This window comes from Boleophthalmus pectinirostris, unplaced genomic scaffold, assembly GCF_026225935.1.
Source record: "Boleophthalmus pectinirostris isolate CB_2022bp ecotype Guang Dong unplaced genomic scaffold, ASM2622593v1 HiC_scaffold_21, whole genome shotgun sequence".
NCBI classification, from domain to species: domain Eukaryota; kingdom Metazoa; phylum Chordata; class Actinopteri; order Gobiiformes; family Gobiidae; genus Boleophthalmus; species Boleophthalmus pectinirostris.
Genome location: NW_026571175.1, coordinates 30,522,532 through 30,666,710, shown reverse-complemented (window position 1 = coordinate 30,666,710; position 144,179 = coordinate 30,522,532). Strand labels below are relative to the sequence as shown.

General features: G+C 38.7%; 4 protein-coding genes across 4 annotated transcripts in view; 1 reads left to right on the top strand and 3 right to left on the bottom strand.

Moving 5' to 3' along the window:
• The window catches only part of asns (asparagine synthetase), a 24,036-nt gene extending 17,896 nt beyond the window's left edge, over positions 1–6,140 (bottom strand). Inside the window, exons 1-4 of the mRNA XM_020925937.2 lie at positions 6,037–6,140; positions 3,956–4,225; positions 2,345–2,582; positions 1,016–1,201 (exon numbers count right to left, since the gene is read on the bottom strand). Coding sequence (XP_020781596.1) covers positions 1,016–1,201; positions 2,345–2,582; positions 3,956–4,204 — 673 coding nt within the window. The 5' untranslated portion in view covers positions 4,205–4,225; positions 6,037–6,140. The remainder of the gene's footprint in view (positions 1–1,015; positions 1,202–2,344; positions 2,583–3,955; positions 4,226–6,036) is intronic.
• A 2,612-nt stretch (positions 6,141–8,752) lies between these two features.
• Positions 8,753–29,810, bottom strand: LOC110161210 (anillin, actin binding protein). The gene is given in 24 exon segments (XM_055157472.1): positions 8,753–10,122; positions 10,282–10,454; positions 11,300–11,407; positions 11,486–11,572; positions 12,721–12,833; positions 13,659–13,710; positions 14,142–14,186; positions 14,275–14,328; positions 15,987–16,035; positions 16,136–16,265; positions 17,735–17,917; positions 19,377–19,512; positions 20,731–20,872; positions 20,955–21,082; positions 21,373–21,456; positions 21,458–21,726; positions 23,005–23,113; positions 23,197–23,301; positions 23,574–23,776; positions 24,235–24,523; positions 25,059–25,378; positions 26,655–27,050; positions 27,816–27,966; positions 29,603–29,810. Coding segments are annotated over 24 exon segments (3,459 nt in total). The 5' UTR covers positions 29,621–29,810; the 3' UTR covers positions 8,753–10,007.
• A 2,313-nt stretch (positions 29,811–32,123) lies between these two features.
• On the top strand, positions 32,124–57,417 carry matcap2 (microtubule associated tyrosine carboxypeptidase 2). Its single transcript, XM_020925973.2, has 7 exons — positions 32,124–32,294; positions 35,341–35,990; positions 48,284–48,427; positions 51,409–51,541; positions 52,769–53,074; positions 54,186–54,283; positions 56,946–57,417. Exons 1-7 carry the CDS (start codon positions 32,270–32,272, stop codon positions 57,102–57,104), a joined length of 1,515 nt encoding a protein of 504 aa, XP_020781632.1. The 5' UTR covers positions 32,124–32,269; the 3' UTR covers positions 57,105–57,417.
• A 10,644-nt stretch (positions 57,418–68,061) lies between these two features.
• On the bottom strand, positions 68,062–138,145 carry eepd1 (endonuclease/exonuclease/phosphatase family domain containing 1). Its single transcript, XM_055157106.1, has 7 exons — positions 137,918–138,145; positions 134,908–135,832; positions 97,929–97,980; positions 79,978–80,088; positions 77,429–77,563; positions 74,670–74,817; positions 68,062–68,500 (listed from the first exon to the last, which is right to left on the bottom strand). Exons 2-7 carry the CDS (start codon positions 135,753–135,755, stop codon positions 68,274–68,276), a joined length of 1,521 nt encoding a protein of 506 aa, XP_055013081.1. The 5' UTR covers positions 135,756–135,832; positions 137,918–138,145; the 3' UTR covers positions 68,062–68,273.
• Positions 138,146–144,179: the final 6,034 nt, after the last annotated feature.

The window sequence follows — 144,179 nt, the reverse complement described above, 5'->3', positions numbered from 1 at the left end:
GTCCCTCCTCCTACTGCTTCGCTCTGTGTGTCAATTGCTTCAGTGTATCGAAGCGTTTCATTGGCTCAGGGAATATTCGGCTCTGCGATTGGTTCAGATTCCTTCAGAGTGTTCAGCGCACTTCCGTGGTTTGACAAGCGCTAAACTGCTACAGTATAAAAGATGCACCAATATTTCTTAAAAATGTTGGGTAGTGAGGAGTATTGTGTGACGTTAGGCATTTGTTTCATTTTCGATGGCATCTACAAGTGGAAAAAAGCGATCCATGGTTTGGGATCATTTTGATCTAATTCCACTTAACAAGGTCACACCTATTTTCTTATTTACAGCTGCTATTTATGTTGCTCTTTACATATTATTTTAAATCATCTTTATTATTGTTGTTGTTGGTGCGGTGTCGCTCTGCACACAAGTATTGTCTTACACTAACAATACTTCATCGATGCTGAGACACCTGACCGTGACAATGGTTAAATTTGTCCACTAGAGGTCAGTGTTTCTCTGAGGCCTCAGACACGTCGAAAATTTGAGACAATATTGCGACTGAGGTGTCAATGCTTCACGAGGCTCCATTCGCCCATCACTAGTCAGTGGGACTTTGTTTGGTGCGTTCATGGTGACTCTGGGCTTTGTTCAGTTGTGGCGTGTAGGGAGGGTGCTGTCTGGGACCGCTGGATTGTCGGCGTATTTGCAGTGACTCAGTTGTTCAGTTTTGTCCAGAAGTGGCACATTTGACTCGCTTTTTCGGTTCGTTCCTCCGTTCCGTTCCGTTCCTCATCAGCGTTGAGTGATGAGTGTGTCTGTGGGTGTTTTTCGCTCTGCGGTCACTGTGATGTGGTTTTGTAGTTTACTGAAGTCGTGCTGGGACACCCGAGTGGATTCGTGTATAGGGCGCTCTGGATTGTGGGGCGTGCAGTCGTTTTTTGATTAAGAGCGCGTCTAATAGTACGGAAAATATGGTACTTACAACTACAAAAAGACAAATGTACATGCTTAAAAAGAGAGTAAACTGTACTTGTGGGCAGTCTCTCCACGGAGTCGTAGATGGCGTGGGCAGGCTCCTTTGTGCAGCAGTGAAAAGCCTCCATCTGAATAGACTGGACTTTCCCATTGGGCTTCAAGTCAAAGACCTCGAAGTGTCCAGGGAGGAAGGCTTCCACATTAACCGGAGAGGACATGGTGTGGGACAGCTGCGTCAGGCCTGGCAGCACAACAACAAAACAGGTACACATTAGAGATGCAAAGATATTCGATGTAATAGCGAATCGTTAGATAATGGTCTCACGATTCGATACACATGTCATGAGTGCTTGTTGTCATTTATTTTGGTCCGAAAGGAAAAGAGTTATCACAGTCTCCTCTTCAAATGCAGCAAGAAAACAGCTCCATAGGGACTTAGAGCTGAAATATTCTAACAGAGGTAGGTTTTTATCTTTCAATCACTTTTTAATTTACATTGATAGACTCAGGAATTACAAAGATATTAACTTTTAAATACTTCAGAATCGCTTTTGGCTTTTTTTGTTTTAAGACACTTTTGTTTAGTTCTGTTTTGTGCCTTTTTTAACTTGTTAATTGATTCTGTTTGTGAGTTTATGTGGTTTACTTTGGGGCACTTGTGTTTTAGTTTTGGGTGTAGCCCTTAGTTTAATCACTTGTTTTTGTATAAACCTGCGTGACCTGTTTTGTGGCACAAAACTCATTAATCCTGCTGTTTTGTTTCTTAGTTTAGATTATTTTCTGTATATATTTCAGTCTGTTTTGTTAATTTATCTTTCACATTCCTGTTAATTAAACATTATTTAATTTATTCCATTATCCATCTTGGTTTTTTGTTACTTCCCTGACCCCAACAAGCTGGGTTGTAAGAGCTTTACATCGGCTTTAATCAAATGCGCTCGTATAAGCACCCACGACGCGACTCACGATGTACGCAATCGATTTCTCAGACTCTTTCTTATAAGTTTTAGTCAGAAAACAGTCTGTTTAGACATTTCTATGTAATATAACTTAGTTTTAGTGCCAGAAAGACATCAAGGCATCAAGATACATATCGAATCGTGGGAAAACCATATCGTTGCATCCCTATTACACGTAGTTAGAAATTCTTCAAGGTAGATAAAGGTACAGTTTATTGTCCCCTTAGGGCACTTTTTCCTGTGCATTTAACCCATCCTTCAATCCTTCACATGCAACGGGACCCAGCTCCATAAGCTTGTTGCAAGTCACCTTATAGCTGGAGAATTTTACCTATGGTGCATGTTTTGGGGGAAATTGGACACGGGGCGACCATACTAACTCCACACAGATAGAATCAAACCCAGAACCTTCTTTCCATTGTCACCTTTGGCTTCGGAGCAGACAGCCAGGAACCCATCATCGGTGAGCAGTTTGAAGAGGGGTCTGACTCCGTACGTGTCTCGTCCGATGCAGACTTTGCGGTTGGCCGTGTCCAGAAGGATGAAGGCGAAGACCCCGTCCAACAGAGAGGCCATCTTCTGCGCCCCGAACTGGCTGTACAGGTGAAGCAACACCTCCCCGTCCATACGGGTCTGGTGCTCGAAGTCAAACTGCTTCTTCAGCTGTGGGTGGTGGAAAACATTCATTAGGATATATTTTGAAGACTTTCTCACAATAAACTTTACAGCAGCCCTATTATGCAAAATCAACTTTTCAGAGCTTTTAATTATATACATGTATAGTTGTTCATCCACACCAGTTCACTGATTTGTGCTTGTTTAAAAATCTTTAATCACTTATTTTCAAGACGCCCTTTTGCCAATAAATTTGTATTCTAGCAGTACACACCCACTGCTCTGTAGCCGCACCACCCACAGCGCACGCAAACATGCACAGAGCGGACAGTGACCGCACAGCGAAAAACACCCACAGCCACACTCATCACTCCACGCCGACGAGGAACGGAACAGAGGAATGAACGGAAGAGTGAGTGCAATGTGCCACTTCTAGACACAACTGAGTCACTGCGAACACGCCGACAATCCAGCGGTCCCAGACAGCACCCTCCCTACACACCACAACTGAACAAAGCCCAGAGTCACCGTGAACACCCCAAACAAAGTCCCACTGACTCATCCAACTGTTGTGTTTCGTTTAAAGTCCAGTGCCGTTTATTTGTGAAAAAAAGTTAGAAAATAGACCATTTAATGACAGTGCGCCTTATAATCCAGAGTGCCTAATAGCCCAGAAAATACGGTACACTGGATGTTACAGGTTAAAACCGGTCATGGTCACTTGAAGGTCAAGGTAACCAAGGCCAAATATACGTTTTTGGTCATAACTCCATGAAGGATCAAGCTAGAGCAACGGGAGTGGTCTCAAAATCTCCGAAAAATTATTATCTATTAATAATTCTATGCATTTGTATAGTAAAATATTAATAGTTTTTGAGATAATCACTAATTATAACAGTTCCTTTCTCTTTGAGTGTATGCCGTTTTAATTGGAACGAAAATAATTCCCATTTCTTCTTTTTCTGGTGATACACAACACACTGATCTACACTCACACAACTAACAAATATGGACACAAACATTCTTATGTGTGACCAATATCACACAAATGTTCATGGGCCTGTACAGACACACACATTCCATAGTGGACATAAAGATCATGTAATATGGGCTGGGCTCCTCATAAGCTGCTTCTGTGGTGATGAACTGACCCCACTGATGCCTCATGGGGGACCAGGTTGCTCTCTTTGATTGCGCTTGTTATTCATTTTTATTTAAGTGGCTTTAATTTCATAGTTTTAAAAATCTTTGGCATTGTTTTTATTTATGATTTACTGTCTTTTTCTGTCTTAATTTGTCTGTCTAGCACTTCGAGAATTGTGATAAAATGTGCTATATAAATAAAATGGATTGAAATTGCATAGTGAAGTTTCTCATCCATGTTTTGAGGTTTCTACGACTTTGACCGTGCTGGGACATACTGTGAGGTGGTTGTAGATCTCTCCGTTGTAGCAGAGCCAGAGGTAGGGGAACTTCTTGATTCGCAGTGGCTGCATGCCGTACAGCTGGTCCACGATGGCGAGGCGGTGGAAGCCGAAGCAGCAGTTGGTGAAGTCGTTGACATTCTCGAAGCGAAAGGCATCTGGTCCTCTGTGGGCGATCTTCATGGCGTTTGTGCACTGTACGGACAGGCACTCATCACTGCCAAACAGCGCCCAGATTCCACACATGGCTACGAATCAAAGGGTTAACTGGGGACAAAAAGGAAATTATAGAAAATCATTATTGCAACTAAATTTAAAATGCTTCAGTTCAATTAATTAATCCTCTAAGGGCGATAGTGGGTTAATAGTAGACAAACTTTATTGATCCACAGGGGGAAATTATTTGAGAATACGGGTGTGCAAAAATATCAAAATATCATATTGTTTAATGTGATGATACAGTATTGATATCGTGGGCTGCTGTATCGGTACATCGCCAAGAGTATTTTTTGGTATATCTTAAATAAATTTTAATTATTTTGTTAACAAGCAACAAAACTGTAGCGTTGTAAGAGGAAGGAAACTCGTTTATGCGACACATTTGACATTTTCACTGTTTTGATGATTAAAATGTTTGTGTTTCATATGAACTTTGCACAAGAAGTGGTTTAACAAAGACTTTTAATATCACAGCCATGATTTAGCCTTTATTTTTTATTGAACCGTATCAAATCGATTTGAAATATATTGTATCGAATCGAAAGTGCACTTTATCGAGATATGCATCGTGGCCTATGTATCTTATCAGCAACTTCTTAATGATACTCAACCCCATTTGAGAAAGAGCAAACATATAATTATTGATAAGTTCAAAATAAGTAGCAAAAATAGCAAAAGACTGGTGTCAAATAAGACATAATTATACATTTGTATATGTACAAATACAAATTATTATGTTTGTAGTGTATGAGCAGTGGTGGGATAATGACTATAGTAAAAGCTGAGTATTGGTTTAAACTTTACAGCAACTCATGATCCTTATTTGTGTTATTTGTACAATTCAAAGTGTACAAAGTGTTCTAATACAAATTTAATTTCCCATAATAAAATCATGAAAACTGGGACACACCCGGGTGGGGATGTTTGATAAAAATAAAATTGTGAAAAGACCACATAACATTCTCGACTCACTTGTGGGTCAGTAAAATCTAAGGGTCACGGGTCAATCTAAGGGTTCGTGCATTTTTTTTGCTTTATGGTCGTTTTCAAGTACAGTTTTCTGTATTTTAGCTAAACAAATTACAATATATCCTCCTCTTTACTGTCAGTGGGGATCAAATTGGTCAAAAACAGGGACCACTGGGACATGTTTTGTATAAAATAGGGACAAACCACTGGTCTTAGATAAACCTGGTGACCCTGGTTATGTTAATAAATAGCCTGAATCAAGCAAGATGCAAGATTTAAATGTAGGCCACGGTGCCCTGACATTTCATCTGTGTGCCAGGAAAGTCATTCAAGTACCCACTCCCTGCCCCACTGCCCACTGATTTGGCAAAGGAAGTATGTCACTAAAACCTTAAACCTTTTCCATCTGGTGAGATGCGGTAACACCTAAAACATCCCAAAACATGCTTTGACATGCAAATTAACTTTTTGGGATGTCACTGTAATAGTTTGGGGCGCACCAAGTTTACGACAGACAGGATTACCGACATTCACAGATCAGATGCCTTACCCATGGTACATTAGCACCACGTGGCCTTGAAAATCAGACTTTTTTTCCCCCAGACTTTTTATTCTTTATAAATTACTATTAATAAATTGTAGAAAATTACCTGCTGTAAGCATCTTAAATATTTTTAATAAATATTATTTTTATTCGACATAGATGTCTATTAGCATTTTTAACGATAAAACATTTTACATTCGGTTGAAACTAGAATTAATGTATCTGAGTGATCAGTGGGAGACATAAACGTGACTTTAGTATTTCAATTCATTTACAGTTCGATCGGCTAACAGAAAGTCTGTAACTTAGCTACAACTTAATGTCAAGCCACTGAACGGAAACTTACCGGTAACTGTACAGTCGGTTATGGTGATGAAGAATCTTAATGCGGTATCAGGAAGCATGTAGATAAAGCTACACGCACGTAAAGTTTATATTTATCAGTCAAACTAACCGGAAGTGAAAAAGTCCATTCATAATAAAACCTCTCCCTTACATGTGTCTAAAATTGACAACAAATACTAACTTTGTATCAATTTTACAATGTTTATGTGTTAGTTTTAAAATCTGAGTAAACAAAATAATCATATAATAATTCATTTGTGGCGTAAAGTTATTATAGTTGTATTTTCCTACACCTTGATCGGAAGTGTTTAAATGAGTCGCCGTTAACTTGATACAGTGGTTTGATACTGGTAATGTTACATCAGCTTGACAGTTTTGTTCGTGCATTTTAGGCCAGTTATTCAATAAAATAATCTTTGTGATTGTAATTTAAATATGCACCAACTATTAAGGAAGGATCACAGTTAAGATCTTTGATTTGCTAATTCTGTTGATATGCACTACAGTAGACCTGAATTTCAGGATAAAAAACTGTGACATTCCAGGTTTTTGGTGGTTGGTAATAATAAAATTGTGATAATAAAAGAATAAAGGGGAGATAATAAAAGAGAGATAATAAAAGAATTTAAAAAAAAAAGAAATAAAAGAATAATAAAAGCTTTGAGTGCTTAATTAAACAAAACTGTTATGCAGAAACCATTCATGACCAACTTGCCACAGTATAGTTATATTTTCTTTGTGTTTTGGTCATTTTTAAGTAGATTTTCTGTATTTTACGTATACAAATGACAAGTCTCTTTTTGCGTCTCTTTGCGTGCGTCCGATCATGTGACCGTGGCCGCCCAATTAGGAAACTATATTAGCGCGAAACCCGGAAGCGCGGCATATGCCTCTCTTACTGTTAGCAGGGGATCAAATGGGTAAAAAATAGGGACACGTGGGACATTTCTTGAGTAAAACTGGGACAAATCACTGGTTTTGGATAAGACCGGTATCGTGTGGCCACACCGGCTCGTCAAAGCCTGATCTTGTCAGATCTCTGAAGCTAAGCATGGCCGGGCCTGGTTAGTACTTGGGTGGGAGACACTGGGAAAATCAGGAGCCACAGGGGGGCGCCAGTGACAAAAACTATCATTGTGCCCTCAGGCAAGACACTTCACCCACTTTGCCTCATATGAAGTAGCGTGAGCGGTGTTGGGAAGGTTACTTTTAAAATGTATTCCCCTACAGATTACAGATTACAAACCCCAAAATGTAGTTTGTAACAGAATCCATTAAATTACTTAAAGTGAGTAATGTAATCTGAATACTTTGAATTACTTGATTTGCTGTAGAGAAGCAAAGATGAGGAAATCTTCACATAAGATGTTTTGTCTGATAAAAGAAAATAAAAAGCCCAGACTTTACTGAACCAAATTAAAAATATTATTGATAGAAGACGAGGAGACATGGTCCGCACAACATGGTTTAGTCCCGGTTTAGTCCTGGTTTAGTCCTGGTTTAGACCTGGTTTAGACCTGATTTATTCTTGGTTTAGACCTGGTTTAGTCCTGGTTTAGACCTGGTTTAGTCCTGATTTTAGTCCTGGTTTAGCCCAAAATGTGAAAACAGGAAAATACCACCATGTAATCCATTTATTTCAACAAAGTAACTGTAATCCAATTACCACTCATGGAAACAGTAACTGTAACTGAATACAGTTACTCATAATTTGTACTCTGATTATGTAACTCTGGTACATGTAATCTGTTACTCCCCAACACCGTGCGTGAGTGATGGTGGTGGTAGGAGGGGCCAGTGGTGCAGATTGGCAGTCTGCCCTGGGGCAGCTGTGGCTATAGTCGTAGCTTACTGTCACTGAGTGAATAATTAATGAACTGTGAAGTGCTTTGGGTATCTTGAAAGGTGCTCAACCCAAAAACATGCTACATAGGTCTCCAAGAACGGTTGATAGCCAAGGTCAGCAGTAGCTCAGTTTGTAGAGCTTTTGTCCACTGGTCTGAAGGTTGGTGGTTCAAATCCCACTCTTGACATAAACATCATCAGTTGAGTGGTCAGATCCACTGACCCACAGTTTGACTGGTGTGATTCCAGCTCCCACAGATGAATGCTGTCGTTGTGTCCTTGGGCAAGACACTTAACCCACCTTGCCCCCAGTGTCTGCATACCCTGGTGTATGAATGGGTGAGTGGTTCCTTGTTGTAAAGTGCTTTGAGTGCCATAGAAAAATGTGACCATTTACCAAGGTCAGTTAAAATACAATCAATCAATGAACCTGTCCAGGGACAACAGGTGGAAATTAGCACTGACGCTACAACCTGATGTACAATGCATCTCTCCTGTTAAGGTTTATGCAAAAATTGTGCTCTGTCTCAAATAAATAAATATAAATGCAATGATTAATAAAAAAAATAAATAAAAAAATTATAAAATATCTGCTTGGAGAGGGGACACAGGGCTCAAATCTGTGACTGTCGCTGGTAAATGGGAATGTCTGGTCAGCCTAACTATAGGAACTGTTTCATGATTCCAACAGTTTTTTGCATGATTGCTTACAATTCCTTATAACTTTTAGATAGTTGTATAATTAATAATAGCTTTACACTTTGATTAATCCCTCCAATGTTTTCTTATAGACATTTTCTTTGCCAAGACACTTCCACCTTCCCTGAAATGACATGTTCTCGTAACATAAAATGATTGACCACTACTTAAAATCTTGTAAATAGGATGTCATAGATTTAATTTAGACTTTAATCATTCACAATTAGTTCCATTAAAAAGTGTAGAAAGTAGTAACATTAAAAACATAGGTTGCCAATTGCATTCCAAAGCAGGTATTTATTGTTGCTCAGTGTTAACAATACCTGGCAAATTGAAATGTATAAACTTGTGAATAGACATAAGGAAATTGTATTCATCAACAAGCATAAAGTCCGCCATCTTTTATCTTCACAAGTGAAAAACATTTAAAATCAGAGCAAAAAGACAGGTTCAAGTCCATTGCAGGGGTTCTGAGTAACTTCCACTGCAGTTTGTGACCAAAACAAAAAAATATTATAGAAATCTCAGTTCCATAGACTGTATAAAGAAGTGGACTGAGGGACAGACGTTCGGCTCCAGTCAAATAAAGCTCATCGAGGCTGCAGTTATAGGAACCAGGTTAGGAATGGGAATTTATTTACAGACAAAATGGTGAAATAAAAACACCAGGATCATGTAGAGCGGGTTAATATGAACATTTTAAGAGCAAAACGACGAGGCTCACTGCAGTAGTTGGAAGAGAGGGGTGACAATTTTCCAATATAAAGTCAATTGGAGCCAGATTTGAAGGAGCCCAATGCTCACTTCCTTGCACGTTATGTCCATTTTTATATACTGTCTATGGAAGAAAGTGTTACTGTATAAATCAATTTGCATTTAGTGTCAAAAATAAAACTATAGCCTGCAACAGACCTGCCCAGTGACAAGTAAACGACACAGAAAAACACGACAGACATAGCAAATTCAAACTGGAAGAACAGGTTTGTATCAAAAGTCCTGCCGAAATCCGTAAACATCAATTATAATTAGCTAAAACTTGTGCTGTCAGCCATGCCGCCATGCAGGATAAAATATACAGCAGTTGTGAATCATATTAAAATTCTTATTAGCAAATTCAAAACCATTTACACACAAATATCAGGTTTCATAATAGTCAAAGCCATGCATACTCGTCTGCATTCATATTAAATTGCTTGCACGCCGACAACTGTGATCATTATTTGCTGAAAATCTGCCCTCAGACTTCACAAAATACTGAAATGTTTCAATGTATGGCTTTATTTGCTTACTCCCAAGATATATTTGCGGTTAATGTGTAAGGTAAAATAATAATAATCCAAAGTTAAAATATTAAACAGTCGTCATGTGGTATTGCACTTCGTAATTGCATGTGTTGGTATTGAACAGTCCAAAAGCAGGGCTGGGGGTTTATGAAGGCTTAAAGCAGGAGTCGGGCTGCCACATTCGTAAATCCACCAAAATCTGATTCAGTTTCTTCATCCACAAGTTCCTCTCGTCTTTCGTGTCTGCGCTCAGCCAGTTTCTGTAGAGCCACAAAAAATTTAAAGTTATTTCTAAATCAACTTGTGGTAAATGGTTTGGTCTGTGTGAGCAATGTGATACTTTGCATATGTGCGGAAATGGGCGGAGATGTATAATGATTCCCTGTGATCCCAGCCCCCTGTGCCTGTGCTCTACTCACTTGGTGACACACATGGTGTTCATGCACTGGCTGACCAGCGTCTCTCTGTCGTCTTCTCTCTGGGGTCTCACTGTGATCAACTCAAACGTGTTTGGTCTGGCGCAGAACTCGCGGTTCGCCGGCTCCACCTTCTTACTCGTGCAGTTGGCCAGATTAATGCGGCCAATGGGACTCTGAAGGAACAGACACGAAGGACTTAAACAAAATGATTTATATTGACAAGGGATGTAACAATAACCGAAATATCGTGATATCGTATCGTCATGGACCATCACAATATATCGAATTTCAAGTCTCTTTGCTTAAATTAAGAGTTATGGTGCAGCAATAGCTAACAAAAAAAAAAAAAAAAAAGACAGAGGGAACTACATAGGCCATGATCCTTTGCTCTAGTTCAGTGTAGACTACAAGAAGGAATAACAGTTCTAAGCACTTTTAAGTCTTATTTCTTTGGATTAACTCTTGTCAAGGCATTTTAAGAGGAAAAAGTAGCATATTAGCCTCCGCAAAATATCGCAATACTCTAAATATCATACTGTGAGGTTCATACTGTGATGATATCGTATCGTGAGACTTGGATATTTTTACATCCCTAGTATTGACATCATCCAATTTGTTGCCTATTAAAAAATGAAAAACTTTGGACTGGGTACTATAAAAGGCCTTTTTATGCCAAAAACTAAATTAATAATTGAAATAATGAACATTAGGTACAATTATTTTGTAAAATGTGTATCACTAGTACTGCTATTGACAAACATTTAAAAAATGTACCAGCTGTACAGAAAATATAAAGCATTAAAATATAAAATTAACCCAAAAAAAAAGGGAAAAATGAATAGATATAAACAAAAGACTGGGGAGTATAACTTTCCCAACGGCCAGTGTCACCAGTTAAATTAAGGCCAAGCCAGAAACTTAACAAAACCAGGGAATATAAAGAACTTAACTCCAAGTTTAAACCGGGTCTATACCAGAGCCATGATAAACTTAAACTTAATAAGAATGTTAATCTCACCTTTCTCCTCTCATCGTCGGGATAGGTCCAGTAGGAGATGCAGTACCCAGAGAGGACACACCACCTCCTGTGCCACGCTCCGAACCCACTCACGTCCTCAAACATGGTCTGTGGAACATTACAAACATCAATACTCTGCTCAGACAAATACATCCGAATAAGTAGCTTTGATTATTTGACACTCACCAGGAAGCCCCTCTCTTCCACATTGGAGCCCACCTCACACTGCAGCTTCATGTAGATGTGACCCTCCAGGGGGCAGAGGAAGGGCACCTGGATCAGGAAGTGGTTTAGTCAGCAAATTGATCAAATGTTCGTTACAATTCTGGGTTTAATCAAACAAAAGTTACGCAAGCTCAGTTCAAAAGCAGAATCAAGCCACTCTGTATCAGTTAAAGTTAGTGTTAATGTGCAAAGATTTGGTTAGTGGCCCCAGCGCATTCCCCAAAGCACCAGCCAACAGTGAAGGGAGCAGTAACCTGGTTAAGAAAAGTGTCACCGAGAAGCTCTCTCTCAATTCCTTCACATTTGATCTAAAACAAAAATAAAGTGAACGCATAAATTACTGTGGGAGAAAGAGCCGGCCAATTTTCTGTTGTCATAATTAGAGACAAGAGAGAAAAAGGATCCTAGAGAAGCAGGAAAGAAGCAGTACGGAGTTTTAGGCATGTGTGAAGCAAAATGGTGTAAAAGAAGGTGCAAAATTATTTAAAAAAAAATTATTTAAAACCTGGTTGAATACACTGCATTTTACCAAGGAATCGTAAAAAACAGAGCAGCAAAGAGTAATTGGAATAATCGTGACCAACTGACTTGTGAAATGGTTAATACAAACTCAAAAACACAGACTAAAAGCACTGAGGAGGCCCTCCATAGTCTAATTTTCAGGCTCATAGTCTAAAAACTGAGCCAAAAAAAAAAAAAAAGGTAACACAAAGGATTCTAAAAATGTAGTATTATTAAAAGCATATATAAGTGACCATTTTTAATCTATATCAGTTCTTTTTTGTTCATTAAAGGCAATAAGTGGCATTTATACACCAAAATATTGTATAAAATAAAATGATTCAAATAGGGATCTCCTGTGCCACTATAGTCTGAGTATAAACTTATAGAAAACACAGTTTAAAGACATAAGAAGGACAATTTTTATGTCCAAAAAACATCTAAGTGTGATTTTGAAAGAGTAATGTAAATTTAACCAGAAACAAAAATGAAAACCTGACTTATTAAATTGTCTATAAAATCATTATCAGTGAAAGCAGCGAGCAGAGACTGAAGACAACGACCTCGTACACATTTTGGGACACACATGGGCAAAGTTTATACAATTTGCATTTTAATTAAGCAAACAGCGACTTTCGATTGAATACGCACAAAAGCACGTCGGATAGAAGATTAACCAAGTAACATTTTATTACCTTCTCCAGAGGAAACTTGTTCTTCCCGATGGAGGAGAGGGTGATTTTGTGAGACCCCACCAGGATAAAGTTACTGGTCCGGACGGCGTTTGGACCCCCAGGACTGGCAACAACTGGAACAGAGAAAAGCATAGGCTACTTCTGAAAATACATTTGTTTAAAAGTAATAAAAGTAAAATAACTCTTTTCACATTGTATCTTCTGCACATATACAAGCACAATTTGGGTTTTGGAACATCCATTACACAATAGTTAGTTACGAAATCTTACTGATTTCTTGGAGGCAGTTACACACCAGGAACTATAAAAGGTCGACTATTGCTTATCTGAGCGAGCCGCCCTTCCTCCGCCCATCTCAGGGAGGGAGGGGGAGACAGGCGTGCACCCTGATAGTGGTAGGAATAAACTTTTATACAGCGTTCAGCCTTATTATGTGTTGGACCCGGAATCGGACGAGGACTTTGAGGTGCACGAAGCTCAAGCACCGCGTCGACATCAGCTGAACATTACTGATTGGCAAAGTATTAATAAACACTAGTAGATAAACTTATTATATTGTGGACCCCGCAGTGTAGAACAATGAGCTTATGCTGTCGCTTTTGTTTAGGTGTTCATGTGGGAATTGTCAGCCGATGCGAGGCGGAGGCGGAGGAGCGTGGAATGGGGGCGAGGGTGAAGCGCTTTCTGCTACGTCAAACGCGTCATAGGTGTAGCTGCCGCGTCATCGTTGTAGCAGCTTTAGTTCATTGCCACGTGGGAGGGTGGCAGAAATACGCTGCAATTTGTTTAAAAAAAAAAACACCAAATCAATCTAAAAAACACTTAGGTGACATATACAAGGCCCACACATCACTCTTTGAAGGTAGAAAGCTCTGAAAAGTTGATTTTGCATGAGATGGGCCCTTTAAATAAGAAACTTAAAAAGATTGTGTACATACCTGGTGTCTGCCCACTTTTCGTGATGGCAAGGAATCTCTTTGGAGTGATAGCCTACAGAAAGAAAAAAATAGGTTCACATTTCTAAAATATTAAAGTAAAACATATGAAAAATAAAAACAGAAAATCTAAAACATATCTGTAAACCGAAGAAGCTTGAATGAGCTGCGAAACGTATGATAAATGATTGACAAAAACTGATTTTCTTGTTTGGATCCTACTTGGACGACTGAGGGATTACACAAACGTTTTGATGATATAGTGAAATAATTTTTACACCTTTTGAAATATCTGCAAAATGTACCGTTCCCCAGCAAATTCTGCCGTAAAGCTACAGCCTATCCTCCGTTTTAAACCTTTAGAAAGCCATGACACCAAGTGAATCAATCATTAACTATTAAAAGACCCAGATCTGTGTAACCCCCTCGCTCCCATAATGCAGTGCTCTCCCCCGGCACCCGTGGGACTGAGCTGACAGTTCATACCGACATACACAAATCATGGGCCTCGTAAACTTGCTGCCACACAATCTGAACACGACACACCGGGGTAACAGAATTATTTAGGAGCTCTTTGACTTGAGTCGTAAACCAACAGAAAGCAAATGGAGCCGTTTACCTTTGACTTGTTGATTTTCTTCTTCTTGTCAGCGCACATCTCTCTCTTCTGGACCTGAAAACAGTACAGGTTTTTAAAGACTAGAAATGATCTTGATATTTATATTAATCTGAAAATTATTATGTATAAAATAATGTTTTGGCTGGTGGTATAAAAGGTTAAATAAATACAGGGTTCCCACTCTTTTTCACTGACAAAATTTCAAAACTTTTCCATGATCTAAAGCGGGTATCCCCAGGTTTGACTACCGTATTTTCTGGGCTATAGGGCGCGCTCTTAAGCCTCTAACCGCATCAAAAAATGACTGTGCGCCCTGCAATCCAGAGCGCCCCATACACAAATCCACTCGGGTGTCCCAGCACGACTTCAGTAAACTATAAAGTCGCACCACCCACAGAACACACAAACACACACGGAGCAGACAGTGACCGCACAGCGAAAAACACCCACAGACACACTCATCACTCCACGCCGACGAGGAACAGAACGAACAAACGAACCGAAAAAGAGAGTGCAATGTGCCACTTCTAGACACGACTGAACAACTGAGTCACTGCGAACACGCCGACAATCCAGCGGCCCCAGACAGCACCCTCCCTACACGCCACAACTGAACAAAGCCCAGAGTCACCGTGAACGCCACAAACAAAGTCCCACTGACCCATCCAACTGTTGTGTTTCGTTTAAAGTCCGGTGCTGTTTATTTGTGAAAAAAGTTCGAAAATAGACCATTTAATGACAGTGCGTTTTATAATCCAGAGCCCGGAAAATACGGTACTCCAAATTTAAGATGTTTTTAAGTCCACTTAATGGGTGCGATGTTGGTCTTAATTTTCATTTATGTGGGCGAAAAACACCAGATTAAATTCTGACCAACCAACTACTATATCTAGAATCTAAGAGCCACTGTGATCCATCCAACGTCTTCCTCCACTCGACTGATTGTTTACTCATTGCTGCCAGCGTCAGGAACCAAAGTATTGTTTGTGCAGACTCCAAATTCGACGTTCATTTCATTCTTTTTTTTTCCCTCCCTCCGTTTAACATCACACTGCAGCCCGGATGAGTGGACAAAAAATAGGCTAATGAAATTTAAGCCCTTTGTGGAAAAATATAAGACTTGGACAACATAATTTAAGACTTTTTAAGGCCTTAATTTAGGAACAGTGAATTTAAGACTTTTAAGACCCTGTGGCTACCCTGTTAAGTGAGTTTTTCATGATTTTACGGCACCCTACATGTGTAGAATTTATTTATTTATTTTATTAAGACAGAGACAGCGCACAATTTTTACATTCACCTTAACAGTAGAGATGTAATGTACCAGATTGTAGCTCCAGTGCCAATTTCCACCTGTAGCTCCTGGGCAGGTTCATTGATTGATTGTATTTAACTGACCTTATCTATTAACTGTTCTTTCTGGAGACCTGTGTAATGAATTGATCAGACTTTTAGGGCTAAATATGAAATGTTAACCCTTTCCACTCACCTTATGGTTTGGTATTATAGTTTAACATTCAAAATACTGTCAGTGCATTTATTGTTGTCTCTTTTAAACAAAAGGCGCAAATGTTCAGCAATAATTATAATAATGAAAACTTAACAGAACGATGTAGTTGTGTGAAAGAGATACTAAAATTTCCACGACTTTTCCAGGATTTCCATGACCGTGGGAACCCTGTAAATAAAATAAGCACAGAGGAGCCACTTACCAGACAGTACACCTCAATCATAATTTGAAAGTCACTGGAGACGTCGGCCCTACAAAGAAACACAGTGAGCCGGTGGTAGTGCTGAGATCATGTATCAGCTGTTGAGGTGATAGGGCATGTTTATGCTGCTTTAGTGCTACTTTACTTACATGGTGAATTTAGTGGGGAAGGTGAGAGTGTCTCCGCTCAGTCCTCTGTGTGTGCTCGCTAAAGGAGTGGCCACGGTGTTCTCTGCTCCGGCTCGGATCATCACAAAGAACGAGTGCTTACTGCTGGCTTCTGTAAAGGCAAAAGAAAAACAATAACATCTTGTATTACATCATCTATTCCACTAAAACAAAACTTGAATAATGAAAAAAAAAAACTAAAATGTCCTGTATCAGAGCATGGTATATTATTATATAGTATTATAGTTATACTGTTATGAGTGACATTTTCAGGGCCTTTCATTATTCAAAAGATCTAATTCAGGGGCCTCCAACCTTTTGCTTCCGGTGAGCTACCTTCATGAAAATTCCAGAGAGCTACTCATTTTTAGCCTGATTCATCAGCCAGTTTCACTTCGTAGAAACCATCTGACCTCGCAGCGTTGGAATTAGTTTGGTCGACGGTAGGCGGGTACGTTTTGTCATTTAACCAATCGCTGCAATTTGGTCGTGACGTATGTAATGCGGTGCTAACGGGGCTAAATGGTATATTAAGCTTTTCCCAAATCCCGTAGGAAGAAGGACAATAATGTCTTTCCCCTTGATAAAATTCACCAAACATTCTCTTTCCAGCTTTAAATCCTCGATCTCTGGAATCGTTGATAACACTGAATGTATGAGTCTTCGCTGATTGGCTGGTGCCCGAACTTGCACTTCTGGTGTTTTTGCAAACCGTCTATTGTATTCTGATTCCTGACCTAGTCGCTGGAGAGAAATGAAATTGAGCGGAGGCACTAACTAATTTTAGCTGCCACAAGAAACTGAGAAACGAGCAATGGCATGCTTTGGACGGGGTACAATTAGATGCATATTAAACATAAACAATTATCCGTTTATTAGTGCACAAGTTAGGTATCAAAATAACACATTTACAACGGTAAATAATCATGTTTTAGTTATTAAGTACAATACATATAATTCAGAAATCCCTTGGCGAGCTACAGGTTGGAAATCCCTGAACGCATGGAGAATTGTATCAAGTATTTCAACAAAATACCAGCACATAAAGTGAAAATAGCTTTAACAGCATATTTAATACAGATGCGTACAATTCTATTATTATATACATATTTTATACAAGTTTTCCCATGTTAAATTGACGCAGATAAACAACTGTTATTGTAATTTGCTGCAGTGAAGTAAAAGACTTGATGACAGATTTCAGATAGGTCTGTCATGATAATTACTACATCAAGTATCATTCAATACATGAGGTGGAACAATATTTTTAGGGGATAACATTTTTTATCATGGACTTTTTTTTTGTACTAGTGGGAAAATGTTGGTTATTTTTATGTTGTACAATGAGATTTGAGCTTTAGAGTGTTAAATTTTGAACGTCTATGACTCATTATGACACAAATTAACTACTAAAGTGTTGAAATCTGTTGTTTATTTATTACAACTCATGTTTTTTTTTAACAATATTGGACATTAAGAAAACTTTTTGTGGCTAATTCTGCTTTATGCTTTGGTTTCAATATTATCGTCTATTGTCACTGACCAGATTACGACGCATACATATTTAAAACCGTCTCTTACCAGGTTTGTTGGCGGTGGAGCAGACGAAATCAGCTTTGAGCGGCAGTCTGAGCTCGTGCAGGGTGATAGAGCCGCGGGTGGCAGACAGTCCGGTGGAGTCTGCTGGACCTGGCGCCCTCTTCTGTCCGGACGGGTCCCCTTTGAGACGGTCCAGCTCAGCCTTCAGAGCCTCACGCTTCTCCGCTGAAACAGTTAGATTATAGTTAAAATAGTGTTCACTTTTGATATCTGGCATTTTTCTTTCATATTACATACATACATCTTTTCATATCTTCACATATTCAAGAGTAGTTTCGCCTCCACTCAATTCTCGCTCTTATATGCACTACTAAAAAGCTTGGACTCACTCTCTCATTCACTGTTTTTTTCTAAGTGTTTACAGCTTTCTACATTTAATATAAATACATAAGTCATATTTCATGTCTTCTGTAAGATATATGGAATTTGGTAAAGAAAAAACTAAAATAAAAGTAGTAAACAAACAACAACAAAAAAACATAATGAGATGGTGTGACCAAACTTTTGAATGGCAGTGTATGTAGATCAAAACTTCTAAAACTCTAAAAAAGAAAAAGGCTCAATATTCAGGGTTCCCTCTCTTTTTTACTGACAAAATTTCAAAACTTTTCCGTGACTTTTTCAAGACCTAAAGTGAATTTCCCATGACACATATTTATGTATTACATATATTTATTCATGTGGGATAATCTATTTAGACATTCTAAATAGATCTGTAGTTCAAAATTTGGTAAGTTTCTATGACTGAATTCTTGGTCTGAGTCAAATTTGACCTGAATCATACTGTGACGGCTTAAGAAATGAACAGTTTGTAAAGGTTAAAGCTCACAAGAGTCAGTTTGGTGTAATATTGGATCTTTAATATCATGGAATATTACCAGGGTTCCCACTCTTCCATGACTTTTTCATGACCTAAAGTGAATTTTCCATGACTTTACGGCACCTATATGTGTACAATTGATCAGACTTTTCTAAATATGAAATGTTAACCCCTTCCACTCACCTGATGGTTTAGGATTATAGGTTTTTAACATTCAAAATACCGTCAGTGCATTTATTGTCGTCTCTTTTAAACAAAAAGCGCATATGTTCGGAAATAATTATAATAGTGTAAAGAGAACTTAATAACGCCGAAATTGCGTGGAAGAAATACTAAAATTCCATGACTTTTCCAGGCCTGGAAAATGACATTTTCAATTTCCATGACTGTAGAATACCCTGAATATTGCCCTATGTAAGTGATTCATTTTAGGATTGGTACTTGTTTAAATGAGTTTAATTGTTTTGATACAACACTAGTTTTAGTTTTGGTTAGGATCAGAGTATTTATTTTTGACAACCCAGTGTAGATCTGATTTTTCATGTGGGCGCTTTCGGCTCCATCAACTCTGAATCCAATTGACTTTACAAAGATGTTCGTATTAAACTACTCTACACGATCCTGGTGTTTTTATTTCGCTATTTCACTATCCATAAATAAATTCCTACTGCTAATATGGAACTCCTATATCTACTATCCTCGTGAGCTTCATTTGACTGGAGCTGAACGCTGTGGGTGACATCACACTCCCACAGTCCATTTCTTTATACAGTCTGTCTACAGTATTAGTTTTGCTGGACTCACTTGCCACCAGCAGCAGCCTCTCGGCCTCGGCCTCGACCTGAGAACCTTTTCCGTGCTCCTCGTCGGTGCAGCAGTTCAGAGCCTGACTCGCCTGGTGGATCACCGTCTGCTGCAGGTTCATCTCATTGGTCAAAATCTGAAACAACATTAACCCTTAAAAAGGAAACTGAACGTAGAATGTATTTCAAATGAATAGTTTGTCAAGATGAATCCATTTATACATTATGTAAAAACTTAAAGATAAGGGAACACTTCTATAACTACTCAAGACTTGCAGTGTTCTTAGTTCATGCATGTTTGAGTAATTTTTCGTTCACCTACTCCCACTCTCTGCCTACTAGGGGTGTTCAAAAATGTCAAAATATCAATATATCGTATCGTTTAATGTGATGATACAGTATTAATATCGTGGGCTGCTGTATCAATATATCGCCAAGAGTATTTTTTTGTATATTTTACGAAATTATTTTGTTACAGCTACAGTTTTGTTGCTTGTTTAGAGCAAGGGTATCTAAAATTTCCTCATTAAGGGCCACATATCTAAACCTAGACAAAGCGCAGGGCCGATTTAGGTCCATAGACTGATGGTTATTACAGTGAATAATTGAAATATGCCCATTTATAAACAGGTTAGAATGAGACACCGGAAACTTATCCAAGCTTAGATCCTAAAAAAGGACACACTAAATATTTGATGTTCAGAACTTTCACTCAAAATTACTGCTTGAGGAAATATGGGCCAGTTCACCTAGGGTTCTGAGGGCCAAGAAAATTTGGTCTGAGGGCCGCATTTGGCTCCTGGGCCATAGTTTGGAAATGTCTGGTTTAGAGGAAGGAAACCCGTTTATGCAGCACATTGGACATTTTCACTGTTTTTCATATTAACTTTGTACAAGAAGTGGTTTAACAAAGACTTTTAGTATCACAGCCACGATTTAGCCTTTATTTTTTATTGACCGTATCAAATCAATTTGAAATATATCGTATCAAATTGAAAGTTCACAGTATCAAGATATGTATTGTATCGTGGCCTATATCGCAGCCCTACTGCCTACTGCTCTGTACCTGCAAGAACTGCAAAAATTTAAACTTCAAGGTCATACACGCTGGGTTAAAAATGTCAAATAGCCTTTTTTTAAAAATAAAAACGGCTTTGATAAATAATCAACATGATATTTTCGGTTACACAGCAAAAGAAAAATAAAATGAGATAAAACCAGACCAGTTATATATGAATGATAACCTGTTGAATAATGTTGAATTTAGGATTTAAATTTTATTCCCCTTAAAATCATCAAGCTAAATACGACTTTGAGACAAATCCTTTCTGACTGGATGTTTGTAGAGCTTGTACCTTCATCCTCTGCTTCACACTGAACAGACTGGAGCCTCGTGGTTCCTCCTTTCTCTGGGACACATCCTCTTTCCTCACGATCACTTGCTTTATACTCGGCCTGTCGGTTTCCTTCACTCTGGTGGATCTGTACGCGTCAATGCTAATATACAAAAAAGAAATCACGTGTTATTTCACAGCTGCGGTTTCGTGTATGACATCTCCGAAAGTCTCCGTGCCGGTACCTGTAGGGCAGCCGGTGCTCTGGGCTCAGGACGTGGATGCTGTCTGAAGAAAGAGACCTCCTCAGTTTGGTCCTGGGGGTCTTCTCCAGAGGGCTCTTCACGATGAAAGAGCTGGCTGGAGTCGAGGTCTGTGGAATAAAGAAAAAAAAAAATCTAATACATATTGTTGATCATGAAGTTATTTCCTGATCAAACTATAAAAAATCTTAAGACTAAACCAGGGTGGGACAAAATCAAAGCTAAATTTGCAAATTTTTGCCCTTTTCAGATCTTGTGTTGTGCCTTTAAATATTCAAGAAGAACAGTTTTAATCATGACTTTCATTTAGTTTGACTGATTTTGGTGCTGGTTTAATCTTGTTTTTGATTAAGTTTTTCATTTGAGAGCTTGACGGATAAAGATTTTAAGTGTTTTATACCATCATCCCGTCCGGACTCTTTGTGACGGCCGCCACAGTCTCGACCAGCGGAGCCAGCAGAGACATGGAGGAGATGTTCAGAGGGATCTTCCTCCTCCTCTTCATCATCAGCTGTGCTCTGCTCCTCGCTCTGCTCCAGGACGCCTTGGAACAGCTCGTTGATGACGGCAGAGTTGATGGAGCCGTCCACGTTCTGCTCGCTGGTCAAAGATCCGTCCACGTTCATCTCGATTTCGTTCACTTCCTCTTCCCGTTTCTTCTCTTCTTCTGGACTTTCGCTGACTGGTTCTACCATAATCTGGCTGACTGATTTCAAAGGGCTGGACGCTGAAGCTGGAGGTGAATCCAGGAATCCTAAAACACGTTGGAATTTTAATGAAATTAACAAACACGCATCACTTTGTACTAATTGCTGTGGTCAACGATACAAAAATATTTAACCAAATTAAAGCCACACTGCATAACTTTTTAGCTAAAAATACACATAAGTAAATTCTGTTTCTTTGGGGTGGTTTTATTGCTCTGAAAAACACAGAAAAACATGCATCCTAAACGAGTGGACTTGCATCTCTACAATAAAAGTGAAAAAATAGCATAGGACACTCAGATGACGAATGCCTTAGACAGATATTTTTCTTGCTTTGGACCACAAAAAAAATATCTGACAAAGCCTTTTTATGCTGAAACATTATTTAAAAATGAAAAAACCTTTTGGGCATCAGCCATTTGAGTGTGCTGTGCATTTTCTCACTTTTATTTTGCTGTTCCTTGCATTTGCACCTCTACAAGAACTTTGGTGTGCATCTTCTGTTTCATTTTTCGCATCTCTACTCGACTCCTGGAGGAAAAAATGTTGTTCCTTTTGCTGTAATATCCCACATTATGGCATAAAACTGATTTAGCTCATCTCCATAGAGAAAGTTCCTAAGTATGGTTTTATTCAAGCAGTTGATGTGCCAGCAGTAGAAAGTTACGCAATGTTGCTTTAATGTAAAATCTGTAGCTGGGTAAACAATTACAACTTAACAGGGCACTAGGGGTTTGCAAAAATATCGAAATATCAATATATCGTACAGTTTAATGTGATGATGCAGTATCGATATCGTGGGCTGCTGTATCGATATATCACTAAGAGTATTTTTTGGTGTATTTTACCAATTGTTTTAATTATTTTGTTACAGCGCTACAGTTTTGTTGCTTGTTTAGAAGAAGGAAACTTGTTTATGCGACACATTTGACATTTTCACTGTTTTCAATGATTAAAATGTTTGTCTTCTCATATTAAGTTTGCACAAGAAGTGGTTTAACAAAAACTTTTAGTGCCACAACCATGATTTAGCCTTTATTTTTTAATGAACAGTATCAAATCGATTTTAAATATATTGTATCAAATCGAAAGTGCACTGCATCAAAGTATGTATCGTATCGGCAATTTCTTAATGATACCCAGCTCTACAGGGCACTTGTAAGGAAGTCAAGATTTAGTGACGATCACATTATTTTCAGACGCATAAATTTGATGTAAATATTATGTAAATTACCAAACATTGTGATAAACTTAAATTACAAATATGCAGTGTTTTCCACCCAAAAAAATCTCTTAAAAAGTAGTGTAAAAGTAATGCAAAGTACCTGATCGAATGCTTTTGATGGGGCTCTGACTTTTGTCAACAGAGGGCGCTGTTGGCTCATCTGAGTGACAGGAGGGCGCTTCACTCTCCTCTGATGTGCTCATTGGTTTCTGATGCAACAGAAAAAGAATCATTAAACCTTTTTGTAAACAGACATCCAACGTTCTGTGATCACTTTAGAGACTTTACGGACCGCTGTGTCTGTGATTGTCTTTTCCGACCCTTCGTCCTTGTTCTTCCACATGTTGTTGGCCTTTTGGAAGCGGTTTCGTATGAGAGCCAGCTCCGACTCGCGCTCCTGAAATTATGAATAAGTTTATTGATACTTTGCAGCTGTCGTCAACATTCTCTGGGGGTGTGAAGGTAAATGAAAGCACTACTGTTAGAAGCTCAAGTTAAAATAAAGCTCTGATTAAGTCTAACACAAAATGACCAGAAAGAGCTGACTAAAATGGAACTACAACAGGTGAGAGGATTAATGCACTTAAACAAGCCTCTCATATGATTTACACGATTTACATTGGGTAAAATAATTTGTCAAACACTCTAAATTTGTCCAGATGAACCCACCATCTTCTGTCTTTGGGTGAGGTCTGCAGACGTGGTTTTGGCGGCCTGAGCGGCTCTGAGCTTCTCCTGGACCAGCCTGGTGTTTGGGGTCACTGCTGAAGTCACTGTGGGAGTCTTTGGCTGACTTCTGCCCGCTACAGGAGTGCTCCCGTTGGAACGCTCCTGGCATTTTTCTCCAAAGCGCTCCAGAAAAGACTTCACACCTTCAAGGAATTCAAGACGGTCAGGGAAATTATGTATAGATTATTATACTCAACATTTGTCTTTGGATAAATAATGACATTTTCTGATGTAATTGTACTAAAATGTGAGTAAATTGTTAAAAGTACTTTGAGGGCAGTACGTAGAAGTTAACGGACCACTTTGGGCAAAAGTTTTTTAAAATATTTACAAAGTAATCATGGTGTATTTCAAAGCATTCAACTACCAACCACACAGAAATTTGATCCAAATATTGCTTTAGCAAATTAGCACATACTGTTGTTGTGTTCTTGAGCAATCTCCTACTCCAATCTTATAAACTGGAGGCTGTAGCTCGTTGCAATAAAAAATTAACAAAAAACAAAAAACTCCCAAATCTTCACGTGCCTCCCTGGCTGTCCATGTGTTTCAGAACAATTAAAAACTGTTAAATAAGATTGTGCATTTTAACATAACTTACTGGGAGTTCCAGCAGTTTTCTCTGGATAACTGGAGCTCAGATCAGCAGGTTTGACCCGGATCTCTGGTTTGTGTGGACTGGGCATCACCCCCAGAGGTCTGGAGGGGAGCTGGTTCTTCAGGGGGCTCTGGGGAACAGGTTTGGGCGTCTCCTTCAGTGGACTGGAGGACAGCTCCAGCCTGGAGGTCCTCTGAGGACTCTGAGCCGATGGTGGGACAGAAGGGGCTTCGGCCTTTTGAGGGCTGGGTGGGACCACAGGGGTGGCCTTCACCGGAGAGTTTATAATGGACTGAAGAGAGATAGAAAAGTTTTTATCATCAAGGGTGTGCAAAAATATCAAAATATCATGATACTAAGTTTGATTACACAGTATCGTTATATGGCATTTTTTACCAATTTTTTTTTTTTACCCACACCATAATTTTGTTGCTTATTTAGTGGAAGGAAACTTTATGCAATACAATTGACATATTCACAGTTTTGATGAGTAAAATAGATGGCTTTCGTATTAACTTTGCAAAAATAGTGGTTTAAAAAAGAAATATTGTTGCTAAAACTATAGCACTGAGACAAAATTTTGTAAAATTTACACAAAAAAAAAGTACTCTTGGTGGTATATCGATACAGCAGCCCACAATATAAATACTGTATCATCACATTAAACTATACGATAGATCAATATTTCTGCACACCCCTAGTTCACAAACTAAAAATGTTACGCCTTTAGCAGACTTCAACATGTTCCTCAAAAGGCACAGGTATTACATTTGATGTAAAAGCTGCAGTAATTTAAGGGGTGTGCTGTAACTGTTTGTGTAATTTACCTGATTAGGTTTGGTCATAGATTTGTCTTGAGCAGTTGCACTCGTCACCACAGGTCCAGCAGGTTTCACACTGCTGTTCGCCTCTCTGATTGGAGCTTTATACACAGAGGCGGGTTTCTCTGGTGCTGCGCTTTGTTTTGGGATGTTAGCGTGGCTCAGGTCATCCTCCCACGAGCCGATGGTGGCCGCCAGATTTGCCAGTCGGCCCTTGCGCCCTACGGGAGTCCCAGAGCACAGAGAGGGGGCGGGGTTAGGTGGCACCTCCGGCTGTCTCTTCAGCATGGAGAGGGGGGTGCTGTCTGGAACTACCGCTGGGTCTGCTGGGTCAGAGGGCACGAAAAAACAGATCAGTTGCGTCTTTGTTTATCTGACTGACATGGTAACAGTGAATAACAACTGTTTTATTTCAGAACTGTCAAAGTGAAGAGAAATTACGGTTGCTTGTTTATGGAACAGTCCGAATAACTATTATATTTTATGAGTCAAACTTTAAACAAAACAAGACATCCTAATAAGATTTCAGTTCTTCCTCTAAAAACCTATTTGCGCATAGGGTTAAAGTATATTTTTTTCAATTGTAAAGAAGCAATTTCAAAATATATTTTTGTAGGAATGAACCACCCAACCCAAAAACAGGGAACAAAAAGAACCTTAATGAAAACTTATATTTGCTTAAACTGTGTGACTGATTAAAATAACTTAATTCTAAAAAAAAGGGCCCATATTACACTATTTTTGATCAGTGTTATAATGTGTAATAACTTCCTCATCACAAACATACCTGAAGTTGGTGTTTTGTTTAATTCACACATGTTTAAAAGCACAAACCCTGCAAATTTAGATCGAGTTCTTATCTCAAACTGAAAACACTCTTGTTCCACCTTGTGACGCCATAAAGTAAAACAGGGTGTGTTCCACTGTGTTTTTAACTCCTGTCAAGCTGTAATCACTACCACTACAAGACATCACAAGGTAGAACAGAGCATTTTGAGCTTGATAGAAAAATAAACTAGGATTACTCAAACATGTGTGAATGAAACAACACAACAACATAACTCCAGGTCTGTTTTTGATGAGGTAGCAACACTATAACGTGACTTAAAGCTCACAATTTCATGCACTATAGGAATATTAACGGAAAAGGAAGTATAATGTAATGATAACAGACCAGTATTATGCAATCATTTTTGTAGCTGTAGCAGCGTAGCTGTGGAACACTGTAGTGAGTTTGGATGAAGAAAAAGAGGTAGAGCACTTCACTGGGTCATAAAAAAGTACAAAATAGCAGTACAGGTGCTCTACGAGGATTAAAACAGCGGTCCTTAAACAGAAAATTACCCTTGCTAGAAAATGTAAAAGTGGGCAAAGTATAAACCCGAGGCACTCCGACTGAATATATTAAAAGTCCTTTATTTCATGAAGGGACGCCAACACGTTTCAACCAACAAGATGGTCTTCGTCAGTGCAAAGTGGTCACCAAGTGTAATTTTCTTTTTAAGGACTGTAGTCAGTTTATCAAAGAATATGAATATCTCTTCCCATAGTAAGTGTGAAATTGAAATAAAGTCTTGTGTTCAAATATGCGTCTGCTCTTACCACCTCCAGCCTCCCAGCACTTCCTCTGGTCGGCCAGCATCTGTAGGCGGGACCTCATGCCTGTTGCGAGTGGGACACTCCTCTCCTCCTCGGTCCTGCTCTGGTGCAGTGAAGTCGTGACCTCCATCTTTTCCTCCTCCTTCTCCTCCTCAGCTCTCCTCTCCAGCTCCACTTGGGATGGGACATCGGGTCGACTTGCTCTCTCCATAGAGGGGGTACTCCTGACGCTGGCGGGGCACACGGGGGGTTTCTTGTCGTTGGGAAGGTCCTGGAGCTGTGGGGTCAAAGATCGTGGCACCACTGGCTCCTTGTTCTCCTCGTCTGCGATGGAGGGTTGCTGGTTTTCCCCTGAACATTTGCGTTTGGACGGAGAGGGCTTGGTAGCGGCCTGTGGAACTGAATGAAGATGACATGATGAGACATTTTATTTAGTTAGTATTAGAGGTTTAAAATGGGCCTGTCATAAAACATTTTGAAGCACGATATATTACTAACAGAGATAAACTGCGATAAACAATAATATATAATAATTAAAAGGGCCGACATTACATTTTCTGATCCATGTTGTAAATTAATGTTGTTTTCTCATCAAAAACAGACCTGGAGTTGAGTTTCGTTTCATTCACACATGTTTAACACACAAACCCTGCATATTTAGGCTGAGTTCTTCTCTCAAACTGAAAACACTCTGTTCCAACTTGTGATGTCATGTGGTAATACAGGGCATGTTCCAACCTTCACTAGAATAATTTGAATAATTTCAGCCCTAGAATTGCCAAACTGAACTAACAGTAAAAGGAGCTGTTAACTTGACAACTCCCGCTTCATGACATCAACATGACAAGATGTAACAGAGTATTTTGTGCATTAGAGACAGAATTAATAAAAGGGTTACTCAAACAGGTGTGAATGAAACAAAACACAACTCCACGTACGTTTTTGAGGAAGTAATATCATCCTATTTTTGTTGTAATATGATAAGATTTGAGCTGTAGAAAGCCGAACAAAAATCTCCCCATTTTTCCAAAGAAAAAATGCTCACGATAAATATTGACCTCCTAAATATACTGTTCCAGCTTTCACATACTGAATGATAACTTGATATAGTATTTACCTTGACAGGCCTATTTATAATAAAATGGCATAGTGATGAGATTCTACCTTTATCAATGGGAGGCTCACAGATTAAACTGTTGGTCTCGGTCAGAGGCTCTCTGGGCCGTTTCACCATCTGTCTGTTTGCAGCGTTTGGTCGTTCTGCCATTTTTTTTTGCAGATTCTCACGACGAGCTCTGGTCCGCTCCAACAGTTTCTGCAGCAGAGAAAGAGAAACATTATTTCCACAGAGACCATAGCAAGTAGATTGTGTGACTGTGCAGTACAATATTTTTCTATATTTAGAGGGAATATCTTTTTAGTAGTATTTTCTATTCATGGCATGATGTCAATAACTGAACTTCCTAGCATCACACATTTTCCTCTCATAATGATTATAAAACTAAACTTTAGTATTGTCATACTCACACATCAAGCAATAATGCCAAAAAAAAGTAACAGCAGTGCCTTGTGACTTTTTTGGTGGTTCTAAAACTATACTGCTGTTGTCACATTTACTCCACCAGTGATTCAGAGATCCTTCTATAGAAAAACCCAGCAGCAACAATGGCAATTAAACAAGTGTCAAATCACTTACTGTCAGTAACTTCCCTCTGCAGTAAGTTAAGCACTTGCTACATTAAATTTGAAGGAAAAACAATCTTTTTTGGGTTTATGTGAGAATTTGTGCAGCATAGTTCACAAGCAACTGCTCCCTTTTTAGTAATGCTATAGGAATAATATATAGTGATTTGCTAGAAATTTTAAAATATGCAATACGTCTCAGTTTACAATTAACCAAACAAGCATGTTTCTGAGTGAAAATTTAACCTTCTACACTCCAGTTCCTTGGCGAATGCTTATCACCATACTGCTACTATTCCGGTTGATTACAAGACAAACTGAGGAAACTTGTGACATTTCAACATAACTTATCCATGTAAATCTAGAAGTGCACAAGCCAGGGTGCAGTCAGTGTACTTCCTTTACTTGCCCTCATTACACCAACACAGCAGACTCTGTCTAAAATAGATAAAGACATCTGCTTTGTCCTGCCCTTCCCTTTTCCTCCATTTGACCTGCTCTCATCTGGATCTCACGCGCTGCCAGCCTGTCACACTCTGATGAATAGTGCTGTACGTTAGCTGCAAGCCCAAACACATTCCAGGGAGCAACAGCAATGAGCAGTGGAAAACCTCAAGTCACTTTTTTACTGCATTCCCAAGTCATGAGCCACTCCTGCCCCCAGTTACCACACTTCAAATTTGAATTCTACTGGCTGTGGAGGGCTGACACAGCGAAGCATGATCACATCTACATATAGGGGCAAAAAATAGAAGCCTGGCAAAAAGGGAAAGCACTAACTGCAGAAATAGCCAAATGAGATCATGCCAACACCTACGAAGGAGACTGACTTATTTGCAAAGAAAGAAAATGAAAAGCATTAGTTAGTTAATACAAAAAAAATATTACTGACGATTGATCAAGTAAAAACATTTAAAGAAAAAAACACAGCTAAACAAAACAATTAGCAGTATTATTATTAGTAGTATAGTATTTAATAATAAAAAGTAAAAAGTGCAAGTTTTTGACAGTTTTTTTTTTTTAGATTGGAAAGTCAGAACAAACCAAAGACAACACGTGCCACGTCATTATTGCATGTTGACTGTAATTTAGCTTTAACATTTTAATTTACGCACGCATCAAAACAATAAATGTGCACTTTATGACGTTTGCCATTAACCAAAAGGTGTGTATGGTCAATCTGACTAAAAAATACAACGATTATGCTGGAGTTTGTTTTTGAGACATTACAGGAGCTCTTCGCGTTCACGCTAGTTAGCAGCACTTACCTCAGTAAACGGATCCATGTCGAAAAGCGTGTCCCCGATCCAACGAAGTGTGAGATTAAATGTATATTACAAGTCTAGCACGGGTTAATATGTGTAAAAACAAGACGTGAGGGGCTCTTCGTCCTGTCCTGTTCCTGCCCGGTGCTTCTCTCTGACTCTTCTCTCTGCGCAAAACAACAAAGTTCAAAATTTGAATTTCAGCGCTGCGGCTACTGCGCAGGCGCCAACAGCTCACCGGATGTGCAAGGAGCCAATCAGAAGCGAGGATCGGGGCTTTAAATATCTGAGCGTCACGTAGCGTCAAGCATTTTTATTTATTTTATTTTATTTTTTACGTAGCGTCACAGTCTTTTTTTTTTTTATTCTTTATTAATATTTTTTATTTTATTTTATTTTATTATTTTTTATTTTTTTTACGTAGCGTCACTGTCACGGCGGGTGGTGTCGTACAGTCTTGGAACGGTGGAGTTGAAATGCAAATGTGACACTTCTGCTTTTGTTGAGGGAGACTGCCAGGCACCACGTCCACACACAATACACATTTTCAGTGACTGTCTCCCACACTGCGACCACTTTAACAGCAACGGTAGATTTTTTTTGCATGTTTTTGCATGGAAAAAAGAAGAGCTACACAGGGGGACACTGGACAAATTGCTCTGTATCATGGACAATCCTGCTCACCCACTGCACCCATGGATCTGCACCAGACTATAGAGAAATACAGACAGATGAGCATATTATCCAACAGGCTCCTACAGCTGAGTTCAAACACTGAGAGATACAGGATTATGTTCATATCATATTCCATACAAATGTACAACAACACCCTTATGTAACAGATAATACTCCCAACAACTGTACAACACCACACCTTTATTTAACAGATAATACTCCCAACAACTGTACAACACCACACCTTTATGTAACAGATAATACTCCCAACAACTGTACAACACCACACCTTTATGTAACAGATAATACTCCCAACAACTGTACAGCAACTCACCATTATGTAACGGATAACCCTATGTCCTGTCAAAATCATATCATTGTTGCACTGTCTTCCTATGACCTCTTGTATATATGTGAGATTTTATATTTTATTAATAATTTTTCTATTTTATTTCGATGTGCACATTTACGTTTACATAATCATGTCTCATTGTGACCTGTGTCTTGTTATCTTTTTTGCTGTTTATTTAAAATGTATTATTACCATTTATATTTTTTCTCTTTGTTATTATATTATATTGTGATGTGTGAGCTACTGTGTCCAAATAATTCCCCTTGTGGATCAATACATTTTGTTTAAGTTCCAGTGAGTCATACTGCACATATTGCATTTGCTGCAGTCCTCCTCCTGCTGCTGTCAGACTGTAGTCTACAATAAAAAAGTATAATGAACAACACTAGCTCTATGCATTTGTCACCCACATGTAGCGTGAATCTTAACTGGTACAATTTACGTAAGTGACATTGCCTGCTCTTTACTTATTTAATATGTCCATACAGCACCTACCTTGTTTCTGAAAGGTCATATATTCTGCAAAACTGACTCATTTGAACTTTTATCAATATTAGAATACTGTTACCTTTCCAAAAACATACTTGGAGTTGTGTTTTGTTTTATTCACACATTTGAGTAACGTTGAGTAACCATGGAGTAACACGTTTGAGTATAATATAATATAAAAATTTAAATATAGAAAATAAATTTTCAATCCATTTAAAAATGTAGTTCAGTAGAAAGTACAGATACAGGCTTTCAAATGTAGTGGATTAAAAGTTAAAAGTAGTAGTAAGAAGTAAAAGTAAAAAGTGCACAAAAAGAGCAGATTCAGAACCAAGGTTATGGAGCGAAGCATCACTGTGAAAGGAGTTAACTTATGGAATAGTCTTGACAAAGATATAAAAGAATCAAGTACTATGATGGCATTTAAAAAACACATAAAATCGAGAGCAATGTGTATGTATGAAAAAGGAAACTAAGTTGTTGTGCATAAAAGTGAAGATTTCTGTTTGCAATTGATTAATAACTGTGCCTGAACTGAAAGGTACTGATTTGAAATGTTCTAAAGTAACTATCAGTGTTGATGTTTTGTCTTGAAAAGGGAAAAGTGGGCAGATAACATAAGATGACTCTTCTTTCTGCTCCTTTTCATTCATTTCTTGTATGTTTGATGTTGTGACACTGTTGATGTCTTTTTATACTTTATGAATGAAATAAATAAAGAAACAATAAAAAAAAAAATACTAATACCTAAAATGTATACTTAAGTTCACTTGACTACTTTTACTTTGTTGTTTGTTACTGCCATTTCTGTAAACTGTATTTGGCTCTATCTGGACTCCATTTCCCATCATCCCTTGTCACGAACGTCGCCGCGCCCCCGCTGAAACCATGGAAACCGCTGAGTGGATGATGCGGTGCTTCTCTCCGCGCATTTACTCGTCTGGACTCCGTGAAGACGAGACGAACTGTCCTGTGTCCATCTAAAAAAAACTTAATCTATTTCTTACTGCAAGATTCTCGTAGTTTTCCGGTTTTCTGTCCGGTAAAAGCTTTTGTTTGACTGTCGCTTTGCTTTTGCTTTCGAGGTTCAACTGTGCAAGTGCGGCTAATCTGCGTCTAGATTTGGATTTTCCTCGAAATAAAGTGAACCAACCATGCTGGAGTCTATAAATGTGACAGGTAAGACTTTTAATTTTATTTTAGCACCGACAAAACCGTAATTATCGCTATTACAGACCAGCATTAACGTTAGCATCATCATCATCCAAAAGCACGTGTTATACTTCCATTATCCAGACCAGATTATTAGCACAGTTGTAGTTTTCATATTATAAATTAAACTTGCAGCTCTTTTCACAATCTTTCCCAACTTAGATTCACTCTAAAATATTTGTTTTAAATGCACGTTGGTTGAGTTTAAAAAATTATCTTTATATTTCCAAGTATTTAGGATTAAAATGTGGCGATGCTGTAATAGCCTGGCTGCTGTTAGGTAATAGAGTTTAATGTGATGCCTGAGCAGTCACATTGATTGTAGCACTAAAATGATGACTGCTTGTTTAAGATGGCACGATTCTACTTGAGTGCACTGCTATTTAGACGTAGACAAACTTTATTGATCCACAAGGGAAATTATTTAGCTCGTACATCACAATATAGTTACTAGTAATGCAATAACAAAGAGCAAAAATATCATTGGTAATAATAAATTCTAAATAATGAGCAAAAATAACAAGAGATTGGTGTCAGATAAGGCATAATTATATAAATGCATATGTACAAGTAAACAAAAATATAGTGTGTAGATAAGATAAGTGTACATTTATTTAATTATACAGACTTTCCATTGCTCACTGAGTGTATAGAATATTTTATAGACTTAGACTTAGATTTAGACTGACTTAGACTTAGACTTTTGAGACTAAAAATAAAAATGAATAATAGTTTTATACATTTACAGTCAAAATCTATAACATGTGTGTAGCTGATTTGGTTAAAGTATTGCACAAAAGTGAAAGGACTGTAGGTATAACCGTATAACCACCAAAATATCATCGTATATATCTTGTTAGAAAAGAAAATAGTACACTTTTATTTTAGTATTTTTATTTATTTATCAACATACTAGCTAACAGAGTCCTCTATTACTCATTCTGATGAAAAAGTTTTTTTTTTTTTTCCTGTGGACTACTCAAACAATACAAGTATACTTGGTTTCCATCAAACTTCCGTTCATTTCCTGGAGACTGATCCAAGACTTTGGTGTCTTTTTGGAGTAAATATGTGACTTATTACCTCTGTTAATCAATAATGGACTAAATAAAAATGAAATAAAGTTACTTGTGTATATTTACGATAATACAACAACAAAAAAGTGTTATGTTTAATACAAATTTATTCTTCAATTTGATATAGACTATCAGGGTCTATTCTAATAATGGTAAATACTGAGTTTAGCACAAGGGGACCTGCTTTTTAAGTATGATTTTTTTGTGAAAATGCAATACAACTTTAACCATCAAATACCTAATGCAATTCTTACACAATATATACAGTAACTGGCTTATATAATAAGAAAAATACATGCTTTTCAAAGATGCTTCACAATAAAGTAACACAAAAATAAGAACAGGACAGACAAAAGAAGTAAATATATGGTTATTACTTTATTTCTATTTTTTATTTTATTAAATTTAAACTTGTACTTATACATTTATATAATTATGCCTTATTTGACATCATTTCTGCTACTTATTTTGAGTTTATTATGACCATTTATGTGTTTTTTTAATATTGTGATGTGTGAGCGTTACATCTTAATTGTGATACAGCTCAGCAGTTTCAAGTTTGGATGGAGGTTTTTCTCGCTCTGTGGTCGGATTCCAGACCCAAACAGAATGTAGAAGAGACTGGCTGGTCGGGCAAGAGAACTAAAGCACGTGCAGGGCTTTTGGCGAGATAGACTAATCCTCTTATCGCCGTGGGGGTAAATTAGAGCTATTCTCAGTTTACAAATGAATAGCATTAGAGAGGAAGTGTAATAAAAAACGATTGATACTGGGGTTTATACGATTCATTGTGTGTTAGCCTCTTAGTTTGTGTCTAAAATTAGTCAGTAATTCCTAGACCTAGACTGTCCTACAAAGGCAAAAGACTTTAACTCCCCAGATTGTGAAACTGAGAAAAATGACTTCAAATGACTTCACAAAGTAGCTGCGGGGTCTTAAAAGTCTTAAAAAGGTCTTCAATTTCATGTTCCTAAATTAAGGCCTTAAAAAGTCTTAAATTATGTTGTCCAAGTCTTATTTTTTTCACAAAGGTCTTACATTTCATTAGCCTATTTTTTTTGTTTACTCACCCAGGCTGCAATGCAATGTTAAACAGAGGGAGGAAAAAAAAAACTACGTGAAATCATGTAACGTGAATGAACGTCTAATTTGGAGTATGAGCAAATAATACTTTGGTTTCTGGCGCCAGCGGCAATGAGTAAACAATCAGTACAGTGAACAATAGTTTGTTGTTGTTGAAAATATTAAATGGTTGAAGCGCTTTGAAAGACAATGTGAGACAAGACAATGTGAAAGGCTGGTTTGACTTGTTAGAATGTAATAAATTATTTTCTGGCCATTTTACAAGCAATGCATACAACTATAAATGAGTTCTGAATGAGATTTTATAATTAAAGTATTTTTTGTTACTTAAAACAGTGAGTAATGGTCATTATTAGAACTGGAGCTGGTGTTTTTCACCCGCATAATGGGTGCGATGTTGGTCTTAATTTTCATTTAAGTGGTCTTTAAAAAAAAGTCTTAAATTTAGGGTAGTCAAACCTGGGGATACCCTGATGTTGACGTAGAAAAAACTTTATTGATCCACAAGGGAAATTATTTGGACACAGTAGCTCACAACATTTTATAAGAACAAGGAGAAATGGTCTAATAAATTCTAAATAAGTAGCAGAAATGGCAAGAGACAGATGTATAAGTAAAAATAAAATATAAAAATATAGTAATAAAAATCATATCAAAGCTCTATATAAGAGGTCGTAAGGAAAACAGTGCAAAAATGATATGATGATTGACAGGACATAGTTACGTAAGGGTGAGTTGTTGTACAGTTGTAGGGAGTATTATCTGTTACATAAGGGTGAGTTGTTGTACATTTGTATGAAGCATGGTATGAATTTAGTCCTTTCTTTCTATCTCACTTTTTTTCTCTCTTCCAGAGCGTCTCCACTGGCCAAAGGTGGAACTGTCCAAGAAATCCGTCCTCAACAGCGACAAGGCGGTGAGTCCAAGTCAGGTTTATCTGGACAAGTTCCCCGCAGACGTCCTCAAAGACCTCCTCACGCTCCGATCCACCAGCTACAACGTCCTGCTCCAGGCCGAAGACGGGGAGAAGAAGAGTCCCAAACGCTCACCGCATCGAAGGAGGAAATCGGTGAAGCAAAGTTTGTCAATAAGCAAGAAAAAAACTGTTTCTAGAAAGAGCCAAGAAGGTAGCAAAGCCATTCAGAGTAACTATATATTTTCAAGCAGTACTTCTAGTTTACCCAGGCCTGGTAAAAGTAGTATGTCCATCGTGGGGAGTACTTTTGGGTTAGTCCCACGCTCGTTGCATCTCAGGAAAGCCTACATCCCCAGTTTAACGTCCACCAAGCTGCCGTATCTGAACAAACCGGTGAAACTGGAGGAGGGGGAGAGTTCCAGAAGGTTCTGCATCCTGGCCGCAATCAAACCGACCAACGTGGAGCAGGAGAAGGCCAAGTTTTTCAAGTCGGATTTCACCTACAACCCGCAGTTTGAGTACAGTAACCCGCTGCCCCCACTCCTACTGGCCAAACATGGAACTGCATCGGATCGTTTTTTGGCTCAGGTGAGACTGGGGAGGGTCAAAGGTCATGTAAATATTTCAGTAAACCAAAGTATGCAGTGTTCTCATTTATATAGGAGACTGCAGTGGTAACCAATAAGAAGGGCATTAAGTTGGTATTAAAATGTTTTTGTTTTGGGTGGTTTAATGGAGTAGACGCGTGTGTTTGCGTCCCCCGAACTTTATCACTTCTACTCGGTCATCTACTCGCTAAAGCCTTTCTTGCTTGACCACATAGAGTTTTAAAGTGTGCAATCCATTTTCTGAGCGAAACCATGCCTCCGAAAGGAAAGAAGGACGAGCAGGAACGGGAAGATGCGGCAAGCGTTAGCGCGTTTACAGCTGTGCTAACCACGAAGCTAGCCGAAACTAAATCTGAGCTGTTGGCCGAAATCAGGGACACCTACACAAAATATGAAGCAAAGTTGACCACTGTTCAGGCCACCGTTGACGACCATGCAGAGCGTATCGCTAGTTTGGAGCAGTCTGCAAACACCACCAGTGACCAGATGACTGATAAATGGGCCGAACTAAAAGCGATAGCCAAAGAGAACGCGAAGTTGAAGACTAAGCTAGTGGATCTCGAAGGCAGGAGCCGTCGCAACAACATCCGAATTGTTGGGCTACCCGAAAACATTGAAGGCTCCAGGCCAACAGCTTTCTTTTCACAGCTACTTTTTGACATGCTTGGTGCTGACATCTTGGCGTCACCCCCGGAGCTGGACAGGGCTCACCGCGCGCAGCCCGCTAAGCCGAAGCTCTCGGGTAAACCACGGCAAGTTGTGATTTGTTTTCATCGTTTTCAAACCCGGGAGGTGGTGGTGCGGGCGGCACGCCAACTGCGCGGCAAACTGAAATACAAGGACTCCCCTGTCCACATCTTCGAGGACTACACCCCAGAAGTTATGGAGCAACGCAACCAATACCGAGATGTCATGAAGAGGCTCTACGAGTTGGGCTACAAACCCGCCCTGAGGTACCTGGCTAAGCTATTCGTTGTACTTGAAACTTCTTCCCTCTGTGAAGGAAGCTGCGGACTTTGCATCTCGTCGTCGCCGCCAAGATGAACCAGAGGTGAACTGACAGCCATACCAAGTAACCATCAGTGCTTAATATGAGCACTGCATTCTGACTGCAGGAATAGGACGATTTTTATTTTTATTTATTTTATTTTATTATTATTAGTATTATTATTATTATTTTTTTTGTCCGCAATGGTTTTCATAGTATTATATGAAGGGAAGGAAGGAAGAAAAAATAAAAAATAAAAATTTCATTATATTATTTCATTTTATTTTTTATTATTGGCTACTGTTTACTTTATTGATGCGCTTGCCTCTTTGGTATAAGTTGTTGGCAATAAATAGCCGTGTATGCACAGTATTGACACTTTTTTTTTTATCTGACCATTATTGTGAGTGCCTTAAAGGTTGTATGGAGGATTTTTTTTTGTTTCAAATTGTCAATGATAGCATTATAGAGGTGCAGTAGCCTTGTAATTATGATGACCAAAAAAAAGAGAATAAAAATTCATCAACTCTGGACGTGGTGGGGCTAAACATTTGCCAATAGATAACGACACTGCCTCGTTATCTGTGAGCTGACAGGCTGTCAATCAAACTCCCTACGTTTCTAGCGTAACTGACTTGCCTGCGCGCTGCCGGTACGTGGTTTACGTACGACTGTCACGCAGTCCACAGACGCAAGCCGCACAGACGCTGTTTACTCCACCAACGCAACAGTTCTTAGCGGCTTTTTTTTTACCTATATCTTCCTCGCAGTTAGCACAAAGTTTGTTGCAATGGCGACAAGAATCCAGGAGCAGTTAGCCGCAAAAGAAAGTCCGTTTTTGAGGTCGCTGAAAGAAGAAGACAAGGGGAAAAGCAGCGAAGCCAAACTAAGGTGATTCTTATAGATTCATTCCAGCGATGGCGCAACTGAAGCAGACGAAGGGTCTAAAGACTGACGCACTGGTCGCCAAATTACTCCTGGACAGGTCACTTCTGCTTATTATGAAAACGTACTTTGTTTCCAAGAGCTACACAAACGTTTTTCAGGACACGAAAGCGATATCCTATGTCTGAAAACGTCATTTTCAAGGCAAAGAAAGAGTCCGCTTGCTGCTGCGTGTTGTAGCTAGTTCATTCGCACTGAATCTCCGCGCAACCTTCTCTGCACCCTTTCCTGCTCCTGTCCCCGCTGCCCGTTCCGTTCTTCCCCTGCTCCTCACTTCTCCGGGCACGGAATCTCCGCGCACCGCTCCCCTCTCCTCTCTCCTCTTCCTGCTCCCTGCTCCGCTCTTCTCCCTCCTCCTCACTTCTCGTCCGCGCACGAAATGTCGGCGCACCCGCTCCCCCCGCTCCTCACTTCTCCGCCTCGCCTAACCAACACTGTAGTTAGTTGTTTACAAGTCATGTGCAGCGCACCGGCTGTAAACAAACCTGTTTCTGGCGTAAGGCGTTTCTACGTAGGGGAGCTGTAGGGGAGGGGGGGGGGGGGGGGGGGGGGTTTCACGCATGCGCAAAATTTGAAAAAGGACAAAGAGTCGCTGGATTTCTCGTTCCTTGGAAAATCCTCTATACAACCTTTAATATTGGGGGAGTTGGGACTTGGATTCATGCTGGAAGCCCTAAAGGTGTATGAGACACCTTTGTGCAAAGGACACTTGAGTTCCACGTATGTATGGGAGGGATTTGGCCATTGGGGTTATGTTTGTGTTTGTTTTTTTTTTCTCCTCTCTCTTTCTCTTTATTTCTTCTTCTCTTTTTCTCCCTCACTTTTTTCCCTTACAGGAATCTACTATGTCCATTTTGCCATTTTGCTTCTTCTGGTCCCTGGCAGCGTTCAATACCTCATTTCTGACAGTCATAAGGTATGGCAATGACAAATAACCCACTTAGACTTGTTTCTTGGAATGTGAAGGGGATGGGGAATGCCACAAAATTGGGACGTGTAATGACTCATTTAAATCATCTTAAGGGTGATGTCTATTTTAACCAGGAGACTCATATGTTAAACAAGCAGGTCGTACGGCTTAAAAAGCATTGGGTTGGTGAAGTCTTTCACTCTACATTTAATGGTAGGGCCAGGGGCGCGGCCATCATTTTTCGCAGAGGCTTTCCCTTTATATCAGAGAGATCAGTCTTAGATCCAAATGGCAGATATGCAGTGGTTTCTGGGAGGCTTCGGGAGATGCCGTTCTTGTTTGTATGTGTCTATGGTCCCAACTGGGATGATAGTCTTTTTGTAACTAAACTTTTCTCATCCTTCCCGGATATTGGAAATCATTACATAATTGTAGGAGGGGATTTTAATTTTGTTCAAGACCCACTGTTGGATCGGTCTTCCAACAAATCTTTTTCCCTCACTAAGGCAGCAAACACTCTGCTCACTTTCTCTGAACAGCTTGGTCTTACAGATCCCTGGAGACATGCATTTCCAGGGGCTAAAGCATTTTCATTCTTCTCTCATGTCCATCACTCTTATTCTCGCATAGACTTTTTTTTTTTAGATGTCAGACTTTTATCAAAACTGGTTGCCACCGACTATCATACCATTGCAATATCAGATCATGCGCCAGTGTCTCTTGACCTGGCACTGCTTTCTCGATCAGGTTTGCCTAAGCTGTGGAGGTTTAACTCTGTTCTTTTGGCGGAGGAATCCTACAAAGAGTTTTTGCATTCCCAGATTTCTTTATTTTTTGAACTGAATGACCTACAGGACACAAGTAGAAGCACTCTCTGGGATGCTTCTAAAGCTTACATCAGAGGCCAACTTATCTCTTTTATTTCTAACAAGAAGAAGGCAGAAACTGCTCGTACGTATTGGCTTCTGAATGAACTTAAGGATGTGGACCAACGGAATGCCACCAATCCTGACCCTGAGCTTTATAAGGAGCGCCTTGCATTGCAAACAGAACTTGATCTAATTTCCACCACCACTGTCAGAACCGCTTTACTTAAATCTAGGCAACGTTTCTATGAATCAGGTGATAAGGCTGGTAAGCTTCTCTCACACCAGGCCCGGGCCGAGGCGTCTTCCAGACTTATACCAGCAATAAAATCTGCCTTGGGTGTAACCCTTACCAACCCTAACGATATAAACAATGCCTTTGCCGAATTTTGTACTGCTCTTTATACATCTGACTGTCCACCTTCCCCCGACACTGTAATAAGAGGAAAATTCACCTTTTCTAGCACAGTTGACTCAGCAGAAATGCTTGGCGCTCCCATTACCACTGTTGAAGTTCAGGAAGCTATTGGGGCACTCCAGAGTGGCAAGTCACCTGGACCAGATGGTTTTACTACAGAATATTATAAGACCTTTTCTGCTCTACTTAGTCCTTTTCCCAAAGATATGTGTAATGAGGCCTTTGCTCTCGGTTGCCTTCCAAATACCCTGTCGGAGGCCACCATCTCTCTGCTTCTTAAAAAGGACAAAGATCCCCTGCTCTGTAGCAGCTATAGGCCGATTTCACTTTTAAACGTTGATTTTAAAATTCTATCAAAGGTCCTTGCTTTACGTCTGCAACGTGTCTTATCATCAATTATAGACCTGGACCAGTCTGGCTTTATGCCAGGTAGGCAGTCTTCCTGCAATACTAGACGTCTTTTTAACATCATTACTTCTCCCAGCTCTCTGGTCCCCGAAGTTGTTGTGTCTCTGGATGCAGAGAAGGCCTTTGACAGGGTAGAATGGAGCTTCTTATATAATGTGCTGGCCGGATTTGGACTGGGCAGGAGCTTCACGGCTTGGGTGAGACTCCTCTACTCATCGCCCAGAGCCTCGGTTCGGACAAATGATACTCTCTCCCCCTCCTTCTCTTTAAGTCGTGGCACCAGGCAGGGCTGCCCTCTTTCCCCCTTGCTGTTTATTCTGGTCATTGAGCCCTTGGCTTTGCAGTTACGTTCAGAAGCCACTTTCAAAGGCATCACACGATTGGATACTGTCCATAAGGTTTCACTTTATGCAGATGACCTTTTGCTTTATGTTTCTGACCCTGTCACTTCTTTTCCGACTATTTTCAACATCCTCCATGAGTATGGAGGCATATCAGGGTATAAACTTAACTATCAAAAAAGCGAGCTGCTGCCTATTAATGATCTTGCTAGAGCACTCTCACCTTCTATAGCACCATTTCGGTGGTCGAGTAGTGGTTTTCGATATTTAGGCATTCAAGTTACGCTATCTCTTGGGGACTTACACCGTGAGAACCTCATCCCCTTGATTGACAAGACTGAGAGGGACTTTGTGCGTTGGTCGGCTTTGCCTCTTTCACTTGCAGGTCGAATAAGCTTGGTTAAGATGGTGGTTCTCCCCAGGTTTCTCTATATGTTTCAACACCTCCCTGTCTTTCTTAACAAATCCTTTTTTGTTAGGCTAGATAAGATTATTTCAACATTTCTATGGGCTGGTAAACCAGCACGAATTCGCAAGTCAGTTTTACAGTTTCCTAAGGATAGAGGGGGGTTTGCTCTTCCAGTCTTTAGACACTACTACTGGGCGGCAAATGTGCAGAAACTTTTATTTTGGATGAGCGACAGAGAGGATTCCCTACCAAGCTGGGTGTATTTGGAGAAGAAATCTTCACAGTTCTCCCTGCAACCTCCTCTCCCACATTTAACTACCTGCCCTGTGGTCTCTGTCTCACTGAAGATTTGGAATCAGTTTAGGAAGCACCTTGGTCTCTTGAGTCCTACCACCCTGACATCAGTGTTTAGAAATTTTACTTTTGAGCCATCTAATGGAGATTTTGCATTTAAAATCTGGCATAATAATGGGATTAGGTCAATTAGTGATCTGTATACTGATGGCGTATTTTCATCTTTCGAACACTTGTCTATCAAACATCACCTCCCAAAGCGTCATCTTTTTCGTTATTTTCAGGTCCGGGATTATGTAAAAAAAATTGTTCCCCCACTTTCCGAATCGCCCTCCAGAAAACTTATTAGACTATCTCCTCTCTGTAGACCCTACTACCAGAGGAAGTATCTCAGTTTTTTACAGGTTAATTCAATCAGAAACGTTAACATATTCTAATGCAGTTAAAAATGCTTGGGAGGAGAGTCTCAATACTGTGATTACAGAACAACAGTGGAATTCTGCATTATCTCTTGTTTATTTGTCTTCTATCTGTGCCCGTCACAGAATAATTCAATGTAAAGTTGTTTACAGGGTTCACTATACAAATGCGAGACTGGCTAAGATTTATCCTTCTGTAAGCGACGCCTGTAGCAGATGCCAGTTCTCCCCTGCCAATCACTCACACATGTTTTGGGCATGTCCAAAACTAGGACCACTGTGGACATATATCTTTAACACATTGACGGGGGCGTATGGTTATCCCATTGCTCCTAACCCAATCTCTGCGATTTTTGGTGCCTCCCCTGTTTCAAATGTGCCCAATGCGATGAAACGGGCCATAGCATTTACCACCTCGCTGGCCCGAAGGCTGATTTGACTTAATTGGAAACTTCCCCATCCCCCGACACGTCTTCGCTGGGTTCGTGAAGTGCTGTACCATCTTAAACTTGAAAAACTGAGGTTCTTCTCACTCAGAGGCTCAGTTAAATTATTCCATGCTACCTGGGACCCCTTTTTACATCACATTGACTCTTTAACTCTTCTTCAGGACCTGGAGGATGTCTAAAGTATAGAAAATAATTCTTCTCTCTATTCCTTCTTCCTTTCCCCCTTTTTTTTTTTTTTTTCCCCTATCCCATGTTTTTCACCTCTATGGGCTCCTTTTCTTCTTTCGCATCCCTACCTCTTACTTTTTAATTTATTTTTAAATCAGTTATTTATTTTTTAATAATAACTAATTGATTGAACTAATTAATCAATTTATTAACAATTATTAATATTTAATTTATTTACTACTATCAATTTTATTTGCTTAATCATTATTGGTATTAGTATTATGACTATTTTATTTTTTATTTATTAGTTTTATTTTAAATTTTATTTTGGATTGTTTGGCCCGTGGGTGGGGGGTGGGGGGCGGGGGGTGGGGTGTTGACATTCAGATGTGTCGTCTTTACTGTCATGTCTATAATGGTATTATTCAATACAGTGCACTCTGTTTGGTTGTTAATGTTTAAAATGTTCAGTAAACAAAGTTGGAAAAAAAAAAAAAAAAAGTTTTTGTTTTTAGATTTAGACAAACTTTACTGATCCACAAGGGAAATTATTTGGAAACAGTGGCTCACACATCACAAAATATTATAATAACAAAGAGTAAGGGTGTAACTACTGTATATCCAAGTCTCATGCTACAATATCGTCTGGGTGTGAACCTCACGGTACAATATTTATTGCGATATAATATGAAAGCTCACGATATGGTTGGGAGGCTCATGATTTTACGATATTATACATAATAACAAGACTGACATTATAAATGTTTTGATCAGTCATTAACATTTATTGTCATATTCTAGGGATGTAACAATATCCAAATCTCATAGTACAATATTATTACGATATGCATCTCACGGTATGATATTTATTGCAATATTATAATATAATTATAATAATATAATATAATTATAATATAATTGTAGATAGGACACGTTTTTGCTTTTAAAATACCTTGACAAGATTTTGGTGTGAATTATTTCCATCATAATCCCAAGAATTCAAGTAAAAACATATTTCTTCATGTTGTCTGCTCTGAAATGAATCATGGGAAATGTAGTTTCTGATGTTTATAAGCTGTTGCTGTTGCATGCATTTAAGCAAAGAAATTGTGATTCGATATATTGTGACAGCTCTCGATATTATTGAGACTTCTGACGATACAGTATCACAATATTTTGGTTAATGTTACATCCCTAACAAAGAGTAAAAAATATGAATGGTAATAATAAAAACAAGAGACTGGTGTCAAATTAGGTATAAATATATAAATGTGTAAGTAAGTAAGTAAGTAAAAATAATTGTAGAAAAATATTATAATACAAATATATCCCTCAGCTATTTACAGTACAAGAGGTCAAATCTTAAACTTGTCCTTTTTTCATTAGTAGAAAGTTATAAGTTATATATATGAATTATTTAAATAAGAATTGCCTGTGCCACCATAGTCTCAGTATAAACCATTATCAATCAAGTACAGTATCAATATTGTGGGCTACTGTATTGATATATCGCCAAGAGTATTTTTTGGTATATTTTACTGAATTATTTTGTTACAGCGCTACAGTTTTGTTGTTTGTTCAGAGGAAGGAAACTCGTTTATGTGACACATTTGACATTTTCACTGTTTTGATGAGTAAAATGTTTGTGTTTCATATGAACTTTGCACAGGAAGTGGTTTAACAAAGACTTTTAGTATCACAGCCATGATTTAGCCTTTATTTTTTATTGAACCGTATCAAATTGATTTGAAATATATATCGTATTGAATCGAAAGCTCACTGTATTGAGATATCGTATTGTGACGTATGTATCGTATCTGCAACTTCTTAATGATACCCAACCCGAGTTTTAACACTAGTTTGAGTAACTAGTTGGGTAGATATTTTGAAGGTCTCTACCACTGGGGTTTTCTACTCTGAACTTACAGAAAAAACACTTCAGCAGGTAAGTAGATAAAAAGAAAAATAATTATGATATGCGCTCTAAGACTGTGTTATGTAAGTGTTTCCTGCGTGGACATGGTGACTCCTGGATATGCAGATTTGTGCTGCACCAGGCGGAGCTGGAAGTATCTGGAAGGGGCAGTAAATGCTGAAGTCCACAGGCAGTGACAGGTCATTCTTCACATGGACCCCGTGAGTCTGCAGCTGAGCTGGCTCTGAGCTGCTCCTGTCGACTCCTGTCCTGTCTGCTCCTGTCTGCTCTCAGGACAGAGAGACCTGCTGTAGTAGCACTTTGCCGCCAGACTGAGCCCAGCTGTAGATCTGATCCCAGGCCTCAGGAAAACAAGAGTCGCGTGTAGCAGCCACTGAATACAGTACATAATGAGGATTCTGTTACAGAAGCACTTAATGTTTCCAGGCGTGTGGGGTCCTTTGTAAAGCTGGTCTTAGTTTTCAATAGAATCAATTATATTTAAATAAAGCTGGTAAATTTTTAACAGTGAAAGGCGGAAGATGATATTTAATCTAACTCATCCCTTGCTCTTACAAACTCTTTGACTCTTACAGGTCTAAACCAGATAGAAGCGTGAGAGGCTCCAGAGGCAGGTGATCCAGAGCCATGTTAGCTGAGACAGACAGCAATTACTTTTACACAAATATAACTCTAACATACAGGCTAATGAGGCTACTGTTACACCGTGCTTCCAGGTGTCACTCCTGCACTTTTGTGAAACGGTTTGTGTTACAGAGATGAGTTGTGAGGAGCTGACTTTATTATTAACAAACATGATCCTTGATTTGTGAAAATAAATTACCAATTGTGTCAGAGAAGTTAAAAAAAAACCTCTTTCATTCTTTTTAAGTCAGAAAAAGTCTTGACAATTATTTCATATCAATACGTGACCAGTAGAAATCAGAGAACTAGAAATGCCTGCTAACATAATAATTAGATCAGATTTTCAATGTGTTTTTTCATGTCTAAAAGAAACCTGATCATTTGCATTGTTCACCTCAATGGGTTTCTAAGTGTTTTTCACAACTCTTGTCACAGTAAAACTAACAACCAGCATCCTAACTACGCACATTCCGTTTCTCTGAAAATTATAAAAAGTGGCAAGGATCGCAGACTCAGTGGTCGGCCAAGGAAATTTAGTGCAGCAGATGAAAGACACACCAAGCTTATTAACCTTTGGAATCGGAAGCTGTCCAGGAGTGCCATCAGCTCGCGGGACCCAGGTACATCCATCTAATGTCCGGAGAAGTCTGGCCAGAAGTGGTCAGCCAAAAAGCCATGCCTCTGACGTGGAAACAAGGCCAAGCGACTGAAGTATGCACAAAAACATAGGAACTGGATTGCAGAACTGGACTGATTAGTCAAAGTTTGTTCGTCGAAGGGCTGGAGAGCGATACAATGATGATTGTCTGCAGGCAACTGTGAAGGTGGAGGTTCCTTTAACATTGGGGCTGCATTTCTGCAAATGGAATTGGAGATTTGGTCGGGATTTATGGTGTCCTCAGTGCTGAGAAATGCAGGCAGATACTTATCCATCATGCAGTATCATCAGGGAGGCGTATGATTGGCCCCAAATTTATTCTGCAGCAGGACAACGACCCCAAACATACATTCAAAGTCATTAAGAACTATCTTCAGTGTAAAGAAGAGCAAGAAGTTCTGGAAGTGATTGTAAGGCCCCCACAGAAACCTGACCACAACATGATCGAGTGTGTCTGGGATTACATGAAGAGACAGAAGGACGTGAGGAAGCCACATCCACTGAAGATCTGTGGTTACTTCTTCAAGATGTTTGGTTTTTAACCTACCAATCGAGTTCCTTCAAAAAGTGTATGCGAGTTTATCTAGAAGAATTGATGCTTTTGATTGACTGATTTAGATTTCTCTTTTGTTCATTCACTGCATTTTGTTGATTGATGAAAATAACTAGTTAACACTTCAATTTTTGAAGGCATTCCTAGTTTACAACATTTTTTGCACAGAACTGTATGACCTTTAAAATCCATAACCGTTTAACCATGTCCTTAAATCAAATCACCTGGATGTAGGACACGTGTTTTCAGTCATTATTCAGTAGATGTGGCTCGGTAACCAGTACACGGTAGTACACACTCGAAGTACACACTAGTACACACTTGTAGTACACGGATAGGCCCAAGTGAGGAGTGAGCTGGAGCAAGAGCAGTAACGCGATCTGTCCCGGGTTACTTCAGAGCTGTCCTACTTCAGTCCAGTTTCCCTGTCACAATTACACCTCATAAATACTGTATACGCACACGACTCACTTTGTAACAGAAAGACGACAGCTCTGACGTGAAAAGTGCTGCTCAATATTTTAAAAAGCCCTTACTGTTCCATTCCGATAATCTGAAACGAGCAAGTCCAGCGATTAAAAAGCCGTTGTTACTAATGGTATTGTTGTATGGGCAAAATGGGCTCTGTGCGGGGTCAGAAGTCTCAAAAATCAGATACTAATCCAGTATGAACCTTATGGTAAGATATCTATTGAGATATCATGCGAAAGCTCACAATATGATGGGGAATCTCACAATTAGGGATGTAACAATATCCAAATCTCCCAGTATGATATTTTCACAATATACATCTCACTGTACCATATTTATTGCAATATTTTGTGGAGGCTGAACAGCTAAAACTGTTAATATGCTACTTTTAGCTCTTAAAATGCCTTGATAAGACTTAATCCAAAGAAGTAAGACTTAAAAGTGCTTGGAACTGTTATTTCTTCATGTAGTCTACACTGAAACAGAGCAAAGGATCATGGTCTATGTAGTTCCCTCTGTCCTTTTTAGCTATTGCTGCACCATAACTCTTAATTTAAGCAAAGACACTTGCAATTCAATATATTGTGATGATATTATTGTGAGAACTTTGACGATACGATCTCACGATATTTCGGTTATTGTTACATCCCTACTAATCCATACGACATCTAATATTGAAACTAGATACTCATTTCAGTATTTTAAAAACTCCTTACTGCCCCATTCCCAAATGAGTAAATGCAACTATTAAAAAAATCCCTTGTTACAAATAGTGTTGTTGTAAGCGCAAAATGGGGTCTGTCAGTTGTCAAAAGTCTAGAAAATAAGACACTAATCGATACTAAAACTAGATACTCATTTGAGCAAGTAGATACTAAAGAAGTCACATTTACAGAACAGAAATGAACCTTTCCTGAATCCTTGAGTTTCAATTGACTGTTATATGCATATATGTAATTTGTCTGTGCAGCATTGTGGAAACTGTCATGTTTATAAAATGTGCTATAGAAATAAAGGGGATTGGATTATACAGCTACAACTTCCTGCTAATTCTACATCTCATTTTATAGAATTCTAAAGGTGCATGATGTAACTTTTGTTTTTCTCCTTGTTTATGCTTATGTGTTTTTTTTTGTGCCCAGAATGTTCCCCAGTGTGACATTAAACTTGAGACAAACAGGTCATATCTATGGAGAGCGAGCGTGCTCACAGTATGAATGCGTGTTTTCCAGGGTATTTCTTGGTAATAAAGACACTTATAATTGAAAAAATATATAAGTTGCATAAGTTTAATGTCAAACTGTGGAACATTCCAGGTAAAACAATAACATCACCACCACCACCCTCCACCAGAGAAGTTAAACAGTGCCTTAAAGCTTTAAATCTTGAGGATGAATGAGTGTTGTGTTTGTGCAGGCGGTGCACATCATGGAGGTGGCTCTGCAGAGGTACGGCAGCTACGAGCGCTTCGAGCAGGTCACAGGAGGGAGTCTGCTGAGCAAGAGCCGCATCTGGACCAGCGTCAAGAAATACATGGAGAAGGAGGGCTGTGTGGGGGAGGTGAGACTCTAGACCTGTTCTAGACTTAGACTTAAACTTACACAAACTTTATTGATCCACAGGGGACATTTTTGGACACAATAGCTCACCACAATATATGCTGCAGATCTTTAGGCACAAAAACGATTTAGGTTGTCTTTATAATGCCACAGAAAAAAGTTAAACCAGCTACAACAGCCCCCGCTCTCCTCCCGTGCCTTGCTGCAGTAAAAAAAAACACTCCAAAAAACTCCAGTCTAGTTCAAGGCACATGTACAAAACCAGTGTGGGGCGTTCAAATGTACCTTGTAAAAACAACATTATTCAAAATTTAAAATAATAACACCATGAAACCAATAGAGGGTGTCAGTGAACCTCAAAACAATTAATGTTTACATTAATTCACAACAATCATGCATCAATCAATCAGTCAAACTTTATTTCTATAGCACCTTCCAACGACCAAGGCCGACCAAAGTGCTGTACAACATTAAAACAAGATAAAAAAACAATAAACATCATGCAAATAGGTCAACAAAGCACATTACACCTTTAAAATAAAGAAAGTGTCACAGGGCCAGTAAGTGTTAAAAGCCTAAATAAGTAGGTTTTATGTATAACTGTGAATTAATTAATCAAATCTCTCACGTATATTATAATAACAAAGACCAAAAATATAATAAAAAGTAATAATACATTCAAAATAAGTAGGAAAAAATTGCAAGAGACTGGTGTCAAGAGGAGAGTGACTACTGTTAGTGTGATTCATCAGCTGGTTTCACTTCGTGGAAACCGTCTGACCTCACAGCATTAGGATTCGTTCGCTCGACAGTAGGCGAGTACTTTTTTCATTTAACCAATTGCTGCTATTTGGTTGTGATTAAGCTTTTCCCAAATCCCATAGGAAGAAGGGCAATAACGTCTTTCCCCTTGATAAAATTCACCAAACATTCTCTTTGTTCTGGCTTTAACTCCTCGATCTCGGGAATCGTTGACAACACAGAATGTCTGGCTCTTCGCTGATTGGCTGGTGCCCGAACTTGTACTTCCGGTGTTTTTGCGAACCGTCTAGTGTATTCTGAATCCTGACCTAGTCGCTGGAGAGAAATGAAATTGCATGGCTAGATCACTGTGGGTATATGAAGAGAAAATAGTTAAAATGGAAATGCGATTTAAAATAAAAATTTGTGTCATTTGTGTGGATTGGATTGATTGATTTTGTTATTTCAAGCGTCTTTATTTGCAAATGTAAAAACAAAACTGTACTTGAATTAATACACTTAATTAATCCACTGGCAGATGCTTAAAATAAAAACACCAAATATCCAAAAGTACAAATGCATAATAACTCAAACTCAGATTTTAAGTTGAAGTGATTTGAACTATTCTAAATGCAGGCGGCTTTTGTTCTTGTGCACTGTGAACACAATGAGCTGGAGTGAACCCCTGTGGATTGAGTGACAAAGCAAAGCATCACTTCTTCTCTGGAGTTTGTTCATGCAGCAGAAGAAGAGACGAGTTTATGTAACAGACACAACAAAGATTACATCACAGAGTTAAGGACGTGTCACTGAGCACACTTCACCACACTTACGCGCTGTCACTGAGAACGGCCACTCAAGAGTCTGACTGCAAACACTGTAACCGCACCATTTTACTTTGTCAACACGGAGCTACTATATGATACAACTGAACAACTTTTAAGATTTTATTCATATTGTCTGTTTTTATAAAGTTTTGGTTCTCATTCCACATTTTTAACATATCCAAGACCTTTAAAACAGTCACACCTGATCACTTAGTCCCTTCTCTCACTCAAATGTTGAACCATGGCAGAGAAATAAATGCTCTTTTTTCCCCAACATAACATCTCCATGGATAGAATTGTCTCCTCTTTATGGTTCTGTGTGGGCTCAAACGTCTCAAAAATCAGATACTAATCCATACTAAAACTAATATCCAAACTAGATACTTTTAAAAACTCCTTACTGCTCCATTCCCAAACGAGTAAGTGCAGCTATTAAAAATCCGTTGTTACAAATGGTGGTGTTGTAAGAGCAAAATGCGGCCTGTGCAGGGTCAAAAGTATTAAAAATCAGACACTAATCGATACTAAAACTAGTATTGAAACTAGATACTCATTTGATCAAGCACTGATACTAAAAAAGTCACATTCACAGAACAGAAATGAAATGTGTAACGATATCCAAGTCTCACGATACGATATTGTCACAGTATGAACCTCACGGGACGATATTTATTGCGATATTGTGGGAAAGATCATGATATGGTGGGGAGGCTCACGATTAGGGATGTAACAATATCCAAATCTCTCTGTAGGATATTTTCATGATATACATCTCACTGTACGATATATCTCGCAATAAACAGCTAAAACTGTGAATATGCAACTTTTCCCTTTTAAAATGCCTCAATAAGACTTAATCCAAAGAACTAAGACTTAAAAGTGTTTAGAACTGTTATTTCTTCATGTAATCTGCACTGAAATGGAGCAAAGGATCATGGTCTATGTAGTTCCCTCTGTGTTTTTTTTTTTAGCTATTGCTGCACCATAACTCTTAATTTAAGCAAAGAAACTTGTAATTTGATATATTGTGATGGTCTATGATATTATTATGAGAACTTTGACGATATTTTCAATTATTGTTACATCCCTAGTGCATTGTGTAACTTGTCTGTCACCTGCTTGTCTAGATGGAGATGTTATTGTGTCTATCTCGAGGGAACTATAGGCTCCATTACAGGTCAGATCTGTGGAGAGCTAACACTATTCACAGTCAGAATTATTGTCTTTTTGAGGAATAGAAACACTCGTAATGAACAAATGCTAGATAGATGTGTTTAATGTCATACCATGGAACGGAGACAAGCAGGTGACGGACGCTCCTCTAGAAAAGTTGTACAATTCACCTTTCATGTACATATATAAGTTGTTTCATGTACATATCTTCTTCTTGTCTGTGTTTGTGTTTGTGTTTCAGATCGTGGTACAGGTGACAGATGACCTTCTCTCCAGAGCCTCCATGACGGTGGTGAACAGCAGACCCACTCTCACCATCAACACGGCCACGGCCAGAGAGCACTGGCTGGAGGGGATGCTCAGACACGAGATCGGTACATTCTCGACTACCGTACTCACAAATCAAGCCGTTGAAAGCATTGTTTCCCAAAGACGTCTGCATGTGGGTCTGCAGTATTCAGTTCTGACACATGAGAGAGCGAGTGACTATTTTGTTCCAATATTGCTGGTTCAATTGAATGTTGAAAAGAAAAAGAAATAGACGACTTATGGATCCTTTTTTTGCTGGTTCAATTACTGTTTTTCATTTTTTTAAACTTGAGTAATTCTAATTGTTCAGAGAGACACGATCGCTCAGTCAGCAATAAAATATCCTCATTAATGTTCAATAACGGTCAAATCCACCTTCATTTTGTGATTTATGTATAATGTCTATTGACTATTTGTGACTTTTAAAATATGGGTCCCCAGAAAAAAAAAAGTTTGGGAAACAGTGGTTTAAAGCACACAGGCTTTTGTTAGAACTTTTACATTTTGTGTTATGTTTTTGTAGCCTGACATGGTAAAAAATAAGTTAAACAAGTTACTGAAGTTAGTTTCTTATATTTTAGAATTCTAGATATAGATATAGACTACTAATGATTTTTTAATTGCAGCCACACTTTGGGATTTTGATACTAAAAATGGAGAAACTATTCCTAAGTAACAGATTAAATTCATTTAAAATCTGATTCATGAGTTTTAATAATTGGACAGACCATAAATAAATAAAAATGCACGCATAAATGCACATAAAAATGAATAAAAAAATCATATCTGAAGGCAAGAAGTGCAAAATCATTTAATATTATCAGAATAAAGCTTTTGTCAGTCGTTAGATTATTACTTCAAACTAAATATTATTCACTAATTAAGTAAAAGTTAGAGTACATATATTTATATAATCATGTTTTATTTGACATTTGCTTTTTTTTTTTAATAATTTGTGATTTTTGAGGGAATGGATACCCAGCACATTAATAACAAAATAGACATAACAAAATATAAGACTAGCAAAGAAAGAAGAAAAAAAAGAGAAAAAAAGGGGGAGGTAGGGAGTGGTAATGTCTTGCTCTTTTTATTGTTACTTATTTAAGAGTTTATTATCATTTTTATGTATTTTTTACTATTTGTTATTATAATATATTGTGATGTGTGAGCTACTGTGTCCAAATAATTTCTCAGTTGTGGATTAATAAAGTCTGTCTTAGTCTAAGTCAGAAAACTTCTCTCAAAAGTGCAGTTTCTTCTCAAAGTAAATGTATCTCTCTCTTTATTCACAGGGACTCATTACTTCCGCGGTCTGAACAACGTGCACCAGCCGTGGAGCACCAACTCAGGGCGAAGGAGGCACAATCTGAGGCCCCTGAACCCCACAGAGGAGGGCCTGGCCAGTATCCACAGTGTTCTGTACAGAAGGGACCCCACCCTCTGGAGAGCCGCCCTGCTCTACTACACCGTGTACCAGGCCAGCAGCATGTCCTTCTGCCAGCTCTTCCACTGCCTGGGACGGTTCCTGCAGGACCCCCACACGCGCTGGGACTACTGCGTCAGGGCCAAGAGGGGCCAGAGGGACACAGAACTGCCAGGTGAGACACTGACGCTCTGATTCACACAGATCACACAGGTGGAGGACAGGGGTCTGTATCACTCTACGGGAGATTTACAGTTTTTGAAAAAGCTGTGCAGAGGTGACATTGAACTTAGTGTGAGTTTTTGCTTCATGTGGATCATTGTATTGACTCTTCTAAAAATTCTGATGTACGTGAACCCAACTTATTATCAACTCTTTTTGTTAGATTGTGAAGTCATTTTGTCCTATGGAAAGGTAAACAAAAATTTAAATGATTCTGCTTTAAGAGGAGGGAACCACTATTGAAAGAAAAGACCTAAAGACATGAATGTATTATTGTTTACATTTTATTTAGTTATGTAAGACTCTGGACTGTATGTGAGTGAGTTAAATGGTATTTTTCTGTACGCATCAGTTAGTAAATTGCTGACATCAGTGGCTGGACTGTTACATAACTAGTACTATACTATATATTCTCTAGAGCAGTGGTTCTCCGCTGTGGTCCAGAGCCCCCTGGGGGGTTTCAGAGGCACTGTGGGAGGGTGGAGACCCCTGAGGCCACTGAGGCAAAACTCTTTTGAAACAATTTATATTCACTAACAAAGACCACGCGGCAACAATGGAATAGGATAAAGATATTTATTGACGGTGGATAGATGTGATGGCTGGGGAAGACTCAGGGTGGGGCCCTCTCTCCAATCCAAAATGGTCACCCAGCCGAATCGAACCCCCCTCCCCTCCTTAAAGATGATGTCTTTGGGCTGAAGGATGGACAAGTGACACAGGGTGTATAAATAGGGCTTCTGGGTAATTGAGATAAGCTGTGGTTGACTGTGGAGGAGGTTGAGGCGCGGTCCAGCTCCTGAATCTCAGTTAATCTCCACATAATAAAATAATGTATTTGTTTAATTCATTTCTTAGAATCAGTATTAAGCCCATTTACATTACTGTTTGTACTAGTTACATGTAAATCTGTGAGGAAAAGCATTGAATATTCTGTTTAATGAAGTGTGAATTATTCATCGGGACGCTGTGTAATGTTCAGATTAGACATTGCTTTGTTTAACTCTAATGTGTGCATGTACAATGACCTGATTACCATATTTCTTTATTCATTTGTTTTGCAGGTTGCTTCAGTAAGGATCAGGTGTATCTGGACGGCATCTTGAAGATCCTTCGATACAGAGACAAGATCGACTTTCCTCTGCTCATGTCTCTGGGGAAGGTGAGGCTGTCGCATTTAGACTGAATCTTAATGAAACCGAATGGTCAAAACAAATAAATTCCATCCATATAAAAGTATTCTGCATAAAACTAAATCTCCTTTATTCTGCATTAGCCAACAGATTTTCAGTCACTCTCACCTTTTGGTTGAAAATAAAGCACCTAAACAGAAACACGGACGGTCAAATTGATCACAGGTGCTTGAAAATGTGTCACTTAAATCTATTTTGTATTTTTTCAGATCATCTTAAAACGTATCAGGCTGCGTTTGCGATGTGTGCAATGTGTCACCATGGCAACTTAAACCCCCAGCATCATGACACTGCGAAGTATAAATGCGCAAACTACGTAGTTTGTTAACTTTCTCATTCAAAAACATAATTGCCCTCTCCTTCCCATCTTGCTTCATTTGCATATCTTCGCTCTCACTGCTTTTGAAATTGTCTGTATTCCCCCGAGGCCTGAATGAAATAAACAGAGGAAAGTGTACCTTATATAACCCAAGCAAAAAGCAGGCCCCAGAATAGACTGGAAGGACTAAACAAAACTCTCGTTCACGCACTGCACCACAAATGACGTAAGAAGTGAAGTCAGAGGTGGATTTGGCTTGGCAGGCACGAAGGCAAATGGGTTAGCACTCTCAGCTCACAGCAAGAAGGTCCCATGTTTGAAGTTTAGTTGAGTTCTTCAGGTTATAGAATTCAATCACGTTTTAGTCATTTCAGGAAGAATCACTGTGTAACTTTCCGTGTGGAGAGTTTGCCACCATGACTATGATATTAAACTTATTTATCGTAATTTCTGGAGCGCACCTGAATATAAGCTGCATCGACTACATTTTAAAAGAAAAAAAAAAATTTTTTGTACATATATAGGTGGCACTTGTCTATAAGCCGCAGGTGTCCACGTCTTCAAGAACGTTTTCAGGATCAAACCATCTGCTTTTATCGCCTCTGAAAGCTTTTGTCATCTTTTTGCGTTGAATCAGTTCGTCACGCTGCCGTCGCCAAAATCTCACCATGGACTCACTGATATCGAGCTCACGTGCAGCAGCTCGATTTCCTTCTTCAACAGCCTCATCAATTGTCTTTAACTTAAAAGCTGCATCATCTACATTTCTTCGTGTGTTTTTCATAAGGAGGGTGTGTGTATGAAGCGCAAAATATCAGTTCAAGGCCAGGCAAGTTTATTTGTATAGCACAATTCGTACACAAAGTAATTCAAAGTGCTTTACAGAATAAGAAATACATTAAAATCAGAATAAAAACAAATCAAAACATAATCATGAAGATTAAAATTAAAAAAAGAGAGACATAAATTGGAGAGAAGAGTGCGGAATGAAAACCTTTCAGTTATTTGCACAGTTAAAACAGAAATGTTTTGAGCCTGGATTTAAACAGCGTCACAGAAGAGTTTGTCTCACATGTTCAGACTGTTCCAGGTTTTAGCTGCATGAACCTGAAACTGACTCCGGGCACCAGCAGGAGGTCGGTCCCTGAGCTCCTCAGAGTGCGAGATGGTTCATATGACACTAACATGTCACAGATGTACTTTGGTGCTCGGCCATGGAGAGACTTGTACACAAGCAGAGCTGCTTTAAAGTCTATTCTCTGAGGCACAGGAAGCCAGTGCAGAGACCTGAGCACAGGACTTATGTCACACAACAATCAAACGATCATCTTCCTCTGTGCATCACCCCCGTCTCTCCCCGCGCTCTACTGCGCTTGTCTCCTGCAGATAGTGTTAAAGAATCACTGGTCGGACCCAAATATGCAGTAACAAAAGTATTTAATAACAAAAATAGTCGTGGACAGGGGGATAGATTCCAGGGGAGGTAGGACGGGTCCAGGTTGGCTGAAGAGCAATGGTGAAGAGGCTGACCAGAGGCTTGCGGAACAGGTGGTAACGGGATGAGGCTGGCTCCAAAACGGTTGAACTGGGGAACGGACAAAAGTAAACAGATAAGAGTCAAAAACCTTCAAAAATGCTCAAAAACACAAAAAGCCTAAGTAGTTCACCACTTGGTTGACGGAACGATCTGGCACTGGAGAGCAGGTCAGCAGGTCTCTTATTGCAGGAGATGATTACTGACGAGGATCAGGAGTGGAGCTCAGCAGGTGAGATGATTTGGGGGCCCGCCCAGGAAAAACCAAATAAGGTGAGAGAAGGGAAGAGGGAGCAGGGAAAGTAGGGGTAGGAGGAGCAGGGAGAACCCTCACAGATAGAGCCGCTGTCACATTAAACTCCACGATGTATCGATATTTCAATACTTTTGCACACCCCTATTAACCATAAACCAGATCAATACACCTGCAAGCCACCGTATGTAACTTTTTAGAAAAAAGATCAAATAAAAGCATGTGTTTTCATTTCATTTTGCAGTGAGTGGGCTTGCATCTCCACAAACCTGACTCATATTTGACCTGGTTTCTATAGAAATGTTGTTTTTTTGGCTGTAATATCCACTGTAAAACTTATCTCTCTATGGTTGGTTTGAACTTTTTCCTTGGAATCCAGAAAGTTACTGAACCAGTATAAACCATAGAGTTCTGAACTTCTCTTTCCTTTTTAATCATTATATTTTAATAATTTTCCAACAATGCATTCCTAACTATTTCCTAATGGGGTCAATTTTCTTCTCTGTTCTTTTTGTACATTTCCAGGTGTCTTTTGAGGACGTGGACAGACTCAAACCTCTGGCTCAGATGGACAACATTCGGATTCCTCACTTCATGCAGGACCAGTCCCAGTATCAGGAGCAGCTCACCAAGATCATGGCCGTGAACCAGCTCACGGACGAAGAACTCAGGACCCTCATCTAATTTATCCTCCACCAAAACCCACAAAACACACTGCCAGACATCCCCGGCATGACGACAGCAGTGTGCGTAGTGCATGTTAATAAAATAAAATTAAATCTTTATGTGCCAAATATGAGAAGGACTGCTTTGGAGTTGATACCTCACTTGAGTTATTTTTATAAAACTTTTGTGCCATCTATAAGAAATTAAATGACAGAAACTCCACAGAAAGGTATGATATAAAAGAAGTAGGTCTGTCGCTAAAATGCATATATTTTTCTTGTACATCTGATTAATGGATCATTTAAAGTTGTTAATTAAACGGCTCTTACTCACATTTATTCAATTACAGGTGGTTTTATAGCTCAGAAATACCCAGAAAAACAGACTCTCCACAGATCTGACCCGTTACTTGGTCTGATTTGGTCTAGAAATGCCATACTGTGAAACATTCCAGACAAAGCAATAACATCTCCATGGAAACAAGCATTTAGCGGAACCTCCACCAGAAAAGTTTGTGTTTTTTGGACTATAAGTCACGCTTTTTTCATGGTTTGGGTGGTCCTGTGACTTATACTCTGGTGCAACTTATATATGTTTTTTTCTTCTTCATTACGCATTTTTTGGCTGGTGCGACTTATACTCCGGAGCGACTTATAGTTCGAAAAATACGATAATATTTGTTTTTTGAAAAAATTTGTAATATTTTCAGATTCTTGAAAGAGCTTTATTTGTACTGTTCCACTGAAAAGAGCTTCAATCTTAACTGCTTTATGGCACTGTCTGGTTGATATTATTATCCTCCTAAAGGTGCATTGCATAACTTTTCTGGTGGAGGCTCTGTCACCTGCTTGTTTCTATGGATATACCTGGAATGTTCCGCAGTATGACATTAAACATCTCTAACTCACATTTATTCAATTACAGGTGGTTTTATAGCTCATAAATACCTAGAAAAACAGATCTGACTTGTTACTTGGTGTGGTTTGGTCTAGAAAGGTTTAATGCCATACTGTGAAACATTTCAGACAAAGCGATAACATCTTCACGGAGACAAGCATTTGACGGAACATTCACCAGAAAAGTTACAGTATTTTTTTGGACTATAAGTTGCGTTTTTTTCATGGTCTGGGCGGTCCTGTGACTTATACTCCGGTGCGACTTATAGTCCGAAAAATACGGCACACAGCGCACCTTTAAGATGTTAGATAGAATATTCTGCACTTTACGAACCTGCCGAGAAAAAAAAGTCTTAATTCATACTTATCAGTCCCGTGGAGAGGCTGAGGGGGCTGATGGTTCTGCTGCTGTCGTAGGAATGGGGTCAAAGAAAGACGAAGGCAGTGAGGACAGAAGGAGGAAGGGAGGAAACGAGGAAGAGTCTCACGGTACGATATTTACTGCGATATTCTTAAGAGGCTAATATAATTGTAGATACGACACTTTTTTGCTTTTAAAATACCTGGACAAGATTTTGGTGTGATTATTCCCGTCATAAACCTAAGAATTCAAGTAAAAAACATGTTACTTCATGTTGTTTGCGCTGAAATGAATCATGGGATATGTAGTTTTTGATGTTTATAAACTGTTGCTACTATAAAACCATGAATTTAAGCAAAGGAACTTGTAATTCGATATATTGTGAGACTTTTGACGATACGATATCACAATATTTCAGTTATTGTTACATCTCAAGTAAATATTTCTCCAACTTTGTCTGTAGTCCAAATATAGAATAGATTATTATTAGTTTTTGTGATTTTATTTGATTAGAAATTATTATAACCCAGAAAATGTGATGCTGTTACGTGATCTTATATAAAAACAAAGATGTAAATGTCTTATATAAAATGACTCTTGTGAGCTTTAAGCCGTGTTATAATGTTGTTGCCTCATCAAAAACAGACCTGGAGTTGATTGTAGTCTCATTTCACATTTGAGTAACCCTTTAATATTAGTCTGTCTACATCTTCAAAGCTCAAAATGCTCTGCTCCACCTTGTGATGTCATGAGGAGGTACTTTTCAAATTAACAGCTACTTTTTACTTTTAGTTCAGTCGAGATTGGCAGTTCCAGAGCTGAAATGATCCAAGTGAAGGTGTAGAGAGCAGAGGTGTCAAACTCAAATTCACAGAGGCCAAAATTTTAAACTGGGACTAAGTCGTGGGCCAAACTAAATATTTACTGAACAATTTCATCATCATCTGCATGTTTTTTCTTCTTTCGAGATATGTAATGTTAAACCTTTTCTTATTAAAATAAATGTTTAATAATAGTTTTGCTTAAATATTCAATTCAGAACAAGCATAATATAAAATAATAACAACATTTTAAATAAATAATGTCTCTATAGTCCAGTGGTGTAAAACTCATTTTGGTCCGGGGGCCGTATCCAACCTACTTTGATCCCAAAGGGGCCGGTCAGAAAACTCATGTCATATAAACCCCAAAAATAACAATAAGTTCAAATATTTGTGCAGAGAAACGCAAATCTATTACAGAAATCTTTTTTAATTGATGAACTCTTTCTTATTATAATATTATGAACAACCTGAAACTTTAAGAAAAATTCAATTTCAACACAATGTTTTAACATGATCCATCATCAATTTTTCTTGTAAAATCCTGCACTCGGCTCTACTTTTCTCATTTTGGACGTTTTGCTGATGAGGGTGTCACGGTCAACAGTCAAAATGATAGTTCTTTAAGAGCGTTTGGAAAGAGACAAGTCTTCATTTGTGCTGCTCTGGTGGGAGGGGCCACGTACAGAGGCTCTGGAGACGCTGCTATGCTAAGCGACGCAGAAAATTACCAATATTTTAATAGAAAATATAATTAAAATATTTTTGTAGAAAATCACCCAAGGGCCACATTAAAGGTCTTGGAGGGCCGGATCTGGCCCCCGGGCCTTATGTTTGACACCTGTGCTATAGTCTATCTGTAGCCGGCGGGCAGCTCTAATACATATTTGATATGATCTCGAGGGCCAATTATAATTATAATGATAAAATTATAAAATATAAAATTATAACTTTAATTTTGCCCCTGGGCCTGAGTTTGACATGTCTTCTGTTTGGAGTTTAAAAACACAGGGGAGAACTCCCTGTATTACATGAGATCACAAGACACTCTGTACCATGAGTGTTTTCAGTTTGAGAGACGTGTGTAAATGAAGCAAAACACAACTCCAGGTCTGTTTGTGATGAGGAAACAACTTTATAACATAGATCAGAAAATAGTGTAATATGAGAGCTTTAATTTAGATTCCCCATATTAATCTTACCTTTCAAGACCAAGTGTACTTACCTCCTTTCACTACAGTGAGTTGTTGCACTAAGATGTGATCATGACGTGTACTTTACCCAGACAACAGCAATATAATAATGATTTATAATACTGACTGTGTTTGTAATATAATATAATAATAAAAATAATCAACTTTATTGGCAGATAAGGCACTGTGAACTCTGCGGACACCGATTTAAAGCGTAACAACTGTAAGTAAAGGTGCACTGTGTAACTTTTCTGATGGAGGGACCTGCTTGTTACCTGCTTGTTCATACAGCGATGTCATTGCTCTGTCTGGAATGTTCCACAGTATGGCATTAAACAGCTCTACTTTACATTTATACAATTACAAGTGGTTTTATAGGTCAAAAATACCCAGAAAAACAACATTTTGACTGCGAGTGGGGTCGCCTCTCCACAGATTCCTCCGCGGAACTTTTGAAGAACCCACCATAGAAAAGTTACACAATGCACCTTTAAATATTGTACTTTTTCTTACCCTGTTTATGACCCAAGCACTGACGACATGGGCATTATTTGATTCTAGACACAAAAACAACACTGATTCTTAAAAAAATTGTGATGTGATGTTATGTTTAAATAAAATAAATACAGCAAAATTTGTGACTCTACTGATCATTTAAATCATTTTGTAAGTTTTATTTCATATTTTCAGCTGTGATTAAAGTGTTCGTAACTATAGTCCATACTTTTACATCCAGTTTTTTACATTTACATACAACTAAATTAGGACGTAACAGGATTAAAAATATCTTTATGTTTCCTCTCACTGATTAGAGAAGGAAAAATCCCACTTGCATACACGATATTAACAAATGATATCTTCTGTTTTCTATTTTCTCACTAATATTGTCTATTGAAATTACTTTTAAAACACTGAAAAACATTATTATTATCATTATAGGACCTTTTATTTCATGCCTTGTTGTATTTTTCCTTCTTTTTGTTAAAATTTTACTAGAAATTCGTAATATACCAATTAACTAACCTCTTTTACATCAGATTTTTTCTTAGGTGTTCCCATAAAGCTTTTGTCAGGCTTTGTCATATGTTTATTTGTGCGTTTCCTCTCACTGATTAGAGAAGGAAAAATCCCACTTACACAAACGATACTGACGAGTGATATTTTCTTTTTTCTATTTTCTCACTAATATTGTGCAATTTGAAGCCTAAATTCTGTGACTAAGTGTTGTCTTGTATTCCCTTTGATTTGTAATTACTCAAAATTAGTATTAGTCTGAATAAGTATTCTTCATTCTAGCACTTTCTCTACTTCTCTTAACAAAATATTATTGGTGCAAAAACGTTTTGTTCGAATTGCAACTCATTCTACGCCACTAACATCGTCTGCTCATTTATTCACCAAACTTAACATTCTTAATATTTATTAGATTAATATTTATCAAATTTGTATTTTTATGTATAAAATTCTTTACAATTCAACAACGATCCCCAAACATTTCATATTTTATTTTAAAACCAATGCAGAGATTCATAGATACAAAACTCGTCAAAATAATAATTTTCATGTTCCAAAATTTGTCACATCAAGAGCTCAGTTTTGCTTCGATACAGAGACTGTAAATTCTGGAGCTGTTTTCACATCTGGTTAGTGACGAAATATCAGAGGCGTTTGAGGAAATATTTGATATTTCATGCTAATGTTTAATAATCTTTCAATTGTGGATGTTTTATTGTGTTTTAATCCATGTTTGAATCAAATGAATTTAATCCAAGGTGTTTAAATGTCATTTTTCTATATATATACATTTTTATGCGCAATGATAATGTAAAATTTTTAATACATTCATAAGGTGGAGGCTTTAATATAAGACCTATTGGGTTTTTTGCCTCTTCCGGCACCTGCTTTTTATCTGGTGTGTTTCTTTTTATTGTCATGTTATATGTGCAAAATAAATAAATAAATAAATAAATAAATATGTATTCAGTTACTTCCCAACATTGATTTTAAGTTGGAAATACTGCTCCCTCTTGTGGTCGTTGAGCGTACTGGAGCCTAAATTGTGACATGATGAGACTCTTATGGCAGACTCTTGTGCTTAATATGGCCTAATAATACACTGCATATGTGGATTTAGTAGATTTATCCTTCTTTAGCTTTCATTTTGTGGTTTAGAATATATACTTTTTCAGTTAGGGCAGGGGTGTCCAAACTTTCCTCATTAAGAGCCAAAAATCTAAACATAGACAAAGCGGAGGGTCGATTAAAGGCCATAGACTGATGCTTAATACAGTGAATAATTCAAATATGCACATTTATAAACAGGTTAGAACGAGACACCAGAACTTTATCCAAGCTTAGATCCTCAAAAGGACACACTAAATATTTGATGTTCAAAAACTTTCACTCAAAATTACTACTTGAGGAAATATGGGCCAGTTCATCTAGAGGTCTGAGGGCCAAGAAAAACTGGTCTGAGGGCCGCGTTTGGTTCCTGAGCCATAGTTTGGACATGTCTTAATGAATTAGCGTATATAATAAGGTAAAATAGTTAGTCCAGTGGAACACGAGCGCCACAAGAGGGCACTAGTCCACCATACAATATATTTTAATGCCCTGACGCACAAACCACAGTCAAATCAAGTCTGGTATTCATGATTAAGTACAAATAAAATCAAAATTAATATGAGATTTCTACAAAAACCTATAAATACATTTGTCTGTTCATGCTTCACTGTCTCTTGTTTTTCTGTGTGGTTAAATTGAGCAGTTTTGTACATTAATATGAAAGCACTATATCATGTTTGACGGAGGGTCTGACCATTTGCTTGTCTCCATGAAGATGTTATTGTCTTGGCTGAATGTTCCACAGTATGGCATTAAACACATCTATCTTGCATTGTCAACTGAAACAAATCCTTAAAAAGTGCATTCTTACTGTAATGCAAGGTCATCCCTCCACAGACCTGGCCTGTAAACACATACTTAAGGAACATTCTCCATGGAGATAGATATGTTTTATTTCATGTTGTGGAAGATTATAGCCAAACGAACATTCCCACGGAAAAATGAAGCAGAAATAGGCCAAATAAGTCATAAGTCAGAGTCAGGTTTGTGGAGATGCAAGCCCACTCACAGTAAGGATGTATGCTTTTCATTGCAAATAAAAATGTTTACCTTTTTTAGCTGAAAAGTTACATATTGTTAGCCTGATTTATCAGCCAGTTTCACTTCGTGGAAACCGTCCGACCTCACAGCGTTAGAATTCTTTCGCTCAACGATAGGCAGGTACTTTTTTTAATTTAACCAATCTCTGTTATTTGGCCGTGACGTATGTACTGCGCCAAATCCTGTAGGAAGAAGGGCAATAATGTCTTTCCGCTTGATAAAATTCACCAAATATTCTCTTTGTTCTGGCTTTAAATCCTCGATCTCGGGAATCGTTGCCAAAACAGAATGTCTGTCTTCATCTACATTCATCTCGACACTTTGTTTACTGTTGTGCTGTTCCACAAAAGGGACCCAGACAGGCGGGGTTCTTGCAAACCGTCTAGTGTATTCCAATTCCTGACCTAGTTGCTGGAGAGAAATGAAATTGAGCAGAGGCACTAGGTGGCACCAGCCTGTGTAACATACTGTGGCTTAAAGGTGCACGTACTTGTAGTATGACAGTGTGACATTAAACAGCTCGAGTTTACATTTATTCAATTACAGGTTGTTTTATAGCTCAAAAATACTCCTAGAAAAATGTAAGCGGAGTTGCCTCTCCACAGATCTGACGTGTAACTTGATCTGATTGGTTTCCATGAAGATAGAAAGGTTTAATGCCATCCTGCAGTGTTTTGTTGTTGTTCGCCACAAACTCATGATGATTTCTTAGGCAGCCAAAGGTTTCCTTGTTCATTCTTCCTGTGGATCAATCCTGCCCATCGCCTTCGGCTTTCACTATTTTTCTGTTCTGTTGGGAAGGGAAACAGTTTGAACGGAGGTTTGCAGTCACACAGATCTGATTCCCTTTTGCAGTTATGGAGTTCGCAAACTTTCAAAACCCATTTCTCGAGCTGTTTTCCGCTGTTAGGATCCAACAACCACACAATTACGATGTCCGAATCTCAAAACTAAAATATGACAATATCAGAACCAGAAACAAAAGCGACATGGTTTAAAAGACTTGAAAAGATCGACTTTGTCAATAGACACATCCCACTGGGAAAACAAACATGGTGGTTCGATACTGACTTTTTCGGAAAACCGTTCTCAATATACAATGCGCAATGACCGGAAGTGAGAAATTTGTGATGCATGTATTGTATTAATATTAAAAGAGCTGAGCTGTATTTGTGTTTTGAGTGTGCAGTTGTAAACATCTTATAACAAACTTCAGTTTTCAGAACATCCTGGTCAGAAGAAAAGTCTCCTATAGACTGTACCGTCCAAACAGAAGAAGAAGAAGAAAGGCAGTGTTGCATTCAGCGGCGCTCGCTCATTTCCATTACAGAAGCCCACAGCACAACCACTGCCTACATAATTTATCAGTGCAGCTTTCAACTTACACCCTCTCCTCTTCCTCCTCTTAAAGCAACTTTGATTTTAAAGCTGCATAGTGTAACTTTTCTGGTGGAAGGTCTGTCGAATGCTTTTGTCCACTTAGATGTTATTGGTTTGTCCGGAATGTTTCACAGTATGGCATTAAACCTTTCTATCTTCATGGACCCAAATCAGACCAAGTTACAGGCAGTGTTGGGAAGGTGACTTTTGAAATGTATTCCCCTACAGATTACAGATTACATACACCAAAATGTAGTTTGTAATGTAATCCATTAAATTACTTAAAGTGAGTAATGTAATCTGAATACTTTGGATTATTTGATTTGCTGTAGAGAAGCAAAGACTAGCATATCATATTGTTTGCTAAAAGACAATAAAGAGCCCAGATTTTACTTAACCAAATTAAAAATATTATTGATAGAAGAGGAGGAAACACTGTCCGCACGGCATGGTTTAGTCCCGGTTTAGTCCTGTTAAATCCTGTTTTAGTCCTGGTTTAGTCCTGGTTTAGTCCTGGTTTAATCCTGGTTTAGACCTGGTTTAGACCTGGTTTTAGTCCTGGTTTTAGTCCTGGTTTTAGTCCTGGTTTTAGTCCTGGTTTAGACCTGGTTTAGTCCTGGTTTTAGTCCTGGTTTTATCCTGGTTTAGACCTGGTTTAGACCTGGTTTAGTCCTGGTTTAGTCCTGGTTTAGTCCTGGTTTAGTCCTGGTTTTAGTCCTGGTTTTAGTCCTGGTTTTAGTCCTGGTTTAGTCCTGGTTTTAGTGCTGGTTTAGCCCTGGTTTAGTCCTGGTTTAGACCTGGTTTAGCCCTGGTTTAGTCCTGGTTTAGACCTGGTTTAGTCCTGGTTTAGACCTGGTTTAGTTCTGGTTTTAGTCCTGGTTTAGACCAGGTTAAGTGTCCGGCAATGAGTGGAATTACAGAGAAACAAAAAACAAAAAACGGATTTAGCCCAAAATATGAAAACAGGAAAATACCGCCATGTAATCCATTTATTTCAACAAAGTAACTGTAATCCAATTACCACTCACTGAAACAGTAACTGTAACTGAATACAGTTACTCATAATTTGTACTCTGATTACGTAACTCCGGTACATGTAATCTGTTACTCCCCAACACTGGTTACAGGTCAGATCTGTGGAGAGGCGACCCCGCTCACACTCAAAATGTTTGTTTTTCTAGGTATTTTTGAGCTATAAAACCACCCGTAATTGAAAAAAAAAATAAAGTAGAGCTGTTTAATGTCAAATTGTGGAACATTCCAGAGCAATGACATCTCCATAGAAACAAGCAGGTGACGGATCCCCAGTCAAAAAGTTACACAGTACAGCTTTAAATTCCATGAACATGCCCTGACAGTGTCTTCATATAGAACAGGCAACAACAACAAATAACAAAATTAAATTCAAATCAAACACAGATTTTACAGATAATAACTGCAGCGCTGATTTATTCTTAATTACGAAAACATCAGACACGACGGCCGAGAGGTTTGTTATAATAATTTGATCATTCAGAAGCAGAATCAGCCTCACATAACTCTCTCATTTGGGTTGCCAGGTTCAGTGCTGAAATCCAGTTGGTTTAAGCCTAAAATACCTCTCTCTGATCTGAACAGTCACTGCCTAAACCCCAGCGCCTGCAGCTCGGGGAGGGAATCCTGGAGGTTCTGAGTTTTCACGAGGCCTGTCCATAAACTGAGAATGAGACAAACTTGGAAGTGTCTCTAAGCGCAGGTTAAAGCTGCACTGCGTCAAATGAAACAAAACGCACACTGAAGTTCTTGTAGAGGTGCAAATGCAAGGAGCAGCAATTATTATTATTTTATTTTATTTTATTTTCAGTTTTAAAGGTGCACTGTGTAATATTTTTACAAGAGGGTCTGCCAGCTGCTTGTCTCCGTGGAAATGTGGACATACCAGCCTGATCCCGTCAGATCTCAGAAGTTAAGCAAGACTGGGCCTGGTCAGTACCTGGATGGGAGACCACTGGGAAACAGGAGGGCACCAGTGACAAAAAAATGTCATTGTGTCCTTAGGCAAGACACTTCACCCGCATTGCCTAGTATGAAAGTGGTGTGTGCGTGAGTGATGGTAGTCGGAGGGACCAGTGGCGCAGATTGGCAGCCGCACTTCAGTTAGTCTGCCCCAAGACAGCTGAAACAACAGTAGTAGTTTACCACCACTAGGTCTGGAGTGACTGAATAATGCTCTGTAAAGCGTCTTTATGACAAATGTCTGTGAAAAGCGCTATAAAAAAAAAGTTATTGCTGTGAATATTCCAGTTTAGATTCATTTTATCTATCACATGTGAGACAAGCAGGTTATAGCACTACACTGTGTTACAGCTCAGATCCACGGAGAATAAATACAAGATGGAAATGTTTATCATGTTGCAAAGCTCTCGATTTACCGCTCAATCTACGTTCCTCCCTTCACCTATACTCATGAGCGGCCGAAAGGAGTTTCCTCCGTACAGTGTCTGGGCGCTCCCTTAGAGATAGGGTGAGGAGCTTGGAGTAGAGCCGCTGCTCCTCCACGTCGAGAGGAGCAGCTGAGGCGGATCGGGCATCTGTTCCGGATGCGGAGGTGTTCCGGGCACATCCCACCGACCCCAGGGAAGACCCAGGACATGTTGTAGCTGACACCGCCATAAACGCAACAAAGAGCCATGTAGCTGTCGGTGCCTCCGATGGAAAGCTGCAGATCGCACTAAGCAAGCAAAAATGACTACACAGCGTTGCAGAATCTTACATGTATCATAGATTAAGAAGATAAAACTGAGAGATGGTGTTCTGGGCACGTCCCAGCAGGAGGAGGCCCCGGGGAAGACCCAGGACATGCTGGAGGGACTATGTCTCTTGGCTGGCCTGGGAACGCCTTGGGGTCCCCCTGGAGGAGCTGGAGGAAGTGTCCGGGTTGAAGGAAGTCTGGGAATCCCTGCTTAGCCCCCACGACCCGGTCCCAGATAAAGCGAAAGAAAATGGATGGATGGAGGGATATGTTAAATGTCATACCATGGAACATTCCAGATAAAGCAATAACATCTCTATGGAGACAAGTATGTAACAGACGCTCCACCAGAAAAGTTGCGCAGTCAGTTGTGTAATGTACTGTTTTGTTTTTACCATTTAACTAACAAAAGAACCACAAACGCCTGATTAAAGCACTTACATTTATTTATTCATCTCTTTAGAAAATGTATGGCACAATTGTCTTCATATAGTCCGTTTTAGTTTTATATTATATTTTACAGTCTCTTCAAATATGGCTCTGTAACTTACCACCACAATCATCTCTAAATAAACATCCTCTTTCACATTCACTAACAAGCAGCTGTCACGTCCAATCATCCCCCGGCGTTCGTGTGACGTCATCGCTCGTGCTTGGGCAGCTCCTCCCCCCGGTCCACGGTGACTCCGGGGCGGGGCGGGTCTTTGTGGGGCAGGTCCAGGTACAGCTCGGCCAGGACGGGGCAGTGGTCAGAAGCCACGCCGCCCCAGGACCAGTTGTCGGGGATCCAGGGGTTGGTCATGCCCTCACGCACCACCACGCAGTGACCTGAGGACGGACGGAGAGGAGGGTTAGAGGCATCAGGTCATTACCGAGCAAAAGATTTACTATTTGTCTACAAAAACCAACAAATAAAAGCGGTGAGCAAACTTAGAACTAAACTTAACTCAAATAATCACCTTTGGACACTGTGAGTATTTGGTTTATTCCAGTGTTTCACAAACTTTTTTTGTGCTTTGTCTTGAAAATCCCAATTCACACATATACACTACCGGGCAAAAGATTTAAAACACCCTCATTTTTCCAGTTATTTATTGCAATTCAAGTTGTTCAAGTCCAATGAAGAGCTTGGAATGGTACAAAAGGTAAATACTGAACAGCTAGAGGTTAAAAAACAATAAAAGAACAAAACACAAGTCCAAGCTTTACCAAAACTACCTCAGGAAAAAAGAACAAGATGATAAACTTGTAAATATGGAGTGTCCGGCACAGTGTCCAGACTTAAACCCCATGGAGCTGGTTTGGGATGAACTGGACAGAAGAGTGAAGCAACCTACAAGTGCCACACATTTATGGAAACTTCTGCAACAGACTTGGGAAGAACTTTCTGAAGAATATTTGATTTCTGTTATAAAAAGAGCGAGCCACGAGTGTGTTCAGCTGTTATATATGCCAAAGGTGGACACTTTCATCAATCAAAAGTTTAGAAAATGTTTTAGTCAACAGTAAAAAACTGGAAAAAGTGTGGTGTTCTAAAACTTCTGACCTGTAGTGTATGTAGTAGTGAAAGGAATAAGCATAGAAACACTGGCCTGATAGTCTAACGAAATGCAGCAAACATAACATTCAGATAGCAAAAATGTATTATACAAATGAACAAAAACTAAATTAGTAAACAAACTGACAAACAAAAATAATAAACTAATCTTAGAATAAACAAAATAAGCAAATAGCTCTTACATGGACCTAGGCCTGTCATGGTAAAAAAAAAATCAAAGTTTTATACAGCATTTATTCTACCTTTTATTTTTATTATTTTTATTTTACTGTATTATTTTACATATTTTATTATTTTTATCTATTTGTTATTTATTGTTAGATTATTTTATTTATTTATTTATTTTTTTAATTACTATTTTATATTGTATTTTATAATTTTATTTAACATTTTATTCCACCTTCAAGTCACTCAAAGTGCTTTATGGGATTTGAACCACCAACCTTTGAATCAGTTGACAAAACGCTCTACCAACTGAGCTACTGTCTCCCTGTCGTGATAATTACTACAATTATATCAAAGTTTACAGTACTGTATATAAAAGACAGAGCAAAAATTTGGGGGGGTCAGTATTTATAATGGAGACTTTCCTGCACTAGTGGGGAACTTTTTGTTATTTTTCTATTTTACGATTCTATTTGAGCTGTAGAAGTTTGAATGATGAACTTCAACGACTCATTATAGAGACAAACTCAAGACTTAAAGGTTGTATAGAGGATTTTTTTAAGGAAAGAGAAATCCAGCGACAGTCCTTGACACCACCTTCCTCCTCCACAGCTCCCTCTAGAAATAATTTAGAGACCGACACCTCAGTTTTTAGACCCTTTGTCTGCTTCAGTCGCGCAGTCACTGAAAGGAATCTCCAAGAATCACCTCAGTTTGTCTTCGCTCCTTTTCTCCTTCTCTTCTTCTTTCAGCGACCTCAAAAACGGACTTTCTTTTGCGGCGAACTGGTCGTCGATTCTCGTCCGACATCGCGACAAACTTTATGCGAACTGCGAGAGCCACAATTAGAAAAAGCCTCTAAGAACTGCTGCATAGTTACCTTAGAAACGTAGGGAGTTTGATTGACAACCTAACAGCCAATAGAAAATGAGGCAGCCTCGTTTTCTATTGGCTGATGTTTATCTGGCCTCAACACGTCCACAGTTGATAGATTTTCTTTCTTTTTTTTTTTGGTCATTATAATTACAAAGCTGCTGCGTCTCTGTAATGGTATTTTAAACTTTCATTGACAATTTGAAACAAACAAAAAAATCCTCCATACAACCTTTAAGTGTAATAATAATAAGAGCGCAGGTGTGGAGCATAGACTGTGTAAAGAAGTGGACTACGGGAGTGCGACGACACCCATAGTGCGTGAAATGGCAAAATAAAAACACCAGGATCATGTAGAGCGGGTTAATACGAACATTTAAAGACCAAAATGAGGAGGAGGAGTGACAATTTCTCAATGGAAAGTTAACTGGAGTCCTGTTATGTCCATTTATTTACAGTCTATGGTGTGGAGTGAATGAATAATGTAGAAAATTGAGGGGCTTAAACGGACCTGTAAATGATTATTATTATTATTTGAAACTGTTTTATGTAAATTACTGACAGAAATCGAAGAAAACATCTATTGCCAGTTTGTTATAATGGAAATAAGATAAAACTGTGTACATTACAGTATCCAATTAATCACAGCAGTCATGTTTTGCTAATTGTGTCCATTCAAATTCTAATTTCGTTGTGTTTTGTCGGGCTGCCCTAGTTACCACTGCACCTGTTTGTCCCACTTGAAGCAATGAATGAATTATGGAGCGGGACCAGACTCTCAGAAGAGCCGGACTTTTACGTGTCCGTTTTACGTGTGTGGGCTGAAGACGTGGTCATACAGGGATTTATAAAGTTTTATCAGGGGTGTAGTGGGCGTGGTGATAAACGTGAGATATAAAAAAATAACAAATATAAAAGAGCTACAAGTTAAATGTCAAACCGGAGCGAATGGCGAGGCTCATGATATCTGCACGACTGTCCTATAGTGACCTGAGACACGAGGGACCAGGACTGAACCAGGATTAAACCAGGACCAAACAAGGACTGAACCAGGACTGAACCAGGACTGAACAAGGACCAAACAAGGACTGAACCAGGATTGAATGTCAGTACAGACCTGGAGATGTGCCTGTGTTGATTGGTTTAGGCCTGGTTCAGCTCTGATTTAGACCTGGTTTAGTCCTGGTTTAGTCCTCGTTCAGCTCTGATTTAGTCCTGGTTTAGACCTAGTTTAGTCCTGGTTTAGACCTGGTTTAAACCTGGTTTAGTCCTGGTTTAGTCCAGGTTTAGTCCAGGTTTAGTCCAGGTTTAGTCCTGGTTTAGTCCTGATTCAGACCTGGTTTAGACCTGGTTCAGCTCTGATTTAGACCTGGTTTAGTCCTGGTTTAGTCCTGGTTTAGACCTGGTTTAGACCTGGTTCAGTCCTGGTTTAGCTCTTGTTTAGTCCTTGTTTAGACCTGGTTTAGTCCTGGTGTATTCATGGTTTAGACCTGGTTTAGTCCTGGTGTATTCATGGTTTAGTCCTGGTTTAGTTCTGGTTCATCTCTGATTTAGACCTAGTTTAGTCCAGGTTCAGCTCTGGTTTAGTCCTGGTTTAGACCTAGTTTAGTCCCGGTTCACATCGATGACGTCACAAACCGCGTACCGCCACTTAAAAAATCCTCACTACACCACTGGTTTTTATGTCAAACTTTTCACTTATATAAAAGGTAAATGATCATTTTATACATTGCTTTTTCACCTCAAGTCAGTCAAAGCTAAAGTGACCAGATTTTTAAAATTCAAAACTGGGACATACCCAAGTTGGGATGGTTGGTATAAATAAAACTGTGAAAAGAGCGTGGAACATTGTGCATAATCTGAGGGACTTCTGACGCTGCTTTTTTTTTGTTTTATGGTCATTTGCAGACACAGTTTTGAATTTATTTGTTAGACACATAATAAATAAAAATCTAAGAACAAAAACTAAGACAAAGTTCAAATATAGTCTCAAAATACAACAAAATGAACAACAAAATGATTAAAAACAATAACATGGGTTCTGTAAATATTGAACCAGAGCATTTTTAAATGAAGGGACAGAAGTTAATGCACGAGCTTCATATTTAAATTTCCTACGTGTTTTTTGACTCTTGGGACAACAAAAAATATCTGATCTGCGTGACGTAAACTGTAAGAGGATCTGAATGGAATTAAATACTGTTTGAGATATTCAGGATAACTCAGATTAATGCATTTAAAGATAACTAATTCTGTATTTTGGCTAAACAAATGATAATTTATGCTCCTCTTCACTGTTGACGCAAATCAGGTTAGTCAAACATTGTGATAGTCCTGTTTTAGTCTTAAATTAGTCCTCGTTTTGACCTGGTTTAGATTAAATGGGCCAAAAATAGGAACCCTACTCAAAGCACTTTACATCAAGGAACCAATCGCCCATTCATTCATACACAAGTGCACACAGACACTGGAGGTGGGTTAAGTCTCTGGTTTAGACCTAGTTTAGTCCTGGTTTAGACCTTGTTTAGTCCTGGTTTAGCCCTGGTTTAGTCCTGGTTTAGACCTGGTTTAGTCCTGGTTTAGACCTAGTTTAGCTCTGGTTTAGACCTAGTTTAGTCATGGTTTAGTCCTGGTTTGTCCTGGTTTAGACCTAGTTTAGTCCTGGTTTAGACCTAGTTTAGCTCTGGTTTAGACCTAGTTTAGTCCTGGTTTAGTCCTGGTTTAGTCCTGGTTTAGACCTAGTTTAGCTCTGGTTTAGACCTAGTTTAGTTCTGGTTTAGTTCTGGTTTAATGCTGGTTTCGTCCTGGTTTAGACCTTGTTTAGTCCTGGTTTAGACCTAGTTTAGCTCTGGTTTAGATCTAGTTTAGTCCTGGTTTCATCCTGGTTTAGTCCTGGTTTCGTCCTGGTTTAGACCTAGTTTAGTTCTGGTTTAGTCCTGGTTTCATCCTGGTTTAGCTCTGGTTTAGACCTAGTTTAGTCCTGGTTTAGTCTTGCCCAAGGACACAATGACAGTATTCATGTGTGGGAGCTGGAATTGCACCGTTAACCTTCAGATCAGTGAACAAACACTCTGAGCTGCAGTGTAAAAAGTACTTGAAAAACATATTTATTTTCCTGGATTATAAATATTTTTTGTAGTTTTATGCAGTGTAAACATACAGTCTCCTCTTCAGTTTCACAGTTTTAAGGCATTGCACCTGTTTTTTTACCATCTTAAAATTGTGAAAAACAGAAGCTCAGTTTTAACATTCTGCAGTGGTAACACATTTCCAGCATCTTAATTATTCATAGCGAAGACTTATTAGCGCTTTTCACAACTTTGTTTTAGCACAATCTGACCAGAAAGAGGTTTAGTTGGAACCCTCTGATGTGTAGAGTCTTCTTGAGGGCCTTGCTGAGAAGGCAGAGCGAGTGCGCACTCCACCAGGGGCAGAATCCTTCCTCAGAACGTCCAGCTCCGAGGCCTGAGGGGAGCAGCCGAACCCGAGCACCACCATCCTTCTCCGCTAAAACTACATTACTACAAAGTCTATAAAGTCAAATATGAGTGTTTTGTATTCTGAAGTATAAATATTACTACAAAAGTATTACTCATGTACACTGTATACTACTACTACTGCTACTACTACTACTGCTACTACTACTACTGTACTACTGACTAACTAACTATAACCACTACTACTGCTACTACATAACTGTAGTTATATTTAGTAGTAGAAATAAAACTATAACTATAAGCACTACTATTGCTACTACAACTACTACAAAAATTACTACTACTACTATATAGTTATAGTTCTACTTAGTAGTAGTAGTATCAACTATAACCACTACTACTACTACTACTACTACTACTACTACTACTACTACTACTACTACTACTACTACTACATAATTGTAGTTATATTTAGTAGTAGAACTAAAACTATAACTATAACCACTATTATTGCTACTACAATTACTACAACAATTACTACTACTATTACTATATAGTTGTAGTCAGTAGTAGTTCTGCTACTAAGTATAACAATAACTATAACCACTACTACCACAACTACTACTGCTATATAATAATAGTTCTACTACAACGTAGAACTATAACCACTACAACTGCTACTGCAACCGCTGCAGCTACTGCTACTAAATTTAGCACAGTTGCCATGGCAATTAACAATTCAAAACAAATTATGAAGGGTGAAAAGTCCCCAAAATGTTGCAGGAAATCAAAAGTTGAAAACCGAGAATAAACTACTACAACTATGAGTACCACTACTACAACTATGAGTACCACTACTACTGTCTAGAATATATGTACCTTTATTAGTGGTACCGTTGAGCACAGTATAAAGTAAAAACATGTATTATATTACAGTGATTAAGTTTGTTTGGACATGGGTCTATTTGTGTCCAGCCTGTAGAGAAAGTGAAAGTGCACAGACCTCTGAGAGTGTCCAGGATGCCCGGGGACAGCCGGTGGTGCTTGTTTTCATCACTGTGCCCGTTCTTTCCATTGGTGCCATTGGTGCCGTTCTCTGCACCGGTGATCTGCATGTGCACGTTCACCAGCTTCAGCTCGTACGACCCCACCTAAAATAAACATAAACATAACAGATGGTGTTTAAAAAGTCTCGTGCATCTATTCAGCACTCTCCACTTATCCTGGTTTGGGCCTCATGTGATCCCAGATTAGTCCTGATGTAGACTTGATGTGGACTTGGTTTGGTCTAGTTTAAGAAAGTTAAAACAACGAGGAGCCGCGGGTTATGCAGTTTTTTTAACGCACGCTGTGGAGTTGTAGGTGTTCCTTCCGAAGTGCATGGTATATAGTGGCTCTGGTATAAGTGCTGGTTTAGTCCAAGTCTAGTCCAGGTTTAGTCTTAGCTTAGTCTAGGGCAGTATTTCCCAAACTTTTTTTCTGGGGATCCATATTTTAAAAGTCACAAACCTTCACGACCCAAGTCAATAGATACTATTCATAAATAACAAAATGAAGTTGAATTTGACCATTATTGAACATTAATGAGGATATTTTATTGTTGACTAAGTGATTGTGTGTCTCTGAATAATTAGTATGACTCAAGTTTTAAACAATGAAACACAGTCATTTCAATTTAGTATGAACTCACCCTTTAAGGCTTGTTTGCACATCGCTCTGCCCATTTGCTTTTTGGGCAATTGTTTTTATCTATAATATAATATTGAAAAGTTGTTACGACGTTGCAGAATTAGAATTTCTGAGTTTACTGTCCCGCAATTAAATCGTAAAAAAGCTGCAAAGAAGCCCGTAAACCACAGCAAGAACAGAAACTTGCTGTGTAATCTTCACTCACGGGTTTAATGTGAGATTTCTGTATTTTTGCGGCTAAGATTTACAGCCGATTGTGTAAAACTAAAACGTAGACTTTTAAAGCGCCGATATTACGCTATTTTTGTTTGCTCATCAAAAACAGACCTGCAGTTGTGGTTTGTTTCATTCACACATGTTTAACACAGAAACTCTGCAGATTTAGGTTGAGTTCTTCTCTAAAACAGAAAACACTCCACCTTGTGATGTCACATGGTAATACAGGAAGTGCTCCACTGTGTTTTTAAAGTCCATACGCCTTCACTAGAATCATTTGGATGATTTCAGCTCTGGAATTGCCAATCTCAATTAAAGAAAAGGTAAATAGTAGCGGTGGAACAGATCATTTTGAGCTTTGAAGATGTAGACAGACTAATAATAAAAGATTAATTAAACATGTGTGAATGAAACAAACAAAAAACACAACTCCACGTCTGTTTTTTGATGAGGAAACAACATTATAACACAACTTAAAGCACACAAGAGTCAATGTAGTGGAATATCGGACCTTTAAAATCATGGAATATTACCAGGGTTCCCTCTCTTTTTCCACTGACAAATTTTCAAAACATGACTTTATGGCACTTACATATGTAGAATTGATCAGACTTTTAGAGCTAAATATGAAATATTAACCCTTTCCACTCAATTTATGGTTTGGTATTATAGTTTTTTTTTTAACATTCAAAATACTGTCAGTGCATACAAAAGGTTTAATAAAGAAATCCACAGAAGTTGACAAAGGTGACCATAAAGAGTTTGTTTGTGCCACAATTAGACGACCAGGAGGATTAGTCAATGATTTGTGGATTTCAGGTAGGGTGTATATAAAGGGGTGAATTGGGTGTTTACAGTAAAGAAAATCTAAATCTGAGTAAGATATCCATTTACCATATTTTCCGGGCTATTTGGCGCCCTCTTAAGCCTCCAACCTCATCAAAAAACGACCGCGCACCCCACAATCCAGAGCGCCCTATACACGAATCCACTCGGGTGTCCCAGCACGACTTCAGTAAACTACAAAGCTGCACCACCCGCAGCGCACGCAAACACACACGGAGCAGACAGCGACCGCACAGCGAAAAACACCCACAGCCACACTCATCACTCCACGCCGACGAGGAACGGAATGAAGGAACGAACCGAAAAAGCGAGTGCAATGTGCCACTTCTAGACACAACTGAACAACTGAGTCACTGCGAACACGCCGACAATCCGTTGGTCCCAGACAGCACCCTCCCTACACGCCACAACTGAACAAAGCCCAGAGTCACCGTGAACGCCACAAACAAAGTCCCACTGACCCATCCAACTGTTGTGTTTCATTTAAAGTCCGGTGCGGTTTATTTGTGAAAAAAGTTCAAAAAGAGACCATTTAATGACAGTGCGTCTTATAATTCAGAGCGCCTAATAGTGCGGAAAATACGGTATTTGTTTTAGCATCCTGAAGATATGAGAAAATTTGTTCTGAAAAGCCACAGTAGGGTCTTAGTTCAGTCTTCTGTAGAAACGAGCGTCTAGCAATCGGGAAAGAATTTCAGTTCGATATTTGTCGGCGTCTTGAATACATATTGCACCACCTTTATCGGTGGGTTTGATGACAAAATCTTTGTCATTCATCAGTTCATTCAGTGCATTTCTCTCCTCTTTTGTAAGATTGGAGGATGTGGCTTTTGGCTTGTCTATCAAATTCATAATATCATTAAGAAATACTAAAATTCCATGACTTTTCCAGGCCCAGAAAATGACATTTTCAATTCCCATGATGTTTCCGGATTTCTATAACCGTGGGAACCCTGCATTAAATAATTCCCAGATAGATTAGCGTTGCTTTGTGACCGCTCCCGTACTCACAGTGAACAGAGCCTTGTAGAGTCCTGGCTGGCCGCGGGTCCCGTTGCCGTTGGTAACCGTGGACTCCAAAATGGCGGCTTCTTTCAGGTCGATGCCAGAGGCGCTGTCCCACATGAACCCGCAGAAGCTCCTCCCCTGAGAACAGCACAAACCCAGAGTGAGACAGACAACTGGAATGTTCCACTCTACGGCATTACACTTTCCTGTTTTGCATGTGCGCTTTGTGTCATTGTGGTAATTGCTGACCATTCCACCATAGACATATATGCAGAACCTCCCTGCATGATGTCACTGCAGAGTATCACGTAGCCAGTACTGACCTACTTCCTTTCACATGGATGCTCAGGATGCCAAACCCAAACTGTGGCACAGTCTAGAGCAGGTTTATAGTTTCTTTGCTTAAGATGAGGCGGTGAAAAGACGCAAAGCGAAAAAGTTTTAGGTTTTACTGGACAAATCCGTTACTGGGAAACTAAGGACCAAACAAGACACACGTTTGCTGTAAACCTCTGCCCGTAGCCTGAGCTCCACTACACAAAGAAACTAAAAACATTTCTCTGAACAAGCGTCCCGTCCCTCAGGTTTAGAGCTGCTATGACTGATGATTTTATTTTATCATGAATGTATCTTCTATTGTTTTTATCTTTTGTATGTGAAGCATTTTGTGACCCATGTCTGTGAAAAGCGCTGTATAAATACACTTTACTTACTCACTTACTGTATTTTGAAATGTTCAGTTTTTAAACTTTTTAAAAATTCAATGTAATACAGTTCATCACAAGTCATTTGTTTTGTTCAAGCGTCTTTGAGTGTCCAGAAAATTGCAGTCTAAAACTGACGCATTATTATTAGTATTAGTAGTAATAGTAATAGTAGTAATTGTAATAGTAGTAGTACTAATAGTAGTAGCAGTAATAATAGTAATAGTAATAAAAATAGTATTAGTAGTAATAGTAATAGTAGTAATAGTAATAAAAGTAATAGTAATAATAGTAATAGTAGTAATAGTAATAGTAGTAGTATTAGTAATAGTAGTAATAGTAATAGTAATAGTAATAGTAAGTAATAGTAATAGTAATATTAGTAATAGTAATAGTAATAGTAATAATAGTAATAGTAGTATAGTAGTAATAGTATAGTATAGTAATAGTATATAGTATAGTAATAGAAGTAATAGTAATAATAGTAAATAGTAGTATAATTAGTAATAGTAATAATAGTAATAGTAGTAATAGTAAATAGTATTAGTAATAGTAGTAATAGTATTAGTAATAGTAATAGAAAAGTAATAGTAATAATAGTAATAGTAGTAATAGTAATAGTAGTAATAGTATTAGTAATAGTAATAATAGTAATAGTAGTAATAGTAATAGTAGTAATAGTAATAGTAGTAATAGTATTAGTAATAGTAATAATAGTAATAGTATAATAGTATTAGTAGTAATAGTAATAGTAGCAATAGTATTAGTAATAGTAGTAATGGTAATAGTAGTAATATTATTAGTAATAGTTGTAATATTATTAGAAAAAGTAGTAATAGTATTAGTAATAGTAGTAATAGTATTAGTAATAGTTGTAATATTATTAGAAAAAGTAGTAATAGTAGTAATAGTATTAGTAGTATTAGTAATAGTAGTAATAGTAATAATAATAATGGTAGTAGAAGTAATAGTATTAGTATAATAGTAGCAATAGTAATAGTAGTAATAGTAGTAATAGTATTGTTATTGAAATATCGATATATCGTATCATTTAATGTGATGATACAGTATCGATATCGTGGGCTGCTGTATCGATATATCACCAAGAGTATTTTTGGTATATTTTACTCAATTATTTTATTGCAGCACTACAGTTTTGTTGCTTGTTCAGAGGAAGGAAACTCATTTACGAAACACATTTGACCTTTTCAGTTTTTGATGAAAGTCGTGGTTTAACAAAGACTTTTAGTATCACAGCCATGATTTAGCCCTTATTTTTTATTGAACAGTATCGAACGATTTGAAATATATCGTATCGAATCAAAAGTGCACTGTATCGAGGTATGTATCGTATCGGCAACTTCTTAATGATACTCAGCCCTAATTCCAGTGCACTTACTTTTTTATTTTGTGGTTTTCAAAATAGTTTAGTTTATTAGTTTATTTTAACAGGGATCACATGCACGAATATGAATCTCATAAAAGAAAAAAAAAGAGGCTTTACACCAGATTTAGCCACACAGTTTAGAATACAGTTACTTTTCTAAAATCAAAGGAAAACATTACGGTATTTCATCTTGTAATTTAAGCTTCAAACTGCACAGACTCAGTGAGAAAAACAAATGGTGAAATAAACATAAGCTATGTCACGACTTTACACTATAATTTATATGTAATTCCATGTAAAAGTATTCTAAATATTCAGAATACAGTACTCTGATTGTCCCATGTATTGGAATATGTTACTTTTTACTGCAGGTATCGTATTCAGGATTCTGTAGCTAAATATGTTCTTAAAGTTTTCTTCCCATCACTTGCTGTACTACAGAGCTCTTTGGTAGTTAGTACCTTGGTGGAGGGTCCTGTGGGTCGCTCTGACACTGCGCTCTTCCACAGCCCGCGGGGAGACTTCCAGTTACGAACACTGGACAGACTGGCCTGGTTCAGCTCCACACAGAACTGCAAAAGACAAGACCAAGAAACACCAGTGTGAATAAAGACGGAGCTGACAAGTGAAAAATCTGAAAACTGCAAAATGAAATCAGAAAATCAAAAATGCTCAATAGAGTTTGGTTTATTTTTGCAATTTTGTCCTTTTTTTGCCAAATCCTACAGAAGGAACATTACATCAGTGGAAGAAAAACAAACAAACACATCATAAATCATCTTTTTATATATACTCATATGCTTTTTTTTTTTCAATATTGTATAGACGGGTTCGCTATGGGCGGGGTTAAACTCAAACTAAAACCTCACTCAGGGTTTGAAATCAGGTACAGATGCTTTCATACTTTTCTATCATTTGTAACAGATACTGTAACAGAAAAAAGAGAAAGGGCAGAGAAAGAAGAAGCTCTACAAATCTTACAACACAACACACTCATGCAGGCTCTTGTAGGTGGACGGCTAAAACAGGAAGCTCAGAGCTGAAATAGTTAAAATTAGCACTACACAAAGAGAGCAGATGTAGGAAATATAATGTCTGCAAACTTTTTAATTTCAGTCTAAGAAGTTCCTTTTTCACATTGGCCAGAAGTGCTTCGCTGTAGGTTTGTGGAACTTCCAGTTAATGGTCAAAATATCTGTGGAAATGTTTGGTGTATTCTCCAGAAGCTTCATAAATCTGCCCCATCAGCAAATCTTCAACCAACAAGGTCCACAAAGGATAAAAATTCTACCATGAAGAATTTATCCACAACTATCAAGGGAAGAAAGACGAAAACTTAAAGGCGAACAACGACGAACGTTAGTGAACGACTGAGCAAAACTTTATGGTCATGAATAAAACAGAAGAAACTTATTCACTCAGACCAAATTACCATATTTTCTGAACTATAGGGTGCACTCGTAAGCCTCCAACCCCATCCAAAAACGACTGCACGCCCCACAATCCAGAGCGCCCTAAACACGAATCCATTCGAGTGTCCCAGCACGACTTCAGTAAACTACAAAGCCGCAAACACACACGTAGCAGACAGCGACCGCACAGCGAAAAACACCCGCAGCCACACTCATCACTCCACGCCGACGAGGAACAGAACGGAGGAACGAACCGAAAAAGCGAGTGCAATGTGCCACTTCTAGACACAACTGAACAACTGAGTCACTGCGAACACGCCGACAATCCCGCGGTCCCAGACAAGCACCCTCCCTACACGCCACAACTGAACAAAGCCCAGAGTCACCGTGAACGCCACAAACAAAGTCCCACTGACCCATCCAACTGTTGTGTTTCGTTTAAAGTCCTGGTGCGGTTTATTTGTGAAAAAAGTTGGAAAATAGACCAATTCTATGACAGTGCGCCTTATAGTGCAGAAAATACGGTAAAAATTGATTTCATGATGTCGATATTAGCAGATAGATTTGTGCAGTTTGAACGCGAGACATTTCTAGGATACTATAACATTAATTTTGCTCAGTAGTTCACTAAAGCGTCGTCGTTCATCTTTAAGTTTTCATCTTTCTTACCTTGATAGTTGTGGATAAATTCTTCATGTTAGAATGTTTATCCTTTGTGGACCTTGTTGGTTGAAGATTTGGTGATGGGGCAGATTTATGAAGCTCGCAGAAAATACACCAGACATTTCCACAGATATTTTACCTTAGAAAACCAATACTTCACTTCCGGCCGTTGTGAAAAAGGTCTATTATTGTTTACAGTTTAATGCAGTGTGCGGCTGTACTGTAAGAGAAAAAAAAGACAGAAGAAGCTCTACATTTCTTAACACGACGCAGCCTCGTGTAGGTGGACGGCTGAAACAGAAAGAGCAGGGCTTTCATCTGAACACCTAAAATTAACACTACACAAAGGCAGCGAATTTAAGAAGCATAATGTCTTCCATAAACATCTCATTTCAGTCTAAGAAGCTGAACGAGAAACAGAACAGAATTTATTTTTTATGGTTTATTGCTCAACCTGGTGTCATTTTACATTTCAAGCAACTGTGCATGAGTTAAAATAAAATAAAGGAAGTTACGTCTTTTACACTAGAACAGGGAAGCTTTCTAACTCTTTGTGGTTTTATACGTTTACGTAACAGAACCTCCAGTCCTTTTCATGAGCCTTTTTGCGGTAGAAGAGTTTAGAAATGTATTCAGATATTACAAAATTATAAGCAAACGTACATGACTGACATAGTAAACAATAAGGATGTAACAATAACCAAAATATTACAGTCATGTATCTTTTTTATTTTATTTATTTATGTTTATTAAGGGCATCACAATCACATTAAATAAGACAGATGCATTGCTTTGAGTGTTTTACTTTTCAACACTTGTCCATATAAAAAAATATAAACTACATGCATAAAAACAGTCAAGACAAGACACATAAGTTGGATATGTGTCGACAAAAGTCTCACAGTAACATCGTGGGCCATCACAATACAGTCGTCCCTCGCTATATTGTGGTTCACCTTTCGCGGTCTCACTGTTTCACTGATTTTTTTGTGCATGCTTTTTATTTTTTCTACAGCGTATGAAGGTGTATTGCGTATTACGGGCGAGTAGTAATTACATACGGGTGGGTCAAGACTAAACCAGGTCTAAACCAGGACTAATCTTGGACTTAAGAGAGAAAACCCCGAGCAGTTTGTCCGCCAAGCGCGATCAGGCAATTGCCGCGTTTAACTCCGTGAGGTGAGGAGCTCTGAGCCGGTCCTTTCTCCTGCGGTCACCTCCGAGCACGTCCCGACAGTGAGTCCTGGTTCAGTCCTGGTTTAGTTCTGGTTTAGTCCTGGTTTAGTCCTGTTTTAGTCCTAGTTCAGTCCTCCTCTTCAGTCCTGGAATCAGTCTTAGGTTAACCCTGTTTTTTTCCTCTTTTATTCCTGTTTTAGTCCTAGTTTAGTCCTCCTCTTCAGTCCTGGAATCACTCTTAGGTTAGTCCTGGGTTAGTCCTGTTTTAGTCTTAGTTTAGTCCTCCTCTTCAGTCCTGGAATCAGTCTTAGGTTAGTCCTGGGTTAGTCCTGTTTTAGTCCTAGTTTAGTTCTCCTCTTTAGTCCTGGAATCAGTCTTAGGTTAGTCCTGTTTTAGTCCTTGTTTTAGTCCTAGTTTAGTTCTCCTCTTCAGTCTTGGAATCAGTCTTAAGTTAGTCCTGTTTTAGTCCTGTTTTAGTCCTAGTTTAGTCCTACTTTAGTCCTCCTCTTCAGTCTTGGAATCAGTCTTAGGTTAGTCCTGGGTTAGTTCTGGTTTAGTCCTGTTTTAGTCCTGTTTTAGACCTGTTTTAGGTCTAGTTTAGGCCTGGTTTAGGCCTGGTTTAGTCCCGGTTTAGTCCTCCTCTTCAGTCCTGGAATCAGTCTGAGGTTAGTCCTGGTTTAGTCCTGTTTTAGTCCTGTTTTAGTCCATTTTTAGTCCTACAACTAATATAAACGATAAACGAGATACCACTGTATATAGAAATAACAAGTTTCTTTGCTTAAATTAATCGTTTTGGTGCAGTAAAAGCTAAAAAAAACAAAACTGAACTACATAGACCATGATCCTTTGCTCTGTTTCAGTGCAGATAACAAAGAAATAGAAATTATCAAGAAGTTTTTAAGCAAATTTTAGGTGTTTGGATTATGACAGAACCAAAGACTTATCAAGGCATTTTAAAAAGAAAAGTAGTATATTCACAGTTTTGTTAGTCTCCACAAAGTATCTCAATAAATATCGTTCCGTGAAAAGCATATCATGAAAATATCGTAAAGAAAAATTTGGATATCGTTACATCCCTCGTAAACAACGTCCAGCTCCTCTAAAATAATAATAAGATTTGCTTTTCAGATGCTTTTCTCTGTAGTATTTTGGATGTATTAAATATTCATGAGCCTTTTCCAAAACAGTGAACACAAGGAAAACAAAAGTGCTCATTTAGCAGAGCGGCTGCTGCGTTAGCGTAAATCTACAGTGTTTAAAACCACAATTAGCAAACGGAGCATCTGCTGGAGGCTTCAGCGTGCGCCAGAAAATATTTTATATATACGACCAGTCAAAAGTTTGGACTCATTTAGTGTTTTTCTTTGTTTTTCCTACACAATATTCTACATTTGAATTATGACCCAAGGTATATGGAGTCTATGGAATTATAGTTAAATACCTTTATTTCTAAGATATACTTATATTCTAAGGTATACTTTTGTTTTTGTCTTTCATCTATCTAAAAAAAAGTCGCAATCAGACTTAAACACTACAACTGAAGACAATATTTGGTTGATTTATGTCAAGACAGTTTATCTCCAACCATCATAACACAAAACCAGATTTTTATGATCTATGTTTCCGATGTTCTGTAGAATTGGGCTCATTCTTGTGTGTAATATATATTTCAGACTAAAAAGCAAAATTAAATATTGCAAAAAATAACTCAACAAAATATGTTTTAGATTTTATATTTAAAGGTAGCAAGGCTGGCACCACCTAGTGCCTCTGCTCAATTTCATTTCTCTCCAGCGACTAGATCAGGAATCAGAATACACTAGATGGTTTGCAAGAACTCGAGAATTTGTAGACTGCGCTCCGGCCAATCAGTGAAGAGCTGTGAAGCCACGACATCAAAATCAAGCTACTGTCTGGGTCCCTTTTGTGGTACAGCACAACAGTAAACAAAGTGTTGAGATGGATGTAGACGAAGTCAGACATTCTGTGTTGGCAATGATTCCTGAGATCGACGATTTAAAGGTGGACAGAGCATTTTGAGCGTTGGAGATGTAAACAGACTAATAATAAAGTGTTACTCAAACATGTGTGAATGAAACAAAGCACAATTCTAGGTTTGTTTGAGGAGGTAACAACATTATAGAATGGCTTAAAGCTCATAATAGTCAATTTTGCGTAATATATGACATTTACATTGACATGATAAGAGGGGAATGAGGCGCCCTACAGAGACGAGGTCCTGAAACTGTGTGCAAATAACAACTTGGCACTGAACAGCACCAAGACAAAGGAACTCATCCTCATCGATTACGTTAATTTTAATCGACAAACCGAATGTAGGTTGCTGTGCGTAGCGTGACCAAACAGGGGTCTGTACATGTAGCTGTATGTATTTAACGATGATTTGTACAAGAAATTCCAGACTTTCCGTTGCGTTCGGGACAAGTGTGAGTCCATGTGCACAGTGTATAAAGCAGGAACATATGTTTCAGTGTCCATTGGGAAAAAGTTTTGCCATGTGAGAGTCGCTCAATGTCGATGACGAGTCCCCACCTCCCTCCCCCCGTACGGTGTCCTGGTTTTGACAAACGCAAATCTGGTCACACTAACCTGTATTCACCTGAGTCATGTCTTTTAATCCGACAGAAATTGACCGCATCAGCGACACAAGAGCTGTATTTTTATCTTCGCTTAGTTTATGCAAATTAGCAATGCGGTTTTAAGTTTCATTTCTGTGAGAGTTGCACAAAACTGAATTAAACACATTATAATGTCAAACGGGCTGATGTGGCTCTAGAGTCGTTACGGTTTATATGTCGTAAAGTTGAATTTATTTATGCACATTAGTAGTGCAGATAGTAATAATAATGGTGATCATTTTAATATAAAAACATTAATGATTAATCGATAATCGATCGTTAATTCTTCCGACGATCGATGAAGAAAATTTCATCGAATGCCCATCCCTAGTGGAGACCTTCAAATTCCTTGGTGTTCACATCTCTGCAGATCTCTCCTGCTCAGGCAACACCTCAGCACTGGTCGAAAAGGTCCAGCAGCAGCCGCACTTCCTGAGGTGCTCAGGAAGGAGCGACTACACACAAGCTGCTGGAGACCTTCTATCGTTCCACCATTGAGAGCTGCTGACCTCTGCTGTGACAGTGTGGCTCTCTCGCCGCACAGAAGCCAACAGGAAGCGTCTGCAGAGGGTGACCAACACTGCACAGGACGTTATTGGCTGCCCTCTGCCTTCCATATCCACCATCTACAACTCCCACTGTCTCAGCAGAGCGAGAAAAATCGTTGAGGACAATTACACCCTGGATTCCACCTTCTGGCAGGAGCTTCCACTCAATTCCAGCTACGACCAACAGACTCAGGGTCAGCGTTTTCCCCAAAGCTGTCACCATACTGAATGAGAACTGTTAAATTGTTTACTTATTAATTAATTAAGTCTTGCACTTTGACGGAGCAGCTCTGAATTTCATTGTACTATTGCATAAGACAATAAAGGCTTTCTATTCTATTTCTATTTCTATTCTATTGCCTATCATCATGAAAACATCTAAAAATATGAACTGACTGTACTGACATAGCACTGCACTGTTAGAGATTGTGACCTTCCATCTCTCTGTTCATATCACACTACATCACACACTGCACCGATAATATGATGCTTTGATTATTACGGCCGGCCGCTCTTTGACAGAGCGATAAAAGGACAGCTCCAGAGGTCAGGATCGATGTGAGTGGACCCCGGAGCAGTGAGGCCTGTAAGTACTTTTGGCCACGTCACAAACGGGACCATAACTCAGAGACTGGACCCGAACCCAGAGGAAGAAAAGAAGAAGAAGAAGAAGAAGATGATGAAGAAAAAAGAGCAGGCAGGTTTCAAATGTTCATGTTTCTCAGTGGAGATATTATTGCTTTGTCTGGATTGTTTCACACTTTGGCATTAAACCTTTCTAACTTCATGGAAACCAAACCAGACCAAGTTATAGGTCAATATTTATTGTGATATTTTGTGGAGGCAAAACATCTGTAACTGTTAATATGCTACTTTTAGCTCTTAAAATGCCTTGACAAGACTTAATCCAAAGAACAAAGACTTAAAAGTGCTTAAAACTGTTATTTCTTCTTGTAGTCTGCACTGAAATGGAGCAAAGGATCATGGTCTATGTAGTTCCCTCTGTGTTTTTTTTAAACTATTACTACATCAAAACTCTTAATTTAAGCGAAGAGACTTGTAATTCGATATATTGTGATGGTCCTCGATCAGTGTTGGGGAGTAACAGATTACATGTACCGAAGTTATGTAATCAGAGTACAAATTATGAGTAACTGTATTCGGTTACAGTTACTGTTTCAGTGAGTGGTAATTGGATTACAGTTACTTTGTTGAAATAAGTGGATTACAGGGCAATATTTTCCTGTTCTTACATTTTTACTTTTATTTTTTCCTGTAATTCCACTCATTGCCAGACACTAAACCAGGTCTAAACCAGGACTAAACCAGGACTAAAACCAGGACTAAACCAGGACTAAAACCAGGACTAAACCAGGACTAAAACCAGGACTAAACCAGGACTAAAACCAGGTCTAAACCAGGTCAAAACTAGGTCTAAACCAGGACTAAAACCAGGTCTAAACCAGGTCAAAACTAGGACTAAACCAGGACTAAAAACAGGTCTAAACCAGGTCAAAACTAGGACCAAACCAGGACTAAAACCAGGCCTAAACCAGGACTAAAACCAGGTTTAAACCAGGACTAAAACCAGGTCTAAACCAGGTCTAAAACAGGATTTAACAGGACTAAACCATGCCGCGCCGACCGTGTCTCCTCCTCTTCTATCAATAATATTTTTTAATATGGTTAAGGAAAGTCTGGGCTTTTTATTTTCTTTTATCAGACAAAACTTCTTATGTGAAGATTTCCTCGTCTTTGCTTCTCTACAGCAAATCAATTAATCCAAAGTATTCAGATTACATTACTCACTTTAAGTAATTTAATGGATTACGTTATTGTTACATCCCTAATGTTTTATAACTGGAGTAACACGCTTTAAGAACAATTTACTGGTGTATTTGTTCATTTGCATCTTTTCCAGCACATAACTTCCCATTTTGCTGGGTTTGTCACTCTGTGGGTCGATGTGGAAATCAGCACAGACAACAATTCTTTTCAAATCCACAGAGCTTTTTGTGACAATAGAAATGAATTATTTGAACCGTCTCGGCGCCACCGTCGACTTACGTTGACAAGATGCTGCTCTGAATAAAATGCCACATTCTGATAAATACTGAACCAGGACTAAACCAGGACTAAACCAGGACTAAACCAGGACTAAACCAGGACTGAACCAGGACTGAACCAGGACTGAACCAGGACTGAACCAGGACTAAACCAGGACTAAACCAGGAATGAACCAGGACTGAACCAGGACTGAACCAGGACTGAACCAGGACTAAACCAGGACTAAACCAGGAATGAACCAGGACTAAACCAGGACTGAACCAGGACTAAACCAGGACTGAACCAGGACTGAACCAGGAACTGAACCAGGAACTAAACCAGGACTGAAACCAGGACTGAACCAGGACTGAACCAGGACTAAACCAGGACAAAACCAGGACTAAACCAGGACTGAACCAGGACTGAACCAGGACTGAACCAGGACTAAACCAGGACTAAACCAGGACTAAAACAGGACTGAACCAGGACTAAACCAGGACTAAACCAGGACTAAACTAGGACTGAACCAGGACTGAAACCAGGACTAAACCAGGACTAAACCAGGACTAAACCAGGACTAAACCAGGACTAAACCAGGACTGAACCAGGACTAAACCAGGACTAAACCAGGACTAAACCAGGACTAAACCAGGACTAAACCAGGAACCAGGACTAAAAACCAGACTAAACCAGGCTAAACCAGGACTGAATCAGGACTGAACCAGAACTAAAATGTCCAAATCAAACATTTTAGAAAAAAAAATCCTCTGGCGCCTAAAAGGTTAAAACTTATATTTAACTTATGACGTGTTTCTTCTTCAGGGCCTGAGGGGGGGTCATAGTTTTCATCATGAGTCTGTTTAGTTTGTCGTTTTGTTTTGTTGCTAAGGAAGTAAGTAGCTCTGTGGTCAACTCTAACGCACACGTACACTGAGATCTGACAGATTTACAGATAATTATGAAAAGGGTTTGTCTGATCTTGGAGAAGAAATGTGCATTTAAAGGTTTTATATTACGCAAAACTGACTCTTGTGAGCTTTAATTCCTCAAAAACAAACCCGGAGTCGTGTTTTGGTCCATTTAATTCACAAACACGAGATATTATTTGATGAGGAAACAGTGAAGCATTACAGAGAAAGTTGTGGCTCAAAACATTTCATCACAGTGTGTACGGAAGCGCCCACAGAGGATTTTGAGTCCAGAAATAACCAACGAGACACAGAGCATATTTTAGGACGAGAGGAGGTTTTAGGCGGCGGTGGAATGTGGCCTCTCACCTTCCCAGAGGTAAGTCATCTGCTGCTCCTCACACCGGACACACTCGCCCCTCACACTGCAAAAAACTGGAAATCTACTCCCCTATAATATGTTTAAGTTTGACTGAAATGAATTATTTATTTATGATGATGTTCCCATTTTGATATAATAATAAACTGGAGCTGATCTGGGAGCTCTGAGATAAATTAATATATTGATAATAAATATATAAATAATACAACAGTTTTATGTAACACAGGCTCTTTAACGGCTCTTAATCAGGAGTCCTCAAACCCCGGGATGTGGACCGGTACCAGGCCCTGGGTCGTTGGGTACAGGGCTGCGAAAGAGCAAACTCCCCCTCCCATACGTGACATGGATTGTGCCTCTAAACCAGAACTAAACCAGGACTAAAACCACAACTAAACCAGGTTTAAACCTGGTCTAAAACCAGGACTAAACCAGGATTAAACCAGAACTAAACCAGGACTAAAACCACAACTAAACCAGGTTTAAACCTGGTCTAAAACCAGGACTAAACCAGGTCTAAACCAGGTCTAAAACTAAGACTAAACTAAGACTAAACCAGGACTAAACCAGGACTAAACCAGGTCTAAAACCAGGACTAAACCAGAACTAAAACCAGGACTAAACCAGAACTAAAACCAGGACTAAACCAGAACTAAAACCAGGACTAAACCAGGTGTAAACCAGGTCAAAAAAACAGGACTAAACAAGGTTTAAAACCAGGACTAAACCAAGTTTAAACCAGATTTAAAACTAGGACTAAACCAGGACTAAACCAAGAATAAAACCAGGTCTAAAACCAGGTCTACACCTGAATTAATCCAGGACTAAACCTGGACTAAACCAGGTCTAAACCAGGTCTAAACCAGAATTAAACCAGGTCTAAACCAGGTCTAAAACCAGGACTAAACCTGGACTGAACCTGGACTAAACCAGGTCTAAACCAGATTTAAAACTAAGACTAAACCAGGACTAAACCAGAAATAAACCAGGTCTAAACCAGGTCTAAAACCAGGACTAAACCAGGACTAACCCGGACTAAACCTCTAAACCACCATCCGTGAAATATTGTCGGACATAAATCTGGTCCGTGGTGCAAAAACAGTTTGGGGACCAGGGCTCTAAATAAAAGGTGTTTTGCAGTGCAGTTTGAGACACTTTCACTTTCTCTCCCTGACCCAGTTCTGTTTACGGCCCTGAGCTCCGGTTTCTGAGCCAAACATCCATCTGCTGCTGAACACTTTCAAAGACATTCACCGGTGAAACACAAGTTCTACTGAGGCCAACAAGTTCACACCGGACATTTAGAAGAAAAGTCTTTGTGTGGAGCTAATGTGGATGACCCAGATCTCAGGGACCGGGCTGCAGACAAGAAAAAAAAAGAAAAGAAAAGATTAACTCCAAAGACTAATTAATGACTGAGGGAATAAAAATGAGTGATTTCTCTGTCAGACCTTTTTTTTGTTTTTACATTTAGAGGTGGGTATTATATTTTTAAAAAAGTATATTGTGACAAAAAATAATCATAATAATAAAATAAAATCATTCAAACAAGCACTTACTGCACTTATTTTGTTCATGACTAAACCAGAACTAAATCAGGTCTAAAACCAGAACTAAACCAGAACTAAACCAGAACTAAACCAGGACTAAAACCAGTAATAAACCATGAGTAAACCAGAACTAAAACAGGACTAAACCAGGACTAAAACCAGGAATAAAACAGGACTAAAACAGGACTAAACCAGGACTAAAACCAGGAATAAACCAGGACTAAAACAGGACTAAACCAGAACTAAAACCAGGAATAAACCAGGACTAAACCAGAACTAAACCAGGACTAAAACCAGGAATAAACCAGGACTAAACCAGAACTAAAACCAGGAATAAACCAGGACTAAACCAGAACTAAAACAGGACTAAACCAGGACTAAAACCAGGAATAAACCAGGACTAAACCAGAACTAAACCAGAACTAAACCAGAACTAAACCATAACTAAACCAGGACTAAAACCAGGACTAAAACCAGGAATAAACCAGGACTAAACCAGGAATAAAACCAGGACTAAACTAGGTCTAAGCCCAGGACTAAACCAGGACTAAACCAGGACTAAACCAGAACTAAACCAGGACTAAACCAGAACTAAACCAGGAATAAACCATGACTAAACCAGGTCTAGGCCCAGGACTAAACCAGGACTAAACCAGGAATAAACCAGGACTAAACCAGGTCTAAGCCCAGGACTAAACCAGGACTAAACCAGGACTAAACCAGGACTAAACCAGGACTAAACCAACTAACCAGGACTAAACCAGAGCGAGAAACTCTTTCTTACATTTATTCAATTCCAGGTGGTTTTATAATTCATAAATACCTATAAAATCAGGTGTTCTGACTTTGAGCCTCTCCACAGATCTGACCTGTAACTTGGTCTGGTTTGGTCTCCATGAAGACAAAAAGGTTTAATGCCATACTGTGAAACATTCCAGACAAAGGAATAACATCTCCACGAATATGGACACATCTGACGAACCCTCCATTAAAAAAGTTACACAGTGCAGCTTTAACACATCTTATATTACAACAAATAATAAATATTGCAGCGTGTGGTTAAAGCAGGATTTAAAAACACATAAATAAATAAATGAGAAGAGTTGGCAGGACTAAACCAGAACTAAACCAGGACTAAACCAAGACAAAAACCAGGACTAAACCAGTACTAAAACCAGGAATAAACCAGGACTAAAACCAGGACTAAACCAGGACTAAACCAGGACTAAAACCAGAATAAACCAGGACTAAACCAGGACTAAACCAGGAAAAAAACCAGGACTAAACCAGAACTAAACCAGGACTAAACCAAGACAAAAACCAGGACTAAACCAGTACTAAAACCAGGAATAAACCAGGACTAAAACCAGGACTAAACCAGGACTAAAACCAGGAATAAATCAGGACTAAACCAGAACTAAAACAGGACTAAAACCAGGACTAAACCAGGACTAAACCATGACTAAACCAGGACTAAACCAGAACTAAAACAGGACTAAACCAGGACTAAAACCAGGAATAAACCAGGACTAAACCAGAACTAAACCAAGACTAAAACCAGGACTAAACCAGGACTAAACCAGAACTAAACCAGGACTAAAACCAGGACTAAACCAGGACTAAACCAGACCTAAACCAGGACTAAAACCAGGACTAAACCAGAACTAAAACAGGACTAAACCAGAACTAAAACAGGACTAAACCAGGACTAAAACCAGGACTAAACCAGGACTAAACCAGGACTAAAACCAGGAATAAACCAGGACTAAACCAGAACTAAACCAGAACTAAACCAGAACTAAACCAGGAAAAAACCAGGACTAAACCAGAACTAAACCAGGACTAAAACCAGGAATAAACCAGAACTAAAACAGGACTAAAACCAGGACTAAACCAGGACTAAAACCAGGACTAAACCAGGACTAAACCAGAACTAAAACCAGGAATAAACCAGGACTAAACCAGAACTAAACCAGGACTAAAAACAGGACTAAAACCAGGACTAAACCAGAACTAAACCAGAACTAAACCAGGACTAAAACCAGGACTAAACCAGAACTAAACCAGAACTAAACCAGAACTAAACCAGGACTAAACCAGAACTAAAACCAGGAATAAACCAGAACTAAACCAGAACTAAACCAGGACTAAACCAGAACTAAACCAGAACTAAACCAGAACTAAACCAGGACTAAACCAGAACTAAAACCAGGAATAAACCAGAACTAAACCAGAACTAAAACAGAAGAGTTGGCAGGACGTCCCGATGTCACTCTGAGCAGGTCTGGTGTTAAATATTCTGCACAGACTCAAAAGTGTCAGAATCATGTGTTAATTCTGGTGATAATTAGTGTGAAGCACCAGGAACAAGTGTGGATCTGTCGCTTTACAAAGTCTGCTGCTGATTTTGATAAAGACAGATCTGGGTTTATAATATTATTCAGCATCTAGAAACCAAAAATTGTCATAGTTTGTTGTTTATTTTGTAATACAACAGATGAAGTTGTGTTTATACAGTGATGTTTTGTACAAGTTAGAGTCTAGTTTTCTGCTCTTTGTTGGTGTTAATATTTAAAGACGAGGTTGTACACTTTTATGCAGTGGTGGACTAAACCAGGACTCAAACAGGTCTAAAAAAAGGTCACTCGACAGTCTACACGCAGTCCTGGTTCAGTCCTGTTTTAGTCCTGCTTTAGTTCTGGTTTAGACCTGGTTTAGTCTTGATTCAGTCTTAGTTCAGTCCTGTTATAGTCTTATTTTAGTCCCGGTTCAGTCCTGGTTTAGTTCTCTTTGAGCCCTGTTTCTGTTTTGGTTTGGTCCTCCTGGTTTAGACCTGGTTTAGACCTGGTTTAGACCTGGTTTAGACCTGGTTTAGTCCTGGTTTAGACCTTTAGTCCTGGTTTAGACCTGGTTTAGTCCTGGTTTAGACCTGGTTTAGACCTGGTTTAGTCCTGGTTTAGACCTGGTTTAGACCTGGTTTAGTCCTGGTTTAGACCTGGTTTTAGACCTGGTTTAGACCTGGTTTAGTCCTGGTTTAGACCTGGTTTAGACCTGGTTTAGACCTGGTTTAGTCCTGGTTTAGACCTGGTTTAGACCTGGTTTAGTCCTGGTTTAGACCTGTTTCATTCCTGTTTCAGTCCTCCTGGTTTAGTACTGGTTTAGACCTGGTTTAGACCTGGTTTAGTCCTCCTGGTTTAGACCTGGTTTAGACCTGGTGTAGTCCTGGTTTAGACCTGGTTTAGACCTGGTTTATACCTGGTATAGTCCTGGTTTAGACCTGGTTTAGTCCTCCTGGTTTAGACCTGGTTTAGACCTGGTTTAGACCTGTTTCATTCCTGTTTCAGTCCTCCTGGTTTAGTCCTGGTTTAGTCCTGATTCAGTCTTGGTTCAGTCCTAGTTTAATCCTGCTTCAGTCCTGTTTTACTTCTGTTTTTGTTCCGTTTTAATCCAGGTTCAATCCTGTTTTAATCCCGGCTCAGTCCTGGTTTAGACCTGGTTAAATCCCTGTTTAGTCCTGATTCAGTCTTGGTTCAATCCTGGTTTAATCCTGTTTTAATTCTGGTTTATTCCTGGTTTAGACCTGGTCTAGACCTGGTTCAGTCCTGTTTTAGTCCTGGTTCAGTCCTGTTTCACATCGTTTTGAAAATGTTAATGATATTCCTCAAAAACCATGTATGTTTGCAACGTTTAATGATTCTTAGTTTTGTTTTTATGACACTGAGTCGGCCTTTGTTTTCTCTCCGCGCTCACTCCCTCCCAAACACAAACCAATAAACAAATATTAACAAACACAATATCTATAACTCATCCTGGGCTCTTGTGAAGGACCGTTCCTCAGATCCTTTCAGCTGTCACTCAAACCTCGCCCGCGGATTTCCACGGACTAAAAAGAGACTCATGGATTCGCAGGTAGCTTTCATGTACTGGAAAAAGACTATTGTGGAACATGAGCTCGTATCTGGGTTTAATACTGGAAAAATTTCCCGCCGCCCATAGCAACGGCCGAAGTATTTTTAGTGTTGGAAGTTCAGACATGCACAACCCAAATGTGGAACCCCGAAATAGAACAAGGCACGGGGACAGAGAGGGTAAAGTCGAAAGAATGTTGGAAAGCAGGTTGAATTCTTTAAAAATAAGATTAAAAATAAGTCTAAAAAGGGCCACGTTACGCTATTTTCTGATCTGATTAAAATTGTAAAGTCGTTTCCGTATCAAAAACAGACCTGGAGTTGTGTTTTGTTTCATTCACAGATGTTTAACGCAAAAATTCTTCATATTTAGGCTGAGTTCTTCTCTCAAAAAGAAAACGCTTTGTTGCACCTTGTGATGTCATGTGGTAATACAGGAAGTGCTCCACTGTGTTTTTAAACACCATAGACCTTCAGTGTTGGGAATAATGCCGTTTAACTATAACAACGCTACTAACGGCTCTACCTTTTTTTTTTTCTAATTACCGTATTTACCGCACTATAAGGCGCACTGTCATTAAATGGTCTATTTTTGAACATTTTTCTCAACTAAACCGCACTGGACTTTAAACGAAACACAACAGTTAGGCTACGTTCAGACTGCAGGGCTTAACGCTCAATATCAGATTTTTTGTGAAATACGATGTTTTTGCGAGGTCGTTCACATTTCCAATTAAATGTGACTTGTATGTGACTCCAGTGTGAACATTAAACGGCCCAAAAGTGTCCCGCATGTGCACTGGAGACACAACGACGTCAACCGCAGCGAGCGTGCTCTGTGTTTACAGAAGTTGTCCAAACATGGACGCGAGCATTGAGCACCTGGAGATTTTAAAGTTCCTCTCGTACCGGAGCCAGAACATGAACAACTTATTTGTTTTAAGGAGGAGATTGAGAAGGAGAAGGACGAGGTTTTTGGCCGTGGTGTTTTGTGGGACAGCGGCAGCGACGTCCGTTGAAAGGAACGTGTGGATGTGGAGACGTAGTCAAGAGTGGTGAGTGGTGATGTGCTTCGCTTCAGTGACACGGAGTTCATTAACAATTTTCACCTACTTCAGCGCAGAATAGTGACGTTTGTGTCTTGTTGATAACGTGTAGGTCGGATGAATGCGCTTTGACCGTTCAGACTGAAATCGCATGTCAAAAGATCAGATATGTATCGGTTTTTGGACCACATATCCAAGTGTCCTGGGTCACATTTGAAAAAATCAGATCTGTGTCGTTCAGACTGTCATTAAAAGATCAGATACAGGTCACATAGGGGCCAAAAAATCAGGCTGCAGTCCAAACGTAGCCTTAGATGGGTCAGTGGGACTTTATTTGTGGCGTTCACAGTGACTCTGGGCTTTGTTCAGTTGTGGCGTGTAGGGAGGGTGCTGTCTGGGACCGCTGGATTGTCGGCGTGTTCGCAGTGACTCAGTTGTTCAGTCGTGTCTAGAAGTGGCACATTGGACTCACTATTTTGGTTCGTTCCTCCGTTCCGTTCCTCGTCGGCGTGCAGTGATGAGTGTGTCTGTGGGTGTTTTTCGCTGTGCAGTTGCTGTCTGCTCCGTGTGTGTTTGCGTGTTCTGCGGGTGGTGCGGCTTTGTAGTTTACTGAAGTCGTGCTGGGACACTCGAGTGGATTCGTGTCCTATACACGGGCGCTCTGGATTGTGGGGCGCGGTCGTTTTTTGATGGGGTTGGAGGTTTAAAAGCACGTCTAATAGCCCAGAAAATACGGTAATTACAATCCTCATCATTCCAACGCCGTTATCGTTACCGGGAAAGCAAAGTGGCACGTTACAGTTGGGTTGAATGAGGCGGCGCGGTGTCAGGCTTCATGCAGCAGACGGACGCACATCATCAGCAGTAGGGTTGGGCGGTAATACAGTATTATGGTATTTCACTGTAGTATAAGTAGCAACGGTATCAGTTTCATTACCGTCATTAAAAATATCTGCAGCACATAAGGACCTAATATAATAATATAATTTATTGATACATAAATTTGTTTGTTCAGCAAACGATTTAAAACTAATAATATCTATAATGTTTCTTTTATCTGGTGGGGAGACGACATTCGATTAGTTTAATTCCTTTGTCACGTGACACTCATAAGGGAGACAAAGACAAGACAGCAAGTCTGGCCGCAAATGAGTTGGTCCCCAAAAATATACTTGTACTTCTGCAATGTGCAGCATTTTGGCTTCAGGCGCATATTTGTTTATGTTTTTTACAGAAACGAAGTGCTGATAAAAACAGCTCTCTTCTTGTGCTGCTGATGCGATTCAGCTTTTGTCGGCCTAAAGGACATGACTCAGTGGAATATGAGTGTTCTTTCTGTGACAGAGGATGTGCTGCTGGCGGTGAGTCTGTTCTGTGCGAATCATGAGTTCATGTGAAGCTAATTTCAGAGATAATAAATCTGCAGATCACACACATAGACTGTACAGTGGTGCGTATCAAAGTCGTACAAAAAAATGTTGGTAATACGGTAAACCGTGGTAAAATCCAAAAAAGGTTTAACGGAATCAAAATTTGGATACCGCCCAACCCCAATCAGCAGGAGCGGGGAGAGCCCAGGAGAGAGCAGGGACAACACACTGACTTGTTGTTTGTTTCCATCACACTTCAGGCGAAATGAGACAAACTCACACCTATAACACACCTCTCACTGCTGTTCAGCCCGAGCCCTGGCGCAGTTTTTAGCGTGAGTTCTAGTGAAGACGGATCCACTGCATTAAAGCCAAACTCGATTTTTCGGGCAATAATACATAACATGAAAAATATCTGGATAATTACTTTGCTGAGGAATTAATTACAACATGGCAACTCTAAAATAAAATGCCCAACACTGTACACCTTCACTAAAATCATTTGGAATTGCTCATCTCTATTGAACTAAAGGTAAAAGGAGCTGTTAACTTCAAAACTACCACTGCATGACATCACAAGGTAAAATCGACAGACTAATAATAAAAGATTACTCAAACATGTGTGAACGAAACAAAACACAACTCCAGCTCTGTTTGTGAGGAGGTAACTGTATTCTAACACGTCTTAAAGCTCACAAGAGACAGTTTTGTGTAATTTAGGACCTTTAAATGAATCATAATTAATTCTAAAATCAGAATTTGTTTACCTTATCCAGTGCCTCTCGGTCCAGCAGGTCCTGAACAGCCAGTAACTTGATGCTGCAAACAAGAAACAAGAAACAGCATTAGAATTTCTTGAACAAAAACTCCCATTATAAACATTTTACGTGATTAAATGGTAAAAGGTCACATTTTTATACTGCGCTTTTCCATTTTCAAGACACGCAAAGCTCTTCACAACAAGGAACCACTCATCTATTCACACAAAACACTCAGACCCCAGTGTACGCAGACACTGGGGGTGAAGTAGGTTAAGTGTCTTGCCCAAGGACACGACAACAGGATTCATCTGTGGGAGCTGGAATCACACCACTCAACACAAAAAAACACTCTCTACCAACTGTGCTACTGTCGCCCTCGGTTTGCAGCGGTCCTTAAGCATTCTGAACATCGTAATAATTTATAACCAGTGTTGGGAAGGTGACTTTAAAAATGTATTCCCCTACAGATTACAGATTACAGATTACACACACTAAAATGTAGTTTGTAACATAATCCATTAAACTACTTAAAGTGAATAACGCAATCTGAATACTTTGGATTACTTGATATTGTCATGATTTTTAAGACTACCTGGTCCTGGTTTAGTCCTGGTTTAGACCTTGTTTAGTCCTGGTTTAGACCTTGTTTAGTCCTGGTTTAGACCTTGTTTAGTCCTGGTTTAGACCTGGTTTAGACCTGGTTTAGACCTGGCTTAGTCCAGCTTTTAGTCCTGCTTTTAGTCCTGGTTTAGACCTGCTTTAGTTCTGCTTTTAGTCCTAGTTTAGTCCTGGTTTAGTCCTGGTTTAGTACTGGTTTAGTCCTAGTTTAGTCCTACTTTTAGTCCTGCTTTTAATCCTATTTTAGTCCTGGTTTAGTTCTTGTTTAGTCCTGGTTTAGTCCCAGTTTAAACCTGCCTTAGACCTGCTTTAGTTCTGCTTTTAGTCCTAGTTTAGTCCTAGTTTAGTCCTGGTTTAGTCCTGGTTTAGCCCTGGTTTAGCCCTGGTTTACTCCTACTTTTAGTCCTGCTTTTAGTCCTGCTTTTAGTCCTGGTTTAGTCCATGTTTAGTCCTTGTTTTGTCCTGGTTTAGTCCTGGTTTAGTGCTGGTTTAGTCCTACTTTTAGTCCTGCTTTTAGTCCTAGTTTAGTCCTGGTTTAGTTCTTGTTTAGTCCTGGTTTAGTCCTAGTTTAAACCTGCCTTAGACCTGCTTTAGTTCTGCTTTTAGTCCTAATTTAGTCCTAGTTTAGTCCTGGTTTAGCCCTGGTTTAGTCCTACTTTTAGTCCTGCTTTTAGTCCTTCTTTTAGGCCTGCTTTTAGTCCTGGTTTAGTCCTGGTTTAGTCCTTGTTTAGTCCTTGTTTAGTCCTTGTTTAGTCCTTGTTTAGTCCTGGTTTAGACCTTGTTTAGTCCTGGTTTAGTCCTGGTTTAGCAAGCAAAATAACTCCAGGTCTGTTTCCGATGAAGAAACATTATAAAACAGATCAGAAAATATCCAAATATCGTACTTTAATATTCATGGTTCGTGAAATAAATAAATAAACCGAATTTTAAAGTTCAGTCTTAAACGTTCCTTCACCCTTCGATACTCAGATATGTTTTTTTGTCGTCTCTAATCTTTCAGTGTTTACACAACAGACTCTGGCACTGCCCAAACCTGATCCTCCACATATGAAACAGCATTTTTCCTTGAGCCTTGGACAAACTTCAAGAGATTAAACCCATTTGTGGTCACGTAATAAAGTTAAACTGGTCTTATCACAAGACAGATAAAGTAAAAACAGTTCTTAGGGTCAAAATTACATAAGTGTTCTGTCTGTGTATACTTATTAAAGAGACAATATTACGCTGTTTTCTGTTCTATGTCATCATGTTGTTTCCTCATCACAAACAAACCTGGACAAAAATAAAACCATTCTAACATGACTTAAAGCTCAATTTTACATAATATAGAACTTTTTTTTATTAAGTGCCTGCGTAGACCGGCACAGCTCCGGGCCCGATCCGACCTGACACTCAGTCCTTGTACAGTTCTGTTTCAGGCCTGACTTAGTCCTGGTTCAGTCCTTTTTAGACCTGTTTTAGTTCTGGTTCAGTCCTGGTTCAGTCCTGGTTCAGTCCTGATTTAGTCCTGGTTCAGGCCTGTTTTAGACCTGGTACATTCCTGGTACAGTCCTCTTTTAGTGCTGTTTTAGTCCTGGTTTTGTCCTGGTTTAGTCCTAATTCAGTCCTGGTTCAGTCCTGTTTTAGCCCTGTTTTAGACCTGGTTCAGTCCTGGTTCAGTCCTGGTTTAGACCTGGTTCAGTCCTGGTTTAGACCTGGTTCAGTCCTGTTTCAGACATGGTTCAGTCCTGTTTCAGACATGGTTCAGTCCTGTTTTAGTCCTGGTTCAGTCCTGGTTCAGTCCTGTTTCAGACATGGTTCAGTCCTAGTTCAGTCCTGGTTCAGCCCTGGTTTAGTCCTGGTTCAGTCCTGGTTTAGACCTGGTTCAGTCCTGTTTCAGACATGGTTCAGTCCTGTTTTAGTCCTGGTTCAGTCCTGGTTCAGTCCTGTTTCAGACATGGTTCAGTCCTGGTTCAGCCCTGGTTTAGTCCTGGTTCAGTCCTGTTTCAGACATGGTTCAGTCCTGTTTTAGTCCTGGTTCAGCCCTGTTTTAGTCCTGGTTCAGTCCTGGTTCCTGGTTTAGTCCTGGTTCAGTCCTGGTCCCTCATGTCTCAGGTCACTGTAGGACAGTACTGCAGATCAGAGTCCTGCACCGGGTCGGGTACCCGTAGGTAAAGGCAAATAGTGGCTGAAACGGGCGGGTTTTAACGTTCTGGAATTTTACGGGCGGGTAGTGATTACACACAAGCAGGTCAGAACTAAACCAGGACTACACTAGGGCTAATCTTAGACTTAAGAGAGAGAAAGAACCCCAAGCCCACAGAGCAGGGTGTCCGCAAAGTACAATTGCGCAACAGCTCCACTCCATGCGGCGCGGAGCTCTGTGCCGGTCCTTTCGCCTGCAGTCACTCAACGGTCTACACAGATGCACCTCCGAGCTTGTCCAGTGAGTCCTGGTTCAGTTCTGGTTTAGTCCTGTTTTAGATCTAGTTTAGTTCTGGTTTAGTTCTGGAATCGGTCCTAGGTTAGTTGTGGTTTAGTCCTGGTTCAGTCCGTGGCGTGTTTCTTCTGCTCAGTAAATAATCCCTGTAAAGTGATGACAGTTTGTGAATTTGTCTTCGTAGTGAACAAAGTGTAACCGTTTCATTTCATTTCGTGATTGTAATTCTTAAAGTCGTAACTTTTCAATTCGTATTCTGATGGATGCTTCAGTTAGAATACTTTTAATTTTTGTGTCATTTATCACGGGCACAGGCGGGTAACGAGTGGAATCTTAACAGGTTTGGGTGAGTGTGGGTTTAACTTTGATATAAACACGGGTAAACGGGCGGGTACGAGTCTCCAAAAGTGGAACCCCGCAGGACTCTACTGCAGATATCATGAGCGTATGCAGGTTGTTTTCACCATTGCCAGTAGCTCCGATTTGTCATTTAAGTATTTTATATTTGTTATTTTTTATATCTCACATTGGGAGAAGTGGGTGGACGGCGAACCCCCACGTACCACGCCCTCTAAACCCCTGCCAACCACCATAAACCAGGGGCATCCCAGTTTTTGATTTTAAAATCTGGTCACCCTCATCTTCTTCACCATCCTGAACACTTATAAAAAATACTCACCACCACAAAGCCCAACATAAACCTGATATTTACAGTAACTGCTCCATAAACCTCCATCTATTTACCGTATAATATAACGCTTTTTCCAGGCCAGCAGCTCAGTAAATGACGTCCCCCCGCCTCATATCTCCAGCTCGGGTCCAGGAGGTGCTTTGTAATGCACTTGGCAGCGTTGAAAATGTCGGTTTGGATAATGTATGTTAACGGCGGGCACGCGAGGAGACTTGGACGGCGGGAAACAGAAGCGTCAACAGTCATTCTTTAGCTCCTGGACAGATTTAGATGCACAATTACATTAAGTTCAGGGAGAGGGGAGAGAAAACGTGACTGGGACTGACCTACAACAGCAACCGGAAGACAGGAGGGGGCGCCGTGAGTCATGGGAGCTGTCGGAATGTACAAAGCAAAACAGTATAATCGCATTTATGAGCTCATTGTGTTTTTTGGAAGTAAAAGGTTGACTAAGATTGAATCAAAGGGCCCAGTTTATGCTGTTTTTTGATCTACCGGTTTGTTATAATGTTGTTTCCTCATTAAAAACAGGCCTGGAGTTGTCTCATGTGGTAATACAGGAAGTGCTCCACTATGTTTTTAAACTCCATACAGCTTTACTAAAATCATTTGGATCATTTCAGCCCTGGAATTGTTAATCTCTATTGAACTAAAGGTAAAAGGAGCTGTTAACTCACAAAGTACCACTGCAATTACCGTATTTTTCGGACTATAAGTTGCACTTTTTTTCATGGTATACTCTGGTGCGACTTATTTATTAAAATTTTCACACTGACGGCGGTGAAAGGCTCTAGTCTTATCTGCTGCTCCTATTCCACTGTCACTTCACTCTACTGTGCATGTCAGAAAAAAACGCTGTTTCGCTGCAAATAGTGAAATATTCAGCCGAAAACGGTAATTGAGCAGCAGAAAGAAAGTTTGGAGTGAGTGAGAAACTTGGGACTGGTGGAAAAGTGGGGATGGAGAACACAGCTTCACGGTAACTGGGAGGATGCACCGTGAAACTTTCCTGGATGTCACTGGATGAATCGACAAAACCTGAACTTCAATGACAATCGAAACCATCCTGTCGGGATTCAGAAAGCCCGGAATCATTCTGACTGGAACTGATGCTGAGTCTGAGGACAGTGACACAGAAGAGGAAGCAGTGCTCCTTTTACATCATGGATCTATAGTTTATCTCTGGAGGTTGCGCAGAAGTGACACCAAGGACGAAGAATTCAGTATTTAGTGATTTGGAGTGAGATTGGGAGTTTGGTAAACTTATGTTCTGTTGTTTCTTCTATCCAATTTATGTCTCTCTTTTTTAATTTTAATCTTCATGATTATTTATGTTTTGATTTGTTTTTATGATTTTAATGTATTTCTTATTCTGTAAAGCACTTTGAATTACTTTGTGTACGAATTGTGCTATACAAATAAACTTGCCTTGCCTTGTTTATGCTGTAATTATCTGAATAACTGTTAATATGTTACATGAACATTCAGTCTGTTGTTCTCTGTTCTATTGTTTTTACTATAATTTCCCTTTTAAGATGAAATGTCGATTACTGGTCTCTGATTTTATAAAATACATTTCCCCAAAAAGTGCGACTTATAGTCCGGTGTGACTTATATATGTTTTTTTCTTCTTCATTACGTATTTTTTGGCTGGTGCAACTTATACTCCAGAGCAACTTTTAGTCTGGAAAATACGGTAGGTAGAATTACAATAATACATATTGTGTTACTAAATGTGGAATTGATCTCATGGGCTGCTGTATCGTTGATCATTTTTGGTATGTTTTACTAAATTATTTTGTGACATCATTATAATTTTGTTGCTTATTTAAAGAGAGAGTGTCACTTCACCCACCTGTTCTATATAAATGTGCAATGTTAAGTGTATTTCAGTGTCCAAAAATTAAACTAATCACATGTATTATTATATTTCTCATTTATTTTTTTGCTGGTTTGGATTTAATACTAAATATAGTGATAAAGAGACATCAAATTCTACATACTGCACATCAAATAATCACACCAACTTTCTAATATTTGTGTTTTTGTTTGTTTTTGTCTGTATATTTGGTAAAATGCACTTTGTAACAAGCAAGATTTTGTGATGAAATGAAAACTTTGGCCCCGTTTGACCCTCGTTACCTTTGACCTTCTAATCCGGAGGCAGTCGGGGGGAAAATAACATTACATAATCCGGTTCTGAGTTAGCAAAAAGCGCCGCAGTGCATGATGGGAGCTTATCAGAGCGCAGGGGTAAACTAATGCGATCAGGGATAATGACTCAGTTACAACACTAATCAGGTCCAAAGCTAAACCAATGATCTGGACCCAACAGAGACACGAGATTTCAACATTTTTCTGAGTAAAAAACTTGAAAATGCAATGAAAATACTAGAAAAGGATAAGTCATATTACAATTGGCAATAAAAAATATATAAAATGTAATTTAAAAAGTATACTTATATTATTAAATTACTATATTATACTTCTCTGTGTGACTTGAGTAAAAGATTTGAGTAAAAGTAAAAGTTTATTTCCCAGTCAAGTCAAGACAAAAGTGAAAAAAAGCTTTAATGTTGTTGATAAATTGCGTCAAAACTACCACTTTATGACATCACAAGGTGGTACAGAGCATTTTGAGCAGCAGATGTAGAGAGATTAATAATAAGCTTTACTCAAACATTTGTGAATGAAGCAAAGCACAACTCCAGGTTTGTTTTTGATGATTCTAACATGGCACAAAGCTCACAAGAATGAATTTTGTGTAATATCGGACCTTTAAAATACTCTTACAAGTCATTTCTTGGATCTCAACTTTGTACTTCTACTTGTGTATTTTTATTTTGAAGTAACTGTGCTTTTACTTGCAATATATTTCTACTTTAATCTCCTCTTTTTGTTTTGTTGAAAAATAAAATAAGACATTAATTTTGAAACTATCTGTAACCTGAATGAAGACCCGACCTGTAGTGATCATAAAGAAATGTTCTCCATTATCGGATCGAGACTAAAAAACACAACAAGGTAAATCCAAGTTTAGACCTGGTTTAGTCCTGGTTTAGTCCTAGTTTAATCCTGGCGTAGTCCTGGTGTAGTCCTGGCATAATCCGGGCGTAGTCCTGGTTTAGTCCTGGCGTAGTCCTGGCATAGTCCTGGCGTAGTCCTGGTTTAGTCCTGGCATAGTCCTGGCGTAGTCCTGGCGTAGTCCTGGCGTAGTCCTGGCGTAGTCCTGGCGTAGTCCTGGCATAGTCCTGGCGTAGTCCTGGTTTAGTCCTAGTTTAATCCTGGTGTAGTCCTGGCGTAGTCCTGGCATAATCCTGGCGTAGTCCTGGCGTAGTCCTGGCGTAGTTCTAATTTAGTCCTAGTTTAATCCTGTCTTAGTCCTGGCGTAGTCATGGTTTAGTCCTGGTTTAGTCTAGTCCTAGTTTAATCCTGTCTTAGTCCTGGCGTAGTCATGGTTTAGTCCTGGTTTAGTCTAGTCCTAGTTTAATCCTGTCTTAGTCCTGGCGTAGTCATGGTTTAGTCCTGGTTTAGTCTAGTCCTAGTTTAATCCTGTCTTAGTCCTGGTTTAGTCCTGACATTTGAGGTGTGGTTATGCGGAGTGGGAATGACGAGCAAAACCATGAGAGTAAACAGGCCCATAAAGGCTCATCTATTTTTACAGACCAGGTTACAGGTCAGATCTGTGGAGAGGTGACCCCGCTCACAGTCAGAATACCTGTTTTTCTAGGTATTTTTAGCAATAAAACCACCTGCAATTGAATAAATGTAAGGTGGAGCTGTTTAATGTCACACTGTGGAACATTCCAGGCTCCAGAAACACGCCGGTGACAGACCCTCCACCAGAAAAGTTACACAAAGCATCTTTAAAGAGCCTATGTACAGTATGTATTTGAGCAAAATCTGTCTTGCCCAAGTACAGATATAAAGTATTGCGGTCAAAATACGTCTTGCATCTAATTCTAAAGCATTTTACTGTTCGATAATCAGGAAGTGTGTGTTAGCATACTAATTGTTGTCATAAAACACAGCACTGGTATCTGAGAGTTATAAAAAGTAGAGATGTTTTTGTATTTCTTGAACAGTGAGTCTTCACTTTCTATTTTTTTTTAGTTTAAATCTAACTTGTTTTACAATATTTACAAGCACATACAGTTAAAGCCCGTGAGTACAGATGGGGAAATATAAGAAGTACTACGTGTCAAGAGTAATTACAGCACTAATGCAGTACTAATCCACAAGAAATGTACAGCTCTGCTTTACACAACCCAGTGTCTGTGTGTGTATTTATGTACAGTACGTGTATGTACAAGTAAACATAAACACTATAGAAATGCTGAACAGTTAAGGTTTAGAAGCTGAATACAAAGGAAATTATTTTTAAAATCCATAAACAAAAGCAGAAAATTTTAAGAATTCTGATTTGTAACGATGTAAAATGTATTATTAATTTATTCATCTATGTGACGTTGGCTCCTCAAAGTGTCTGATTGTCCCTAAAATGGTGATGTATTTGGCACTTCCATCAAATACGCTTTAGAAATGATAGTTTTAAGTGTTTTTCATTGAATTTTAACTTATTTTCAAACACATTAAAGGTGCATTGTTCTGGTAAAGTAGCCCGATTCATTTCACTTTGTAGATTTTGTTCACTTAAGTTTCTTTAGTTTTAGTTTAAAAAATTCTGAATGTTCATTTCCACATTCAGAAATACAAAAAAAAAAAAAAAAAAAAAAAAAACACTGAATAAGGACCTAATCTTCTCTCATATTTACATTTGTCATAATCACATGCTGAGTCAATTAATTATATAAATTGTTTATTTAGTTCTAAAAAACAAAACAAAAACAAAAAAAACCTTCTAAATATTAATTTCTATATTCAGAAGTACAAAAAAAAAAAAACAAAACACTGATTAAGGATTCTCATCTCTCCCATATTTACATTTGTCATAATCGAATCCCGAGTAAATTAAATATTATATAAACTGTTTTAGTTAAAAAACAAAAAAACAAAAAATTTAAAATAAAAAAATTCACTTCTGAATGGCTCATCTTCTTCCATATTTACATTTGTCATAATCACACACTGAGTCAATTAAATATTATATGAACAGTTTCTTTAGTTCTAAAAAACAAAAAAACTAAAATACTTCTGAATGTTCATTTCCACATCCAGAAATACCAAAAAAAATAAAAAAAAAAAAATCACATGCTGAGTCAATTAAATATTATCTAAACCGTTTCTTTAAAAATACTTCTGAAAGTTCATTTCCACAATCACAAGTACAAAAAAACACAGATTAAGGACCTAATCTTCTGTCATATTTACATTTGTCACAATCGCACGCTGAGCCCATCCTGCCCCGCCCGGCTCTGCTGCCTCAGGTTACATAAGAAACGTCCTGTTTTTAGAGCAAACATGAAATACAATACCCTTTTCCTCCGATATCACAAACTCACAACTGTACCGGCCCGTGTGGACTCTCAAATGAAACGTTTGGCCCGTTTAGCCTCTCTGCTCTCAGTACGACTCTTTGACCTCGTCACTGGTGAGATTATGCAGAGTCAGGACCAGATACAAGTGAAGAAGGGCTGAAGAATTTGGGAAAAAATTGGATTCTAATGCAATTTTTCTGACAAGCAACGCAATTTGATTTGTGATTTATGTTTTAATAATAGGATTCAGTGGTTCACACATTTAAAAGATCCAATATTACACACAATTGACTCTGTTATAATGTTGTTACTTCCTCAAATACAGACCTGGAGTTGTGTTTTGGTTCATTCGTTTCATTGGTTTATTATTAGTTAGTTTATTACTGTCTACGTCTCCAAAGCTCAAAACGCTCTGTTCCTCCTTGTGCTTATGGGTGTCATGGTGCATGTATTCGTGCTGAACCATTTTGGTACGGGACGTTTGGTTCAGTGCAGAGCTGCGCACGAGTGAGTTCACGCAATTTTATGTGTGTTTATGTTCTACTACAGTACAGGTGCAGCTACACGGAGGCTCGGCTCTTTAATATTCACGAGGGAACTCACCCGTGACCCTGGAACTGTTAGTGCTGCGCTTTACTTTATGAAATGTTTTGTTTACTGTACGACTAAGGAATTTATTTTTTATAATATTTCATACATTTGTTGCTTATTTGAGAATATTTTATTTAACTGATTAGTATTACCAAGCAGCACTTTGCATTTATTTTATTTGTTTGTATAATGTTAAAACAAATTGTTGGTTTAATCAGGGTATCCCCAGGTTTGACTACCACAGATTTAAGACTTTTTTAAGACCTTTTAAAGACCACTTATGTGAAAATTAAGACCAACATCGCACCCATTATGCGGGCGAAAAAACACCAGATCCAATTCTAATAAAGACCAACCAACTACCAGTACTAAATCTAGAATCGAAGAGCCACTGTGGAAAAAACCCTACACTTCCTCATGATCCATCTAATGTCTTCCTCAACTCTACTGATTGTTTACTCATTGCTGAAGGCGTCAGAGAATCAAAGTATTGTTTGTGAATACTCCAAATTAGACGTTCATTCACGTTATGTCATTTCACGTTGTTCTTTTTTTCCTCCCTCTGTTTAACATTACACTACAGCCCGGTTAAGTAAACAAATAAATAGGCTAATGAAATTTAAGACCTTTGTGAAAAAAATAAGACTTGGACAATGTCATTTAAGACTTTTTAAGACTTTCAAGACCCCGCGGCTACCCTGTTAATGAACACACAAATAAACAACAACTAAATGGTTCTGCATTTTGTTCCCATACTGCACCGAAAATGAACCAAACCATGACCTTAAAACTAAGGTACATACCGAACTGTGATTTTTGTTTACCGTTACACTCCTATTGTGATGTCATGAAGCGCTAGTTTTCTGCTGCCTTTTATCTTTAGTTCAGTAGAGATTGTAAATTCCAGGTCTGAAATTATCTAAATCAGGGGTGTCAAACTCATTTTGGTCCGGGGGCCGAATCCAACCAACTTTGATCCCAAAGGAGCCGGATCAGAAAACTCATGGCATAAATAAACCCCCAAAACAGCAATAAGTTCAAATATTTGTGCAGAGAAACCCAAATCTATTACAGAAATCTTTTTTAACTGATGAGCTGTTTCTTTTACAAAATATTATAATATTATGTTCAAACCTGAAACTTTAAGATAAATGCAATTTCAACACAAAGTTTTAACATGAACTTGTATGTAAATAGGAATAAGTCAATTTTTGTTGTAAAAACCTGCACTCGGCTCCACTTTTCTAATTTTTTCTCATTTTTCTGATGAGGGTGTCACGGTCAACAGTCAAAACGATCGTCCTTTAAGAGCGTTTGGAAAGAGACAAGTCTTCATTTGTGCTGCTCTGGTGGGAGGGGCCACGTACAGAGACACTGGAGACGCCGCTGTGATAAACACCACAGAAAATTAACAATATTTTAATAGAAAATATAATTAAAATATTTTTGTAGAAAATCAGCCGAGGGCCAGATTAAAGGTCTTGGAGGGCCGGATCCGGCCCCCGGGCCTTATGTTTGACACCTGTGATCTAAATGATTCTAGTGAAGGTGTATGGCCTTTAAAAACACAGTGGAGCACTTCCTGTATTATCACATGATATCACAAGTTCGAACAGTGTTTTCTGTTTGAGAGAAAAACTCAGCCCAAATATAATAGTGTTAAAAATGTGTGAATGAAACACAAAACACAACTCCAGAAAAAAAAAAAAAAAAAGACTGAAATATGAACTGACAAATACAAGAATCACATTTCAGAACACATTTGTACAGATTAAAACTACAAAATTAGCACTTTTTAAGCAAAATAAGACCAGATATTTTGTCGTTAATGAAGAAAATTATAGTACTTAAAAAAACTGCAGACTTTTCCGTTAACTAACAATGTCCGTTCAAATTGCGATTAGAGTAGAGTCCAATCAAGAGGCCGCCAAACAGATCCCTCATTTGCTGCTGTGCTTAATTCTGTTTCGTCCTTAAAACACTCGCTGACAACAGATCGATAAGTCTGGTCTCTGTGAGAAGATCCAGCCCCTGACAACTTTACTACGAGAAACTTCTAGTTGGTCTCACTGGGCTAGAAAACGTATATCCAAATCATTAAAGTAGCTGTAATTAGAAGTATTAGTAGTAGCAGTCGTATTCAATTGCAAAGAAAAGATATCTCAGTTTTTTAAAAGTCAAAAGTGTTTGTTCTTTTGTTTATTTATTCCATATTCTCAATGAAAATGTTTGATGGATTATATCAGGGATGGTCTGAGTAATATTTGGGACTTTAGTTGAAGCTGACGTCGCCGTAAACGTCATCACAACAAAGAGCCATGCAGCTGTCGGCGCCTCAGATGGACAGCTGCAGATCACACTAGCGAGCAGTGGATTTTTTAATGTTTTTTTTTTATATATTTTGCACCAAAATGACTACATGACGTTCCAGAATCCTACATGTATCACAGATTAAGAAAGTAAAACTCTAGAATGAATTTAGCGTATTTTTTGGACTATAAGACGCACTTAAAATCCTTTAACTTTCTCAAAAATCTACAGTGCGCCTTATAATCCGGTGCACCTTATGTATTAATTCTGGTTGTGTTTACTGACTTCTAACTGATTTTATGTGGTACTCAACACTCAAAAATCTGTCAAAACTTTTTAGTATGACTTTGGTAAACTACGAAGCTGCACCACTTGATGATTTGTGGGATTAAAGCTACCATAGTCAAGAGCCTTGTGGAGTCGTGTCCTTTAGTCTGACAGAAGCTGACCGCCTCAATGCACAACACATTCAATGTATATTTGAGTCGTCCTCGTAGGAAATAAAAATGCAAATTTAAATGATCCACCCAAATTCACATTCATAATACTGATTCACCAAGACAGGGAGGAAACGCCGGGCGAATTACATCACGATCTGTTAATGGATCGTGGACGTCTGGGCTAAGGGATCAGTCTCAAATGTCGTCCGTTTGTTTCGTTTAATGCTCCTTAGAATCCGGTGCACCTTATGTATGAAAATAAACAAGAGAATTCAACATTACTGATAATGCGCCTTATAACCTGGTGCACCTTATAGTCTGAAAAATACGGTACTTACAACTTCAGATGAGTAAATGGTGAGAGGAAACAACTATAACATGTTTAAAAGCTCTAAAAAGTCAAATAGTTCTGCTTTAAACAGTGTCCAGGATATAGGATATAGGATATAGAGTGGCTAAATTTGAATATTGGGTGTTTCATTCATAATTAAAAACATCTCTAATGCTGCAAAGAATTTATAAAATGTTTGTTGTCATTAAAATGCATAAGCTCCAGCAAATAAACAGCAATATTTAGCTGTAGATTTAATTTATTCAACCCTTTACAGCTCAGATCTAACTTTTTTTTTTAGGTATTTTTGAGCACTATAACCACCAGCAATTGAAAAAAATGTAAGATAAATGCCATACTGTGGAACATTCCAGGCAAAGCTATGACATATCCACAGAAACAAGAAGGTGACAGACAATCCACCAGAAAAGTTACACAATGCACCTTTAATGGATTATATGGTCTGAGTAGTATTTGGCACTTATGTTTTTGCAAATTAACTCTTCAAATACACATTGAAAAATAAAATATAAAGTAAGATAAAAAATACTACAACAGTTTTTCTATTCCACACAAAACTTAATTTCAGAAAAGATGTATTCCCAACATGGCCGTAGTCAATTTCTTTTGTGTATTTGAAGCTTCGTTCATCAAAATCAAGAAAAACTGGGTAATGAAATATGGTTAAAAACATACATAGGCCTGTACAGAGAAATACTACAATAAACAATAAAATTTTAACGACTTTACGCCACTGACACAAACCAGGACAATCCCAGTGAACCTTTAATATATTATGTCGTTAAAATACATGAGCTCCGACAAATAAATGGCAATATTTAGCCATAGATGTTATTTATTCAACCCTCTACAGCTCAGAATAATGCATAAAAATGTCAAAAATCTGCTCATTATTGCAAAGAAACTGTACACACAATGAATATTAATATGAAGCTGAATGCCAGGACAGTCATGAGTGAAAGGAACTGAACAATAAACCTAGAAATAAACAAATATTGAGTCAAAAACTGAGTGATAAGTCAATATAGTAATTATCATGACAGGTCTACACATAGATATCGCATTAAAGCCGCACTCTGAGACCCATTTTCACACAAGGGCACTCTGAGCTGAGCAGTGCAGACCTGTGCTGGTGTAATGAGCAGTGACAGGGGCAGCAGGGAGCACAACCTTGTACAATAACAACTCCTGATGCAGCAGAATGAGGAGCAGTCTGGCTCTCGTACACAGGAGCCTGGGGAGCCGGACTTTACCGCTCTCTGTCCAAATGCAGGACGGTCTGGGATTAGATGCGCAAAGAATCTGAGGGCCTGCTTACATGAGAACGCTTGGAAGTAAAAACGACAAAATATTTGATCAGAAGTTCCTTTCGTTTAGACTGTGACGGCATTTTTGGGGCTCAAAAACGCAAAAATCTGAAACCACTAGGGATGTAACGAATTACAAGTCTCTTAAGAGTTATGGTGCAGCAAAAAACCAAAGGGAACTACAAAGACCATGATCCTTTGCTCCATTTCAGTTCAGACTACATGAAGAAATAACAGTTCTCACCACTTTTAAGTCTTATTGTCTCTTGTCAAGGCATTTTAAGTGGAAAAAGTAGCACATTAACACTTTTAACTGTTTAGCCTCCACAAAATATCGTAATAAATATCGTACAGTGAGATTTGGATGTAGCACCATCCCTAATTGTGAGCCTCACCACCATATCGTGAGCTTCCCCACGATATCGCAATAAATATCGTACCGTGAGGTTCATACTGTGACGATATCATATTGTGAGACTTGGATGTCGTTACACCCCTAGAAACCATCCTTCAGAGTGGAAAAGTTGAATAAGCTCCAGCGTAGTGTTTCCGTCTACACTGCCCAAGACGCAAAACTCTGGTCAGATCTGCTCACGTCACATACATGTTTACATCACATACCCAATCAAATTCCACACACTTTTGCGTCACAGTATGCACGCAGATTTCCTCCCGAAACACTCATCTAAACGCGGAATAAAAAGTGAAAACGCGACGCCACTTTTGCGTCTTCTGTTCAAACCGTCATCATATAAACGTAGCCTAAGAACCAAAAGTGCTGTGCAGTTCAAAATCAGTTTCTATTATATTTCTATTATATTATTTGTATAGTATTTATTTCTGTCTCCTCTTTAACACTAGCCTGATTCATCAGCCGGTTTTACTTTGAAGAAACCGTCTGACCTCACAGCACTAGAATTCGTTCACTCGGTACTTTTATAATTTAACCAATCGCTGCTATTCGGTCGTGATGTATGTAATGCGCCAAATCCCCTTGATAAAATTCACCAAACATTCTCATCTTTCTGGCTTTAACCTCGATTTCGTGAATCACAGAATATATGACTTTTCGCTGATTGGCTGGTGCCCGAACTCACACATCCGGGGTTTTTGAGAACCGTCTAGTGTATTCCGATTCCTGACATAGTCGCTGGAGAGAAATGAAACTGAGCGGAGGTACTAGGTGGTGACAGCCTGGCTACTTCTGGTAACATTCAAAACAAAATCTCCAACTTCTTCACCCGACATGTATGGAGTTCAGTGTCGTTAAAGGTCCCGTATTATTTTATAATCTATGTTCCAATGTCGTTTCCTCATCACAATCAGACCTGGAGTTGTGTTTTGTTTCATTCACACGTTAAACACACAAACCCTGCACATTTAGGCTTCATATTTAGGTCTTCATTTGGATCATTTCAGCGCTGGACTTGCCAAACCCTACTGAACTAAAGGTAAAAGGAGCTGCTCACTTGAAAACTACAAGTACATGACATCACAAGTTGGAACGGAGCATGTTGAGACAGAGTGATAATAAAAAATTACTGAAATGTGTGGATGAAACAAAACACAGCTCCAGGTCTGTTTTTGAGGAGATAACAACATTATAACATTTCTTGGAATCACGTTTGCATAATATAGGAGCTTTAATTCTGCAGAAATTTCCCTTTAAGTCTTTGCTGGTCTTTGTTTTTCCTGTTCCACTTGAGCCTGAGTCATATTTGTTTTGACACAAATGGACCATGCGTTTCTGGACGACTGGTTTATCCACCTGTCAATCACATCAGAGGAGCTATACAATTAGGCAAATAAAATGTTACTCAAAATAACAAAGCAAACATATTATTGAGTAAGCCTGATAAAAATAAAATAATACATCCCAGGCACAAGCGATATACTTTGCTATTATTTTATTTCATGTTGCTATTTTATTGACATGAAATTAAATAATAGCAAAGTATATCGGAGTGCCTTGATCTCCTTTTTCATCCAAAGGTAAAATTGTGTTTGAAGCAGCTTTCACTTTTCAAATTTCAGTCCCTTATTTCAATGAACTCGTCTTATAACAGGTCCTATAAAACACAAAAAAGACTCTTATAATGTTGTTTCCTCATCACAAACAGACCTGGATTTGAGTAACTCTTTATTATTATTATTATTAGTCTATCTACATTTCCAAAGCTCAAAATGCTCTGTTCAACCTTGTGATGTCATGAAACGGTAGTATTCATGTCAACAGCTCCTTTTAACTTAGTTCAGTGAAGATATGTGGAGTTTAGAAACACACGAAAAAGTAGCATATTCACAAAACACCGCAATAAATATCGTACCGTGAGATGTGTATCGTGAAAATATTGTACCGAGAGATTTGGATACTGTATTGTTACATCCCTAATCCTCCGCACCATATCGTGAGCTTTCCTACAATATCGCAATAAATATCGTACCGTGAGGTTCATACCGTGAAGATATCGTATCGTGAGACTTGGATATCGTTACAGCCCTAGAAACAACCCTCCGGAGTGGAAAGGTTGAATACACTCCACCATAGCGTTTCCGTCTACACTGCCGAAAACGCAAAACTCTGGTCAAATCTGCTCAAGTCACATACACGTTTACGTCACATACATCACCACCGAAACGCCTGGCATACAAACCCAATCGAATTCCACACACTTTTGCATCACCGTATGTTACATCCCTAGTTCACTAGCAACTGAACCTCGTCATCGGTCCACGAAAAGACTGAAATCAGCTGCTGCAACTTCAGACTCGGTGCTCCACTTCCTTATTTTTACCGCCAACGTGATGTCATGACATTGTGACGCCAGCCAAGTCATGTGACTAGCGTTTCAGGCGGTTTCGCGTTACAAAAAGCTTTGATAGCAGACAAGGAAACTACGAGTCTGGACGCAAATTGTTTCTGATACGGTGATTCGTTTCAGTGTAAACCTAACCTAAATATGCAGGTTTGTGTGTTAAACATGTGTGAATGAAACGAAACACAACTCCAGGTCTGTTTGTGATGAGGAAACAATATTATAACAGATCAGAAAACAGCGTAATATCGACACTTTAACAGATATTCTTAAACATTACTGTCAAAATGTTAATTACCGTATTTTCTGCGCTATTAGGCGCTCTGGATTTTCCAACTTTTTTCACATATAACCGCACCGGACGAAACACAACGTTCACGGTGACTCTGGGCTTTGTTCAGTTGTGGCGTGTAGGGAGGGTGCTGTCTGGGACCAACGGATTGTCGGCGTGTTCGCAGTGACTCAGTTGTTCAGTTGTGTCTAGAAGTGGCACATTGCACTCGCTTTTTTGGCTCGTTCCTCTGTTCTGTTCCTCGTTGGTGTGAAGTGATGAGTGTGTCTGTGGGTGTTTTTCGCTGTGCGGTCGCTGTCTGCTCGGTGTGTGTTTGCGTGCGCTGTGGGTGGTGCAGCTTTGTAGTTTACTGAAGTATATGTATAGGGTGCTCTGGATTGAACACAGTCGTTTTTTTGATGGGTTTGGAGGCTTAAGAGCGCGCCCAATAGTCTGGAAAATACAATACAGTTTATTGTAGGAAAACAGCAACATTACCGTCAGATTTTGTGCTCATAAAGTCACATAGTCTCTTGATACAGACGCTGCAAACGGCACTTTAAAGCTCTGTCTTCGTCTACAGAATCAATACAATCCTCTCCCTAAATGTTTCTATGATAACATCTTATTTTGTGCGACGCTGCAGACACATACGTCTTCGCTGACTCGTTTACCACAGATCCACGGCCCTGTGCTGTCACCCGGTTTGATTTGTGCTCCTCTTTTCTCCATAGCTCTGCAGATTCAAAGGGATTTCTTGTTTAGCACAAAGACAATAGGTGGACCTCTACAATGACTTATGTTCCAGACCCTGCTGTCAGTTTTATTAGCTGTGGATCACTGCAGTAATGGAAATTTACACATGAGCAGCCACAGACTTGTCCACTCCACACCTCCTGTACCAGCTCAGCACCGGGCACAATACGATCCTCTGCTAAAACACTAAATATACTCTTCTTCTCTTACATGGTCCTGTTTATAAGTTTAATTTTCAGCAAAAAGGTGAGAGTGGCTGACTGAAAAACTGTACAGAACCAGACTGTGATTGAGACCGGTATTGAGACCAGGACCAGATCAGGACAGAGACCGGGACCAGACCAGGACTGAAAACGGTTTAGTCCTGGTTCAGTCCATTATCCGTTTTTTCCATTATTCATTTAAACACAAAATCAAAAACTGAAAAAACAAATCATTATCTGTTTTTTTTTTCATTTTTGGTTTGGAGTCAAATAATGAAGAAAATATAATTTTTTTCGTTTTCTTATTTTTGGTTTTATTTTGAAAAAACTAATGAACGAATGACATACGGATTCATCATCATTACAGATGTGTTTTTATTGGTCCAAAACAACTGTAACTCGGCCAGACGTGTTATCAGACCTGCTTGTCTCCATGGCGACAGTTCGGTTTAATGCCATACTGTGAAACATCTACAAAGAGACAAGCAGCTGGTGGATCCTTAACCAGAAAAGTTAAATACCGTATTTTCCACACTATAGGGTCATTGAATTGAACTTTTTTCACATATAAACCGCACCGGACTATAAGGTGCATTAAACGAAACACAACAGTTCGATAAGTCAGTCAAACTTTATTTAACGCGTTCACAATAACTCTCAATTTTGTTCAATTGTATTACGGCATCCAGCGCGTCCACATCCCTCTCGTCATTATCCGAGTCAGTGTGGTTACTGTTCCCTGGCAGTTCAGTGATGATTCTGATCTTGGTGAAAGCTCGGACCACCGTTGATACTGATCCTTAGCCCACACATCCACGATCCATTGGCAGTCGCTCGGAGCTGTCTCCCTGTCTTGGTGAATGTTTGTTCTCCTTCTCTCATCCACTGCTCCCACGCAGCTCACACTTTCACTTTATAAAAACCTTGAGTTTAAAGTCGGCGTGTCTCTTGACAGGTGTATTTTGATATTAAAAGGAATCACAGTTTGTATTACTCCGCGATGCTCCTGACTACGGGAGCCGTAATGCTGCAAGTGGAGCGGCTTTGTAGTTTACTAAAGTCGTACTAAGGCTATGTTCAGACTGCAGGGCTTAACGCTCAATTCAGATTTTTGTGTAAAATCCAGTGTTTTTGCGAGGTCGTTCACATTTCCAATTAAATGTGACTTGTGTGTGAGCCCCTGTGTGAACGTTAAATGGCCCAAATGTGTCCTGCATCAGTGACACGGAGTTCATTAACAATTTTCACCTACTTCAGCGCAGAATAGTGACGTTTGTGGCTTGTTGATAACGTGTAGGTCGGATGAATGTGCCTTGGCTGTCCAGACTGAAGTCGCATGTCAAAAGATCAGATATGTATCGGTTTCAGGACCACATATCGAAGTGGCCTGGGTCGCATTTGAAAAAATCGGATCTGTGTCGTTCAGTCATTAAAAGATCAGATACAGGTCACATAGAAGCCCAAAAATCGGATTTGGGTCACTTCAGGCTGCAGTCTGAACGGAGCCTAAGACACCCGAATAAATTCTTATATAAGGCGCTCTGGATTATAAGGCGTGCAGTCGTTTTTTGATTAAATTAAAGGCTTTTAAGTGCACCCTATAGTGCGGAAAATACGGTAGTAGGCTTTTAACTGTACACTTTTAAGGAGACCTACTTGTGTGCGCATGTGTACAGAGATAACCACACTGTACTTGTTTTTATTAGAACATTGTTTATTAACTCCACCTGGTTGAACCTAATCCTGTAGCTGTCGCCTCTTTTCGTTTTGTTTGGCTCCGAGACTCGTCGTCACATTTATGGCTTTATAACATTTGCATAGGCCTATGTTTTGTTAATATGTCATGAAAAGCAAACACGCTTTTATCACTGGAGCTTCAAGTCTGACAAAAACAAACCCTCTAAACACTGCACAGTCTATTTAACTACTATTTTCTGAACTGGTAGCTTTGTTAGTTTAGCAAAGAGATTACATAAGGCTAAATGGAATGTGAAAAGGCTTGCACTTTGATGCCAGGATGCAAAACCAAACTTGAGAAAACAATTTGAGGACTGCTTGTTAAACTATAAGCGTAAAGTGACCAGATGTTCCTGTTTACCTGAGACAGTCCCAGTTTTGAGCCTTGTGTCCCCTGTCCCAGCAGATTTATTCAAAACCATTGAATTGTCCCAGTTTTATACAAGACTTATACTTACCTCGATACAAAGGCCATGATACGATACAGATCTCGATACAGTGGAGTAAAATAAACCAAATAACACTCTTGGCAATATAGCAAAAAAATAAATCTAGATATTTTTTTGTCATATTGTTAATATTTTCTTTTTTTTTTACATTTTAAGCATTGGAGACCATAGCTGTCAAAGTAAAGTTAACAACAACTAGTATGCTACGATGCACTTCCTGATTCCTGCAGCTGTGTTAGATGCAAAAATATCAAAATATCGATATATCGTATTGTTTAATGTGAGGATACAGTATCGATATCGTGGGCTGCTGTATCGACATATCACCAAGAGGATTTTTTTGGTATATTTTACTGAATTATTTTGTTACAGAGCTACAGTTTTGTTGCTTGTTTAGAGAAATGCGACACATTTGATATTTTCACTGTTTTGATGATTAAATGTGCACTTTCAGTTCGATACGATATATTTCAAATCGATTCGATGTGGTTCAATAAAAAATAATGGCTAAATGTGACACTAAAAGTCTTTGTTAAACCACTTCTTGTGCAAATTTCAGATGAAACGCGGTTTTGAAATTGAACGAGTTTCCTTCCTCTAAACAAGCAACAAAACTGTAGCTCTCTAACAAAATAATGAAGTAAAATAAACCAAATAATACTTTTGGCGATATATATACAGTATCATCACATTAAACAATACGATATATCAATATTTCGATATTTTTGCACACTGCTGACAGTAAAGAAAAGTATACACTGTCATTTGTTTAGGTAAAATACAGAAAAGCTGCTTAAAAATGACCAAAACCCAAAGAAAATGTGGTGATACTGTAAAAGTTATTGTAATTTTAAAAGTAAAGTCATCAATGCTACAGTATTTAAATTCCCCCCAGAATAAATAAATAAATAAATGAATAAATAAATACAAATTTTAAAGGGAGTTTTTTTCACTACAGCTCCAAAGTATCTTGAAAAACATGACTGTGCTTGCCTCTCCACAGACTTGGCTCCAAAATACCTTGAAAAATAAGATCATGCTTGCCTCTCCAAAAACCTAGCTCCAAAATACCTTGAAATAAAGCCGAGTGCATAACAACTGTCCATAATTACACACTCATTTCACAATTTTATTATTACCAACCAAACCGGGGATGTCCCAGTTTTTTATTTTGAAAATCTGCTCACCCTACATGAGCGATAACAGGCGTGCCAGCTTTCTGCAACTGTGAATTCTTGCAAAGTCTGATGAAGATAGAAAATACATAAACAAACGTCGCTAACCAAAATGCCATGACAACACAACACGGCTTCGTCAGAGTCAGCGACCCTAAACCCACAGGCCGATCTCCCAGGACGCTCTGTCTATTGCAGGCTTCCCCTCTGCGGTCGAGCAAATCTGCAGCGACTTTGAAAACATCGGCTTTCAAAACGTCACCATCTGAAACTTCCTCACACGCGAAACAAGTCAAACCACAACAGCGCACGTGTTTGTGTCCTGAGCGCGAGTGGGGAAAGTGTGACAAGTTACAAGTCAGGTCTGTGGAGAGGCAAGCACGATTAAACTAATAATGCATGTTTTTCAAGGTACTGTAGAGCTGTAGTGAAATAAATGCTTTTACTTTTTTTTTTTTTTTTTATTTTGGGGGGAAAATTTAAATACTGTAGCATTAATGACATGATTTTTACGAGAAAATATATATTTGGATGTATTAGTACTGTCAGTTTTCAATTAAAAAAAAAAAAAAAAAAAAAAAACTCTTGAAATTAATCACATTCTTGAAATACTCACTATTAATATAATAAAATTAAAATATGGCCCTAATATGTATATGTATAAAAAAAAAAAAAAAAAAAAAAATTAAATTAGAATTAGAAATATATATATATATATATATATATATATATATATATATATATTTTTTTTTTTTTAAAAATTTAAATGATAGCAATTACCAATTTAAAACAACACTGAATAATTTTTGAATGGGGAAAAGTCATCAAAACTTCGTAAAATACAGCAAGCTGAAATGCCTGAATTAAAAAAAAAAGCATTCATTACATAAACTATGTTACTATGCTGACCTGTCTGTCTCAGTGGCGATGTCATGGCTCTGGAATGTTGCACAGTACGGCTTTAATCTCATCGCATTCATCCAAATACTCACAATTTTAAATCTCGAAAAACTACTGGACATTTTACATAACGTGATGGAGTCATTTGCTCATTTCCATGGAGACAGACGGGTTTAATGCCAAACCGTAAAACATCTCAGGTAAAGCGACGTCTTCACGGAGAGCTGGCGGCGAACTTTCGAGCAGAAAAATGACAGATTGCAGCTTTAATTTACAGCATATCTAAACAAACGGGGAATAAGTATAGCTGTGTTGTCAGGGATATGATTGGCTGAAAGTCCCAAGGTACTTTAGTAGTTTTATTATTTATATTTAGAGCATTGTGTCCTGTTTAGTGGGTGTGTCTGGGCGGTGAGTACAATAGTTGTGGTTTTGTCATCGCTGTTTTGGTTTCGTGGCTGAAACATGCCGCGACCTGTCTAAAACGTCTTATGCCATGAGAACAGAAACGGGGCACAGTGTTTGTTTGGAGACATCACTAAGCTCTGGATCGTTTGGCAACAGGTTCAATTGTAAAAACACCACAAATGCAAATTGTAGCGTATCATTCCTCCTCCGCCGCCGCCGCTGCTGCTGCTGAGTCAGGCGCTGCTCCTGCCAACACAACTCAGTCTTTAGGGCAGGGACAAAAGTGGGAGAAATTATCGAGCGGTGGACAGTGTGGGCGTTATGATAAAAAAAGAATTAATCTACATATTTTTTCGTCATGTTGTTCTGTCACAATTTTTTATTTCATGCATAAGAGACCATAGCCGTCACAGTAAAGCTAACAACAACTCACATGCTACTGTGCACTTCCTGATTCTCTGAAAATAAAGAGCTGTATTACATGCAAAAATATCAAAATATCAATATATCGTATCGTTTAATGTGATGATACAGTATCAATATCGTGAGCTGCCTTATCGATATATCGGCAACAGTATTTTTTGGTATATTTGACTGAATTATTTTGTTACAGAGCTACAGTTTTGTTGCTTGTTTAGAGAAAGGAAACTTGTTTATGCGACACAATTGATACTTTCACTGTTTTGAAGATTAAAATGTTTGTGTTTCTTATGAACTTTGCACAAGAAATGGTTTAACAAAGACCTATGGAATCAATTTGAAATATATCATTTAGAATCAAAAGTGCACTGTATCAAATATGTATAGTATCATGGTCTGTGTGTCATGATATGTATCGTATCGGCAACTTCTTAATGATTCCCAGCCCTAGTACACAGTGGACATATTTTGACCTCAAGAGCTGTTTATACAATATATCTGATCAACTACAGTTCAGAAATGAAATAATTTAGACAAGAACTGAAAAGCCCAAAGCAGAACTTAAATTATAACAGATACTGGCTAATGACAAACTACTAATATAAGTTAACAAACTGCACATAGTACAGATTTAAAGTATGAGATTTAAACTTTACAGTTTGGTTATGACAGGTGGGGTTCTATAGCCAGTCTGGCGCTACCTAGTGCCTCCACTCAATTTAATTTCTCTCCAACGACGAGGTCAGGAATCAGAATACTCGCAAAAGCCCTGGAAGTGTGAGTTCGGGCACCAGCCAATCAGAAAAGAGCCATATATTCAGTGTTGGCAACGATTCCCGAGATTGAGGATATAAAGCCGGAAAAAGAGAAAGTTTGGTGAATTTCATCAAGGGGAAAGACGTTATTGCCCTTCTTCCAACGGGATTTGGAAAAAGCTTAATTTACCAGTTAGCCCTGTTAGTGGTGCATTACATACGTCACGACCAAACAGCAGCGATTGGTTAAATAAAAAAAGTACCCGCCTACCGTCGAGCGAACAAATCCTAATGCTGCGAGGTCAGATGGTTTCTACAAAGTGAAACTGGCTGATGAACCAGGCTAGGGGTTCTGATGGTCCTGCCCCAGAATATTTTTTTAGGGTGCCACCTCGTAGATCTGGCTGCAACTACAGATTCTTTGACGACTCAGACAATTCTTTTTTTCTATTTTCTTAACATATTGTGATGTCTGTGCTACTGTGTCCAAGTAATTTCCCTTATGGATCAATTAAGCATGTCTAAGTCTGTTGAACTCTGACACACATCTGAATTGTGATGACTGAATGCTAAAATATTTATGAATATGAAGTAGTTAGTTAACAAATTGCTCATAGTACAGATTTAAAGTATGAGATATAAACTTTATGGTTTGGTTATGACAGGTCAGGGTCTGAGGGTCCAATCCCAGAATATGTTTTTAGGGTACCACCTCGAACATTTGTCCCTAGATGCAACTAAAGATTCTTTGACTACTCAGACAATTGAAAAGAGTGTGTTCTGGCCCAATGAGGTTCATTTGGTTCTCTGGTACTGGGTTTTTTTTCAGACCAAGAGTTTGTTTTTATACCTGACGTTATCTATAAACCGGGATGAGGGGGCTTTTTTACTCTCACACACCTGGGATACTGTCCTGAGGAAGTCGGACTGCAGATGGCGCTGTCGTCCTGCCTCCACCAGTAGGAAGACAGCGACAAAACTTGTTTAAATCAGCTGAACGGACACGTCACAGCAACATCACGTGACTCTGAGGACGAGCGCAGTGAGCAGTCGGAACTGTCAGGTATGAAAACAAACTCTTTGTCTGAAAAAAGAACCTAATAACAGAGTGTGTTCTGTTTATGCTTCTGTTTTATACTGCCTCTTGGCCAAGCCGTCACTGTAAATGCGAAGGGGTTCTCAACTGACTTACCTGACAAAACATTGAATAAATAAATAAATAAAATGTTTCTATTGTATTGTATAATTTATTGTGATGTGTCAGCTGTGTGTAAGTAATTTCCCTTGTGGATCAGTAAAGTTTGTTTAAGTCTAAGTCTAAGTTTTTAACCACACAAAGGTTGAAATATGATGACTGATCACAAAAATCTGAAATTATTTTTGACATTTAGATTCTACAATGCCATTTTTGTAAAAAGTTGCTTAGATTCTAGCCCAGAAAACGACTCTGCTTATCAAAATACAATTAAGATTAAGATTATTTAGTTATTTGACTAATTGTTGCAGCCTTATCTATTTTCTACGATCACTTTTTAAAACCACGGCCACAGAAATGAGTCATTCCTTCAGCTTCCTCCGAGGCCAGAGCTTGTACAGAGAGGAAAAGAGTGTTATTGTGGTGAGTGAGTACAGTGACCAGCAGTAACCCCGTCTCAGCTGATTCCTCTTTCTCTCTCTCTCTGTCTGTCTGTGTCTCTGGGTTGGCTCTGCAGTAACCTGTGCTGAGAGGTCATTGAACTGCAGTAGCTCCTTATGTTGCCTGGAACTGCGCCAGCTCCGTGTCAACTCTCCCTCAGTGTTATTATGCTTCAAACAGCACAGCCCTGGGAATAAGGAAACACTCCACATTGGCTTCCCGCCCTGTTTAGGAGCGCGCTTCCAGAAATATGCACCGGGGCTTCCAAGGATTTTTCAAAGAGCTTTTTCCTTTTTTGCCTCGGTGGTTTAAACATTCCTAGTAGCTCAAGAGGGTGTCATGATAAATACAGAATGTTCACTTATTGTTCAATGTATGAGGGTGAAACAATGTTCTTACACACTCGATTTGCAGTAGCAGGCAGAGAAGGTGTAAAGAAGTGGGCTAAGGGAGTGTGACGTCGCCCATAGTGTTTGGCTCAGCATTTATAAGAGCAAATTTGGAGCCAGGTCCATATTATTTTTTATTTACCGTATTTTCCGGAATATAAATCACTTTTTTTCATGGTTTGGGTGCTCCTGCGACTTATACTTATACTTTACTTGTGTATCAGTTTTCTGCGCATGTCTCCTGCTGAAAAAGCCGCTGTCCTGCTGCAAGTAGTGAAATATGCAGCTGAAAAGGGTAATCGAGCAGCAGAAGGAAAGTTTGGAGTGAGCGAGAAACTTGAGAGGGACTGACAGAAAGCAGGAATGGAAAACACAGCTTCACGGAAACTAGAAGGGTGCACCATGAAACTCCTGGAAGTCACTGGATGGATCGAAAAAGCCTGGACTTCAGTGACAAGCGAAGTTGAGTGGAGTTGCTCAGAAGTGACACTGAGGATGAAGAATTCAATGGATTTAGTGATTTGGAGTGAGATCGTGAGTTTGGTAAACTTGTCCTGTTCTGTTGTTTATGCTATAGTTTTCTGAGGAACTGTTCATTTGTGACGTTAACAGTCTGTTGTTCTCTGTTCTATTGTTATGACTGTAACTTGCCTTTCAAGATGAAATGTCAGTTCCTGGTCTCTGATTTTATAAAATACATTTCCCCCCCAAAAGTGTGACTTATATATGTTTTTTCCTTCTTCATTACACATTTTTTGGTTGGTGCAACTTATACACTGGAGCGACTTATAGTCCAAAAAATATGGTATATTTATTTACTGACAAAACTGCAAAATTAAAACACAGAGGTGGGACCAAGTCTTTGTTTTTCCAATCTCAAGTAAGTCTCAAGTCTTTGACCTCAAGTCCGAGTCAAGTCCCAAGTCAAATAGAGGCAAGTCCAAGTCGAGTCTCGAGTCACTGGCCCAGAAGTCCAAGTCAAGTCCAAGTCGTCTGCTTTGAGCTTCAAGTCATTTCAAGTCTCAATACGCGATATATCGATACAGCAGCCCACGATATCGATACTGTATCATTAAATTAAACGATACAATATATTGCGTATTGAGTATTTTTTGTGTATTTTACTAAATTATTTTGTTACAGCGCTACAGTTTTGTTGTTTAGTGGAAGGAAACTCATTCACACAGCAAAAAGGTGAGTTAAAATGAAAATTAAGAACATTTGACTTTATCTGAGTCGACTCCACCAATGGAATAAGTGTTTTTCTAAATTCAAGCGCTGTGACAAAATAATTTAGTAAAATACACAAAAAATACTCAACACGCGATATATCGATACAGCAGCCCACGATATCGATACTGTATCATTACATTAAACGATACGATATATCGATATTTCAATATTTTTGCACACCCCTAATAATTAGACACAAACAGCACCGCGCATGTTTACAATATAATGAGACAAAATCAAATGTACTATGCAAAATAACATTGAAATAGACAATAGAGAGAAACAATGCTGACTGCAGGAGGTCAAGATTTACCAACAGGATTTAAGTAGGCAAATACAAGGTAGTGTGTGAAGGGACACAGTGTTCCTTCTGTGTGTCGGCCCATTTGAATGAACTCACAAACACACAGGTCTGGTTTAATAACAATAACTGAAAACAAATGAACTAAATTGCCAATTTTGTTTTTATGAGGTTTTGAGCTCAGAGGCCCTGTGCTCGAATTTCCCCCGTACAGATTTATGAAGCAGCTCTTGAGGTCTGAATATGTCCATTGTGTGTCGTCTACGTCTAATTACAAATAGGGGTGTGCAAAAATATTGAAATATCGATATACCGTATCGTTTAATGCAGGGCTCTCTACCCCCTTCCAAGTCGCTCGCCAAGGGATTTCTGAATCACACGCATTGTGCTGAATAAGTAAAATCTGATCAATTAAATGCCATTGTACATGTATCATTTTGATTCGTAACTTTGTGCACTAATAAATGGATAATGGTTTATATTTTATAGGCATCTAACTGTACCTCATCTAAGGCTCGCTCTGGCTCTTTCATATGCTCAGTTTCTTGTGTTTTGCATTTTCATTTTGTAAAAGTAGATCACTGGAGGAAAAAGGCTGGAGACCCCCGGGTTAATGTGATGATACAGTATCGATACATCACCAAGAGTATGTGGTAAATTTTTGTCAGAATAATTTTATTATCCCATATTTGCTAAATGCTTGTGTGATATTCTAGGCCTATGAGTTAACCATTTATGTACTACAATTCTTTGATTTATAATGTACCAATCACTTGTCACTTGTTGAATAACCTCTGTGTTTTTGACAACTGTGTGCAGTGTCCTATCGCTCTTGTGAACCTCGAGATGATTCCTCACATGAAGCCAACTCCCACTGTCACACATGCAAGAGTTATGATGGTGTCTGACCTAAGGCACCTCCTGATTGTTAATCATGTTTTATGTGTTTATACTATGCATAGCTGCATCAGTTTCTTATTATGTCTTGGCTGTTTCCCCTTCCCCTTGAGAATTATCATTCTGTAACTAGGGCCTCCTAATGAAATAAAAAGAGGAGAACGGCCTTGAGTCATCAGAACGTGTGGAGACTGTTGGTTTTGATGCCCACTCTCTGCCCGTTCTCCTCGCGAGTAAAACTGAATTAATCTCTTGTCTTTCTTCTTGTTTATAATGTTTAGATAAACCTAACAATTTTAATATTATTTTGTTACAGAGCTACAGTTTTGTTGCTTGTTCAGAGGAAGGAAACTTGTTTATGCGACATGATGATTAAAATGTTTGTGTTTCATATGAACTTTGCACAAGAAGTGGTTTAACAAAGACTTTTAGTATCACAGTTATGATTTAACCTTTATTTTTTATTGAACTGTATTGAATCAATTTGAAATATATCACATCAAATCGAAAGCGGACTGTACCCAGCCGCAATTGCAAACTGTTTTAGTGTTGGATAATCAGGAAGTGCCTGTTAGAAAGCAACCAAAGTTTAACTATAAAGCACCTTCCACAGACAAGGAAATTACAAAGAGCTTCACAACAAGAAGTTAAAACACGTGATCACAAAAGCCCATACAAGTGTTGAAAACGCATGATATTGTTGATTTAAGCCTCCTCAAAGTCATGTATAAAGCAAAGAGCAAAGTATTACCTGTAAATATTCAAAGACTGTTTGAGATGAGAACAAGCCATGACAATTTTTATTTTTATTTCTCATGATATCGTGTCTTCTTTATTACAACACTAGAAACATCAATACATCCACAATCAGTGTTGGGGAGTAACAGATTACATGTACCGGAGTTACGTAATCAGAGTACAAATTATGAGTAACTGTATTCAGTTACAGTTACTGTTTCAGTGAGTGGTAATTGGATTACAGTTACTTTGTTGAAATAAATGGATTACACAGCGGTATTTTCCTGTTTTCATATTTTGGGCTAAACCAGGACTAAAACAAGGACTAAACCAGGACTAAAACCAGGACTAAATCAGGACTAAACCAGGATTAAAATCAGGACTAAAACCAGAACTAAACCAAGACAAAAAAACAGGACTAAACCAGGACTAAAATCAGGACTACATCAGGACTAAAACCAGAACTAAACCAGAACTAAACCAGGACTAAACCAAGACTAAAACCAGGTCTAAAACCACAACTAAACCAGGACTAAAACCAGGACTAAACCAGGACTAAACCAAGACTAAAATCAGGACTAAAACCAGAACTAAACCAGGACTAAAACCAGGACAAAACCAGGACTAAAACCAGAACTAAACCAGGACTAAACCAAGACAAAAAAACACGACCAAATCAGGACTAAACCAGGACTAAACCAGGACTAAAACCAGAACTAAAACCAGGACAATATCAAGTAATCCAAAGTATTCAGATTATGTTACTCAGTTTAAGTAATTTAATGGATTCCGTTACAAACTACATTTTGGGGTATGTAATCTGTAATCTGTAGGGGAATACATTTTAACAGTAACCTTCCCAACACTGTCCATCAGTCAGGAGAAATAACACAGACTTTCCAAAGTAAGCCCACTTTTTTTGGAGTCTGGCAGATTTTAAAGATCAGTGGCCATCATTGAAGCATAGTTATAGATTTGTTCAAGAACTTTTGTCCTCAGAGTGCAAAGTGATTTGATCCTTAGCAGTGATTCAGCCATGACAATTTAAAAGGAAGCAACATGTTTAAAAAACCCAGATTCAGAACCAAGGTTATGGAGCGAAGCGTCAATGGAACAGTCTTGACAAAGATATAAAAGTAAAGTAAATAAAGTTGTTGTGCATAATAGTGAAGATTTCTGTTTGCGATTGATGAATAATTGTGCCTGACCTGAAATGTACTAACTTGAAATGTTTTAAAGTAACAATCAGTGTTGATGTTTTGTCTGGAAAAGGGAAAAGCGGGCAGATAACATAAGATTATTCTTCTTTCTGCTCCTTTTCATTTATTTCTTGTATGTTTGATGTGACACTGTTGCTGTCTTTTTATACTTTATGAATGAAATAAATAAACAAATAAATAAATAAATATGGCATAAGAAAATACTGCTGCTTAAGACGCTCGATCACATAAAAATCAATGCAATCAGAGCCAGAAGTTGCAAAAAACGCTAATAAACTCATTGCGGTGGATAATTAGAAAGTTCAGAACACACGCACTAATTGCAGCAGTGGTTAATTTCTCTGTCTGTAAAAAAAAATATGAAATTGTAAATGAATGTGTACGTTTGTTTATGTCCAGGTCGCATGTGGAGCCTCGTGCCTCCTGTTCCCTCAGACAATCAGCCCATAATGTGTCCATTAGGCCTGGGAACACAGGAAGTGCACTGGGCCTTTATGGAGGTGATGGAGGTCCAGGACATGTGGTTATGGCGACAAATCTTATCAAAGCTCGCAGCAGAACAGCACAGAGACCAGAGCCGCAGAGAGAGACGAGGATTTCACAAGCTCGACAAGACTTTCTCTTCTTTTTGACACCAGTCTCTTGTTATTTGTTATTATTTTATTGTGATAAACCAGGACTAAACCAGGATTAAACCAGGACCTAATCGAGTCTACATCATCAGGGTGAAACTGAGCTCAGACCAGGGCAAGTGTGAACGCACTCAAAGACCCCGGCAGTGTTAGCTCAGAGTACACAATCATATGATGTCTGCACTGGTCGTTGCTGTTTTTATGAGAGAGAGAATGTCCCGTAGTGCCCTTTAATTCAATTTTGTTATGTAAGAAGAAACCGGAGCAAAAAAATATTCAAGTAAAAGTAAAAGTATCACTGGAAAAAAAACATTTAAGTAAAAGTATGAGAGTAGCTGTTTAAAAATATACTTAAAGAGTAAAAAGCAAAAGTAAGTCACGCAGATTTAGATTTAAACAGTGATTTTGATAAACATTTTGTGCAGAATTTTGTCCAAAAGAAACCAAAGGATTTTTTTCCCAATAAAAATAAACCCTGTCTTTTCTCGGGGTTTGTAAAAATATTGAAATACTGTATTGTTTAATGTGATGATACAGTATCGATATCGTGGGCTGCTGTATCGATATATATCGTCAAGAGTATTTTTTGGTGTATTTTACTAAATGTTTTTGTTACAGCTACAGTTGTTGTTGCTTGTTCAGAGGAAGGAAACTCGTTTATGCGACACATTTGACATTTTCACTGTTTTGAAGATTAAAATGTTTGTGTTTCATATGAACTTTGCACAAGAAGTGATTTAACAAAGACTTTTTAGTAGCATGTCCATGATTTAGCCTTTATTTTATTGAACTGTATCAAATCGAGTTGAAATATATCGTATTGAACTGAAAGTGCACTGTATCAAGATATGTACCGTATTGTTGCGTATGTATCGAAGTATGTATAGTATCAGCAACTTCTTAGTGATACCCAACCCTAGTCTTTTCAGCAGGTATCAAACTATAACAAAACTAGGGCTGGATATCATTAAGAAGTTGCCGATACGATACACACCTCGATACAGTGCACTTTTGATTCAATACGATATATTTCAAAACAATTTGATACGGTTCACTAAAAAATCAAGGCTAAATCATGGCTGTGAAACTAAAAGTCGTTGTTAAACCACTTCTTGTGCAAAGTTCACCTGAAAACACAAACATTTTAATCATCAAAACTGAAAATGTCAAATGTGTCGCATAAACGAGTTTCCTTCCTCTAAACCAGGACTGTCAAACTCAAAATCACAGAGGCCAAAATTAAAAACTGGGACTAAGCCGTGGACCAAACTAAATATTTATTGAAAAATTTCAACAACATCTGCATGTTTTCTCTTCTTTCGAGATATGTAATGTTAAATCTTTTCTTATTAAAATAAATGTTTAATAATAGTTTTGCTTAAACATTGAATCCAGAACAAGCATAAGTATAAAATAATAACAAAATTTTAAATAAATAATGTCTTTATAGTCTATTTGTAGCCGGTGGGCAGCTCTAATATAGATTTGACATGATCTCGCGGGCCAAATATAATTATATCGTGACCCAAATTTGGTCCCCAGGCCTGAGTTTGACATGTCTACTCTAAACAAACATCAAAACTGTAGCGCTGTAACAAAATAATGTAGCAAAATATACCAAAAAATACTCTTGGTGATATATCGATACAGCAGCCCATGATATCGATACTGTATCATCACATTAAACGATACGATATATTGATATTTCTACATTTTTGCACACCGTAAAACAAAACACACTTTTATTTTTCAGTCCTGTTCAAAAATGTAGTAGAGTAGAAAGTCTAGATAAATATTCACAAATGTAGTACACGACTTTTTACTACTTTTGCTGTGTTACATGCCTTTAACACCTCCTTGTAACGCTTCCTAAACCTACACATATCTTTTTTTTTTACCTAATAAAGACTAAACATTTTATACATTTCCAAAAAGCTGAAACCAGGATAAGTGTGAAAAAAGTGTAGAACTGTAATAGGCAAGGCAAGGCAAGTTTATTTGTATAGCACAATTCGTACACAAAGTAATTCAAAGTGCTTTACAGAATAAGAAATACTGTAATATAGATTTTATTGCTGTAGCCTATTTTAATCTACGTTTTGACTCAATTTCAATTACATGCTTTAATTTACTCGTAAAAACTCACCAAAACCAGAATGAAATCAAAGCTAAGTCTGGACTTATTGAGGACTGAACCACACTTTTGTTTCTATGAGACCAGTCCATGCCCCATAGTGCCCTTTAATGCCCTTTAGTGCCCTTGTAATGCTCCCTACGCCCTTTAAACACGCCCTGGTAAAACATGAGCCGAAACAATCCACAACCAGCACACAAACATGGCCGCTCTCGCCGACATCCTCTCGTGCCAAAAGGGACTCGCCCATGTGAGAACCACCTATCCTGAACTGAACTGGGACAGGACGAACACGCAGGTCGTCATCTGATCTAAGTCAATATTATGTCAGAAATAGAAGTCTGTTGTCTTAAGGGCAACGCTGTAAAAACTCACATCGAGCCGAGTTAACTTTCTTATCTGATGTAACCTTAAGTAAAATTATCTACCACCGGAATAAGACTGTTTGTAGTTATAATATGAAAATACGTCTTGCTACACTTAAAGGTGCTCCGTCAAATGCTTTTCTACAGCGGAGATGTTATTGCTTTGTCTGGTATTAAACCTTTCTATCTTCATGGAGACCAATCCAGACCAAGTTACAGGTCAGATCTGTGTAGAGGCGACCCCGCTCACAGTCAGAATGTCTGTTTTTCTACGGATTTTTGAGCTATAAAACCACCTGTGATTGAATTAATGTAACGTAGAGCTGCAAAACTTTAGAGTGCAGGAGTGTTACTTGTATATAACAGAGATTGTGCAGAATAGGTGGGTTTCACGTGACGTCACAGGGCTACGTTTGTCAGCGCGCAAAATCAGATGGAGGGCAGGAAGTGAACTGACTGGAGGAAAATGCCGATTGTGTATTGTGATCGTGTTGTGTAGTTTACGGCTGTGCCAATCGTTCTAACCGAGAGAAGGAAAAGCGATTTTTTTAGAGTACCGAATATAGTCGTCCACAAAGGTCAGAAATGGGAAAAGCCGACAGAACAACGCCGTAAAAAGTGGATTACAAACCTGTTTGCGGTCGGGAGGAGCAGAATTCTTTAATGCTTGTGTCTGCAGTGACCACGTCGTCAAAGGTTTGTTACAAAGATACTTTTTTTTTGTGGTTTACCTAAACATAAACGAATCATTAACGACTAACAGCTAACGACGTTTGTTGACATTAAATAGTTCAGATAGAGGTCACTGCCGATACACTGCAGTTTTTCCCATAACTCTATACACATAAAATAAGAGAAACACTCACCCCGGCGAAGACCAAACCATAATCATCATTTAGTCGTTTTGCACCAAGGTTGACGATCCATCCACTGACAAAAAAAGTTATAAGCCTCCAAACTTTTGTTCGCCTTCATCTGTTGTCTGGTGTAGAACGATGTCTGAAGAGCTAAATAGTTCGTGATATACTCTGCCTCGACTGTCGGCAAATCTTTTACTTCGGTTGAAAATTCTCTCATTTTCAATAAGATGGGGTCACGTCCAATATATTTGTCGACTAACTGCTCGTACTTTTGCTTTGCTACTGGCTCTAAATCCTTACAATAAGAACTCTTTTCCATATCTATGTTCTCCAGAGCCGTGTTTGTCGTGTTTGTCTTCACTTCCTGCCCTCCACCTGAAATTTGCGCATCATCGTGATCACATGACTGAAACCCTCCTATTGTCCTTTTGGTGCTCTTCAGTGTTAGCCAGTCTGGCGCCACCTAGTGCCTCTGCTCAAGTTTTCAAAATATCGCAATAAATATCGTACCGTGAGATTTGGATATTGCTACGTCCCTATTCCACAGTACGGCTTTAAACAGCTCTACCTCACATTTACAGAATTTCAGATGGATTTATAGCTCAAAAATACCTAGAAAAACAGGCGTTCTGACTGTGCGGGGTCGCCTCTCCACAGATCTGACCTGTAGCTTGATCTGGTTTGGTCTCCATGAAGATAGAAGGTTTAGTACCAAACTGTGAAACATTCCAGATAAACCAATAACATCGCCATGGAAAAAAACATTTCATGGACCCTCCACCAGAAAAAGATACACAATGCACTTTTAACTTGCGTAAATTTTGCTTTTTGCGGTGAACAACACGAGTCTTTGTTCTCCAGCTCATCTCATCGTCTCAGACTCCTCAAGAACTGCACTGTGCTTCTGTTCAAATAAAGATATTGAATTAATCTTAGACTCATTTACAGACAGAAGCGTGTGATGTTATTACAGATTAACCTCCTTCACAGTAACTTATTTCATTGTTATTTATGGATGTTTGGTTTTCTGTGCTAAAGGGGAACTCAGAACAGAAGACTACAGTGCTGTACGCTTGTTTTTCTGTTTTTTTCTTCATATTGTGTAAGGTTAAAGGTCCTGTATTACACAAAATGAACTCTTGTGAGCTTTAAACCGTGTTATAATGTTGTTACCTCATAAAAAACAGACCTGGAGTTGTGTTTTGTTTCGTTTACATGTTTGAGTAATGCTTTATTATTAGTCTGTTGACATCTCTGCAGATCAAAATGGTCTGTTTTTAGTCTGGAAGAAGAACTCAGCTTAAATATTTGTGCGATTGAAAAACAAAACACAACACGAAACAACAATGACAAACCAACATTATAACATAGATCAGAAAATAGCGTAATATGGGCCCTTTAAAGCCAGAGAGTTTGTCCTAGTTACTAAAAAAGGCTTGTCCAAGAATCAAGAGTCAGTGTGATCGACTAAAGTTTCAAGAAGTTTTCCACTTGATATGAAAAGTTAAACAAAGACTGTGCTGGAGTTGATGCTCTCTAAGGAAATATTTGTGAACTTTTTGGTTGGGGGTCCGTCACCTGCTTGTTTCTATGGATATGTTGTTGTTGTGTCTGGAAAGTTCCACAATAGTGATGTAACAATAACCAAAATATCGTGATATCGTATCGTCAAAAGTCTCACAATAATATCGTGGACTGTCACAATATATCAAATTATAAGTTCCTTTGCATAAATACATTGTTTTATAGTAGGAACGGCTAATAAACATCGGGAACTACATATCCCATGATTCATTTCAGCTGGTGTAACGATATCCAAGTCGATATGGTTTTGAGGCTCAAGAGTTTACTTTTTTAACTAGGACTAAACCAGGACTAAACCAGGACTAAACCAGGACTGAACCAGAACTGAACCAGAACTGAACCAGGATTAAACCAGGACTAAACCAGGACTAAACCAAAACTGAACCAAAGCTGAACCTGGACTGACCCAGAACCGAACCAGAACTGAACCAGGATTAAACCAGGTCTAAACCAGAATTAAATCAGGAATTAAACCAGGACTAAACTAGCACTGAACTAGGACTAAATCAGGACTAAACCAAAACTGAACCAGAGCTGAACCCGGACTGATCCAGGACTAAACTAGGACTAAACCAGAGCTGAACTAGGACTGAACCAGGTCGGAGCGGAGTTTTGCGCCGGTCACCTGACAGTCTACACGGGTGCACCTCCGGCATTTCACCGCTGCTGATATCGCGGTGATTTTAGCGAATTTGTATGAAGAAACCGAAAAACCCACCACTTCAATCCAGGTTAAAAAAGCATTGTAACCCGCTTTACTCACATTTGTACTGAGTAAAATATTAAAATTTCTTCCCTGTAATGCCTTATATTACTGCGTTACAGCAAAAAGCAACGCATTACAGTAATTTGTTACTTTTATAACACTCTCAACACTGTTTAGGACTTCAAATCGACGAACAACTTGACTTTCCCCCCCTTTACGCCCCTTTGTACTCACCCGTTCTCCAGCAGGGTCATACACACCACCTCCCTGACCCCGGGGTTGTTGGCTTTGTCGTTGGAGCAGCCCTGGAGACTCCACGTGGCCAGACGCACCACGGGCTTCCCCTCCCTCACCCCGGACGGAGGCTCCACTTTGGGCCTGAACGACGGGATCTGCGTGGGGCCCCCCGGCGGCAGGTCCAGATCGTCGCTCTTCAGGCTGAAAGAGGTCGGACTGGGCTGAGACTTGGTGGTGAACGTGAGCCCGCCGTTCGTGTTCGTGGACGCCGCTCTGGATCGCTGGACGTAAATCTGAAAACGAATTTTATCCAGTAGCGAGCTGTTGATGTGGTTCACCCTCACGAGATCTTCAATCGTTCTGAAAGGTCCGTTCTCCGTTCGGAAAGCGACAATGTTCTTCGCGATTTTCTCCGTGATACCTTTGATACTCATAAGCTGCGCTGGCGTAGCTGTGTTAATATTGATCCCGTTAGACGATTGACAGTCAAAATCTTTCCGAATCGAAGACGGCGAATGTTGCGAAGAACTTGTCCGGCTAGAAACGCAAATTTCCAGTTTTATAGCTTCGAGTTTGGTAGCGCCGACCCCGCTGACCAAAGCCAAGTCTTCCACCTTCTTAAACCCGCCTATACAGTCCCGGTACTCTACGATATTTTGCGCCACGATGCGGTTGACTCCGGGTAAAGTCATAAGCTCCTCCTCGGTGGCTGTGTTGATGTTGAGGCGTTCCTGGTTCACCATGATGTTGCTGAAGTTGCAGGCGGCGCTGTATTTGCGTTTGCCCGAGCTGAAGTCCGTGGGGTCCCTGGGGATGGAGCGGTGGCAGCCCAGACTCCCACCCATGGCGTAAGAAGTGTCAGGAGGAAACTATGGTGCAAGAGGAGGAGGAGGAGGAAGAGCTGGTGGTTATAGGAAGCAAGCTGCAAAAGAAAGAAAGAAACATAAAGAGATACAGAGTGGGAGAGACATTAGGTTTTCTTCTAGGGTCCATCGCCTGCTTGTTTCTATGGATTTGTCATTGCTTTGCCTGGAATATTTCAAAGTATGACATTAAACAGATCTACTTTACTTCTTTTTTTTTTCAATTAGAGGTGGTTTTAAAGCTCAAAAATACCCCCCAAAACCCATTCTGACTGTGAGTGGGGTCGCCTCTCCTCAGATCTGACCTGTAACTTGGTCTGGTTTGGTCTCCATGAAGATAGAAAGGTTTAATGCCATACTTAAGTTTAATCCTGTGAAACTTTCCGGACAAAGCATTTTCATTTCCATGAAGAAAAGCTTTTGATGGACCCTCCACCAGAAAAGTTACACAATGCATCTTTTAAGTACTGAGATAATACAATAAAATACATAAAAAATTAAAAAGATACCACCATTAACTAGCCTGAATTCACTTTGTGGAAACCATCTGACCTGGCAGCATTAGAATTCGTTCGCTCGACAGTAGGCGAGTACTTTTTTATTTAACCAATCGCTGCTATTTGATCGTGATGTATGTAATGCCCCAAATCCCGTAAGAAGAAGGGCAATAACGTCTTTCCCCTTGATAAAATTCACCAAACATTCTCTTTATTCTGGCTTTAAATCCTCGATCTCGGGAATCGTTGCCAAAACAGAATGTATGTCTTCATCTACATCCATCTCGACAGCTTTGTTTACTATTGTGTTGTACCACAAAAGAGACCCAAAAGGGACCTAGTGCCTCCGCTCAATTTCATTTCTCTCCAGCGACTAGTTCAGGAATCAGAATACACTAGATGGTTTGCAAAAACCCGGACGTGTGAGTTTGGGCACCAGCCAATAAGTGAAGAGTCATACATTCTGTGTTGGCAACGATTCACGAGATCGAGGATTTAAAGCCAGAACAAAGAGAATGTTTGGTGAATTTCATCAAGGGGAAAGACGTTATTGCCCTTCTTCCTGCGGGATTTGGGAAAAGCTTAATATACCAGTTATCCCCGTTAGCGGTGCATTACACACGTCACGACCAAATAGCAGCGATTGGTTAAATAAAAAAGTACCCGCCTACCATCAAGCGAACAAATCCTAATGCTGCGAGGTCAGACGGTTTCCACAAAGTGAAACCGTCTGATGAATCAGGCTTTTAAGTACTGTGATGTTACAAATCAAAAATAAAAAGACACCACCATAAACAACAGAAGTATGAAATGCATATCAAAGTCTATTTTTACATTTTAATGCATGCCCTTATTTATTATTTTATCACAGTTTAGCCTAAATTATTATTCTTTGCTTAATGTTGCTCCATATCAGCGGAGCAAGTGACAAAAATCTTATTCTGATTCTGAATTTTTGTTATGGTCGATGATTTTATTTCCTAATAAATGTAACGTTAGATAACAGATGTCGTGAACGCAGAAATAAAAATATAAAAAATAACGTTTAAGATGAAGAATAATTAATACAGTCCTAGTATTTTGACAATTACCTCTAACAACAACAACATATTTGTACCTCTACTTCTTCCTGTCAGATATTTTCAATCTAACAAAGTTCAAGATTAGACTGATAACTCACCTCGTCTCCCTGACACTTAATACGAGCTAATCAGGTTATCACGGCGTTTTATTGCAGTTTTCATGCAGCATTTGTATTGTGTTATCTGTGTATTTGTTGACTTTTATGTGAGGCACTTTGGGCTTAAATGTGCTATTTAAATAAACTTTTATTGAACTTCTAGAATCAGCATGGTCAAATAAATGGAATTATTACAAAAAAATTAACATAGTAAACATTTAGGTAATAACGTGACAGTGTCTAGTCCAGCTCTGTAGAAAATTATATTAATCTATAATCATTAGAGCAGGATTTATTTTGGATATTCTATTATTTTTATGTCAGTATCCGTATGACAAAGATAAGATAAATGACTTTAGTTTAATCGTGACATCTAAAATCTTACGCAGTTTGTTTACGTGCACAAATAATCCAACTTGGAACATTGTCTTCCGTGCATCTTGTTAAAATCTTCGGAACATACGCACCAGTCACGCTACATGCCGCTGGTCCGGAGCCGCTCCGGAGCTGCTCCAGGCGCGCTCTCTCCCCGGGGTTAAAGCTCTGACACGTCCCGCTGCAGATGGATACGGGCTCCCGGGGTGTCGCGTCACTTCGTCCCCGGACAGAGTGTCTCCTCGCTGGGCACAGGTCGGCCTCCGCACACGCGCTCATCTGATCTGACAGCCACACGGCCCCGCGCGCGTCGTACACCCGCACTCACGCGTCAAGCCGCCGCGCGTCAACCGGAAACACCGAGAGCAGCCGGCACGGGACTACAAAATAAAAGCATCTGTAAAACCGTGGAGTATTATTATAATTATTTTACACGAAAATGGAACTATTATTATTACTGTATTTACTGTTGGTAATGAGGCAGAGTGGGCTAATTTATAAATGTGCTTTGGGGCACGTGGACGACGTAATGTGATGTGTTTGAAAAAAAAAAAAAAAAAAAGAATTCATAATAAAAATAAATAAATTAAATAAAAAATAAAGAAAGAAAAAAAGAAAAGTAAAGCAAAATAAAGTAAAAAAAAAAAAAGTAAAATAAAGTAAAATAAAATTAAATAAAGTAAAAAAGTAAAATAAAATAAAAAGTAAATAAAAAATAAAGTAAAAAATAAAATAAAGTAAAATAAAATAAAGTAAAGTAACATAAAATAAAGTAAAATAAAATAAAGTAAAGTAAAATAAAGTAAATCAACATAAAACAAGGTAAAATAACATAACGTAAAGTAAAATAACATAACATAAAGTAAAGTAGTGTAGTAGTGGAAATGTAATATTAATTACTTTTAAAATAGTTGTGGTGCAACAGGCCACAGCAGCAGCTTCATACAATTTAATAGCCTGACTTACAGAGTAAATTTTTATGTTATAAGTTTTTTTGGTTTTTTTAAATGTATGAGTTTATGTAGCAATATCCGTCAATATAAATCAATATCGAGCAATGCCAGGAGTAAACATTTCAATACAAATTTAAAGCAGAGTGCACAAGATAAATCAATTTTTAAGAAGACATAAAGGTGCACTGCGTAACTTTTCACCAGGGTCCACCAGCTGCTTGTTTCCATGAAGATTGTCTTAAATATTCCACAGTAGAGCATTAATATACCTGAAAAAGCAGGTGGTGACAGATCAATAGGTCAATTAACTCATCACTCGTAGTAAGAACGTAGGTTTTTCAAGGTACTTTTGAGCAATGATCGAAAACACACGTGAAATGAAATAAATACAAGAAGGACACATTTAATGCCGCACTGTGGAGCATTTCAGGTAAAGTATAACATCTCCATGGAAGTAATCACCCAGCAGAAGTTGCACAATGCACCTTTAAAGTTTAAAAGGGTCAGCAGAGTTTATTTTGGTCGACAACTAAACGCACAACAGGCAGCTTTACACTTCCGGTGGTGTGTCAGTCGAAAGGGGGCGTGTCCTGTCCTAAATTATCCAAAAACCTTTAAATTTACATAACCAAAGAAATAGGAAAACATGTAAAAATAAATAAATACAAATGTTTTTCCTCAGAGTTTTTATGGTTGTAGCTTTGACGTTACAAAAATTTAACAGGACTGAAGAAGGAATCGTAATTTCGTCATAAATTTGGAATAGAATTTCTCTGCTTCTGCCAAAACCCTTTACATTTTACATAACCAATAAAGAGGAAAACATGTAAAAATAAATAAATACAAACATTTTTAGGTTTTTATGGTTGCAGCTTTTCCATTACATGAAGTTAATAGGTCTAATGAGAGTCTTGTAATTCCGTCATATGTTTTTAATGTGATTTCTCTGCTTCTGTACTCTGAAGAATACTTCTAGTCTAATGTATATAGTTACAGAATACTGAATGTATTTTGTAACATATTCCCATACATGGTCCAATCTCATTACTGTATTCTGAATAGTGACAATACTTTTACCTCGAGTTGCATTTAAATTATAGTGTAAAAATGTAATAAAAGATTAAAAACAGCTTTATGTTTTTGTTCGTTAAGCATTTCCTGTCACTACTGGAGAAGGGAAAATCACACATGGACTCACCACAAGAGCTGTGTTGATTTTTTCCACACTGATCAGATACTATAATGTTTTCCTTTGAATTTAGAAAAGTAACTCTATTCTGAATAACGTCAAATGGAAAAGTAACTGTGCCAGAATATAATGACTCGGAATTAGTACTAAAAATATGTATTCTCTGTACATGTATTCTGTTACTTCCCAACACTGTAAGATCATATCAAACATGTAAACCTATGATGACATGTAGCAGCTACATCTGAGTGACAAGGCTTTTCAGTTCATATAAAGCTGACAGCTGTTCACTTGAGTGGAGGGTTAGGTTTCAACTGGTGGATTTTATTTTCCATTTTATTTTGACTTGTACATCTACATTTATGTAATTATGCCTTATTGACACCTGTCTCTTGCCAAGTCCAAAAATCTATAGGCGAGTTTCAGCTGACGTCATTGTTATTAAAAGCCCGCGTTGCATGCTGGGAAATATTTTGGTTGGAGGCAAGAAACACGATAGCGGACAAACACAGTGCATAACCTCTCGTATTTATCGACAATAATGGTAAATTCCTGCTGCATTATCGGATGCACAAATAGAAGCACGGAAGAAGGAAAATGTCTTCTTCGTATTCCGAGTGAAAAGAACCACTAACGGTGAATTAAACGACTTTCAAACATCCGCAGAGCAAACGTAGAAGATCCTAGCAAACCGTGGACTCCAACAAGTTCAACAACACATCGAGACTCTTGGAGGTTTTCATCTTTTCTGCTGTGAATGGCCCAGGAGTTTCCACCAAGTCATTCACGCCCAAGTGAATATTTGTCCAGGTAGTTGGCCATTCTGACCAGAACTTTGGTTTGGTCCAGGCTCTGTCGGGGTTGAACAGGGTGATTTGGCTCCATCGATGCTTATGACCAATTTCTGGTCAAATGGTCTTGGGTCCTCTGCCGTCAGAGTGGATAAATAACCAGGATCAATGCCCTTTACGTGCTTTCTCGCTCCGTCCGTCATGTTGAATTAGTGTTTCTTGCCGCCGACCAAAATAATTCCCAGCATGCAACGCGCACTTTTGTCAGCAATGACACTTGCCTATAGCTTATTGCCAAACCAACTTGAGAATGTCCGATCTCGTCTGATCTCGGAAGCCAAGCAAGTGAGGGCCTGGTTAGTACTTGGATGGGAGATCGCCTGGGAATCCCAGAATCCCAATTTGTTACGAACCAGTTCTGCTAGGGACAGGGAAGTAACAAAAATAAAACCAAGATGTAAAATGGAATAAATTAAATAATGTTTAATTAACAGGAATGTAAAGGTAAATTAACAAGACAGACTAAAATATACAGAAAATAACCTAAACTAAGAGACAAAACAACAGACAGCGAGTTTTGTGCCACAAAAGGGGTCATGCAGGTTTACACAATAACGAGTGGTAAAACTAAGGGACACAAACGAACTAAAACACAAGTTCCTCAAATTAAACCACATAAGCCCACAAACAGAATTGAGTGACCACATTAAAAAAGGCACAAAACAGAACTAAACTAAACTACACACAGGAACACAATATGGCAGACTGGCCACCGAGGCCACCAGCCCCGATCAGGTGCAGGTCATCTCCTTAAACAGGGGGCGGTGGCTGCAGGTGAGGTGGGTGTAAACATGCCCCACCAATCACAAACCAGGGCTCCCGCAGCAGGAATCAGGAGCTCAGCAAAATCATTTAGAACAAACAAAACAAATTAGAACTAAAGGTCTGAGGCCGTAACAGAAGTACTCAGTGTTGTTACTTAAGTAAAAGTACAGATACAAAAATAAAAAGTTATTCAAGCAAAAGTAAAAGTATCACATGAAAAAAAAAAAAAAATCTTAAGTAAAAGTATTAAAGTACCTGTTTAAAAATGTATTTAAATTGTAAAAAGTAACAGTATTACACACAGATTTTGATAAAGTGATAAATGTAGTGATAGTAATTAAAAATGATCAGTGTTGGGGAGTAACAGATTACATGTACCCGAGTTACGTAATCAGAGTACAAATTATGAGTAACTGTATTCAGTTACAGTTACTGTTTCAGTGAGTGGTAATTGGATTACAGTTACTTTGTTGAAATAAATGGATTACATGGCGGTATTTTCCTGTTTTCACATTTTGGGCTATATCCCCCTTTTCTTTTCTTTTTTTTTTTTTTTTGGTAATTCCACTCATTGCCGGAAAATAAACCAGGTCTGAACTAGATCTAAACCAGGTCTAAACCTGGTCTAAAACAGGACTAAATCAGGTCTAAACTAGATCTAAACCAGGACTCAAACAGGACTAAACCAAGACTAAAACAGGATTTAACAGGACTAAACCATGCTGCTTGGACGTGTCTCCTCCTTTTCTATCAATAATACTTTTTTATACGGTTAAGTAAAGTTTGGGCTTTTTATTTTCTTTTATCAGACAAAACATCTTATGTTACAATATCCTCGTCTTTGCTTCTCTACAACAAATCAAGTAATCCAAAGTATTCAGATTATGTCACTCACCTTAAATAACTTAATGGATTCTGTTACAAACTACATTTTGGGGTATGTAATCTGTAATCTGTAGGGGAATACATTTTAAAAGTAAACTTCCCACTGAGAATGATACAGATTTTGGTCGACTCTCTCAATACGAACCCGCTGACTGTACTTTACTACTTTTAATTCATTACCTTCTACCGCTCTCACCTTTCACCATGCTGCTTTTAGTCTGTTTATGATGTAAAATGAGATGTAAATAAGTGTCTTATGCAGGTTTGAAATACAATAAACAAACAAACACACACTTGCGTAACAGTGTACTAGTAAAATCATAATCTGTAATGACTATTTAAGGGGTCTATTTCCAGCGTTAGTAGCCCCACGGGACGATCGCTGGACATCGCCACCTCCCCCTGACCCCAGACCTTATGTAATGTGAACAAAGCAGGATTAGAGCCTATTTTTAAATGATACGCAGAGCTACAGACGCCCCAAAATAACATTTACATTGGTTTTATGGTAAAATATTTCTGTAAAAATGTTTCTATTTTACATTGCTAGAGATGTCCTTGTTCTACAGTGTGACATTAAACAGCTCCGCCTTATATTTAATCCATTACAGGTGATTTTATAGCTCAAAAATACCTTGACATAGATCTGAAGTGTAACTTGGCCTGGTTTAGTTTCCATGATAGAAAGGTTTAATGACATACTGTGAAATATTTCAGAAAAAGCAATAACATCTCCATGGAGAAAAGCTTTGATGGACTCTCCACCAGGAAACTTATACAATGCATCTTTACGTAACATTTTAGAGCAATATGCAAACTTAATTTTGATTAAAAAAAAACCAAACAGGTCTGTAGTAGTCTTGCAGATGTTTGCTACAATCCCAGGAAATAGCCTGCTGTAGCTTTACCATATGCACTTTACATAATCTGTGTAAAAAACATCATTTATATTCACTCTCTGGAGGTGAATGGCAGCGCTTAAGCCTCTACTGCACTCACAGTTTAGAGTTGGTTGTTAAAGGCTTTCACAAATTTACAGAAAAACTGATAGATCCTAAGCTTTGCATTTTACTTCACAAACTTGGGCAGATTTGTAGAGTAAATAAAATCACAACTGGATTTTGAGTATCTTGGTGAAAGCTGGAGTAAAGTGCAGTGTTTTTGTCTGACAGAGGAAGTATGTACTGCCACTTAAAAAGAAGCCAACATTTCTTCTTTTTCTTTCCATAACCACAGTGGCAGGATGGTTGGTTTAATTAATGGTTTTCTAATGGTTTCCTTTTATACATGGTTTGAATTTGAAGAAGAAAATCAGTTAAATTGTTAATTGCTGTGGGAATGGCATCCATCCATTTTCTTCTGCTTATCTGGGGCTGGGTTGCAGGGGCAGCAGTCTAAGCAGGGACTCCCAGACTTCCCTCACCCCAGACACTTCCTCCAGCTCCTCCGATGGGACCCCGAGTCGTTCCCAGGCCAGCTGAGAGACATAGTCCCTCCAGTGTGTCCCAGGTCTTCCCCGGGGCCTCCTTCCGGTGGGACATGCCTGGAACACCTTCCGAGGGAGGCGTCCAGGAAGCATCCGGAACAGATGCCCGAGCCACCTCAACTGCTCCTGTCGTGACCAAAAGAGATCGAGTTACAGGTCAGACCTGTGGAGAGGCGACCCCGCTCACAGCCCAAATATTGTTTTTCTAGATATTTTTGAGCTATA

Excerpts from the sequence above, each read along its gene's own strand:
- matcap2 (XM_020925973.2), top strand. The coding sequence starts at position 32,270 with ATGCTGGAGTCTATAAATGTGACAG. Across the intron at positions 32,295-35,340 it reads GGAGTCTATAAATGTGACAG|AGCGTCTCCACTGGCCAAAG; the intron begins GTAAGACTTTTA and ends TCTCTCTTCCAG. Across the intron at positions 51,542-52,768 it reads GATGCTCAGACACGAGATCG|GGACTCATTACTTCCGCGGT; the intron begins GTACATTCTCGA and ends CTTTATTCACAG.
- eepd1 (XM_055157106.1), bottom strand. The coding sequence starts at position 135,755 with ATGGGTGGGAGTCTGGGCTGCCACCGCTCCATCCCCAGGGACCCCACG. Across the intron at positions 97,981-134,907 it reads ATGACCCTGCTGGAGAACGG|CATCAAGTTACTGGCTGTTC; the intron begins GTGAGTACAAAG and ends TCTTGTTTGCAG. Across the intron at positions 77,564-79,977 it reads CCACAGGACCCTCCACCAAG|GGGAGGAGCTTCTGCGGGTT; the intron begins GTACTAACTACC and ends TGCTGTTCTCAG.